The sequence below is a fragment of the Tauraco erythrolophus genome, chromosome 8, assembly GCF_009769465.1.
Source record: "Tauraco erythrolophus isolate bTauEry1 chromosome 8, bTauEry1.pri, whole genome shotgun sequence".
Lineage (NCBI taxonomy): Eukaryota > Metazoa > Chordata > Aves > Musophagiformes > Musophagidae > Tauraco > Tauraco erythrolophus.
This window is the reverse complement of record NC_141472.1, coordinates 14,475,008-14,607,505: the sequence shown is the minus strand read 5'-3', so window position 1 is coordinate 14,607,505 and position 132,498 is coordinate 14,475,008. Positions and strand designations below refer to the sequence as shown.

General features: G+C 39.9%; 1 protein-coding gene across 1 annotated transcript; it reads right to left on the bottom strand.

The window, feature by feature from the left end:
- Window positions 1-16,366: 16,366 nt before the first annotated feature.
- On the bottom strand, window positions 16,367-120,334 carry BMPR2 (bone morphogenetic protein receptor type 2). Its single transcript, XM_086615881.1, has 13 exons — window positions 120,259-120,334; window positions 64,967-65,140; window positions 63,489-63,668; window positions 35,421-35,531; window positions 34,810-34,901; window positions 32,580-32,810; window positions 29,211-29,325; window positions 27,537-27,697; window positions 25,682-25,829; window positions 24,608-24,744; window positions 20,719-20,891; window positions 18,339-19,618; window positions 16,367-16,614 (listed from the first exon to the last, which is right to left on the bottom strand). Exons 1-13 carry the CDS (start codon window positions 120,332-120,334, stop codon window positions 16,367-16,369), a joined length of 3,126 nt encoding a protein of 1,041 aa, XP_086472007.1.
- Between the last annotated feature and the right edge of the window lie 12,164 nt (window positions 120,335-132,498).

The window sequence follows — 132,498 nt, the reverse complement described above, 5'->3', positions numbered from 1 at the left end:
TACGTGCGATATGCAAAAGACGACTTCAAGCAAAAGGCGCTCTTGCCACATTTTATGAAGTACAATCTTTAAGAAAAGTTATCACGTAATAACATCCTGAGGCTTCAATGCCTCACTGGTGTTAAGATAAATCGTTTGACACACAAACCCTGTTTCTCAGTGCAACACTTAACTGCAGGCTTGAGAGATGTTTCCACTGCATGTTCATGGCACACATAATTATCTGGGAGAACTACGAGGTTAATTTCTTTAGAAGCCAGTGCTAAGTTCACCTACATGCTACATGCTTTTGCACACATACAGATAAATTTTCTGAACACAAGTTAAATGACAGCAGCAACACTAAGCAATAACCTCGTCGTGAGTGTTCGGCTGCTGAAGGAAAAGGGCAGCTGGAGTCCAGCTTGGTTCACTGACATGAGCTCTTGCCCACTGAGAGTGACTGCAACTGTTCTTGGGTTCTGTTGAGAGAAGAGGCTGAGCAGCAGGAAGGGCGTGTTTTTCCACCACATTTCTGAATCTTTGGGTTTGGTAACATTGAGAGAAGTGGCCCAGTTCATTTAAACAAGACACGATTTAATTTCCTCCAGGTATCCTGGAAGAGAGATGTTGAATGATAATTTGCACATAATTCCTTCCCTCTAACAATGAAACTTTCCTTCCTTTTAGGAAGATAAGTAACTTTTCTTTAAAATTATCTTTGAAAAAATATTTCTAGCACATATTTAAAGACCTTGCAAATATAATACTGAGATTTTTTGATATTCGTGTTGTGTATGTAACATGTTTCTGTATTTCTAGTCTCAGGGCAGAAGAATGTGTACAAACTATAGAAGGAAACTTGATTTACAAACATCAAATACTGCTTCTACAAGCCACTGGCACAGTTTCTGTACTGTGAGTATAATGGAATGCTAAAATGTAAAATACTTATTTCAATTGTTGATGGTATTAATTAATTTGATAAATGACAGATTTCAATAGTGTAGATTTTTATGGCCATATCATAGGATGATAAACATCCTGTATACATGATGAATAAGCACTTAACTGTAGACACTCTTCACTTAGGAGAGCAGAGCAAAGATATCAATCCTCATTCAGGCCTACAATCTTGTTTTGCTTCTGTTTCTTTTTATAACATTTAGAAAAGCTAAAGAGATTGTGAAAAGCACGTTGGCATGGCTTATTCATACACTGAGAGGCAGTGACAAAATGCTTTTGCTTCTTCCTACACATACATATACGAGCCCTGTAGTTAAACTAATTAGCAGAATGTGTAATGGAGCGGCAGCAGGAGATTCTCTGATTTGGGAAAACATCTACTTAAAAAGAATGGATCAAGCAGTGTTCTGAATCCTCCTTGCATTCGACCATGGGGTGCAGGGGAGCTTTTAAGTAGTTTGGTTACGTTTCAACCAGACATCAGTTTGTCTCAAATGTGCCATCCTGTCCTCATGCCTTCCACCTCACATTCAGCCTGACTTTGCCTCCAGGAGAGCCAGAGAGGCATCAGTGAGAGAGAGGATGTGATCTTCGAGAAGACAAATAAAGCAAAGCTGGGAAAAGCCCCAAGCCCCACTGCTGTTATCAGCCAAGGCCTCATCCAGTGCTCCGCCAGGGTGCCATGCTCATTCTGCTCGGCAGGAACGCACAGATAACTCCAGCAGTCATGGCTGGTGTGGCTAGGCTGATGCTTCAAAGTGGCGAGCCTGCAGGTTATCTGTTACCCTTGGAGCAGATGCTTCAAAGTGGTGAGCCTGCAGGTTATCTGTTACCCTTGGAGCGGAGACTTGGACTAGGTCTGCTTGGGATCTTTCCAAAGAAGCCCCAACAGCCTGCCCAAAGCAGCAGATTTGTGCAGTTGTGGTGGAAGGAGGAAGATGCGGACACCTGACCCTCGTGTATCACCTGGCTTCCCTGAACACACTTGCAATCTGCCCGGCAGCTCACAGGAACCCTTTTCCTGCAGGAGAAACCACAGCACGACAGCCACCCTGAGCCGTGTGCTGGGCTTTGCCTGTCGCACCTGAGGAAGGGGCAGCCACATGTCATGCTTGCCTCATGGCTACACACACCAGCCCTCCCTCCTTCCCCTAGCACAGTTCAGTTCCCCTGCCTGCCTCCTGCACCCACACCTGGGATAGGGGAAGGCTTCCCAAACGTGCAGCTTGTTGGCCGCTGCTGGTTTGCAACAGGAGAACCTGTGAGTACCTTCCGTGGCTGGCTGCTGTGCTAGGGCCAACACGGTGCCCAGCTCAAGCCTTGTTGATGCTGCTGCTTGCTTCTATTTGGCTGCAAATACCTCACGTTCCACTCAGAGTGTTCATAGCTTATGTAAGCAGATGGGAACTTCTGCTTACCTGTGCCTTAAAAGCATGTTTCTATCCCTCCTGATCACAGGGTAAAGCTCAAACACATGATTTACTCACGTTCTGCTTTTCCAGAAGCAGACAATAAATAAAATTAGCCTGCTTAACAGTGATTTTAAGCCAGCTGTTTCTGAGCCTTGATTCAGAATTTTTAATGGTCCTGCAAGAAAATTCTTGGCATGGCAACAGAAATGCAGGTTCCCAATAAATACTTTCCACCTCAGCAGATCCAGCAATGCCTCCCTCCTGCAGGAGATTCTCTGGCCACTCATACTCGCTTTGGCTGCACCAGTAAAACTGATGTGTGCAGCAGCATCACTTACCTCATGGGCTACAGTCAGACCTATAACTTGCTACAAAGATTTGTGTCAGACCTGATTTTTTTTGCAGGGCTCAATTATTACCTTTCCAATAAGAGGAAAGGGGAAGGGGGAGAAAGAGGGAGAAAGGGAGAAAGAGACTGAGAAAACGGGTATAATTTCAGTATTATGGCGGACTGGTAAAATACCAGTCACTGCAAAAAATACAGACTGTCAGTAACAAAACCAGAGACAGACCACAAACTAACCTCACTTCTTATGCACACAGTTCCATGTGCATGGAAACCATATTTCTGGCCATTCTGATTAGGAAATTTGATAGCCCATGACATGATCTTTTCACAAATAAAAGCTGCACTAAGTGAGAGGGAAGCAAAAAAGCCTGTACCATTCCTGGGAGCTGCTTGCAGGCCTGTTGCAAGCAGTGACACTCATCAGATGAGCTGTACAACCTCTGTAGCCTCATTATCGCAATAGCCTACACTATCCTTTCCAATTAGCACTCGGAGGGGACAACAAAGAAATAGGGCCAAAGACAAATGCTGAGTCCTACTGTGTTGTTGAGGCCTGAAACAAGTATCTCTACCCTCCCTCCATGCTCTTTTCTCCTCCTCAAATCCACTTCAGATGCTGCCCACGGGCTTTTGCCTGTCATCTGCCCAAAACATGCCTGCTCTGTACTGAGTGTCCGTCCTCATTCTCAGAAGGTGCTTGGACCGTAATGGAGGGTCTTGGAAATCATAGAATGGTTTGGGTTGGAAGGGACCTCAAAAATCAGCTAGTTCTGACCTCCCTGCCGTGGGCGGGGAAACCCTCCACTATACCAGTGTCGTGGTTTTAGGCTGATCCAGCAACTAAAACTCACACAGTCTCTCCTTCTCCAGTAAAGTAGAGAGGAGAGAAAAAAAAACCCAAAGGGACTGAGGGTTGAGACAAGAACAGAGGGAGCACCCACCAACCATGGTCCTGGGCAAAACAGACAGGGCTTTCTCAAAGCAAAACAGTTTATTAATGATTACTTAGAAGGACAAAGGGAAACAAAACCGATTACTTGAGAGGACAGAAAGAAACAAAACCAGATCTTAAAACCGACACCTTCCCCCCCTCTTCCTTTTCCTCCCGGCTCTACCTCCTCCCCCCAGCAGCACAGGGGGCAGGGACTGGGGGAGTGCAGGTCAGTTCATTCCCTGCTGTTACTGCTGCCTCTTTCTTAAAGGAGGAGTCCTTACACCCTTTTCCCCTGCTCCAATGGATCCCCTACCCACGAGGAAAAAATCCACAAACTTCTCCAGCGTGAGTCCAGCCCACTGGAAACAATCCTTCCCCACAGATTGCTCCGGTGTGGGCTTTACCACAGTCTCGGATACTTAGGGAGCTGTAGCCACTCGCTCCGGCGTGGGTCGTCACACAGACTCCAGATGCCTCTCTGCCTTGTCGTGCACCCCAACACGACCATCCTCAGGCTCAGGCATCTTCTCCCCATGGGCTGCAAGTGGGTCTCTGCTCCACCGAGGCCGTCCTGGTTGCAGGGGGCTCGCCTGCCATCTCACCACCAGCCGCAGGGGAAACTCGGCTCCGGCACACCTCCTCCTGCTCCATCCTCACTGACCTGCTGTCGATGCGGCTGTTTCTCTCAGATCTCAGTCCTCTCCAGATGAACTCAGCCCAGTGGGCACCCTGGGACTGGGGTGCCCCCAAGTTCCCCAGCTGGCTCCGCCGCCGCCATCCTCCGTGGGCGGCGCCGGCCCGACGCAGGCAGCTGCCTGGCCGGGAGCCAGGGAGCGGGGGCAGTGCCCTCCTCCCTTCTCTGCTCGATCCTGGGCGAAGCACCTTTTCCCGTTCCTTTGTCCTGACTTAAATAGGGCAATTCGCAGAGGCACCCTATTGGCTCAACCCCGAGGGGGATGGCAGTCTGATCTGGTGGCCAGAACTAAGCCTAACCGGGTTCCAAAACCAGGGAGGTCGCAGGGAGCAAAACCCCTCTCCTGCCACCAGAACCACCCCCCCCTCCACATCAAACCATGACAACCAGGTTTGCCAAAGACTCATCCAACCTGGCCTTGAACACTTCCAGGGATCGGGCATCCACAACTTCTCTGGGCAACCTGGTCCACTGCCTCACCACCCTCTGAGTGAAAAATTTCTTCCTTGTATCTAATCTAAATCTGCCCTCTTTTCAGTTTAAATCCATCGCCCATTGTCCTATCACTACACACCCTTGTAAAAAGTCCCTCTCCAGCTTTCCTGTAGGCCCCCTTTAAGTACTGGAAGGCTGCTATGAGATCACGCCGGAGCCTTCTCTTCTCCAGGCTGAACAGCCCCAACTCTCTCAGCCTGTCTTCATAGCAGAGGTGCTCCAGCCCTCAGATCATCTTCGTGGCCCTCCTCTGGACCTGCTCCAGCAGCTCCATGTCCTCCTTCTGTTGGGGACTTGAGAGCTGAATGCAGTATTCCAAGTGGGGTCTCACGAGAGCAGAGTAGAGGGGCAGAATCTCACGAGAGCAGAGTAGAGGGAAGCTCCTGTCCTTCCCATCAGGATTTGAAATGCACTTGGATCAGGTGTTTCCAACCTTTCTCAATATTTGCATCCTTAACATTTTTCCAGTGCCCAAGTGAGTCCCATCTAGAAATGCCATTTGCTCAGATACTGCACAGTAAATACAGATTTGCTTTCCTTAATCATCTTCCACAGACCACTCCTGACAGACAGGGCTGCCCTAGAGCCTACCAGCTGTCCTCAGGCAGCATTATCTGTTGTCTTTGTAAAGGAGGCATGAACGATCCCCAAAGCATGGCTTTGGTTCAGATCACCATTTGTAGATTTCTCACAGTCTTTCCCTTAGTACTGAGAGCTGAAAGAGGAAGATCCCCTGACATAAAAGCAGAAGACCCAAGTGTACCATTTGAATCCTAGGAATCAAACCATTTCACCTCCTTGTTGGACAGAAAATGACAACCTTTCAGGCTAACGTGAAAAGCTGAATTTATGTAGATACAAACATTTTAGTATAGTCGAGTTTTTCTGCCTATGAAAAATTAACCTTGTTATCCAATAGAACGTGCTCTGGGTCATGGCAGTGAGCAGATGTCTATAATCTCCTGCACGTGGAGAATTTCCATAACATCAGAATTAGCAAGAAGTAAATGGGGAAAAAAAAACACTGAATGGAAACAAATGGAAGACTGACGTGGCTGCGTTCCACAAAGTACGTTCTGCAGCTGCATCACTGCTCTGGAACAAAGGGGAATATAATTATTGTTGTTTTACTTTCATTTCCCATTAGCAAAGCAAAAGCCAAATAAAAGTGGTTGTTATTTCTGCAGGAGAGAGCTGGCTGGGATAAATATATGAGGTCACACAGGGAGATCTACAAGGAGACTATTTCTTAAGCCTGAGTAGCTCACACACCCAGTAAAAAATATATCAGTAAAATTCACTTTAACACTTTTTTATTGCAAGGCTGAGTCAAGGCTTCTCAGATGCCCTAAGGATAAGACTCAGCCACACCTGCTGAGGTAGGGCAGGACTTGGCCGCTCTTGCTGTCGGCAAGGAGCGATAATTGCTGGGGGGACACACCTCTACGTCTTTGTCAGGACTGCCCCACGTACATGCCCCCAGCCTTGGCAGCAGCAGACCCTCCATTCAGGGCACTAGTGAAGGTGCAACGGGCATGCAGGAACTGTTGTTCTTTCTGTGTCGATCAGGTCAGCATCCCTCCCCGACCTGCTGCAGTGCTGCCGCCAGCTGCTCTCCCTTCTCCAAAGGCAGAGCGGCCGCGCAGGGCAGGGCAGGGCAGGAGGGAACGGGCATGTCATGCCCCAGAGAAACAAGAGCTTCGCACAGTTCCCAGTGCCCCTGGTGTCCCTGGCTCCCACTGACTCACTCTGGCTGCAGCCTTGTGGGAAGTCTGACCCACTGGGAAATCTGTCATCAAGATCTCTGGATACAACGAGCTTTGCAGGCCTGTCTTCAAAGCCCCACATGTAGGTAACAAGACTTGGCTAGCCAGCCTCTCTTTCCCGGGAGCTGGGGTTGCTCATCCATCTTGAGCCAATGGCAAGTCACTGCACGTAAGCGCAGTGCTCTTTTTTCAGGGAGGGACCTTCTCTTTGTCAATAACTGTCCTCATCTCCTAATCCTTTTCTGAGGCAGAAACCCCAAGGTACCTGCAGATCCAGCCTGGAACACGGAGTCTGCCTCCTGCTCGCAGGGGAAGCGAGGCCTGTCGTGGTCCCTCCCTGTAGCCAGGGCTTTCTGGGTCCATCTGTGGGGCTGAGGTGATTTGCCGTACAGGCAGGTACTTAACCCATACACTACATTCCTCAGTTTGTTGCTTCCTCCTTATTTATGACAGCAAGAAATGAAACTCCTCACTCTGTCTGTCTCCTTTCTTTGCATTTTGGATGTAGTTCTTTGGTCACAGAGGTGTAAGACTCACACCGCTTTGTTATTTGCTTGCAAAAATCATCGCTGTGGATAGACGAAAATAAATTAAGAAGAACTAGGTAAGTAGGAGAGATAGAAACAATGAAGCAACTGAGGTGCAGGGTGGGTTCCACTAATCTGTGTATAATGGAAAGTGCTGGAACCAGTGAGGTGTCACAGTACAGTGCTTGGTGCTTTAAGGTACAAGATGTGTGTTGCAGCACTGTAGAGTCTGGGATGCTCATGCTACGGAGTTGGTGCTAATGTGGAACCCCTTCCCAAGGCCATGGCAAACCCAGGAACACTGGGAGCAGAATTGAAGAAAAGAGGACTTCACTACTCTGGTGACACAGCATTAAGTTGAGTTTAGTTGCACTTTCTGTAAGACTTTGCCTCAAAGCTGTGGTGACCATTGCCCAAGTGAGCTTCCAGTGTGGTGGTAGCACAACTCCAGCTGGGACAGCTCAGTTTGTGCTCCAGAAGAACTGAGTTGCCTCCACGTGCATAGGCAGAACTGCTGCCTCAGAGCTCAGCTAGCATTTGGATAGCTAGAAAGGGAAAGAAAGATGGGACTTGGTTCTAGTTTAAAGGTAAGATTTCGTATTTCCTTCTGGTCAGGTGAGGGTGACTTAGCGGGGTCAAGGGAGGGTGACTTAGCCGGGGCAATACTTAGTTCTTGGGACCATTTTGCATTCATTTCCCTCTGTTCTCCACATGGACATGCATCCGTGTCCTAAAGCCTCAGCATCCTGCTGCCTGCCTTAGTGGCAATCAGGCCATGGAGCACTAACTCTGTCACACTTACCAACGGTCATGCAGGACATGAGAAACATGAGATCAAATGAACAGCCTCACCTGCATACGGGAACAGCGTATCTACCCTTTGTAAGGTGGTGATTCCAGTTAATGGCTCAGCTTGAAGTTCCCCACAAGCATGACTGGAAGAAGGGAAACTAGAGGAAAAGCTCTTCAATGCAAAGTAAAAATCCCAGACAACTCCTTCAAAATGAAGTTCTTTCATCAGGAGTTGAAAAACACCAGGAAGCAAAACAAAGGAGACCTGAGAGAAAAGGAGAAAAGACCTGTCTCTTCCCAGCACCTTACCTTCAGGAGGCATGGCAGGAAAATCCCTGGGTCAGGTCAGTCAGCTGGGGAAATCTGCAGGGTCCTTCTACTGACTTAGTCCATCTCTTCAAGTTCTGTCGGATAGGACAGCGGCTCTGGGCTGGGAAAACTCCCGCTTGTAAGAATGCCATGACATCTTCTCCTCATGGGGAGGGGAAAGAGTGCAGTGTGGGAAGGCCAGGGGGTTGCTATTTTCACTATTGTCCCATCTGCAAAGGTTGTTGCTTGCTGTGTTCCTTCCACATGCCTGGTTGCCAGCCCAACCAAAAGTGAAGGAGAAAAGTACTCGTTTAATGCCTCTTTCTCCCATTTTTTTTTTTCCCCTTTTGTTTTTCTGCACTTAAACACTTAGCAGACAGACAAGGTGTGACAAGAGGCCATGTAAGGCCCACTGCTTTGAAACACCTACAAAACTGTATTTAGTTGCCAGTACCAGCATCTTAACTGGCTGACCAGTGAGAATGGGCAAACAACCAAGCAGAGGCACTGCATTAACGTAGCAATGGCAAGCCCGAATTCTTTCACACTACTACCTGGTCGCAGTGCAGAGTGCAATCTGTCACATGCCTACCATGTCTGAAAGTCCTCTTCAGCCCTCGGTAATGAAGTAGTTCCTTATCCTTCAACCAACAACACACAGCTGCAACAGCAGTTTTCCTCTCTTTCCTGGGAGCACGTCTTATTACTCATGGCCAATAATACCATGAAAAACCCACAAAAGACCATGCTTTTTGTCATTAATATGATCTTTAATAAATGGAATAATGCACCATTTTACAGCAAGCCTTTTCTTTTAGACGTAAAGAATAGCTTTTTAAATGTTCTTATCCAATGTCTCTGTATCAATACAATCTCTTTATTTAGGTTTATATATAACAAAGCAATTCTTACAAGTATTCATAGAAAACTCTGTAGTGGCTTTAACAATGTCAGCTTTCATAGTGGCATCCACAGATGATTAAAAAACAAAAATTAGCTTTTTATTTCATACTCACACCGTTGCATGAAACACAACTTATACAGCATAGCAAGGGTATTGGGCAGCTTATACAAAAGAAATAACTGAAAGCAATTATTTATAAATTCATACGTATTATTTCCTCAGTCGTTTGAGAGAAAAACCAAAAATACCCGTTAACAAAAGGGTTCTGATGAGACTCCGTATTCTAGGGTTTCTCCCCCTCTTCCCCAGAAAAGCTCGCTCAGAAAGTAATGCTCTCTTTACAGTCTTTCATAAGGAAAATGGCAGTTTCACATCTCCTTATTTCAGCTTCTACGGAAGACCAAACCCTAGAAATCAGTCTTTGCCATGTTCATTTTTCCTCTTATACTGCATTTGGGAGGGAAAATAATCCACAGCGATTGTAAAATATGATTCCAGCTTATATAAATGTGAATAGAGCACACTTTCCTCTAGAGACAAAAAGCAGACAAGAAACATTACATACAAAACTTTTTAAATATATTTCAACAGTGTGAAAGAGAGAGGAGTCACAAATCAGGAAATTCAAAAGTGACAAATGAAAGTCAGTTATAACTTAAGACTTGCCTGTTTCTTTGTTCTTGTGACTTTTTACAAACTACAGAAACATTAACTTTTTCTTTCCTTTTGAATGAACAAGATTGAAGCGTTATACTTCATGATACAGTTGTGAAGCACAAAAAAAGTGAATCAAGTGCTCTAGAAATAAACCTCACATTTTTGCTCTGTCTCAAGAACAAGTGAATGGGCTACAAAAATTGACTTTTGGGAGGCCTTGAAACTAGGAAGCTTTAACGGCCAATTATTTCTGCTTTAAAATAGTTACCAGGCAAGATGCTACGCCCCTGACAGAGGTATGCTCCTGTAATGCATCTGTGGAAGCCTGTAAGAACTTGGAAGAAATCCTTCCTTACTGGGACAGTTACTGTGTCTGTTGAAGCATGACATATGCATTGAAGTTAACCAACCAAATGACTTGTAAATTTACACAATTGCTGATCAATAGGTTTTTAAAAATATCTGACAATTACATTATAAATTAACATAACTCCGACTAGTTCCTGCTTATTATGCACATATGTATATTAAACTACAGTGAAATAAATAAAAATGACGATAAAAAGTAACTCATATTAGTAACGCACCACAGCAGCCACTAAATCAGACCTGCATGAAGCCCAGATCAACATTAAAGAGCTTTGGTGTAAATGAGGAGTTATCTTGAAACCTTTCACTCCCACTGGTGCAGTTCCACTTGTTGACTGACCTGGCCTGACAGCCCGAACCCAGGCACCAGCTCGCACCCCTCATGCTGTCAGGAGCCAGAGTTCACCCCTGCAGACTCACATTCCACCTTCGCTTTCCCAGGGCTAGCACTCCCAGGAAATTTTTACAACCACTGCCAGCAGAACCCAACCCTCCTTTGCTCATAATCGATGGCAGTCTCCTCTTTGATTTCAACAGCGTTCGGCTCAAGCACCAGCTGATGAGATGTTGATTTCCTCAGATACACTTGTGCCAAACGCAACTCCCATTTTGATTCACAGGAGTGCCCGAATCTGTTATCTGCAGAAGTGGAAGTTCTGCTACTAATTTTAGTCAGAAGAAACCTCAAAATGAGGAATCGCGCTTATTATTATTTCTCATCAGAACTGAACCTACTTGGGAAGGGGGGGAGTGTCAAAAGAGAGATGCATTTCTACAGCTACAGTTTTATATGACATTATAGAAGCCTAAAATGTAATTTGATTTAATGGACTAAAATACTACGTTTAAATAGCAACCACACATGTAACTATAGCTACTAGATAAAAAAGCATTGTAGAAATCATCATGTACTAAGTATTTTGGGTTATTTTTTGATCTTTAAGAGAGGTACCTTAAATTACTCAGCTTCAGATAAAGTTTGTCACGTGCATTCCCAGCATTCTCTCTCTCATAAATGCATTCCATCTAAACAATCAGTGACAAGCCTGTCATGAGAGATCTTGCACCAGACTATATGTCACAGCCTGTTCCCAATTTTACTGCGATGTACTAAAGACAACATAAAAATGGCATATGAAAAAGAACATTGTACTTTCTACCAGTGCTACCATCTGATGCTGTAACTCACAGAATTTAATTGTGGAATTTATGCGCAACATATATATGCATCTAAACACACAGAGTTTACATAAAAAAATATATATTTGGCTTCACTGCAATAGGTATAGCTTTTTCACTGAAGAAAGGCTTAAAGCTGAACAAAAAATAATAAGCATATTAGAAAAATGAGGTTAATATATTTACCTGTTAAAATGGATAATGGGAGACGAGACAGAAAAAAAAATAATCCAAATTTATGCAAAATAGTAAGTTGTCCAGTCTATAATCCAACTTTCATAGACTAATCAATCCTGTTTCAATTTTCTTTGATAAGCTGCTCCAAATTTTCCAATTACAAGAGGTCATATATATGCTACTGTGTGCGACAATTATTACTTTTATGACTTAAAACCAGCCTGTTTCAGCAATGGGAACTGCCATCATTTTTATACAAGTAAAAACTACAGCATAATTGTACTGACTGTATTGACTGGTTAGACTTGGGAATGAATTGCCCAGAGAAGTTGTGGATGCCCCCTCCCTGGAGGTGTTCAAGGCCAGGTTGGATGGAGCCTTGAGTAGCCTGATCTAGTTGAGAGGCGTCCCTGCCCATGACAGGGAGGTTGGATTAGATGATCTCTGAGGTCCCTTCCGCCCTATGCCATTCTATGATTCTATGACTGTATATGCAAATTTTAAAATTATCCCTAATTAGACTGGAACTTTCCATAATAATGTTTCAATAGCAGAATGGCTATGATCTTTTGAATACTTTGCATGAACGAAAATTATAACCTGAACATAGACTTAGTAATGTTATGCTAGTGGACTTTTTTTTTTTTTACATTGAAAAAAGAGTATCATTAGAGCAAAACGTATTGAACACTGAAACTATGGCATATACAATGTACACATATGTATTTTTAAAGTAACAATTCATTATTATTAAATTTGGCCCAATAATCTCTTCCATACAAATAAAGAACTTCCTTATTCTCCTTTCTGAGGCAGGTAGGATTACAGGTTTCTTTTAAAGAAAGCTGACAAGTGGGAAGATATGTACTTTCTAAAGATACTTATAAGGTGGGGGGGGTGTTATTGTTTGTTTCCTGAAACCTGCCAGCATCCATCTTGCATTGTTTTTTGTCCCCAGTGCACTGAAAAAAAATCCCGTGAAACTCTGTTGCCTTTGAAAATTAGCTAATTTTCTATATGGAAACAAGACACAAATGAACGGCAGCAAGAAAGCAAAACACAAACAGAAATGTTCCTTGTTTCTGAGAATATTCTAATGATGACAATATTGATTGCTTTTCTTTTAAATTGGGAATTCCTTTACCTTTAGCTGTGCAATTTAAGTGCATCTTGGGAGTTTCACGAAAGACATTTTTAATACTAATTGTTTAGCACATGAAGCTATAGAGCATTATAAGCAAACTCAGGGGAAGTGTTGCTGATAGTCTGACTTGTAAATATCAACTTTAGAAGAAAATAAATCTGACTATGAGGCATGTCTGTTCAAATGGTTAGAATTCACATTCTAAAAACCATGTTATGTTGGTGAGTATCTCTAGTATAGAAAACGGAAAAAGACAATGCATTAACCTAAGCAACTCTTTTGACTTCTACTAGCACATCATTTTCTAAAACCAGTAAGATTCTGGATTTTGGCTTATATACACAAACATCACAAATGTTTGCTCTAATGTTTTACTTGAATTATACGTTATAAATTACCATAGCAAATATTCTACTGTTGCCTATTTGACAGTGGCACAATTCATAGGTATTTACACTATCATTCTATTTTCATTTTGCTATATTTATCTTGTCTGCCATATACATGAGAAATTGATAGAAAATTATCAACTTTCATCACTATCCTTTTTTCTTAAAAAAAACCCCAACAAATCAAACCAAAACCACAACGAAAACCACAAAGAAAGAAATAAAACACATTTGTCTCCCCCGATTATAGTCCATTTATCATCTATCCATGTGTCTGATCTGTAGAATTCTCTCTCTTACACATATTTTGCTTTGCTAAGGATGACTCTCCATGGTATGAGACACAGTTCAGTATCATTTAATTTACAGAAAAAGTATTCTGTGGAGATTGGATTATGTGCCGTGAGCAAAACCAGGGCATTACTAAATTAAGTGTTAAAACCAAAACTGCTAATCTGATCTCATCTAGCTGTGCAGAATTACAGTAATTTTCATTCCTACTTAAGAAATAGTTTTTCTCTATTTAATCTATAGGGTATATTGTGATATACCTATATCACAAATATAAAAAAGGATAAAGGAGAACAAACTATTATGTTTCATTTAAGAATGTTTAAGGAAAACTGCAGAAGAACATTTTCATCTGGTACTAAAATGATTTTGATAGCATTGAGCATAAAAAAGTTGGATTTTTTTTACAAAGGATTGGCCTGAAAGGAAAGGCTAGAAAGACTGGTGCAAATCTGTCTTAGCAGAAAGAAGCAGTAGTCAGAGCAAGTAACTCTTCTCTCCCCAGAATGTTTCAAGTTAGATAAGAATGTCCTAAATACGCTTTTCAGCCCAGATTCTGGAATGCTGATGGATGATACATGCAAGGCAAAGCAACAAAAGGGGTGAAGAATCTTCAATATGTATGATACAGCAATCATCACGAAGCAACACACTGTACTTCAAATGGAGACTCAAAGAAGGCCAAAAGAGAAGAAAACCACAGCCGGCATTATGAACAGAATGCCAAAAATTCTGAGTCAGGTCTTGAAACCCAGCTGAGCAACTGGCAGGTTTTCAACATCTGGGATGCGAGATTGCAGCAGATGGGAAACCGGAGAGTGAATGAGAAGTAAAACCATAGAAAGGCTGTTATTTTTGAAGAGGGGAGATATAACTGTGAATTCATACAGGCGGATAACAGAATTACGCCTCAGAGACAAAAGTTATTACTTGGAACTGGTGCTTAAAGAACGTAGGGAGCCCAAAACTTGTCTCATGGCTTGTATTTCTACAACTACACTTAATCAAAGTCTGGATTTATTGAGTTATCTCTTGGAGATATCTAGGAGAATCTAAGAAACATGAAGAAGCATTACAAGAGAAAATCATAGCAATCAAGCATAAACAAGGGAGTTCAGGAGACAGCAAGAATCACATGTAGCAAGTCATATATTATGCTAGTTGTATCATCAGATATAGAAGGGGAGGGTTGGCAAAGTTTACCTCGGGGGGGTAAAGAAAAAAAATTAACAGCAAGGAAACAAATGAGCTTGAAAGCATAGAGCATCTGTTTCAGGCAGCTGAAAGGAGACAGGCTGGGGGAGAAGAAAGTTTGGTGCCAGTATCCTGCCATAGGAGTTTGGCTGAGTAGATTTTCTTTCTTTGAACATCACCAGTTTTCAGATGTAGTGATGAAACTTTACTCAGTACCAAAGACTGACATGTGTTATATCTTTTTTATCTAAATAGTTTTCACTGAACTGTTTTCAATTAGAAAGAATATTTCTCAGGCGGAAGGATACTTCTTAGGCAAAAAGAGGTCCTGACCAATAAGGAAATTAGTTTTCTTTCAAGTAACCAGTAAAAACAATCATTCTAAAAAAAAAGGTAAGGTTTACTTGGGATGGTGAAAAAACAATTTATCTAAACGGATACTATATTCATGTTCACTGACATCTAAAATCAATATGTAGACAAACTGAAAGAGTCGTCTAAGCAGAGGGGAAAAAAACCCAACCCAACTCTCCCCCACAAACACTCACAACGATGAATTTGAAAAGCATGCAATAAATTTTAACAAGATGTATGAGGGGCTCTAAAAAACTCTGAAGGGAGGACAAGTTTCAACTCAGCTCAACAACAACAGTCAATTAGGATGCACCTACCTGCATAAATAATCAGGCTGATTTTACCCCAGACTGTCTGTAATGAGGGAGGTAAATCAGGAAAGATTTGTGACTCATCACAGAACCGTTTTGTGCCAAATAAGATTCATGATATTTCCTCTGTGTAAACAAAATATGTTCGCAACCTATCTTCACTACAGCTTTTAAGTATGACAGTTATTAAGTTTTCTGAATAGAATGCATTTTTCAATGTACATCATTATTGATCTAAATAAGGTTTTACATAAATACAGGGGGTGAAACTGCACACAAAATAAAAATTATAAAAATGGCTGACACCGTTCCTTATATTTGTTCACGTTTTGTAATTCAGAACTTCACAGGCTGGCATCTACTACTATAAAGGAAACACATTTTGATTTGGAAGGATCAAAAGAAAGGTACTGAGCTCAGATTTCTTTTTTTGTTCCTTTTTCAAAGCCCTTTGAAGTTGGGGAAAATTCATGCATTGTCACTTCAGAGCACAATGTGATATAGGCAGCTGCTTCAAGCTGGCTATGGTGTGCAAAGTTCACTGTCATGACCGGCTGACTGCTTAACTGTCAGGGAAAAAATAACAAATACAAAAAGGGGAACATGTGGCAGTTTTAGAAACACACTTTTCAATAAAGCATACTGTGAACTACAGGACTATTGCACATTTCAACATGACACAAGAAAAATAGGGGGTTCAAAGAGAATTCGCTTTGTAACATAGAAATATACAGACTAGCTTGTGCACAGAAATCAAAACATGGTTACAAGACACCACTGCAGTCAAACCTGTCTTATAGTCTGCTTATGATCTTAGTGACCTTAAGAAACTGGTCCAAACTGATTATCAGCAATACTTTTTTTTGTTACTTTTTTTAAAAAAATATTTTGAGACCACATTTTTGATACACATATATATATTCCGTGGTCAAAACAGACAGACTTAACTTTAGCGATACTAAATAAAAGTGCAAAAATGTTCAAAAAATTAAACAAAATAAAAAATATGGAAGCATAAGCTAAAAATTCTCTGCATAGCTGAAATCTATTTAAAGCGAGTCCTTGGTAGGGATTGCTGACAAGAGGAGAAAGCAGTTTTTTAAAATGTCTTCTGCATGTTTGTTTCAAATAACGCAAAAAAAAAAAAAAGTCATTTGTCGGTTTTTGAAGTATCTCACAGGCAGTTCACTCCTGCGTCCTTAGATACCATTGTGGTGGCAGTGCCTCCTTCTGCCAGGTAAACAGCAGTGCTGGATTTGGAGTGGACTGCCCGGTCACTGCCATTATTGTTGACCTCGCAGTGCAGCGGCTCAGTGGAGATGACCCATGTTGAAGGACGCCACCGCTTAAGTGAGTACGGAGTTTTCACTCGTTTCTTGATCTTCTCTCCTGAGCCCGATTTGCCATCCTGTGAGGAGTCACCTACTGAAGACAATAACAACAAAAAAAGAAACAAAAAACAAAAACAGAGTAGAAAATAGTATTACGAGGAAGGTAAGATCAGACTGGAGAGTCCAGGGTTGTTACTCATGCAGAACAGAACAAAAGAACAAAATCTTGTCACATCACACAAAAGCAACTGTGTGGCAGAGGCATGACAGGTGTATCAACTACAGTAGCTGCCACTGAAACAAGAGGTCAGATTCTGTTCTCTGTCAGAAATTACTTCAGTGAAGTAATTTGTGTTACCTCGAATGCACATTGGCATCAAACAGCAGAATCAGCATCTGACATTTGAGAGGCTTTTGCAATCACAGTATCTTATATTACCTGTAATGGGAGGTACAAAAAACCATCGCTACTACAGGATGGCGAAGGCTAAACTTTTATAGCATAATTAAATCATAGGTCCCCTAATCCTACTTTACTTGGCAAAGCATTTCACCTGAAGACAAAATGGTCCATTCTCTGTTAAGATCTTAAGTCAGGATTTGGGATGTTGGGTTGCAAAACCAGCGTTAATCATGATAAAACTTCAGCAGTAGAAATCTGGTTGTTAAAACAACTTTCACTTTATATAACCTTCAAATCCTTTCTTTTAACTAACTTACCCTCCAATTAAAGTTACTGCAACAATTTTTTTCTTTACCTCAGTAAGATTTCAACTCCAGTCAACATATTGAAACAAAAATTAAGGTTTCCTACTTAAAAGGAAGGCTGCTGAATAATCAACTACATTTCTTGCAAGATTTGCTCTGGTTTGATTCTGAACCTTTTTTTTCCAAACATGCCTGACACCCCAGATTATTTCACTTAGTATGACAGCAACTGTCTACACATAGTCAGAGGTTTGCAAGCACCTTTCAAAGATTACAGAGTATTCTCTTAACAATGCACACTAGGAGGCCTTTCCAACAGCTCCAACAGGCCCAAAGACAAACTCAGAGGATGTACCTAATTTAACATTGACTACACGATTACATTCTTACTGTAAAAAGGAGAGGCCCATTGCAACCTCTTAGATCTTTGGCTGTAAAGCTCTTAAGGCAGTTATTCTGAAGGAGTCTATTAAAATCGATTCTTTCTCTAATTACTTGGATTAATTTTAAAATGTACATGGCAATCTGACGAAGGACTGTTATAATTGTTAGAGATCAGATAGCAAAGCAGAGAATGCCTGACTGTCCATCTAGGCTGGGCTAATACAGTAAAATGAATTGCTTTAAAAGTAATGAAGCGTATAAGTAGTCATTATAATAAATTGTTTCAATCAGTGCATCTAAGAGCCAGCTACTCTTAAGAGAACGAGGAAAAGTAAGGAAAAGAAGGTACAATGTGCCCATGAAAGAAGAAATAGGAAGCTTTTTCAATATGCTTTGCAGTTGCCAAGGTAGGTGCCTTGCAAGGAATAATGAAAGTCAGAAATTACTCCCCTTCCTAGAGTCAGAGTAGACAGGTTATAAAGGGACAGATTTATTCTGTGTATGTGAAAGGAAGACAGTGACCTAACATGCTGGAGTTGATGAAGACAGGACTTTATCGAGAAGATGGAAATTGTGCTGATAGAAATTAAATTTATATGGGATTTAGTAAGTATGCTTTGAGGAGGGACAGGAGAGACAGAAGTAATTTCTATTCAAGCAGATACACGTAGTTATTAAGTAAAACAGTGTCAGGGAAACTGTTCAAGTCCTGCAGGCACTTACACTGCATACTACTGCTATCCAAACTATTTGTGGCTGATAGATCCAGTGAATTAGGCCTCTGTGCTCTTCTAGTCTGGGTCTGCCCAGGATTTCTCACTACATTCTGGGTACTGACTGTAGCTGCGTCTTGCACTGGACACGGATTACTGTTGTTGTTATTGGCATTCGTTCGGCCATTATCCAGTGGTCGCTCTCTCCTGTCTACTAGGCGGTCCAGAACACCTTCATCGTGGCCAACCTGCTGCTCCCGCCTCAACAAGGGTTCATGCTCATCAGGGCTTGAATTAATGTTCAGCCGACTATCCTCTCCACTGAACTGGTTCTGAAGCATCTCCTGGGCCCTCTGCGCTACTGAACTGGTTGCCTGGCCAGATGGCACTGTGCCATTGGCGTATTGGGTTGGGCCAGCATGAGAGTTTATGCTGTGGCTTCTCCCAGCCACTCCGTTCATGGTAACTGTCACGACATGAGGTTCTGCAGCATTGATAGTGTTCATCTTGGCAACTCCTGTTTCCACTTGCTTCAAGTTTGATTTGTGCTTGCCACCAAATTTTAACCGTGGCTCCTTTGTTGAATTTTTGGTGTTTAGGGGGAGGCTAGTAGGCCTCTTTGGAAGGTTCTGTTGCTTGGGTAGAGGATAGACCTGAGCAGATGGGACATCCGGAATCAAACATGCTTGACCATTGCCAGTTTGTGTGAAGTCCTGTTGTCCTGTCACCTCTACTGCAAGTTTTATCAGGGGATAAAGCAAGCTGGAACTCGTGCTGCTGAGTGGATCTGGCCCGCTAAACTGCTTAAGTGAATGTTCCATCAGATTCTCATCAGAACTTTCTTTCAGGTTCTTATCCACTTCTTTTGGATCCAATTTATTTGTCTCCAAGTCCTCCTCTGTTAGCTGCAGACAAACAGGGGTGGGCCCACCTGGCTGCATGACATTGGTCGTATGTAAGTTTGTTTCATCTGAGTAAGGCATTTCAGATATGGTAGTCATGCCAGTGCTAGGAGTGAGGCCAGTTGTATTGGTGGTGGTAGTATTGGTGGACAAACTGGTGACGCTTGTCTCAGGACTAGGGATGCGAGCTTGCGCTTGCTGCCGCTCATAGTTAATGGAGTTTCTATTCTTTTCCCCTGAAGTCAACGGTGTGGTGGACATTGAATGTTCAGAAGAAATGTTCTTCACTATGCTGTCAGTGTGGTGAATAGAATCTTCAATGTAGGAAGATGAAGAGTAATCTGGATATGGCCTTATCTTTGATACACGCCTATGATGTGACAGGTTCCTTTAAGAAAAAATAAGTGATATTAAGATCATATATGTTAAAATCACCTTCTATTATAATGCTTCTCATTTAAGAGAGCTGAATGTCTTTCTGTTTCTTTTCATGCACAAACTAAGGACAGATATAGTATAAACTGAGATCCTTCGGTAACTTCCTTGAAAAATCCTGTGTAGCAGAAAAGTGGTTTTACTAGGACAACGATTTTGTCATCATGGATGTTATTTATACAACTAAGTCGGATAACAGTAATTGTCTTCTATTTGTCTAATATGCTGTTTGTCCAGTTCACTGCTAAGGTACTGCTCTAGTTGCAGAGAAGTGATGCTGAAGGAGGGCAACAGGAACTCAACACACAAGATGGAGAAAGTGATGCTGGGAAAAAGTCACAAGGTCCTAAACCATGAAAAAAACGTATTATTTTAACAATTTAGGTATTCGACAATTTGAACATAATTTTTTTCATTACAATAAACATTGCCACATGCAGCAACATTGCTCTTCTCTCAAATCCAGATCTCTAGCATATACTACTAAGCACTAATGTCAGTTCTGCAAATTCTCACTCCCTCTGGATAATACAGAAGCAGAGAATGCACAGCACGTCTCTCACTAGGGTTGGAATAACGACGACTTAAACAACGGCCCTGCGGTTCTTTAACTGAAAAACTATGGTTTGAGACTCAGTGATTGCCTGAACTCATATTGCCTGCAAATTCACAGTTTTTAGACTAACATTTAAAACAGAAGTTTTATGCATCATTTAGCAAGAGTCTTTAAAGACAATTGATAGTCACTTCATATCTTTGCTAGCCTGTTTGGACAGTTTGCCCAAGTTCAGTTTAAAAGGCCCCTCTGTGAGAAGTACAGTTGTTTACATAGAAGGTGCCTGCATTCTGGGGACACACAGCAGATCTTAAGAACACAAGCAATCAGGATCATGTCCTACAATACCCATATGGAGACTAGCTCACGTAATACACACCCACTTCATGGGTGCATAAATGTTAAGCTAGCAGCATGCTCTAGCTTCCTTCCTGGAGTGAGCTGAGCACTGCATTGGGCATTCACTGCTGACTAAAACAAATGTTTTCTCTTCTTACCGCTCATTTTGCATGGCAGTTGACATAGGGTTGACTGTTGGACTAACTGATTTATTTCTCTCCCAAATCATCATGAGTTCTGCCATCCTCTCCTCAGCACACTGTGCTGTTAGTCGAGCTTCAGCATCTTGATCCCAACAGTCTTCAATTGTTTCTTTAAGTGACCTCACAGCCTGCCAGGAGACAAACAAAACCCCTTTATCTTAAATTATTTTCCCTTTATATTACGCTTCTAATTTACTGTTTTATGACAGCATTCTGTACGGATGAAAATAGTCACAAGCTGGTGAGAAAGTGAAAGAGAAGATAGACAGTTTCATTCAAAGCTAGTTCACCCTAAAACTGGCAATATGCAGGACTAATTTATCATACCTCACACACACACCAACTAGGAAGACAATTACTAAGGAAAAACTACATTCATCATTGTCCATACAACCTTCCGCCAGCCCTCTCTGATGTATGCATGCTCAGCTCACTCTCCCTATCTTACGAAAGCTGTGTGCTGAGGATTGATGGTATTCTGGAAATGCTGTCATTGTTATCCCCACAATTCAGCTAATGGTCTCTGCCTTGCTTCCTTGCACTGTATGCAAATAACACAGCCTTGCTCATTTCATCAGGCTTTTCTTCCTCTGTTCACTACTGTAACATCGAAACGCCTCGTATCTATCAGTGAATTTGTCTGCGCTATGGGAGGAGATCATTGCTGCCCTTGTTTTACAGATGGAGAAACAGAAACAGACACACTTTCCTGGGATCCCACTGTGGGGTGAATGGTGCAGTCATGATTAGAGCTCAAGACCTCCAAAACGTGCTGCCATATGGTCAGAGACCTGGAGAAGAGACAACTGAAATTACGAGCACTGAACACTTCTACCTCCACAACACCCGGAGTACAAAAAACAGGAGGACTTTTATTGGCCTCTGCTGCCAATCTATTGCCCGTGGAGAGGATATGGTTTGCCAGAGCATCTCACATCTACAGCCCAGCTTTAACCTCTCCAGCACCAACGACTGTGCATAGTCTCAGCTGGATACTAAGGCATTCATTCGGCCCTGCTGACTGCCTCTGTGCCAGAAACGCCTTGTTCACTTCTGGCAGTGAAAGCCAGGACTAGCTCTGCGTGCTAGCCAAGAGCTCCTCACCCACAGAGCAGGCTCCTGGCATCGCCTGCATCTGGCAAGTCACTGAAGCTTAGTGATGCAGCTATGGATGCACAGGTGGGGATGAGCTCCCACACAAGCAAATCTTTTCTCTCCCTTCCCACAGTAGATCAAAGAGGTGCTAAGCAACTACACGTCTCTCAGCAGAGAAACATGAGTCTAACAGCACCCTCAAGGACAATGACAGGACAGTGTACTGGATCCATTTTCTCTCCCAGAATAAACACCCTTCATTCAGCTGTTGGGACTTGATTTAATCGCAATTTAGACATATCTCTAAGTCAGCGGACACCCTAATCTCCTGTCTTACCCCTCTGTAAGACTCTCCCCTAAAGGTTTCACCAGCAGTAAATTTCACCAGTGTTTTAATATTGTCTCTGTTCTAGCAGATCCTTTCCTTTTGATGTTTGAAGGATCACGAAAGGAGCACAGTGATGACTGTATAGACAGTTAAAACTGAAGTTCCAGAGCTTCATATTTACCACAGTAATATGTTTTCTATTAATTTCAGGTTCAAAGAGATCTATACTAAAACACACAATTTACAAGTTCTAGCATTCATAAAAAAGATAGAAGGGACAGGAAATCTGCATTATTCTTATCAATATCCTTCAGTTCTGACCTTTGAAGTCAAGCTTGGGCCCTGCTTTGGCAAATGAGACAAGAATGCTGCTAACATCTCAATTCAGTTTATAGTCCTTGGATTATTTTATGCATATCGTCTGCTCAGATTGTTGATTTATACTGTGAATAACAGTACTGCTGTATCACAATGTGTATGTTCAAGAAGCAGACTGAGACTGCATAGGTAACCATAAATTTAGGATTCCACATCTTTTGAGCGCCTTAATTATGTGACCTAAAAAAATAAAATATTGCTTTTTATTTGTATTTCTCAAATTAGAAGAGCAAATACATTTCTCTAATAGATGAAGTTGCATGGAAGTGTTATAACCCAACATGTCAGCACAACTTTAAATAACAGACAAAAGTCTTTTATCCCATGCACTAGATACAGGAGGTTATGACCTCGGTCCAGGGTAAGGTTATCTGGAGCTCAGTTTTCTGCAATATCTCCCCTACAGTGTTCATTCAGATGTCATCCTAGACTGGCATAGAGTGGAGTAGGTTGTTTGATACCTATGACAGAACTACGGATTGTTTATTTTTTCTTCTTTTCTCTTAAAGTAATGGTGCAGATCCATCCTTAGAGCTGGACTTATCATCATCATCATTTTGAATTTTGGAAAAAAAAAAATTAGTGACAACACAAAGAATGTGTTAGGCAGTTTAAATATGAGAATCATTACTAGCTCAGTGTCTAATAATCCTGGGGTCTATCAGCTTGTTAGAACATAATTAACTTTTAAAATGGTAGTCCGCAAAACAAAACACCTTTCTTGAACTGTTTTAGTTATAACTGTCTTCAAAACCAGCTGTCAAGCTTGGCTCTTCCAACACTGCATTTGCCAACACAGCTATAGTAAAAGTAGTTGCTGCCTGATTTCCTATATAGTTTGGGTGTAGATTTTTTTCTTTTTTTTTTTTCTCTTCCTCCTCCTGCTAAGACTGGCTAGCCAAAACTGTGTAATAAAAGAACCTCTCAGTGAAGCTCTCAACTCAATTACATGTTTTACAACAGTGTTAGTACTAGAGGCTACGCTCCTCTCTGAGAGTGGTTCATACATATTTACACGTACGAGCACAGCCGAAGCCTTAGGCTCCCCATTATCTGCACAGAACCTACACGCTTATCAACGAGCAAAGCCTCTGAAGATTGAAGGGCATAATTTCAGTAAGGGAATAATTAGAAGTATCTTTTTAAAAAAGAGTCAAATACATCAATTTCATACTCATGATCAAGCTATTTTTGCTTAAACAAGTTACCATGTATCAGGTGGAACCCAGTAACTGTTTGCATTTCATTTTGCTTGTCATAAAAGACAAACAACCTTCGCTAAGCTCCGGGGATTCGCGTTCCTTCACCTTCGCTGCGGATCAAAGCAAGCACACAGGCTCTTACCAGAGTTCAGCTGACTTGCCGTAACTTGTTGGCCTGCAGCAGCAAGCAAGGCTCTAAGCCATAGCTACGCTAATTCAAAACAACAAACAACATTACTATGTTTATAGTCTTGAAAATAAAAATTGCAGATCAAATGAAGCCATATAAAATTTCTAATGTATTTATAATGAAATAATTGCTGGAAGCTGTAGCCTCTGCAAATTCTGAGGACTATACAACTTCAGAAAAAGTTTATTACAATGTTTATAGATTTTGGAACTAAGTTTTGGAAGAGTATACTTACATTTTTGCCAACTATTTTAGAGTGTTATTAGATTATATTATGTCAAAAGGCAGAAAATGCATTTATGTTTCTCATCCAGCATACAGAAAACATATGGGCACTTCATGCGTAATACTACAGATACTGTCTAACAATTAATATAACAAGTTATCTTCTCTGTATCACACTTCTGTGTATCACACTTCAGCATCTGATAATAGTCATCGTATTTTTCCTTAAAAGAAATCTAGTTTTCAAGTCAATGGCTTAAATACTGAATTCAGTTTTTAAAAAGTAGTCCAGACAGAAGCAGCTGCCAAGCCTTAAATACTTAAAAAAAAAAAAAAAAAAGAAATGTATTCAAAAGTAGCTTTTAAGAAGTGAGTACACTCTATAGCTGGATAAATGATTGTTTCTTTGAAAATATTCTATCTCACCAGGCTGTTCTCCTTCCATGCTTCTGGGAATTTTGGTCTTTGCTTCTCTCTAGACACCAAGACTTGCATATCTTCAAAAGTGGGATGATTTCCGACTTCTGTCTGGAAAGCCATCTGGTACTCCGGCACAGACTCCCCTGTTAGCAAAAGGAAGAAAGAAAAAAATCACAGATTAAAAGGAAGAGCAAGAGCTTTCAGGTGATGAAAGGTAGTATCAAAGTTGCTGTCTATCGAGATGTTCTCCACTTTCCCCCAAAGTCTAACTTCACAAAAGAAGCTGAATTAACTGCAAATGAATTAAGTGTTGTTCAGCAACCCCTCAAAGGACAGCATCTTCAACCTTTGTGGGTTGAGTGGCACATTCAGAACGTCTTAGAGACTGAGGCTGACAGCTAATTTCTGTGAAATATCGCTGCCTGAATACATTCATGTACTTCGTTTGGGAGGAAGCCCAGTGAGATTACAAGTCTCTGCACATAAAAGTGCGGTTGTTTGACTACAGAGAGAATGCTGCATGTCACATTAACTATATGCTGGATCTTTGGAAGAAAATAGTGGCACAATCTCACGTGTTAAATTTTTAAAGTCTATTTCCTCTTGTTTTATGCTAGAGGGATTTCCCTGAATTTTCAATGTTGCTAGCATAAATAAAAGTACAGCTGACTAAAGCCTACATTAATCACAGCCCTTTCCCATTCATTCTTTCATGAGGAAAGTCTGAAAGTCACTTCAGGCACTTTTATCAGTTCTAAGAACTGAAAGTACTGCCTTTGCCATCAGCCCAATTCTCATTGTTTGTAAACTCTGGACAATAATAATAATGCTCAAACAGCACTTACCATGAGGCCTGCAAACTGTTTAAAACAGGTAATTTAAAGTCTTTCAGCATGAACCATGCTTCACACTCAATACACTCTACTGACAACAATCGTCTTGAACACTAGATGGCACCGACTTCATGGCAAAAACAATTGAGACAATTCCTTCCTTTCTTCCTTGAAAAAGTTACGGCTAGGGACTGCTTGGTTGCTGGTACCACTTTCTACTACTGTTGTTTTCAGTTCTTTTAGTTACCTGGGAAGAGGTCTGTACATCTCATGAATATTTCCCAGTAGATAAGGCCTAGCGCATACATATCTACTTGTTTCAAAGCAGATTCACAGTCCCTCAGGTTCACTGCTCCTTCAAGCACTTCTGGGGCCATATAGCGGATCGTACCAACCTGGAAAACAAAACCAAAGCTTCAGATCAGGAAGCAATTTCCAAATTCAACTCATGGTGGAGATTTTGTTTTGTTTTAAATACCCTACTTTGATATTTTTTACAGTTAAGGAAAATGCAGTTCTCTTCTAATCAATGTCCTCACATTCTAGACTCTTATTAGGAGCCTAGTTATAATAAAACCCTTCCCCTACTCTCTCACTTTTTTGTACGTACCAAAACAAACTTATTTTGTCACTTACTCAGTGTTCTCCTATGCAACACAATATAGCAGAAACGTTTCTTTTTCCTGAAATTACTCTCTTTATGTATCATAATGGAAGAGCATGCTGCTGAACAAGAAACTTGTTCTCTTTATTCCTGGACTGTCAGCAAGGCTCTTCCTCACATCTTCCATGGTCAAGATATCTATTCATTTCCACTAGGAAGTATGTTAGATTAGAGCAATCACTCATCAGTACTTGTAGGACAGTATTTTGTCACAGGACTATTACGTATCTCTGTATTTTAAACAGTGGTTTCCCTGTTTCATTGTTCAGTAAGGGGAGATCTAAAAAGAGGACCTGTGCATTAAGTATTGTTAATGTAGCAATTGCTAAGGGAAGGCGATGAGCACTGTGAAACACATTCTTTGAATGAAATGTAAAGGTTTTCTGTAAAAGCACAAAGATGACAAATATAGTGAACCAGCAGGGGACTTTCACTATTTGTTTAAAATAGTCTCGTTGTATTTCAGTAGCCTATATTCAGGTGTCAGTGTATTTATGCTCATACAAAAAGCAACAACAAAAAAACCATTCTCTGAATCACAGCATCATAAAAAAAAAAAGTAAATCAGCTTCTTCTTTCTGCTCAGAATCCATTCTAACCCACTCCTAGCAGATGTTATCCCAATCTGTTCCTTAAATACATAAAATGATGCAAATTCTATATAGCCTTCCTCAGCAGTCCATCCCAGACCTGGGCTGCCTTCTACAGATTTGTAACTAACCTAAGTTTTCCCTCCTACAATGTAATCCCATTACCTCTTGTCCTATCCAGACTGAATGCAAACAGTTTATACCTTTCCCTTTGTAGCAGCTGTTTACATATTTGAAGACCTGTCTCTGTCTTTACTTCCCTAAGCAACCCTCATTCTTTCATCTTTTCCCATAAGGTACTCTTTCAAGCATCCTGTTATTTTGTCTCTGTTCTTTCTCAGTTAGTCCATGTCTTTCTACATGCACTTACTCTCTCAGATGTATCTGTTCAAGGCCCAGAAAATTGTGGATGACACACAGATAAATGGTTGCAGGATGCAGAATGTGGTATGTCACCATTTTGGAAAAATTACCACCAAAACCAACAAAGAATATTTGGTCTTCAGTTAATACTTGCAGTACAAGACTGAAGGGACCTGTGCCACATCATCGCAAACAAGATGGGAACCAAACCTACCTTGCATCTTCTCATACCTCACACAGAAAACTTCAGTCTCCAGGGCTGCCAATCTATCACCTTTCAAAATGCCAGGTTTGTTTTCGAGTGATTTGAGAATAAAACCAGTTTCTTACTATCAAAGTTGCAGCCACTTCTCACCTATACTGACTGCAGCAATTCCCCCTTACAGGAATTAACATTCACCTTGTAACAACAGAAATAATTATTTCTCAGTGTTACTTCCATACTGATTTGTTTTCCTTTATACTTTATCTTCATTTGTACTTACCTCACTAATAGCTGCATTATCTTCCTCACCTGGGCGTACCAGTCTGTTTCCAGTTAACTTCATGGAGAGTCCAAAATCGCTAATTACACATGTTCCATCATTCTTTACCAGTACGTTGCGGCTGTTCAAGTCACGATGGGATATTGCAGGTTTGTAATGGTCTATTTGGACATATGGAAGTGCTTGTTATTATTTGAGCAGTTCTACTGTTTGGCAAAATAAGAGAACCTCATTATGTCCGCTCGGCTATTATAAACAGAAAATAAACTTATCTTTCAGAAAGCTGACATTTCTGCTTCTTTATAACGAGCTCCACAGTATGCCATCTACAGAAAACTGACTGGCTTTCAGAGTTTCACTGCATCTGTACAATGTATTAGGCTACTGCTATATACAGTTTCAGTGTTTGCCAATAAGCTTCTTTCCAAGGGATATTTCAGCATGATTCTGGCAGGGGAGACATCATGTAATTAAGTACAGACTTGCTGTCACAGCCGTGACAGCCATTCCAAATGCTCTCTCTCATATCCCCACTCCTGTGTCAAATACAGCACCAACTATTTACATTATGATTGGAATTGGTATCTATTCAGAATATATGTAGACAATATTATCCCAAAGAGTCTGAACGTGTTCATTTTGCAAGGGATCTGATCTTTTCCAAAGAATAATCTCAGTTGCTCCTAGTTTATATGCAATTTATTTTTTTAGTAAAGCAGCCAGCACTATAGAACCTTCCTTCCTAGCATTTGTAGACCAGCCTATGGCTGTCTCTTGTTATGATGGAAGGTTTACACATATTCTGCCTGCTAATGGACACACCTGTCTGCACATTTAGAAATTATAAAGTTAAGATGATAGCTGCAGTTTCAATGACACATAGGAATACTGATTTAGGTATTTTCAGCCTTGCACTTTTAACAGCATCTTCAGCTGTCATTCTTTGCTAGAGCTGATGCTTAACATTTGAGATATATAGTTTGGAATTTTAATCCAAACATTAGCACTTTAATACAGAATTAATGATAAATCCTTTCAATTACTACCAAAAAGCTAATGCTTCAGTTCCAGGCCATATTCTGCATGCAAGCAGAGAGACAGAGATATAAATCAGTATGCTGTCACGTTTGGTGCTCTAATAAAACACTAGATGTCCAGCAGTATCATTGGTACACAGCAAAGACTAGGCCTACATCCTTGGACAAAATCAAGACATATGATAACTACAGTGGAGTTAGAAGATTTAGTTATTGCTCTATGTGTATACAGTTCAGGCACAAACTAAAAATTCTTTGTTGATTTGTGTCTGAACTGCAAAAACAAACAGAACATCCCATCTGTTTGCTCTCTGCTAGACAGACATCCAGTGCTTCAGGTCTTCAGTCATCTGTTGCCATGATACAGCAGCACTGCACAAGTCTGCCTCCTCCTCCTGCCTTGCTCTGGGGCTCTGCTGGCTCTTACTCCATGTTTTCATACAAGTGTCACAGTTGCAGTCCACAACATGGGATTGCTCAGAAGGAAAGAACATATCCGAAGTTCTGAGTAATCTCTATTGGCCTTCATCATTTCCTACTCACTGTACTGTCACAGAGGAAAAAGAAAGGCAGGAATCTGCTACCTGACAGAAAGAAGAGTATCCTGAACACTTTGGCATCCCCTTCCTGGCCTTACCTCCTCGAGGTAGCTCCGTGTGCAGGTACGCCAAGCCCCTAGTTATAGAGTGTGCCAAACGACAAGAGCTCACCCAGTCACTTGTGTGGAGACTCAAATATTTGCACAAAGAACCCTAAAAAAAAAACCAAACAAAACTGGATTAAAACAATTGTCTAGTTGAATAACTCAAAACCTTTAGACGAGTCAGTTTTATCTATTGCTTCTGAAAAGTGTAATCCTGCAAGTGCTCTGTTGTTTACATAGATGCTCTAAAACACAAGATTGGACCAAAGTTTCATTAACTTCTACTGTTGCCATTTGGTTTATCTAAAGTGGAAGAGAAGATTTACCACAAAATAACAGGGATTGCCTTTAGGAATAGTGTTATAAAACAAAAGCAAAGCATTCACTTCATTTATTCTTCTGAAACAGTCTTGTTGAGCAAGAGAAGAAGAAAGGTAACTGCAGACGTAACGGCCTAGGTTACTAAATAGTGGTCTTGAAACCATCAGCACTTAACAGAATACTCAACATCTCTCACTGACATCTTTCCTTCTATAATCTATTTATATCTCAATTCAGAATAGGAATGAGTCCACACGCACTGAAGAAACAGGAAAAGAGAATGCCATGTTCCCCTTTTCTTGAAGAGATGTTAAAAGTGAAAATGAGTGAATTTTTAGTAATTTGTAGCAGAATCTCCAAGAAAACCAGAAGGAAGAGTGTCAATTGACACTGAAATATTCTAGAAATTGAGACTGCTATCTGAAACAAGAGCGAGATCCTGCAAACTATGACACCTTTGAGCAGTTTTTATGCATATAGTCCCCAATGACAATATACTCAGTTTAAAGAAACTAAATCCCCATGCATGAAGAACATGTCGTCCAGCTGTCTCTGCATGCACATTACAATATAATGTTTATTTATGACTACAAACTACCCTGGCTTTGCCTATTTAAATTTGTAATTTTAAAGAAGCACCACTGTGTAACATCTTATCACAGCCGCAACTAAAAACACTTTATTGCAGAATGATTTATGTACCATTTGGTTCAAAAAAATCTGGTATGTGCTACTTGAGTTCATTTGATGTTCAGGTATGTAATGCATGCACAGTTCAGATGGAGGCACACAGATACCAGAATTTAAAATGACCTAAGCACTAGACATTTTTTTAATCCAATGCTAAAAACTAAAACTAAGTTCTTGACACTCTTTAATAGAATTACAAAAGTCTTGCAGCTTTTCAGACTTAGCCTGTGCAGAACAAGGAACCCATAGATATCCTCCTAAGTGAAAATACAGACCAAATGTCACTCACAGGTAGGTTTACAAGAGCAATTTTTTTCATTGTTTAAAATGCTGTTATATGAACTTCAAACAGATTTTGATCAAGAAGAAAAAAAAAGCTGAGAATCCACCTAGAAATGAGTTAAAGAATTTCACTTTTTTTTTTTCTTATTGTTTAAAGCTTTTTAAGAAATACGAACACTCTTACTAGCCTCCAACTGCCAGCAATTAGGGTGTGCTAATAGATTTTTTCGGCTTAGTGGTTTGAGATTCCAGCCCGTTCTAATGCAGGCCACAGGACTGTTGTCATGGTGTGACTGGGAAACATGGTTTAAAGATCTCAAACCAGCTTCAAGATTCATCTGTTGCAGAGCTTGCTAGCCACCAAGCTAGCTGAGGCTGTGATTTTATGTTTTCAGTGAAGTTCAATATAAATGACAACCAGGAAAAGTTCCTGTCAAGATTTAGAGAGATATATATTTGTAATTAAGATTATTCTTGTCAGAGTCATGAGTTACATGTTAAATTGGGGACATTTGTTCTGATTATAACTTTTGATAAAATTGATGGGTTTGTTTTAACAATTGTAAGATTCTACTAGGTGTTTTACAACAATTTTTCTATTGTTCTAAAAAGACATCGATGTCTGCCTACTGGGGGGACAATTCTGTGGCTATTACATGTTTCCTACTATGTCATCTTTTGCAACTTACTCACTGCTTATTCACCTGCCACACCTCAGAGTACCACCAGAACACCATGTTGATTGATAAATACACATATCTTTCCTTTTATTACTTGCTTACCCACTTTCTTTGGTCTGTAGGCATATTTGGATAATAACACAATTTGAGTCAAACCTATCTGTCTTGCTTTCACTGAGGCAACACCAAGAACAATTTTATTTGTGATGAAAATGTTCTAGTTTGTGTGTTCCTATTTCCAAGAAGGAAAGTATTTTGAAGGAGAAATAAGTTTTGGATGAGGAGTATTGCACCTGTACATCTTATATGGGTTACTCCTTATTGAAATAAATTTATGGCTCCACTTTGAATGCTGCAATTCCCTTTTAGTAGGGCTGCCACAGTAGGCTTCCTTCTCTGCTGTTAGCTCCACAGACAGCAGAACATCTGCTCCCTGAATTAAGGATCACACTGTGCATTAATTACACCTGCTGTGCACTTTTTCCAATGACTTCCAAAGCACCAGTGGATTGATTTTTAGACTAATCTTGCTGTTCTTAATACCATATTGAGAAAGCATCTGATAATATGATGTCATAAACCTTGTCTGTGCATTTAATCAGATCATTAACAGATACTGTTTGTATAAGCAACAAGATATGATTTTCAATCAAATTACATTTCAGCTGAAAATCCTTTCATTCAAGAAAACAGCAAAACCAGATCACCTGTTAAGACGGTTATGCTATCCCCTTCCAGGAGCAGAATACTCACTTGATTTCACTTAACTCAATTAGCTGAAAATAAGCCTACTCTGCCAGAGCAGGCTAGAGCTGACATGCTTTGCCACTGTCCATCTGGTTTGGGCACACCTGAGCTTTTCCTATGGTCGTTTCTAGTCTCTGCAGTCTCTTCTTAGATGCCCATCTCTTATATGTTGACATGATCAAGTATGTTGTCACTTAAAAGTTTAAGATACTTTTTTTATATTTGTGGAGTGCTATGTTGCCACAAATTTGCATATATAGTTAGATATTTATATACACATATGCATTTAACTTTCAACACAAGTATATATGGAGAGCCTAAAGCACCCTAAGACAGGCCATTATTACTGCTATTTATTACTGTTCTGTGGTTTTTTTGCTACTTGAATAAGCAGCTTTTGTCCTACTGTCCTCCTGCTAAGAATTTGTAAGACTACATTTGGTAGCACTAACTGGGAAATCTTAAAGGGTATTACAGTAAACCACACTAAGGTTCATTAAAATTGTAATTTATATGGATTATTTTTACATTACTGTGCAAGAATCAGCAATGAAAAACACTGGCAAATACTAAAGTACATCCTTTCTATGTGTCTATTCTTAGGGATCTAAACCAATCTGATTGATTTCTTTGAAGCACTTACATTGGGGTAATATTCCATCACCAATAAATATTCCATACGGCCATCTGCAGTGAATCTCTCATCTCCCACAATGAAGCGGGCGATGTTGTCATGTTCCATCAGTGGAATCCTATAAATGTTCCTCTCATTGACAAAGTTCTGACGATTAGCAAAAGAAAATACTTTCACAGCAACTGGACGTTCATCTAGGGAGCCTTTATACACTGCTCCGTATCGTCCGCGGCCAATCAACTGCAAAAAAATGTAAATAATGAGTTCATTAAATAGTAAATTCAGACAAAATCCAAGTTTTCACTCTACAAAGATTGTATGCCAACTTTTATACTGACTTACACTACGAAAAACAGTGAATATAGTGAATATTTTGGATGGAAAACTAGAATTAGAATGCTGTCATAAAAGCTATTTTGGAGCTGGAAACCTCAGCGTAGGCTAACTTAGATCTTACTAAATTGATCTATAGTCTGAATACCCAGTAAATAAGTCATAAATAATCTAGTCAGTGGTTTTATATACAGAATCAATAAAATCCATGTGGTTTCTGCAGCTAATTGTATTAAACTTTTGCCTACTAAACATTTATAGCTTTTATGTGATCAATTTTAATTAACTCCAGAGATCATAGACGTTAAGCTGCATATTTTAGGTTTAGAATAGGTTTATAAGCTGTGCCTTTTAAGTTAGCAATAACAATATACGCATTTGTAGTGCAAAATAGAAACCAAAAGAGGTAAACAGGTTTTAACAGAAATGAATAATTAATTCCTTACTACCTGTGAATTTTTATTCTAGCCCCTACTTCACAGAGTGGCCTTTCCCATCTCCATGGTAACTGAAGAAAGACGCGATCGCTACTCTAAATTAAAATGTAGGACCACCTTCAGGAAGAGTTCTAGTTTATAAAGCTAAAAAATTTCTAACTATGTAAGAATTTAAGCATCTGTTTAATTCAAATAATTTTCAAGAAGACCTAAACATGAAACCGTAAGGATTTTATGGACCAGTATCTTTTTACTTTTAAAATACTTAAAAATGGAGGAGAAACGCAAAGCAGAGGAGATTACAAAAGTAGTGCTTCTAAAGATGATGAAATTGCCTAACAAAAGCTTTCAACAATCAAGATTCCATTTCTCAGTCCTTCCATGTCAGTGGACTGCAAAGCAGCAGCAAGTCACTTCAAGGTACAAACCTGGAATGTATTCTCCCCACAGCAATGGGAAAAGGCAAGCACAGGTTAAGACAATTTGTTCTGCAACATGCTATGATTGCGGGTGAGGAGTCAGCTCCTTAGGATTTAAGAAAGAGGGCAGAAGATCCCATAGATCTCTCCACCAACAAAGTCACTGCTTTTTCCCAGACTGCGTATCACTAAGAGTAATTTCATCTGGGGCTTTGCACACTTCTACAATACGCATTCTTATACTCTTGTACACTCTGCCTCAAGCACTTTTTTGTTGGCAGAAGGCACCCAAGCTTCTTTGCTGGTTAGTCTGCTGTCACCATTCGCCCAGACCACATTGCAGTGGGGACTACATCTCTGCAGCCTGCATCTCTAGGTGTGATTTATAATGGGCAAAAAGAATAGTACCACTCTCTGAATCTTCTCAGTCATTCTACTGATATATTTCTGGCTAAAGGCTTTTAAAGATTCTGTAAGTTATATCAAGTATACCAATTGAAAGCATAACATTTTGCAGTTTTCTAATGATACATCTAATACCAAGCTGAGTAGAAAGTTCTAGTTGGTCTCTAGTTGCCATGGAGATAGAGAGTGCCCCACTGTGAAGAATGACTATACATAAATGCACCACTACTGAAATATGCTGCCCTACCTGCAGTAAATTCTATATTCCAATAATGTTACTAAAGCATTTCCAATTACTGCTGTAGGATACGGTACTTAAACCAATCAGTGTCAGGCAAGAAGATGGATCTTTTGACACAATGCTGAAATACAACTCATGCCCATTTCCCCTATTACCTCCCAGTGTTTAGTATTTTCTTCTCAAGGTAGAACACGTTCTAGCCAATACCAACAACATTACTAACAAAACCTAGCAAAATGTAACTATGGTAAACTTTTTTTTTTTGTTCTATAAACTATGACTTAGAAGAAAACATTACAGGAGCACTGATACATTTATTTCTGTAACTATACCTCAAAGGTGATATGACCACAAGTGTTACATTGAATAAAAATGAAGATTAAGAAACAGAGTTGAACACTTACCTCCAATAACTTCAGATTATCCAGATCCAATGAGGGCTCTGATGCTGCTGCCTCCATCATGTTCATACTGTGCAAACCTTGTTTACGGTCTCCTGTGGAAGCGGGTGGGGAGGGAATGAGATAGTTTCCTTTTTTTGCCATGCTACAAGTGAAAACAATACAACTTACCTGGGACTTGGCAAAAATACGTATTGTAGGCAAGGACATAATAAAAAGGAATCCTGTAAAATCTTCTTGGAGTCAGTAAAATCAGCAGTGAAGATGCCAATAGCTACAAACTCAAGGCTATCTGTTACACAACTATTGATAATTGAACACCACTGGCAATACCTATAAAGTATGTTCACAACCTCACTTAAGCTGTGTTGAGCAGAGGATTTTTTGAAGAAAGATGAGTCCCAAAACGCCAGCTTGGAGAAATCATAAATCTCTCTGGACTGTTATGAAAGGGATATCATCATGAAGTGTCAGAGAGGAGAATGGGGAACATAATGTACAAACATATAATAGGGTCTGGGGAGAACAGAAGATGCAAGTATAACTTTGAGAAATAGTCAAAAGAACAGTCAAAAAAAAAAAAAAAAAAAGAAAAGAAGATCGTCAAACCCTACCTGCAAGCATCCTGTATCCAAAGAACAGAGCCGCAATCAAAACAGCCAGTACAGACACAGAAGCCAGGGCAATAACTATAGTCTCATCTCGATGAAAAGAATGAGAAGAATCTGAAAGAAAACAAGATGAAGACTCTTTAACTGTAAATTTGAAAGAATCAGCACTATAAAACATGTAATTGTTGGTACGACAATAAGGAAAAACACATTGTACTCTGGATTGTACGACACTGCACTAAACTCTCTTTCCTCTTAAAATCTAGGGATGGCGAAAGAGCCGATCAGCTGAAACACATTCATCGGCAGCTTTTCCCAGTCCTTCCTTGCCACTGTAAAGAGAGGCACCAACAGTAGAAAGTGAATCTTCTTTCTAGCTGGCAAAGTTCAGCTCAGCCATGCAAAGCCAAGTTGATGCAGTCCTGCTCTGCTATCTGTAGCTTAATCCTGTTTCCTGGTATGAATCAGGTTTGTAACCTTTACAAGTGTTTTTTAAATTATTTTCCCCAGAATGAAAATCTACAAAAAGTTTGCTAGTAATTCTGCAAATGTGAGAATAAATGTTTTGTATTCCAGTATCGGCAACATACATTAGACACAAGTTCATTTGTGCAAATATTTCAAAATACTTAGTGGTTTTGATTTGTTTCATGTCAGTGCTCAGATAATTTCTAGCATAATTCTCACTCCTTAATTCACAAAAACAGGTACGTATCCACAGACTGCAGCAGAGTAACAAGACACCCGAAACAAAAATAAAACACTAAACAAAACTACATAGCTAATTTTATTGAGCCTTTACAAAAATAGCATTTGATGTAAGTATCTTGCTGCTTCTTTTTTTTCTTTCCCAGAGGGAGGAAAAAGTTTTCATGAAAAAATTTGTTAGTGTCTTGAATGGTTAGCTTAATGCTTCTCCATGTCAGATCCCAGTCTTGCTTCTTGCAGGCCTATAAAAATTCAGCCACTTTTATATAAAAATTCATTACTGCAGCTATTCCTCTGATGTCAGAATCACTGGAATGTGGCACTACAAGACCTCATTTACTTTGGCTTCAAAACCAAGTTTGGGAAATATGTTTAAACTTGTCTTATATATTGCTAAAAGTACTCCTTAAAAGCTGTAATGAGATCTAACTATGCTAAAACCACAAAATATAAAACACATACAAGGCTTAAACATTGGGATAATTTTTAGGTGAGACTGAAATACAATTTATCCCAGTCTACTCTAGCGGAATAAACTGACAAATTCACTTTGCTTGAACTGCATTTAAAAGAAATTAAACATGATTCACTTATTCCAGTTCCCAGTGTGGACAGATACAAGAGAACCAGACAAGAAGAGAAAGCAAATTTCGAAGACAACAGTTTCCATTTTAACATAACTATAATGGTAAGAGGAAATAATAAAATGCTGGTAAAACAAAATACCAGAGAGTTTCAACTGTGATAGAAGCATGTGAAAAATCACCCACCAAAAATAACATGCAGCTCACATCTGATAAACCCTTTAAATAATAGGGAGGTTGTAATAATCACAACACCATCAAATTTACATTTTTTTCATCAAAAGAAATACCATCACTACTGGTTTTGGTAAAACAAGCTTCACTAAGAAAGTAAGCTATAGCCACAGAGCACTGTACTGCGGAGTAAGAGTTGTGACTTCCATTGCGAGGAGATTAAAAGACACACATTACAATTCTCATCTAAATTACTAATTCTAAACATATACATACATATACATTAAAAAAACACATCATAAAGGAAACTGTTACATCATACAGAGCTATATGAAATATTACACAAGGGTAAGAAGCTGAATAATTGCTGGGGCAGGGAAATCATAATTTTGACTTTCACATTTTTGTGAATGGAATTTACATTTTATCGGCTTATCTTTTAAAATATATTAAATGTACTAAGAAAACGCAGGTTTTGCGGGGCTGAGCTTTTTGCTATAATCTCAGCTGTATTTTCTTTGACCATGCAACTGGGTGCTGCCATTTAGCACCTTCCCATTGCTAAATATCCAGTAATCGTTTCCACCATTGTTTGCCAAATGCTCTCTAATGCCTAAATCCGATTGCTCTACTTCAGTTCATCTTACAACCAAAGAGTTAACAACATGCCTCCATCGTGAGGGCCCTCCTCTGCCCTGGAACAGGATTTTGCTGTTTCTCCACTCCTAGCAGGGCCCAGGGCAAGGGCATCCTGAGCCACCGGGTTATTTAGCTGCTCTGGCTGCACTGGCACACTTGCTCTTTCATCCGTTAGCAGCTCGTCAATGGTGGCATTATGCAGGCCATAGAGCTACTAGAAAATCTCCAAATAACAACATTTTGTGCCGATCAGCAGTAGAAAAACAAGCAGAGAAAAAGGAGCATTGCTTTCTGCTTCCTAGGTGGACCATGTCCTCTGGGGGCTTTTTATCTTTAGTGGGCAGCTGTGCTGTCGCCAGGTAAATCTCAAAGAACTTCCCTGGCCTTCAACAGGAAGGAATTTTTTTCTAAGCAGAGTTGTTTCTTAACAAATCTTAGATTGGCTTATCTTGAACCAATTTTTAATTCTTATAAACATTTTAAAATAATGTTGTCAATGTTCCAATAGCTAAGTCGGCCCCACAATGTGAGTTACTATTGTCAGGCTGTTGAGCAACATTTATAAATTTAAGAATAAGTACAAATTTCTTAATAAGGGTAACCGAACAACTCAATGGAGTGGAAACATGCAGCTCAGAACAATATGAGCGGGTAAAATGTTGCACATGACAGCCAGTCATTTCCCAGCAAGGACAATTTTACTATCTTTTACTTGTAAATCTATAAAAAGAAAAGCACAAAACAAATACAATAACAAAAAGCACAGATGGCCCCCAAACCCCCACAAAACACGTTATTTCTATCTGCCCTCTATCTGTTGTGTATGATTAATAACTTTTGATGTTGTCAGATTATCAATCTTTCTTAAACAGAACAAAAAGGATATGTCACCTATTGACCCAGTTTTAAAATCTTCCAAAGCTTAACAAGACTCTCATTAACAAACTCATTTTTTCAAACCATGTCTGTCTTTGGATATATTTCATCTTTAGCCGTTTACACCAGCTGCTGACTTGCCTTTAAATGCCCAGATGAGAAACGCTAGCAAAGCCAAAACCAGATAGGACCTCTCAAGACATTTGCAGAGGTTCACATTTCCTCTTTTATCTATTTTTAAGGAAAATAATACATACTATAGATATGTATATATATGTACACATGCCACACTTCTCTTGGAATTATTTGGAGATGCATTTTAACTAACTCACCAAAAGGCCTATTAGTGCAGGTCAATAAAGTAATTACTGATCTTTAAGCTAGGCACTTTTTAAGTAAGAATGTAAAATACACACATATACAAATTTCTTTTCATGTTTTCTTCCATGAACTTACAGTCCTATCTGAAACAACCACGACTCCTTAAGATTAGGAAATTCAATATGAAAGCTTATTTGATATTACATTTCCAACCAGTAGCTCCAGACGCATCACAGAGCACAAACAAAATTTTCTGAAGTAAGACTTCGTTGGTCTGAAACTGTTAACAACTTCATCCCCAAGTCAGTGGGCTTTGCTTTTAAAGTTTATTTCAATGGCAGACACCTGCCCTACAGCTTCAGTACTTTTTTGTCATATCATAGTACAAACTTACTTTAAACTTGCATAACTACTATTCCACAATCTCATTCGAGTTTTGGGGATCATTGCCAATATTTGGGTATTTCTTTAGTGACAAACACAAACTGAACAAAAAACAAACTGTGCAACACTGGTTTCAAATTTCAGACCAAGAACACTGGTATCTCAATTATTCCCAAACCAATGTATAGCATAAAACAAACCAACAGCATATGCTGAACAGAATTAGCTACAGACTCTAGAAAATCCAATGATTAAGGAGTTGACTGCTGAGTCAAATTCTACCTACACTTGTACACAGAAGATACTAGCAAAGCTTCTTCAAGTTTATGTTACTGTAACTGAAAGCAGAGGTTAGCATAGTTGCTTGTTTCGCTGTTACTTACATGTGAGGTTTTTGTTTCTGACTTCCACTTCGGCTCACTGATCTAAAAGAAAATCTGCCAAAACAAAAAACTAAAACCAACATAAACTGTTCTAAGGTCCCAAAACACTTTAAGAGCCAACTTCTTATCCCACTTGTATGGGAAAGGGAGAGCACCACTCATGGGGCTACCAACTCTTCAAGCTGCAGTGTGAGGATGCCATTTAGAAGGCAATCAGCAGGTACGCATTCCTATCTTGAAACATTTTTGCCAGTAATTCTGATACTAGTCAACATTTTTCTAAAGTCCACCAATCCCATCACACAGAAATATCACAGCAAATAGTGTAACAGTCTTTTTTTCCCTTTTTTTTTTTTTTTTTTTAATTAAGAAAAAGAAACAAAGCACGACTCATTAAAACAGAGATGACCTCCTCCTGGCTGGGGAGCAGCTGGTAACCAACAAGCCACCATTCCCAGAAGTGTCCTGACCTCACCATCAATAAAGAGCTTGTTTTCAGGTTCTAAAAACCCAACTACAACAGCTCCTGTGTACAGAGAGAATTTTGTCAAAGGTACAGACGAATAATTGGGAATGTATTTCAGAGTAAACTCTGAAGAGGAATGCTTCTAGTACTCGGTTAGAAGTGAGTCATCCGGATCAACCCAGCCCTGCACTTCGGATACTCCTTGCAGGCACTTCTACCACATTAAGGATTTGTCTCTCTCCTGTCAGGCATCACCACCATAATAGTTTCCAAACACTTATGCAATATCTTCAGTAAATTAATTTTTTAAAATTAAACTTCCATATTGCCACACATGGAGGTTGCCCGCTGCTGCCATCCTACCCTTCCCCAGGAATGACACAGAATGAAGAACGCTGACAGTGCTAATGGCATCAGGAAGAATAATATTTTTTTCTTCAAATTAACTTTTCCACTATAAACATAAGCTTGTAATACTAATTAATGAAAAAGTATTCCAATCTGTGCCTATGCTTGAAAAAGCTTCTTGTTTTATTTCTCTGTAATTTAACTTTCAAAAATGAAACCCTCTTTTTTTATGCTTCCTGTTTCTGCAATTTAAAAATAGCATTTATCCTATTACCAAAAAACATATTAAGTAATCAGAGAAAACTGAGACAAAACCAGATAACAACAGCCAATGGCAAAAGAGTCTGTAAACATATAGAACTCTTTCCTGGGAGCCACAAAGAGGATGCATGATTCCTGTATCATCTTCTCCCATCAGCAAATACTGTGAAACCTGCAGACAGCTATCCCCTTACTTCCCTCCACCCCAATGTATCTTCCCTCTGTGGCCACTCCAGATAAAGCATCGGCTTAACCCACCGCTAACAGTGTTATTGCGTCAGTTCAAGCACCGAAGTCTGTGCTGTGAAGGTAAAACATTCCAGCTTGGTTGGCGAACTGTGAGGAGCCCATGCAAAGTTTTCACATTTCCCACTTCACAGTTCAGCAGATTGTTGCCCCTGATATTATTACTAAAATACAATGTATGAAGTGAATGAAATTGGAAATGAGGAGAGGGAAGGACAGTCTCCTCCTTGTAGCAGCTGAAAGAGGTCCTCCTCTCTACCACTACACCAGAGGTGCTACACCACAATGGCCAAAGATTTACCTGGACACCATAGAGATCACTGTTGTGATGCGACATCTTAAGACAGCCATGAGAAAAAGCAGGGAGTGTTAGTCGGGTTGAAAAAGTAGCAATCCCATGGGAAAAAAATTTGATTGTATAATTAAAGGCTGTATCACACGAACACACATGAGGAGGTGGCCTTAAAAATGTGCAAGCAATGGCATTGTTTCCGTCTATCTTTAAATGTTTGAATATGAAACCTTGGGCTTTGAAATGTTGCTTCAATGCTATGTATTTATAGCATACCAGATCTCTATATTGCTATTAAAGCTTTTCATTCCATTTTTAGAAATGTGTCTACTCTTCATGTAAATGACTCACAGCTGTGTATCTGTCACACAGTAGTAAATAATTCTAGCAAATATATGTGTGTTTTAAGTTTAGATAAGTATTGTATAAAAATATTTTAGAGAAACATACAATTATTACACAGAATGAAAATCAGTTTTAAAAATAATTACCTCTTTTCCCACAGAATTTCTGGTATCAATATAGCAGAAGCCAAGTGGCCTTCCAGCTGATAGGTACCAAAATATTATTGTTTATTTAAATTGCCATATCACCAAGTAAGTAGCAATGAGGAAAAACACTATCCTTTGATCTTCACAGCACAACAGTAACATCTGATCTTCAAAACAACTACAGCTGTATGGACTCTGTTCAAAGTCAGTAAAATTACACAGGGGCTCAAAGATCTGCCCATACAGATCGCTTTAAAGAGTCTTCACGCCATCCTACAACTACTTCTTTGATGTGATAGATTCAATATGTTCATTGCCAATCTGTTGCAGAAGTAGCTTTTCCATTAAGGAATCTTAATGATACTGAGGATGAGATGGGAAGCAGGAGGGAAATGTTACAGTTCAGTCACCAATGCAGCACAGGACGGAAGGCTGAAATGTGGGGACAATATGGCCTTCAGCTGCAGATGACTGCAAATACTCTCTGCAGACTGGAGAAGTGACTTTTCAAGTATAATTCATTCTACTTGATTTTAAAGTCGCACTTCTTTTCACAGTGGCCCTGCACAACTTTCATGACAGCAATAAGATCTCAGTCCTTTGAAAAAAACATACAATTAGCATTTTTTTCCAAGGGCCCACAGACCTCAATCACAATCTGTTTATCTGTTCTATCTTACATAGCTTATATCAAACATGTACTAGGAATCTTTCACAAAGCGTAAAATAAGCCCTCATCCCTTACTGCAGTCTAGCAGTGCATTCCAACCAAATCAAAACACTTCATCAGGTCTTTTTCTCCTCTTTTCTGGACAGTAATCAACATTTCTTTCCAACCAACTGACCACTATCTCATTCCTGATCCACTGTCCTGCAGCAAGAGAGTTCATTCTTCATCATGCTAGAGCAAACAAGAAAGCCTCCAATATAAACACTATACCAAGTAGTCCAAAAGACTACAAGTATTTTAAGTAAATCTTAACTTCATTCAGTGCAGGAAAGAAAACGTGAAAGGAAAAAAAAAAGCAGAGAATTTGTAACAAAGAAATATGTCAGTAGCCTTTTAGATACCATGGACATAGGTCAGATTTTCATGCATGCAAACAAGAATCCAAATCTCACAGCCTTTTATGCCAATTTAACTAAACGCATTTGAATTCACATTTTTAGTTAAGCTGGAACTACAAGGTCAGAATACCTTAAAGTTATATTCTACAGACCTTTACAATGAACTCCAGCAGGAGCTATTGCCAGTCTTCCATTAAACCTATGCATAGCTAAGGACGATGAAAGGAAAAAAAAAAAGCAAAGCATTTCCTAAACAATTTTTGCCTTTCACCTAAGCTTTTACAAGTGCATGTTCTGAGACAACTATTATCCTAATTCTGATTTATGACCTTGTAAATTTGAAGTGAGGCTGCATCCTTCTGCAAGTGCTTGACAAATTATTAATAAAACTAAAATCCATGTGCAAATTTTGTAATAAGATAGTATGAAATGTAAATATCTGATACCCATCAATGTGAATACCTTCAATATTTAAACCAAAGTTAAGGTAAAGGACACTATTTTCACATACAACTTCTGGAGGCACCTGAATGCACAATGAAGTTAGCAAGAAAACTTCTGTGGAAGAGGGCTCAGCACTCACTGCTCATGCAGATGAAAAGCACACTGGGAACTGTATTTTTTGTGGGAGATGGTACAACATTCTTTAACAGAATAATCCTGCCAACCAGTAACCCTAAGGCAATTTTCTTTCATAACTGAAAATGGATGTGTTTTCCCCAGACTTAAGAGCAAATCCCTGGTTTCTAGTCTATTGGCTTAGATGAAGGAGAAAATTCGCACTTAATTCCAATCATTCCATTATTTGAAGAAAAGATTTAAACAGCCACCAATATGTTTCTACTTTGCACTTGGCATCATGATATTTGACTGGTTTTAACTTTTTACATAAAATCTTATATACTTACTGTCATGAAACGTCCTTTATGACACATCATTTCATGTTTTTCTCCACATCAGGAGAGCTAAAATTTTAATTCATTTTTCACAGTAACATCACGACCTGGCAACGATGCATCACCAATCCCGTCTGCCTCCTCAGAGAACGCCTCAAAACATCACACAGCTTGGGCTGTAAAATTTATTTTCCGTAACATGCTCCAGAGGAATCCTGCTACAGCTAGAAGTCAGTTATTCCTGATGGCAGAGTTCCCGTGGACAGATCTCTCTTTAAAAATTTGCTGTCAGAAACCACAGTTTGGATTTGAGCCTTCAGGCTCTGCCTTGAAGAGGAGGGCTCCCTCACTGCCCCTGCGGCCAGGCGGTCCGAAGCACCTCATCCAGCGCCAGGCTGTGGGTATTAGATTCACCTTTTGCGTTTGTTTTGAAAACTGAAGGCTGCACTGACACACGAAACTTAAGAGTTAGGCATGTGTGGTAACTTCTTTGGCAGAGAAGTGGGTTATGCAATCCCTAATGGCTCTTTCTTTGATGACTAGACACAGAGATGAATTAGCAGCTTGTCACGTTTGTACAGAAGTAACTCCTGAGCTGATAAAAACCCAACACTTCTCTTCCTGCCTTTTCTTCTGTGAGTTCAGGCATCTTCAGTGTAATTTCCAATACTACTGAATAGATTCTTTAATCATGATATATGTAAAATGAATAGCAATTCAAAAACAAAACTAAATTTGGATTACCTTTCTGAAGTTCCCTGTATACCGATAAATACTTGGTTACTACAGAGATAAAAGAAATACCTTGCTTCTACAGGCAAATTGCATCTGAGTACATCTCAAACGTACCTTCAAGCTTGATGGAAAGCTAATTTGGGCACTTAACAACGTACTAGGGGCATCCTCTATATTGAAATAAAATAGTCAGAAAAATGTTTTTAAATTATAAGACTGAAAAAGCCATTTACGTTATCCCCTTATATTGATCTTGGACCAAGAGGTCTTCCTCGTTATCAAGCCACTTGGTTACACTAGCTTTAACATAATGGCACTCTCCCAGCCTCTGTAAAAACACTGGATCAAAAAATGCATGTGCTGTAATGGAAATAAATGAGTACTTGGGAAAGCCTCTTTAAAGCCATTTTAAGTTATTTTAAATTCAACAGGCTCAATAGCGAAATATTTCATGTTTGTAATGTTCCCAGGCACTAAAAATAGAGTCCAAAAAATGACATCAAATCACTAAACCACCTATTTTTGTACGGGTGAGCAAACAAACAAAACCCCCTAAACCCTCAAATCTTTTAGAAAAGGCAGCTCTGACCCCACATGCCCGCATTTTTTGTATCTTTGAGAGCTCCAAAGCCCAGGAATGCTGTCATGCTCCCCTCGCTCCTACAAGCCCATGTTCCCCCCTTGCCAGCCGTTTCCTCGGTGCGAAGGCTGAGCCAAGCCCAACAGCACGGGGCAGCCTGGCCTGCCCAGGCAGGTTCTTGCTGGCTGCACCCCGGAGCAGCGCGGGAGCGGCGGGTGCCTCTGGTTAGGGCCGGTGGAGCCAGCCACGGCATGGGAAGCGCGATGCTGCTTCTGCTCGCCACCAGCTCTGCGCTGCCCGCTCCCGCGCTTCTCTGCAGGCAGGTACAGTCAGAGCTAATGCCCTGTCAGCAAAGCTGCACGCCTCTGACTGACATTCAGGAATATTTTTTTCCTGTCAATCTTAGCAACAGGCAATGAAAAATGAACTGAATCAATAGATATGACTGTACACGGTGTTTATTCCAAAATCATTTCCCTAAACATGCAACGAAATCCGAATTCTAGCACAATGTTAGGTGATAACCTGTTCAAGTGAAAACCCAAGATCAATACAGACAGGGCGAGAATGAGTTCTGACAGAACCTTCCATTACACTTTTGCTTCATGTCCTAGTACTTCAGATTTCATGTCCTAATTCAGCTTAATATTGTAATCCTCAAGCGTAATCCTCAAGCGTAGCAAATATTTCAGTACTAAAACTTAGCTCTTCCTACTTTCATTAATTGAAAAGCATTTTTCTATTCTTCCAGTACAACTCAGTATAGCATATGTTCTTCTAAGTACACGGTTTTGTAATTTTAGATTTGAGGTATGTGCTACAGACCTGTGAGTTAGTTAAAGCTGTCTGACATTTTAGAAACATTCATGGTTACTAAAGATCATGTTTGTCTGGCTAATGCCAATTCAAACAACACCCGTGGTGTTCCAAAAGGTATGCATCTGCTCCAGCCCTTCCTATCATGGTTTAGAAGGACAAAGTCTAACATGAAAGTACATGTCCCATTTTCCCATTAATCCTCCCTCATAATCTCCTGCTTTTCCCAGTCATCTTCTCTACATGGCCATATGATTTTTAACTTTTATCAGATTCTCTTTTTAGGACCTCAAAAATATTTTAAAAGTATTTGTAACTTTAAGACAATAATAATCATTACAATTCCCCACCCTCTAACATCATACTGCTTGGCTTACCAGGTATTTCCCAGATGAAATTACTGCTAAAGGAATTGAGTGATGAAACAAAAAGCAAGAAGTTGGGCCCAGTCAAAAATCCCCCTCCTATCTTGCTCCAGGGTTCCTGAGGAATTCAGTGAACAGTATCTTCCCTTCTTTTCCTCGAGACCTTAGGCACTCTCCTTCAGTCAGCATCAGTGTATCTCAGTCTCTCTCACCATTGTCCAGCTCCCATCCACCATCAGTGAAGACACTGCTCTCCCTCTGCTGCAATCCCTTATGTCCATGCCAGTGAGTGGAGCAGGCCAGTGGAGCAGCTGAACCTCTCCTGGTTCCTGCTAAGAGTTGTCTCTCCTCCCCAGCTGAGAGGCCTTAGCAAGGGCTATCTTCCTCTATCTCTATCCTTGCTTAAATAGACATTCAGACAGCTTCTGGGCAGGAAGAACCTTCTTCTCAAAGATACTTCACAGATAGGAGATGCAGCTATTTGGAGACATTCTTAAGTAGAAGGAAACTAAGGACAGAAAAGGCTGTGGAAACCTGACAAGCCCAACAGAGCAGTCAGGAGGAGACAGAGGCACAGCCAGCACTCAGCAGGGCAGAAGCTGATACAGAGAGAACGGCCCAGAGAGAACGGCCCAGAGAGGAGAAAGGCTTTAACCTCAGGAGGAACCCAGCAAGATCGATAGTATCCACTGACATGCAGCTTCTGTTTCCAGGGCACCAGCTGGAATTATCCTCTTCAAACAGATAACTGCATCTTGCATGAGGGCACACAAGTGCATATGTTATATACGTGCAAATGCATTTTTTCCCCTAAAAGAAAGAAAAAATTTCCAGAATTTGAAATATAAAGCAAAGAGAAACTCATGTTCTGTTTCTGGCTCTGATACAGAATAGCCTGATCTTAGGTAGGTTACTTTTGTTCTTTGTGCTTTATGTTAGCCAGTTATGTAATGGGAAAACCAGTACCTTCCCTAACTTCAAAGGTTATTCTGATTATTTTAAAATAGCACGAAGATGAAAAAGGCAATAATGATAAATAGTAATCCTTAGTCTGCACTTATGCAAAATCCTTCTACAGATCTAAGTGCTTGATTCCAGATGAAATACAGACACCGTTTGATGTTCATTTCTCCCAGCACAAGAGGCAGCTGAAGCATCCGTTGCCTCCTACTCCCAGGTGCCTGTTCCAGCCCCGCGGTGCCCTGACAGCTGTGCTGCACAACTGTGGTTATGCTGAGCAGGGAACTGGGTACGAAAGCCAACGGGGGAGACCACGGGAGGCGAGGAAGCAAGATATCTAAGGCAACACCCCTGCCAAAACAAAGATACATCAATCAAGTACGAAGGCTGGTATCAAAGCTATCAATTCGTGTTACACCATGGGTATATGAGAAATACAGCTGACTTCACTTGTATAACACGTTCTGTCTGCCCTACAGTAACTAACTTGTTTCAAATGAGGAATAATTATTTCAACACAAATCTGAATAGGTCACTGGGAGATATTTCGTCATCCTATGGAAGTGATTTGCTAACGATATTGGAATCTGTGTGACTGCTAGATTAATTTCACAGATTGAATAAAACACTTTTACATTCTGAATGATACAGCTTCTGTAACTGTTCTACTTTAAACCTATTTTCAATGTAATTAAAAATTTTCTTAAATCAATCCCTGAAGTTGTCACAGCTATGAGTATTGGTTTCACCTGTTTCAATGCTGTACAATTAAACCATAAGACTGAGACTGATGACTTCACAAGACACTTATTTACACATATACTGTAGAAATTAGAATAGGAAAAGCAGCCTTTTAAAAAACGCATACAAAGAAGGCTTCTGTCAATCTGATTTACTCAAATCCTGAGTGTACCATGAAATCTTGTTAAATGAACAGCAAAACCAAGTCCCATTAAACAAATAGAAACCCTTCTTGTGAAACAACAAAATAAAATTTAACTTGAGACTGACTCGTTCCTGACAGGTGTCCTGCTTTAACACATCATGAAATACAAGCAGTCATAGCCAAGATTTTGAAATTACTCTTCTGGTTCCCAACTGGGCACCTTCAGAGCATTTCCAGATCTCACCAAAGATGCTGTGAAATTTGCCCGCTTTTAATATATACGTGTTTGGTCATCCAAAAAAGACATCTCCCATCACTAGTCTTCTGAAATTTTTTGCCCATTGTTCTCACACTACTCTTAAAAGAAATCAGATTTAGGAATATGTGATTCTATAAGCTCCATTAAAGTGAAAATACATAACCAGGACAAAAACGAGGATTTATGATTGCCAAATTGAAAGGGAAGATTTCAATCAACTTTACACTTTCAGCCTGCGCTGTGGTTTGGTGATTGCGGTTTTTTGTTTGTTCTCCTTACCTATCCCTTCTAACAATTCGCAGGCAATCACATCAGTTAGGCCTCTGAACAGGTACCATCCTATTATTGTTTTAGACAAGAGTTCTATTTCCCAATTTATCCTTTCAAAAAGGAAATCCAAGCGTTCTACGATTTCTATGACGCTTACAAAATACACTTTCTATTTTTCTTCCTAAACTTGCCTTTAAGATTTCAAATCCAGGAAAGTCTGTCAGGAGCCCAGTTCACTGCAATAACATAGCAAGTTGTCAAGTACCTCAGCACATTTCTCCCAAACAATTAAAATACAGCTACACTACAGCGGTAAGCCAATATTCAAACTTGGAAAGGTATTTGCAAGTACATATTTGCTTCTTCAGAAGAAAAAATGGCACCCACCTGGTAAGTATTTCATTTTATAATAATCTAGAACGAATGGAAAAGCTTGCCTTCTTCCAATCTTATTTCAAGGGTTCCATCATAGCACAGGTCAGCATTGTGCCAATAGCACTTTTGGGAATAAGATACTGCTACTGACATAACCCATTACAATGATTACAAATACATTAATGCAGTGAAGAAATTCATGACATGCTTCTGGCATCACTGTGGCACTGAACGTGCCAGGCTACTTGTCAGGTCTTGCTTACGCGGAAACTGTAAATGACTAAAAGTGATCAATTCTTATACAGAATTGAAAAATCTCCAAATTTACCAGTGTATGCTCACCTACCAACTCACTCGTAAGTTAGCATGTAAGTGTGCAGGCATAAAATGAACAGGTCTCTGATGAACATTTAGGTGACATATGATCTCAGCTAATTAAATATTTAGCACCACACTCCCCCACACTGTAAGAAACTTCTGTTCCACAGCAAACATAACACAGTGACCACACAGACGGACTCTTACTAAATGCAGGACTGTGCTTGCCTCCACTGCCTGCTCTGTGTAGTCTGTGATAGATTATAATCCTACACACTAGCTCAGTGTAGGATCAAGTTCAGCAGAGCTGGGAGAAGCTGTTCAGATTGGTATCTTTGGTACCTCATTTCACTTGGTCTATTCTGGAATATTCAGTGAAATTAAGGATTTGCAATTTATGAGTTTTCCACAGTATAATGTAATTATTACTGTTTTCATGTTATGTATCTAATACCCAAGACTATTACGCAAACTTTCTCCCCACAGTAGAACTTGGTGTTTTCTGTTTTAAATAAAACAATAATAATTTTAAAAATATATTCCATGTAACTGATGTGTATAAAAATTTGAAAGATAACCTCAGCCTGAGCTATACAGTTGAGATCTCAAATTAGTTTAAAACTTTTCCCTTGATGCACTCTCTCCCACTGCTATAACACACTAACTATTCTCTTAGTGCTGGACAGAAGAAACCTCCTATTTAACCCTCCAAAGCTGAGCAGGGTTAGCCCACGTCTTCCTCAGCACTCTCCCATTGCGAGTGTGCCTGTACAAGCACTGTTTGCAAGAACTGTGAGGCCTGTGGACAGCATCCCTCCCAGAGCTCCCGGCACAGTACTCAGGAGATGTGTAATGCTTTTGGTTTACAGTCTATATTTATTTCACCCACTCATATTTTTAGTCTGCCCCGAAGATGCTATGAATCCCGGCCCTCTTCAACATCTTTGTCGGTGACGTGGACAGTGGCATGGAGTGCACCCTCAGCAAGTTCGCCGATGACACCAAGCTGTGTGGTGCCGTTGACACGCTGGAAGGGAGGGATGCCATCCAGAGGGACCTTGACAGGCTGGAGAGGTGGGCCCGTACCAACCTCATGAAGTTTAACCAGGCCAAATGCAAGGTCCTACATCTGGGTCGTGGCAATCCCAGGCATAAATACAGACTGGGTGGTGATTGGATCGAGAGCAGCCCTGAGGAGAAGGACTTGGGAGTACTGGTGGACGAGAAGCTCAATATGAGCTGGCAATGTGCTCTTGCGGCCCAGAAGGCCAACCGCGTCCTGGGCTGCATCAAGAGGAGTGTGGCCAGTAGGTCGAGGGAGGTGATTCTCCCCCTCTACTCTGCCCTCGTGAGACCTCACTTGGAGTACTGCGTCCAGTTCTGGAGCCCCCAACATAAGAAGGACATGGACCAGTTGGAGAGGGTCCAGAGGAGGGCCACGAAGATGATAAGAGGGCTGGAGCACCTTTCCTATGAGGACAGGCTGAAAGAGTTGGGGCTCTTCAGCCTGGAGAAGAGGAGGCTCCGGGGTGACCTTATAGCGGTCTTCCAGTACCTCAAGGGGGCCTACAGGAAAGATGGGGAGAGGCTGTTCAGGAGGGCCAGTTATGATAGGACAAGGGGTAATGGTTTTAAAATAGAGGGAGGTAGGTTCAGGTTGGATATTAGGAAAAAATTTTTTACTATGAGAGTGGTAGAACACTGGAACAGGTTGCCCAGAGAGGTGGTGGATGCTCCATCCCTGGAGACGTTCAAGGCCAGGTTGGACAAGGCCCTGAGCAACCTGATCTAGTTGGAGATATCCCTGTTCCTTGCAGGGGGGTTGGACTAGATGACCTTCGAAGGTCCCTTCCAGCCCTAACCATTCTATGATTCTATGATTCTATGAATGGCTCCGCAGCTAGGAGTGTCTAATGTGGGTGTGTACAGTGCTCTGCTCACCCAAACCTATGTCTGGTGGTGGACACTTCCCAGCTTCATCTGTACGGCTGACAAGTGCATGATTGATCTGCTGACAGTGCTGATGAAGGCAGAGAAAAGCTTGAGTTACTTTTCAGGGTCATTAAAAAAAAAAACTTTTTCAAAACTCAGCTTAAATATTTTCTATATGTTCGTCTATCACTGACTTCTGAGGGTTTTCCATGCTTTATTTCACAGTAAGTTTCCACCAAGTTTTCTCTGCTTTCCCATAGCATCACAGAGCAGCAGGGTCTGGATCTGCATTCAAAGGAAGAACATTGCTAAGTGTAATTCACTGTGGCTCAGTTAGCATCACCCATTTTATACAATCATAGAATCACAGAATGGTTAGGGTTGGAAGGGACCTCAAAGATCATCTAGTTCCAACTCCTCTGCCATGGGCAGGGAAATCCTCCACTACACCAGGTTGCCCAAAGCCTCATCCAACCTGGCCTTGAACACCTCCAGGGATGGGGCATCCACAACTTCTCTGGGCATTTTTGCCTTATTCACTGAATTTTGCCTTATTCACTGCTATTATATCCTCAGAGAACAGAAAAAGAAGAAAACAGAACAGCAGTTAAAATATAACCAATATGTATGTGCTGCAGTTTAGATGTCTACCTTTCAGGAGCTCATGTTGGTGTGAATGTGGGTATTTTTTCCACCTTTGGAGGTTATTTTGTCTGTTTTTTTGTTGAAGATACTAGTTTGGGTTTTGGTTTTTTGTGTGTGTGTGTTATGTGTTGTTTCGGTTTTACTTTATAAAGAGTAAAGCCTCCCATGTTAAAAGGACATATATATAAAAACTGCACTTGTGTTTTATAACATTCGTACTAATTTATTAAGGTTTAAAGTTCTATTTCTGCATCCCACATCATTACTTTTAAAGTGAGTTAATGCTTTAATGGTAGAAACAGAACTATGATCAAGCAACAATGATCTTAGTGGCTCCATATAGACGGCCCAGCTGTCTAGAGCACACATCAGCCATGTATTCCTTCAGATACATGGATTCAGTTTGTGAACAGATTGATAAAACAGGGCTCTGAACCATCACTCAAAGATAAATGAAAATATTTTTATTTTGCATAGGAAAAAAAAACAACAAAAAACCACTCTCACTGCTACAGCTCCAACACTTATACTTCTTGTCCAAGTGTTACAAAAGTGAGAAGTGCTTTTTTACAGGACGCAAGAATACCTTACCCTTGCTCAAAGCATACACAGCTTTGAAGTCAATATGAGTGTCTGGAACAAGGAATTTTTTGCTAGTCTAAAAAAATATTTACAGGCCTGCAAGCTGTTTCTAAATGAGCCTCAGGCCGTCAGTCTAAAGGAAGGCAAAAATCCAGGCCAAAGTCAAAAGCTGTCTAATGTCGTCTACAGATACTTAAGAAACTTTTAGGAAATAACTGGCCTAATGTCAAGAAACATATATGTAATATTTTCTAGGCTCAAACTTTGAAATAAATGCATAAAACTGTAGTGCTGAAACATTGAATCCACCTCAATGAAACCTCAAAGGAATTTAAAAGAACTGGATCACAAACTCCTGTTCCATCTCAACGCTACTTGGTATCGGATGTCTTGGAAAAGGAAGTCCTTTCTCAGACCTCTCAGAAAACATCAAATCTCTCTACCCCAAAACAAGGAAAAAAAAAAAACTAACGCACAGGAAAAAAAAAAAGCTAAGGCAACAGAAAGTCTTCACATTTCCCTCTTTCAATATTTTTCCTTGCTCTTAAGAGACTAAATTTTTAACTTCTCCCCTTTAGACATATTGGTAATATTAAACGTTCTGTCATGAATCAATTTGGTATGAAGTATACTACAAAAATCAACTGAAATAAGGTAAAATTCCTATTAGATTTTAAGACTAATGAATATATTGATTTCTTTCAAATTATCAAATGTGTTACAGGATAAATATCTTAGTATCCCAAAATAAAACATTGATTATCAAAACAGACTTCTGAGAAAGAAACATATGGACTGTCTACATAAATCTGATGACATTCAGCATTTAGGAAGATCCATATCTATTCTGATAGTCAAAGCATAGAAGATAAAAAAAAATTCTGCAGATTTCTAACAGCTGGCATTAGAAGTCAGATTTCGTATCACAAATTCAGTCCTAATGAGAACTGCAACAAGGAAAGTCTCTAACACACAAGAACAGACACAACACTCAGTCTCTCAACTCCAATGCTTAGGTGTTAGTGTCCACAGCAACACAGCACTGTTCATTTTATTTATTAAATACAAAACAGCAAAAATAATAATGAATGGTACACATCAACAACAGCTATTTCAATACATAAGGAAGGAACCAATACATAAGGAACATTCCCAAACCTATCATGGAAAGGGAACAAAACTGAAACGTGACTGGGAAAAGTAATACCACAAAAACTTCAAGGTAAAATGAAAAGACACAAAGACAGACTCAGCACTAGTATAGAGAAGTAGTTAAGGATTGAGCAACTCTACTCTTTATATTTCATTTAAGTCTCCTTATAATATTTTCAGGAATTCCCCTCACCCTAATACGTCCTATTAACAACAGTAAGCTTTCTTGATTATATAACCAACACAAATGTAAATAGACTTTTGGTATCAACTTGAATCTCTGTTTGCTTGAAGGCCTTTCAATAGTATAATTATATTTATGCGAATCTTCATCAAGATTTTAGGGAATATACTTTCATCATCTCCTGGCTGGATAGCAACAATAGGAGTTATTTAGTCTTGGAAGTGACAGCTTTGAAAAAACCTGCAATTGGTATATAATCAGGAGTAACGTGACCAGGAGCAGCACACCAACGCGATGCTTCCCTGTTTGCGTTGGTTCCCCTGGATGCTCTGTGAACTCTTGTTTTCCAAGCACGTGATTTCTGTTGGTCAGAAAGCCAAAAGATCACCTCCGATCTCTGTGACTTTGAAACAGCCCTGACAGCTCAGTTCTTCAGAAATAATGGAGACATCTATAGCCAGGATGACACATGTCAGGAGCTAGATGCCTAGTTACGAAACTTCACATTCAGAATTACAGAGTTAGTCACAGGTTCACAATTCAAACACCTGAGGCACTTACCTGAATTTGCCATTCACTTTATTAATAAAAATTTATTATTTGCAAGGAAAACAAATTTAAAACCCAGATCCCCAGTACCTATCCACACGCAGAGATTTTGTCTGATACGGTGCAGACAAACTACAGCTTCTATCAAGTACAGCTCCTAACCTTTTTTACACTCCCAATAGAAGATGCTCCAATAGCACAGTTGTGAAAACAGTAAAAAGAAATCAAGCCACGTAAAGAACAAGCAATTAGTGCATATATACAAAGATAGGCACAGACAGTCCTGAGTTCAGGCTCTGCCTGCAGCGCCTGCGAGCCAGACCGGACCCGGAGCCCCGCAGCTGGGTGCTGCCCCGCAGCTGGTGCTCCCTGGGGCTGCGGGCAGGCAGCCAGCCCTGCCTCCAGCCGCCACTGCACCACCATCTGCCTGACATCATTCCACCCAGTTTAAACGCTTTGTCTAGAAGTAGTGCAAATGTTCTCAGAAACAACTTATCACCTTGCTAAAAAACCAAAAGCTTTCTTTACCTAGGGCTCCTAAGGTTGCGCTGGATCGAAATACCATGAGTGTTTTACCTCTAGACAGTCTCCTCTCCGAAGCTGTGCTGTACTACAAGGAAAGGAACCAGAAATCAGCACTGGATTTGTAATGGATTTCAGGATCACAATATTTTCCAGATAGAGAGAAAAATTTTACCGGAAAAGGCTCAAAAAGGACCGGTGATTAACGACCAACTCTGAAGAGCCAACATCTTTTAATCATCTGTCTGGGCTTTCAGTCTCTTCTGAGGAGGCTGAGTTCCATTGAGCTGAGCTATGGCGGCAACTCGGGTAAGACTGCAGAGCAGCTGGGCTCACAGGGGGCTATTCTGAGGGCACGTCAAATGCCGAAGAACTTAAAGCTTTCTTTTGAAATTGTATCCGTTCCAAAATAAGGGGGTAAAATGTATTGGATGAAATCATGATAAAGGATCAGATTTTGATCAGCAAGCTTAGCACATAGGACAGAAACAAATGAGGCTAATTGAGAATGTCTAATTAAGGAGAAAGTAAAAGACATGAAAGGTTTTCCATGATCTGAACATTATTCTGCACAGATGAGCTTAATAGCACTGCACAGCCAGTAACAGACCCAATACTAATAAGCGATCTCCTGTTTTGTGCTTAACAGTTCCAGTCCCAAGTCTGCCTCTTACTATGTCAGCAACCAGTGGACAAAGACCCTTCTTACCATCACTGTACTGGGGACAGAACAAAACCAGTGACAGGCTGAGAGTGGGAATTTATTAGTAGTAGCTGGCAGCACAAGCACCTAGGAGTGCTTTATAACTGAACTTTGCAGAGTTCTTGTTGCTTTTAATCTTAACTCCACTCATTTCAACATTATTAAAGAAAATCAGAGTAGAGCCACGCTAAAAATCAAATATGAGGAACATTACTAGGGTAACATCACAGGAGAAAGGAGCCTGATTATACAGAGCAGCATTCTCACCACGCCTGGCAGCTCCAGCCTGCCCAGGGAGATACAGCCATAGCATTTTGAAGCTAATGCTCTCTGTCAGGAGCTTCGGCAGCGGAGAAGCCTGCGCACAGGCACTTCTGCCACTCCTGCTCACTGCAGGAACCCTTTAGCATGACAAGACAGGGAGAAGGGGATACCAACAAAAGCAGTGTGGAAATAAACGTTGAAAAAGCACAGGGGCACAGACAAGTAGAACATTCACAAAACATAAACATAGTAATGACTACAAGGTACAGTATCCTGGCTAATTCAGTCAGTATAGTTTGTTGAGGAGAGTTACCTAACCACATTCATAAGTCTTTAAAGAAGAAATGCTTCCATGGTGGTGTAGTCTTAACTCACTCTGAAGTATTAAGATTTACAGCACCCAGTCTTAAAGTTTTGGGGGTGAGTGGAATAGTTATTAGAAGCCTTTTACTACTGCTATATCAGAAAGCCTGTCAATTTAGAATACCCCCAGAAAACATAGTGGTATGTCCATCTGCCTTCCAGAGAGCTCCTACCTATTTCTGAAATTATTTGGGTTGTTAAATAGCCGTGTAGGATTTGTTCAGAATAATGTTGATATTATATACATTGTACACATGTATTATGTTGCATATTGCAGCAGCTGACTAAAGACATAAAAAGTATAGCATCCATGTCCTCCATTTTGCCTTGAGAGGAGGCAAAACAATTCCTTATCTACTGCCTTTTTTATTTACAGTCCAATTTTCCACTAATGCATTCCGAAAGAGCCCCATTCTTACAAGCCTTATCTACTTTTGCCTTGTGTCTATAAGGCATTCACAATAACGCCCCAACGTGCATGGTCACAACAGGTATCTGCTAATTATGACATTGAATTTATTATACAACAATATGAAAGTCAGACAACACTCAGCATTCTCAGTAAACAGAAAAAATATTTTTACTATATTTGTATTATCCAAAGATACTTGCAGATCTTCAAACTCTCAGAAGTGCCTAAAACATACTAACTATAAGCAACGAAATTTCCAGCAGAGATGTAAATTAGTGCCCCAAGAACTGCACATGAGACAAGAACTGAGTCACCTATTTATAGATAGCACTTAGCTTAAAATGTAAGTTTTCACTATAATTGAAGGTGGCAAAAATCACTAACTATATTTCAGAAAACGGATGTTTCCTTTCTTCGTTCTAGACCTTAAACTCGAATAAAGTATTTGCTGTGTAGTACTAAAAAATGCAGGACACTTCAAAGATGACAAAGATGCAGATCAGACGAATTATATCAAATGAATAAGCTGATAGCTATGTTCGCATCAACTTGGAGAACTGAGATCTCCAAGGACTCTAAAGTAAAATATTTTTAGTCCTCTTCAGCACAGTTACATCTCTAGCACTTCACAAACACACTTACAATGTCAAAATAAAGATAAAATCCCACCTTGCATCCATAAAGCTCGTTTTTAGATTCCCAACAGATTTTTCAAAGAACTTTGCAAAAGTCCTTGTTCTTGGACCGTAACTGGTCATAACACAGTACTAATTCCTGCCGGCACAGCTCTGCAGTTACCTCGTGCAGCTCTCCTATCAAGTGCGCTCCAAATAACAGTTTGACAAGGCAATAGGGAATGTACTCATAAAAAAAACAAGGTGTTTTTTTTTTTTGTAAAAATAATACTTGAACTGTTTCTCCTTTTTCAAATAAACATGTTTTTTTTCTTAGTTTATTTAACACGGTTTTTAGCATTTTGTGGGTTTGGTGCATAACAGAAATCTTAAAACACTTCCAAACATTTCCAAAACATTTCCGTCTCAGTGCAAGTAAAACACTCCAATTTCATTTTCCTGATTAAATGTTTCTGTAAGAGAAAAAATTTACATGTACGGTTTTCTGTCCAAGTAGGCTTTGCCTTCACAGCTAACATTTCATATTCAGACTCCAGTTGCACATCAAAGCTTTACTTTTAAATTCAGTAAAGATCCAAGTTTAATCTCAGGAGACTATGGTGTCTTAGAAGTCAAAACATCAAGTGCTGCTACCAACAATCTTTAAGAGATTCTACTTTTGATATACCCATTTCAATACAAGAATCACTGAAGTTACTCAACAAGCATTACCAGTTATCTTGGGTGACTTGCAAAACCTTCCACTGTTTCTCAGAGAAACTAAGGCTTTCACGTGAATTTCTGGATGACTTTCTATACTAATTGCTTTAATACTTAGTTTGCTCACTGCAACAACTTTCACTTCTACTTTTTCTCTCCTACATTAATCCACAACACTATCCCCTTTGCCTCAGTTGTAACAACATGAAAACCAGCCTTAATTAGCGCACATTTCCAAAATGTTATCACTAAGAATTTGTAACCATGTGCTCCCTGTGTCACAACCCCTTCTGCATTTAAGTAATTTCCTGTAACCAAATAAACAGCAAAACAGAAATAATACAAGAATTTCTTTTAAACAAGCATTAAATTTCAGACAGAAAGGCAACTGAAGGTTCAAGAAAATACACATTTGTCAATAGCTTTGCAAAAATCCGGAGTGTTTCATCATTATGTCAGTATCTTAAAGAATTATTCCCAAGAAAAACTCACTTTTTGTTGTGTCCTCCCCACCCCCCCCCTCTATTAGCTGCTCCACATATAATCTCTTTTAACAGAGATACAAATTTAGAAATCTCCATGCACAATCATCTGTATCTCCTTTGGCAGTTCAGCATCTTCGTTTTCTACAGCACTCTAAAGTAACTTCCTGGGAGGCATGGTATTGTCCTCTTGCACCAAATACTTAGCTGTCTCAAAGTAAACTCTTTTTTTTCTTTAAAGAGATGTTAAGGCCCTTAATTACTGCCTTAATATTTCCTCCTCTGCCTTATAATATAATGAAGGTACATTAACGACATACAATGCCATATTTTCACTACAGGGAAGATGTGCCTGACTGACAACCTGTGTTTTCAAGGGTGCAAGTTTTAATTCTTGTGTGGATCAGTCCCACTTCCATCTTTCAAGACAGAAGATCTGCCATCCTGCAAAGGTTTGTAACTTCCCCTTTGCTATACATCCAAACCACCTGAAAAAAAAGTATGGGAAAATGCTTATTTACAGAGCATTGTGGATTAGGCAGACTGGAAATGAAAGACCAGTTCAAACACTGGGTATGAATTTAGAGCTAATCAGGTACTGCACGCAGAACCCAGCTGAAGTAAATGAGTTTCAGTTATAAATTAATATCAGATGCTGCTCTCCAGAAAAAAAGCTGTTCAAGATAATAACTGAGTGTGAGCAGGGTTACAACTACCCAAAATTAGCCTGATATAATTCCACTTCAGTGGGAGTTAGATTGGGCCACAGCAACATGAGTTTAACTGCTGCCTCAAAAGCAATAGTTAAATGAAAACTGCCTATTACTTCCTTAATTAACCTGACCCAGCCACACACATTAATAGTTACTTTTTTTTTTTTTGTAATGGTAGCTTTCCTTTAAGTTTCCACAGAATTCTGTGAGCACTTAAAGACATACTTCTATACATGTATTTTATATACATAGCAAGAAGGCTGGCAAAGAAAGGCCAAGATGATATACTGGAAAGATAAACCGGTCTATCAGTGTTTTAGAATAAAGAAATACCAACTTCCTTCACTGTGTGAGGCAGTTTCTTTATATTCGAATTTTGGTGCTCTTATTCAATGTAAGTTTTTAAAGTCAATAGAAGTTTCTAAATCCTCTAAAAATTGCAGCCACCATTTGTTGCTATGAGGAGAAAATCCTACATCATTTCAACAATAATATGTACCACTAATGCTCAACTGTTGCTGCCAGGGATTTTTTCCATATATCATGCAAATACATCACCTGTCATACAAAAATATATTCTTAACACTCAGTTGCTGTAAGGTTATTTTATTTGCGGTGCCAGGAATGCAGCCTTGAGGAAAAAAACAAAATTAAAAATGGCTTTGTTGCTTTCATCTCGATGTTATTTTAACGAGAATGCTTCATTACAGCAATACATCTATGACCAACGAGGGAGATCATTTACCTCTTTGGCTACTTAAATTCTATTTAAATGGCCATTATAAATGATTGTAGAACTCATGAATTTGACTTCAAAACAGTCTCAGAATTTAGGAAGTCTCAGAATTTTGTAGACATAAGAGGCAGATATTTAACAAGTCTCAGAATAAATATTTGACAAAGTCAATAGAGTACACACATATCTCTGAACATTTACCCAGGAAGCCACAGTTGGCCCTTTTTAGGTCAGTTAAGGGGTACATACACATACTGGCTAAGTTAAGATGGAATTTTTTTTTCTTTTTTTTTTGAAAATAGAAGATGGAAGAATAATGCATCTATCCATGAGTAATTTAGCAAAGCATAAGAAAGTATATTCTTCCCAAAAAGTGCAAGCTTAGGTTGAAGATGAGAGTTCGTTTTTTAACTTCGGCATTTCAGTAGCTCCAAATTCCACAGGCAAATCTTCATATCTGAAATAAACACCATTCCCCAACTTCTACTTCTCCTGGCATCAGCAAACAGCTACCTGAATCTTTGCAATTTTAATACCTCCAGACCGTGGGCTCTAGACTACACCCTACAGCATTTGCAAAATTCTAGCTGGAGGGACTAACAAACAACAACTACTCAAATCTGCCTGGATTATCTTTAAGATAGAAGAGAAGAATATTATGACTACTCAGATGTATGATTGTTTTAAATTACCAGCTGCACATTAAAAAGCAGTAAGGATTAAATTTTAGGCTTCGAGAACCTGTTTGTCCTTAATCTTATTTTTCATTTTTATGAAAGTTTTGTTACAAGATAAGATGGATTTCTAATATTTATGTCCTGACCAAACTTGAGCTTAAAAAAAAGTATTCCATTCCACACGTTTTGACATCCTATAAGACAACATAAGAGAAGATTTGCTATATTTTATTACAACTATAATTTGTTAGATATAACATGTATTAAGATCTTAATTAACTAACTTTTAGTCTTCTTGAATCATTTATAGTGTAGCTACATCTTTCAGTACACCACTGTTAACTGTCCTGCAAAAAATTGCAATCACAAGATGGTATAGTTTTTTTTATTCCTCCATTATTTTTCTAGATGGATTTAGCTCAAGAGCCTAATAGTATTCTGCTGTTGTCACAGATCCTTCATATATTTGCAAGGAAATATTTAAAACACCACCTACAATATTCCTTAACAATGAAGTTTTAAATTGACTAGGTTCATCAGCAGTGTTTTCAGATTCTGTTAGTTTTTAAACTGTTACTCCAGAAACTTTTTATTCTGGGTGATTTTACTGGAAACCAGCAGAAAAACATTTACAAATACTTAGTCAACTATTGGCTGGATGCACCAGGCTTCACATAATTAACCATACAGGAGTCGCATCTGCTTTGAAATTTACAGGACCATAAATACAGTTCTAGGAGGCCACATACCTTACTTTCTGTCATTCAAGACCTATTCAATGTACAACATTTTTAATGCCTGATCAAAAATAAAGATGAAACGGCGCTCTTACAGTTCATGGGCTATACTGAAATAATCTTCTGCAGAAGATCTCCCATATAACTGTGACCTGTTCAATTTAATAATCTAAAAGGTATTGTAATATAGATTGCCACAGCCTGTGTAGCTAAACTTACTCATGTCCTTAAAGCATTCTGACAACTTTAATAGAAAAGCTGGAAGAATGCCCAAGCCAGGTATCTAGAAGGTAATTCAAAGCTTCCCAACAATTCCATAAAAATTGAACTTTGCCAAAGCAAGAATTCTCTCCTCAATGTTGAGGTGGCAAAACAAAATCTTACAGCACCAAAATGGGCTCTAGAAGGGGTCAAGAGGGCTAAGAAACGGACCGTGGATACTCCAGTGCCTGGAACGGGTGTCAGTAATGTTGCAGGAGTCTGTGTGCCGTAGCCTTCCTCCTTTTTTCACCCTTCCAGCTTCCTAGAACCACAGTGCTGTGGGTGTATGGGATTTACACTGCCAGGAGCAGCTCCAACTCTGCCGCATGCAGTAGTACTAGAGCTTTACAAATAAAACACCAAAGTGGCAAATGTGGCCATCCTTGCTGCTGGAATGGCCAATCTCCATCTCTTAACCTAGTCAAAGCAGACAGACAACTGTGCTAGGCAGCAACCTACTTTGCTTATGCCTAAAGCCAAATTTGCCTATTATGAAAATGGAAGGTGACACAATATCACAAAACAGTTTGAGTCAGTAGAAATGTACGCTGCAACACTCAATTACAGCTGGGTGAACTAAGGACTGTGTTACAAATTTCATTCCCATACACACACACTTTACAAGTCAGGCTAGATCTTTCAGCACTAAAAATTCCACTTAAAAATTACGTGAAGATCTTATAGTCCAATAACTGAACTAATTCAGCTTGTAATTTCTACCTTTAGAGAAGCATGAGCACAAGTAATTTTGTAAGAACCTTGTCTTCCTATTTTGGGCAGATAGGAAGGGACAAGGAATTATCTTTATACCTTTTTTCCCTCCTGTCTAAACCCCCTGCACAGCCCTAACTCCAGTCACATTTGGGAAGCCCAATCAGATTACTATTACCAGGGTCAAGCAGAGTCTCTTCTGCACTGCACAGTGCTGAGCTCAGACACTCATGCCAAACGGTGATTGTTTACTGGTTCTACAAATAGTATTATCAGCCAAAAGGCACCAAGTCTTACCAACTCTCTTTACTCATTTATACTGTACATACTTTCTCTGTAAAAGGTTGCTTTTTTTAACATGCAAAGCCCTCACTGTGACAAAAATTGCTTACAAAGACTCCATCCTACAGCTACTTTTGAAAGCATCAGTATCTTCAGAGTTTAGGAATTATATTATTTGAATTAACTTAAACACAAACTATTCTTTTTTTCATTCTAGAGCTGTAAATACTATCCAATTAAAGACATTTCATTTCACAAAACACTTTTCATTTATAAAGAACTCTCAACATACAGAAACAGTTGTACTTCCATTTACATACCTGCCTCTATTCAATCTCACTTCCACAATTTTTATTTAGAAAAGGCTATCCAAATGAATCGATTAGGTCACAACTCAGCTTCTTTACAGGTCCTTAATTCTTGGAACACAGCACAACAAGTGTGTCTGCTAGTCATGATCTTGCTTCTGTAATAGGAGGCTAAGGGGTCTGACCCCATGATTTGGATTCATATGTTATGTTGATTTTATAATAAATAACAGAAGATCTAATCTGGAAGAAAACTACGTTGCTCCAACTGCTACTCTTTGAATGTTATGCCAAAGTTAATCCCTACCAGAGATATGCAAAAGAAAGAGGTCAGATTTCAAAGCACTGTAAAACTGTTGGGAGAGAATCTCAACAGCCTGATGTAAGAGCGGTTCTACCGCTCAAAGCTATCTGTGAACCATGACTGAATGGAAGGCCAGACTTTTCAAAGGTACCATAATGTTAATGAACTTACTGGCCTGTTTTTAACAACAGTCTGAATATCCCCACAGGCTGCTGAAGTTGGGCATCCAAATACCAAAGCACCCCAAGATGAGAGACCATTTTGGAAAATGTAATCCGCATTAAGCAGTTGCCTATACAAACAATTCTCTTGTAAGCCTTTAACTCGGTCTTCGCAGAGCACTGTGGAATATATAAACATGATAAACTTCATACGGAAAAGCTCTGTTCTGTTTGCTGTTTCTGTTGCACATAAATAGAAAGGTCGCAGGCTTCGTGTTTCAAAGTACCATGAAAGAAGGATCTCTCTCTAAATTATTTAAACCATGAAATGACAGAGTTGAAAACATCTGACTTACTGTATGGTGTTGTATCAGTAGGGTCAGGAGGCGGAAAATTTTCTGTGAAGTTGACATTACACAAGTCCGTACTACAGCAGCAGAAGCGGTAGGTTCCATTCTGAATCAAGGAAGGGGTGGTTGTAACTATACACTCCTCAAAGTGACACTCTTGTGGGTCTCCTATATGAGACCAGCAACCTGTAAAAAGAGGCAAATGAATTCTTTTTAAAAGGAGGCATAAAATTAATTCTATTGCATGGACAATTAAACACACCTATAGAAATCTATACATTACCTAATTAAATGTTACAGAGTGGGGTGGAAAATCATAATTTGCTTGTCTGTCTTCACTACCACCTTTTAAACCAAATCAGAATTTCTTTCAGAATTTATCACAGCCAAGGAGAAGAAATACAGCCAATGATGAAGGCCAACATGAGAGGTGTCCAGCTGTCAATCTCAATACAACAAAACCTGAATTCTTGAGCATTCTAAGCAGAAGTATGCTATTCCCCTTTTGTCTGATAGATACCACAGACAACATTACCACCCTCTGGTCCACAGGCTAGATGAAACTGTGATCTAGTCCTCTCCTTAGAGCTAGGCCACAAGGCTGCATCTATAGTTTGGTGCTTCTTGCGTAATTTCTAAAAATTCTGTCCTTCCTCATTGTCGGCATCACTGGACTCTTCTACAGGATCACAACTTTTTTCTTGGTTAATGCAGGCCCTTTCTCCCTGCAGCAACTGTTCCTTCCCAAGTATGCTTAATGGCAGTTAAACGTCGTTTATGCACAAATGCCTGGAAAGGAAAGAGGCAGCTTTAGGGCTGCGGTGAGCAGTCAGACTGCTTCTCTCAGCAGATTACCAGATTAAACATGAAACAATAACATTGTGTACAACTGCACAGGATGTTTGTAAATAGCAGTTTTCATTCAACCTTATACCACACTCGCTTGTATCCAAGTAACAAAGGGCAGAGTCCCTGAGAACGGTAACCAAAACACGTCTGCAGCACCTGCAAGACCCTCCAGCCGCCGCTACCATTGCTCTCCTCGCAGAATAGCAGCGAACTGACAGTTAGTGATATGAGTGTTTCGTGCTATAGCTGCAATTTCCTTTGTAAACAAATATCCAACCGATACGAATATACATTTTTACTTAATGAGACACTTATTTTCAAATTTAGCGTTACATCAATACATATACTGAGATAGATTCAAGCAAGCCATCTTCCTCTGGACATCCTCAGTAACAAGCGACTTGAGTGTTTTTTCCTTCAACTTTGATCTCTGGTCTCTTTTAGAATTAGTTTATTTCAAACAAACTTTCTATTCATCTTTAAAATTGCTAAATGAGAAGTTTAAAATTATGCATGTTTACAATGCACAAACAAAATGTCTAGCTTTGCAGCTGTGCATCTTTGTATCGGTTGGCTAGATCACAAAAAAGGGAAGAGTTGCACAGTTACCGCATTTACACTGAAACGTTACATACCTTGTTTTACAAGATGTATGTCTCCTTCTCGTGTTTTTTCCCAAAGTCCATAGCAGGTACTACCCTTCATGCACAAAATTGTGCCATTTTCCTGGGAGATTCGGCTCTCACTGATTCCATGGTCCTGCTGGTATGGGTCCTTAAATGCACACAGCCGCTCTTCACTCTGCGCAGCTTTACACGAAGAAAGGAAAATATTTTTTATCAGTGATTTTATGCATAAAATATTAACTTTAAAAAAGGATGATTAAGGTCTTCTGGAAACCTACATTCAAAACCATCCTGAATTACAAGTATCTGTTCTTTAAACTGTACTCCAACAGTCAGAAATAAAAATGAGGTCTATCCTGAAGTTACTTCCATAAAGAGGACAAAAAAACTCCACAGATGTTTCAAAACGGATGTGCGAATGTTTGAGGTTCACAGGTGCAGAGTAAAGATTTCATTGCATAGTCTGCATCACTTATCCTCAAGCATAAGTTACACAACTGTGAGTTGGTTTCTTCAGCAACCGCATGTGTTACTTGTTTCCAGATCCTAAACCAAGATGATCTTGTTCAGACTGCCATCCAACTCAGTGCCTACCTAATTCAGAGGGTTTTTTCCACTCTCTTTCTATTGACTGATCTCTTTTTCTACATGTTATCCAGTCGCTGCACTGACATTTACCTCTTTTTGCTCAGCAACCCTTTGGTTTGGGCTCTTTCACACAACTTCATTAATGACCACCAATGGAAATACTAACAGCACAGTAAAACCCATGCGATTGACCCGCAGTTCTGGGAAACACTGCCTGTAAACAGAAGCAATGCTGTGTGTAAAGTCTCCCTGTAAAATGTCCAGCAGGAACATTTTAAAACATATAGAGGGCAAAAATAATACCTATGATCACCTGAAAAATCTTTGGTTTATTTTTAAAAACAAAACCAAAACCACTTACAAAAAGCATACTAATTTTTACAAGAATATTTGATCAACAAACTTCAAAATTTAATATCCTAAGAACTTAGACATTTTACCCACATTATTACTGCTTTTTTGTTTGTATCACCTCAACGAAAGGACTCAACCATGCTGATATTCATCCGTCATCTTTTCTTTAGGAAGAGAAGAGTAAACACATTCAAACAACAAATTTTTTAGGAAGGTATCAAGTCCAAGAAAAATAAATACTACATTTGTAATAATGTGATATTTAGAAAACTTTCATTCTTTCCTTGAACGATTTTATAAAATATATGGAAAGCTAGGTGGGTAATTACAAGGCACTTAAGTATTATTCAGCAGCAGAGCTCAGCAAATGTCCAAGTGCAGTAAGAGTTTGTACTACGTATCTCAACAACTAGATTTCCTCTAGTTTTTTAACTCCCATGAAAGCACTGGTAGAAAAAAGATGTAAGGTGGAGTAAATTGTTTTTTTTTTAGGAAAATAGATTTTAAACTTAAAATAAAATTATAGCATAGGGTAATTGTAAATTATTAAAGGTACTGTATATGTAAAACATCTCCTGCCTGAGGACTTATTTATTTGATCATTCTGCAGCACTGCCCCAAAGAAGCCATGTTTCAGCAAGGCAGACTTACTGCAAAAATGCTGTTTCATTGTGTCTCCAGCGCAGACTATTGGATAATGGAAAGACAAACCAAGAGAGTCAGATACATGTCTCACTTCTAAAGCTGTTACTATTTATTAAGGAGTCAAAATCCAAAATTCTCTTATGCCAAGACAACCATAAATAGCTGCACCATCCAGAAAAGCAGTCTGTCAGTGACTCCCAGCTTATTCTGTGGCAGCAGAAATTAAACCAGCACAAGTTAGCTTATTTTTTAGCTGTCTGGTAGGGCACGTACAATCAGTTGAGCTGCATGTCAGCTCCTCAGCTGAGGAGACAGGAACTTCTTAAGCCACTGTAATTCAATCACTTGCAGCTCCACATACTCCAATAACCTGGCCAGCAGTTCATGCTACTCACCCACCTCTCTGAATGCTAGTCAGCGTACAACCAACACCTTACATCTGGAACTAGGATTTGAAGCGATAAATACGCTTAACATAAAGCAGTGGCTTCATCTTCAGAAACTCAGTTGTCTAAATTTCATATCTAATTTTTTTTCTTTCTAAATGAGTAGAATTAGTGGAGTTACTGAGGACTAAAAGGTCACACATTAACAGCTAGCATATGCTGCCCCAAGCAGTACTTGCTGGTCGCACGTAGTAGTTTTATTCTCAGGAACAGCTGAGTATGCCAGGCGTGAAGCATCTGTCCTGCATTCTCTGCTCCATGACATGGGACTGGCCAAGAAACACTGTATGAAAGGACAGTATTGCACCGCCTTAAGAGAACCACAGCTGACTAACTTTTTGAAAACTGAAAGGACAAAAAATTATCATGGAACTAAAATTTTCAAGAGAGAATGGGACAGAATTATACAGCCTTGTGAAATAGGACATATCTGCTCCTAGGGACACTGCAAAGGTTTTAAAATCAGTTGCACATGAGTAGCTGAGCGGGACTAAGGTCATCTGAGATGTTGGTTGTTTACGGAATGCCCAAACTGCTGCAAGATAAGTCCTTTCATAATTTGCCTTTATTGTGAAAATTAAATCAAAAAGAACGGAATTTATGAAAAGCCACATAGATTTGGTTTCCTTATCAAAAACTTGTGGCTAAAAAAAACCATGAAGAAATTCAGGAAAGTCCACTGTCATAATACCTCAATAGGTTAAAAAAAAAATAATCTTTTAACCTCTGAACTACTGGAAGAAAAAGAAAAAAACCCTTTTGTTTTTGCTTTCTTCTCGGAAATATAGTTACATGTATCATGGTCGTGTTCCAGTGACACAGACAGCTTTAATTGCCTATTTTTCTTGTCTCTTCACCTTTCCACAAATCTCTTAGGATCAAAGTTGAGAGACAAGAACATGCAGAAGATACCCGAAAAAAAGAGGAGTTGTTAACTATCATGTTAGATGCTGTCCAAACATACGTTATAAAAAGTAACAGATCCTACCAAAGGCTTTTCTGATTTAAATAAATGTATTCCCCTATAAGAATACCTGCACAGAGGAGGAAGGAACAAGCATGAGAAAGTACAACACCCACTGCTAGCAACCTGAGTGTCTATATCAGTTTTCTAGCAAACTAATAAAAATGCAAGTTAACTTGCCACAATTTAATGTCAGTTGATCTCAGTAGGAGACCTCTCCAACAAAAAATAAAGGTTACTCAGCCAACAACTAGAGTTTCCATGCTGACCACTGCACATTCCTGCTTCAATTATAACTTAGAGTCGTACAGCCCCCGTGGGAGCAGTACCCACTGCAACACTCTGCTGACCCCTGCCCCTTTCCTGATGGCATGGAACATCTGGAGAACAGGGGACACATAACAAAAGCTACTTTATTTTTCACTATGGCCTCCGTAGGTTCATTGTTGAAGCTGCAATGCCAAAGAAAATTCGGTAGGACATTCAGATGTTCAGAAACCATCTTGAAGAACAACCGAATAGATGAGCCACTTAGATTTCTTTGCATGATTTTGGCACATTCCTGCTCTAGGAATTTGGCAGTAAGGTTTTCTTCTTTCAGGCAGTGGAAACTAGTCAGCTCTAAAAGCTTTTAATACCGGAATACTTCTAAGTCTAGGCCTTGAAAGCAACCTCCAGCTTAGAAGAGTACACTTTAAACCTTCCCCAAAAGAAATGGAGATACTACTACAGAAGCACACAGAAATGCTGAGGTGGCTGTTCTAAACTTTACCTTGAAATAGGTAATCTTATCCTTCAAGGTAAAATAATGTTGCTCATTTGGATTTACACGTGTGCCTCATGGATGATCTCATGGATGTACGTTTTCAGTCATCACAGGAGCCAACAGCTATGGATGGTGCATTTAGAGCTGAAACGCGTCTACCTGTTTCTTGGGAGCTCTGCACCTGCAAGGCGAAAGGGCAGCCACTACCTATAGAGGCTTAGCTGGAAACAATTCCAAAACTGCTTCCTCCAAAATTCCATCCTTGGAGATATTCAAAACCCATCTGGACATGGCCCTGGGCAACTGGCTCTAGATGACTCTGCCTGAGCAGGGCGTTGGACAAGATGACCTCCATCAGTCCCTTCCAACCTCAACTATTCTGTGATTCTTGCAGGATGCAAGTCTCAATGTACAGCAACCAGACAGAAAAACAATATTTCTCAGCTGAGTTACCTGCTATATTTTGTCTCCAAGGCAGCTGAAATGAGAGAGTAAGACTAGAACTACTGGATTCTCTTGTTTGTCTTCAGTTCAAATAGATCAAAACCCAAGGAAATACCTTAAAGTTAAGATCTTTATTAAACAAGAGCAATTAAACAACTTATTTATCCTATGAAGACAGGTTCTTGAACTGATCCATTTGTTATATCCAGTTCATCTGCTAGCTATGTCAGAAAAACAATGGGCAAAGCCCCTGCAGATGTGCTCACCAGCTATGAAGGACCCATGGACGGTTCACTGTGCAGCACTCCTTTCCATATAGATTTTGCAGACCCAAGATGTACCAGCAGTGTATCCTCAAATCAGCAACATGCAGAAGCCATTTACAGACCAAGCTATTCAGTATATTTGCCCAGACATGAAATGTCCCAGCATACAAATAAAACAAAGACCTAGCACCGAAGCAAGTGGCAGCACAGGTTTCACAGAACATTTGCTGCATGGCTGGAGTCATCTTTCAGAGTCCTGCACTTACTAAAAGAAATCTTGTTGTTTCAACTCTTTCACAGGCCCTTTCAAGCTCTCCATCTCACTACTCCTGCATGAGTTAAGCAGCACAAGAACAACTGCATAAAAATCATTAAAATTGATTTGGACTGCAGTTTCTCTAGAAATGTGAAGTCTATAATAACTCTTTCATCATTAGGTCTAAAGCACAACAAACAGAAAAAAACTGTCAAAGACACATGTATTCCGCCAAAGATTATAAATCTACTGAATCAAATGAGCAACTTCTTTTTTTGGTGAGGGGGTTAGGGTGGACAGCTCTGGAGAGTTCACTGTACTTAAATGCAATTATCTGGTTAAATCAGTAGGTGACAAAAGTGTAATTTGAGAAATATGGAAATTATTAACACAAAAATAAGAAAGTCACATTAAACATTACCTCCAAAACTGGAAAACATCTATTTATTATTTCTTTCAGAATATGTAAGTAGTAAGAGAAGGACTTTTGGTACTTTTATTACCTTTAGAAGGTAAATTTTATAGTAAACTGTATTTGTTCATCACATAGAACTCATTATACACTCAGGTCTTTTCTAATTCACCTTTAATGAAAGGCTATGAGAGAGACTTTGAAACAAACGCACACAGCAACTGAATGCTTACATGTCATACGCCACTGAAAAATCTGAAAACAGGCTGACATTGAAAAGGACAAAAAGCAAAACCTGAATGACAAATTGTGAAGGATGATATAATGAAATGTCTATTCTCCATTCGGCTTAAACTTGTGTACCACACAAACTATGTCAAAAGAATTCAATAAAAATAATAAAATGAACTCAAACTTCTGTTTTCTCATCCAGCAGAGATTTCCAACAAAGACAAGAAGGGAAAGCACCATTCCCTGAAGTTCTACCACAGGAAAAAACAGCGAGAGCAAGACAAACTCTTCACTTCCCTATCATAAACAAGAAAAAACAAAACAAAAAACAAACAAACAGAAAAACCATCACAAAACAAAATGAGCTCTGTTGCTCTCCAGCCCATTTTACATCTATATTTATATAAAACACACTTTACTGCCCAGTTTCATGAATATGCTTAAAACATGAGCAGCACTACAATTGAGTATGGGCGCTTCAAGAAGTAACCTAAGAAACATTAACCATTCCTAGCTTTCTGCTTGGCTGCCATTACTGGTGTGTCTGATCACCACACGCACGTTAACAGACTTAACATCAAGTAGGTTGTGCAACCTTATTGTCATATTCCGAAAGGAGAATGGGGAAATACACTACATTAAATTACTTGCCTGAAATCACAGGGGAACTGGGAACTGCCTGTAGTTCCCAAGTCCATCCTGTGGCTCACTTTCTAGGGGGCATGGAGTTTATGCCCGTGCTACTACGCAGACTCAAGAAACTGCACCAGGGCTTCAGGAGTTTCTTCGGGCATATGGCTCAGGTTTTGATACGATTACAACCTTAGTGTTTATCAGTTCCACTGTCACCAAGTTATTACACGAAAAATACTACATTCATGTTGTCAGTATTTTCTCCCTTTAAACCATACTGTTATTTTCAACCACTCAGCAAGAGAAGTAATTCACACAAATAGGCGAATCCTGGATGTTTGTAGTGGTTCACTACAAAAACAGCCTGAGATATGTTTACTGTTTGAATGTTTGCCTTCATTGCCCACTAAGGATACTTCTGGACAGCAAAGATCAAAAGAAAATTACAAATGCATCTACTGTCTGTGTCAGAAATCTTGTGTGCTATCAATATATGAATCATCTGTACCAGGATGAGTTTAAACAAACATATGCTGTTGTTGCTTTTAATATACTCTTTCACCATCATTTTGTGTTCTAGGAAAACATAATTGCTGAAAACAATTACAACAGAAATATCAAAAGTTACAGGAATCCAACTGCAAATCCTTAGAATATGAGTCATGTTTTCATTAATAGCATAGGAAGTCAGTTCCATTAGTACTTAATCGACACTTCCGGACCTTACATCTATTCAATGCAGTACATGGAATTTCCATCAAGTGCAAAGGGAGGGGGAAAAAAAGGAAAAAGGACTCAAATGTTACTCAAATGCTGCAACGAATTATTCTACTCCATGTTCTAATTGTCGGGATTAAAAATACATAATTAAACCATCGTTTGCCACTTTATGATGAATGCCAGGCAATACATTTTGTGACGCAACAGTCAGGAGTAAAAGAATCTGAGATAACAGTCAAAAGATGAACTTGCACATAACCTACAAGAATAGACTTGCTAGCATCCCAGAATACATACGTGGGTACCATGTTGCTTATTATGTCCTACTGCCTTCATGACCACATAGGTGAAGACTTGAAAAAAGACAAAAAATTAAAAAGGCTTCTGAGCCATTTCTTTGCCTGTAATAGGGTTTCTTTAAATACAGGCCACCAAACATTCAACTGGGAACCTCATTAGGCTGCAACAGATGTTTTGAAAAGACTAAGGTTTTTTTCTGTTACTTGTCCTTTCAATAAGTGAGATTTTCGTCAGAACAGCCATAGACACAAAACCTGTTTTCTTTTGGTCCAGTCAGCTCTCTATAGAGTTCTTTCATTTACACAATATGGGGAAACATCATCACCCTTGAGGCAGGGTTATGAGACAGCACGTGTCTTCACTATGCAAACCATTAAAAGGAAGGCAGTCAAAATAATGTACATCAGGAGGCTCCTTCGAGTATATCCTTTCAACTACTGATAGCTGAATTCTGGCGTGATGTACAGAGAAGCAGAATCTTGAAGAAATTATCACTTAGCAAGCACTCTAGTGCTGCTTTTTTCATCTTCTCCTCAGAGGTTTTAATTACAAATATTTCTAAATGTGTATACACTTACATAAAAATATATCACAGGCAGATGTCTTTTGGAAGAAGTCATTCTTCCACAGACAGACCATCCTTAATACTAACCTAGAGTGGGAGGAAAAAAAGCTAAACTGCTGGTAATCTTCCATGTATTTACACTTCCAGTACTCTGCTTTGTAGCGTGTTTGACCAACTGCACAGAAGAGATCTGCACTGACTGGTCAGGAAGAGAAATAAACTGTCTGCTAAAGGATTCTGCATGAGAGCATGAAGGTCTAAACAGACCAGAAGTGGCCCGGGGACTTTTTGAGCAAGAGGTCAGGTGCAGCAAAGTGCAGCACAGCCAGGAGTGCTCGGTCAGGCAGGCAGCACAGCCTATTGCTTTACAGCAAACTTCTGTGCTAGAAGTCTTCCAGGTGGGCTCCACAAATGCAACTACCAGATTAATATTTTGAAGACATGAATAAGAAAGAATGGAAATTTGCACGAGAGCATACAGTAGGAAGTTCTAGGAGGGAAGCAAAAAAGTAAAGAAAAATGCTTCAGAAATTTACATCTGCAGTCATGAGCTTTCCTCTCCTTTTAACAATAAGAGAGGAAATAAACATCACGATCATTAAAGCTCCTCCTGTATTTAACAGGACATTGTGTACCTCAAGATATATTGTCAAAATATATTTTGACAATAAATGTCTTACAGTTTATACTCCATGTTAAAATCTAGGCTAATCTGTTCACAGCAATGATGTCCTTAGCATTCACTGATGAAAATTATTTTGGTTTTGTCTGCTTCTGCTGCGTAACATTGCAGTTTTAAATGCTGGCAATTACACAGAGCCAGGCTTTGACTGAGAACTAGTGCCAAAACTAAAATTATTGGTAGTACTTATATCTATTTCAAAGTGATTAAGTCACTGCACAGATGACTAAATCATTTATGTTCGTTACAAGACCGTTTTCCATCAAAATAGCATGAGACTAGAAAATTCAAGTGTCTCTTTTTTTCTGTACATGGATATACTTTAGTCTTTCCTTCTCCTCAATCTAACCTTTAAGCAAGCAAGTAAATTTGAAATCTCTTTTCTCTCCTCCCTCCCTTTCTAACACAGTGCTGTCTGCCAGCGGTGACAGAGATGCCAACCTTCTCCTCTTGTGTATTCTTCAATGGTACTTGGGTACGTAGGTATTTCAGCTTCATTTGGAAGTACCAGTTGTCTGTTCGCACTAAATGAGTAAGACAGAACTAGATCACAGGGCAGCTGTGTTGTATCTTGCATGTTGTGCACGAGGGTCACACTTCGCTTCCCACTCAGGCGCTGCTGTCTTTCACCACTGCAGGACATGGTCTGTGGCCTTCTCTCGGTCCCACCTGGGATGTGCTGACCCTCTTAGCACAGTCTCATGGCCACAGGCCCACCGACACACACCCCCTCTTGAAGCCCACTAGTATTGTATGTCTCTGCTCAGATGCATCCACCATACCAAGAATATCATGAATTGACTATTTCCATGAATTCCAAATTCTTTAGTGAAGGCTTTGTTCTCCTTTCCCCCAAACTTACTCTCAAAGGAAGTATTACCTTAGAAGAACCCAAGTTAAGCAAGAGGAGCCATGCAAGAGAGCAACAGGATGGCAGAGATTTATTGCTAGCAGCTGACAAATTATGTAGTCTCCAAATGCTGCCAGATTTTATACAAAAGTACTTGAGCTTACTGTCCGTAAACTGTGTCACTGCCTTATTTCTACAACCTTCTAAATGCTTCCGAGGACAACCAGACCACCTCGCTGTGCAAATTTCATTTGAACCAGGCATTACCACAGAATCAAAATTTTTTCTATCTAGTAGGACTACAAGATGTGGCAAGAAAGCTAGCAACACTTGTGTTCTGGTATAAAATCTGCTGGGACAAAATTCAAGAATTTCAAGCAAATTTGAACCAACAGAGTTAATACTGGTTCATGCTTTACATCAAGAGGCTGAGGCATTTTCCAGCTGATACAGGAAAAGATTCAAGCTGAATCTGTAACAAGGCTGTATCTCACTGACTCAGCCAGGCTCTGAGAAGGACAAACTACAGAATTAAAATCAAGTGTCCTGAAGTCTCAACTAGAGTCTTAACAAGTAGACCTTTGACTACCTCTACTTTGACCACCAATCAGAGCTTCCTCCACCTTACAAGATTTCCTCCAGAACGTATATATCTAAACCAGAAAAAGAATCTACCTCCTCAATGATTCAGCATTTTCCTTAACATCGATTTATAGCTGTTTTCAGCTGGTACACAGTTAGAACATTTTTTTTTAATCACACAAGTCTATCTAGTTCAGAAAATTTCTTCCTTCCATCTTTTCCCCCTATGCTAAATTACCATTGATTTTTAACAAGAGAGAATTAAAACAAAACGTATGTAACAAATAGGTACTGGTGGAAGGTTATCAGTCTGATCAATACGAATTTTCTAAATATATCGCCTGCTAGCAGTGAAAAACCCATTCTGGTATGTCAAAAAATAACATTATCTCAGGACACTGACAGGACTGATGACGTTTTATCACACAACTTTTCACTTAAGAAACAGTTAAAGGCTTCGCAGTGAGAAATTACAGCAGGTTTTGAGGTTTTTTAATGTTGTAAAAATAGTAAAATGTCACAGCATTTTAACATTCATTTTATTAGCTTTAAAATACTCGTCTTTGTCATCAGACTTCAACTTATAGCCACTTATAGTCATTTCAAAAAACTTCGCATTCCATATTAAAACAAAATCCATTCAGCATGTCCTATGTGCAAATGCAAGAGTCCAAGCATACTTAAAAAGCTTTTGAAAAAGCTGCTAAGCTCAAATATTGGAAAGCAGAAGTACATTAACATAAAATTTATTCAATTAAACCATTAAATATTGTAAAATGCGAGATCATGGAGTAAGTTTAACACTCACTTAAGATATAATCTAATCTAAACACATTAGCGGGGTACAAATCATAAAAATATTTACTCTTGACTCCCAATGCTTGTTTTTTGCAATAATCTTAGAACTTCTACAATTTTAATAAAGTTGAAAATGACTATTTTCTGTGGGGGTTCACATGGACAAAGCATCTCTGTGGCTTCAAATCACATTGCCCCGTTTGCACCATCTTCTTGCCTCAAGAGGAAACAATGGCTTATTTTAGCCCATGAACAAACAGGAATTCCCATCTTTCCACATAGTTGAATCACCTCAGAAACAATCTACTCAGAGACTCCTGATGTTGGGCAAAAGAAAATGATACATTTTCAACAAAGAGTGTTTTGTAAGCCAGCTTTAACATATACCTTGCACTTTAAGTATTATTCAAACTCAAGCTAAAGGTCATTGAAGTCCAGATTTCTGGAAAAACATAGGGAAGCATGTAGCTGGCTTTCACTGATTTGATGGGATTTTGGACATCCAGCTTATTCAGTTCTCCTGGAAAAACCCCAGCCTACATTTAATCTTTGAAAGTATGAATATGTATGTTACGGGATTCGAACAAACCTAGCATTTTTCCAATCTATTTTTTTAAAAATACTCACTTCCTAAACAACTATGTCTCCATTCAGAGAAAAATAAGTATTCCCATGTTACTCTTTAGCAATTATGTCAGAACAGAAATCATCACAGCCTTAGTCACACATAATCTTTTCCAGTGGCCACTGTCTATTCACAGAACTGAAAAAGCCTTAATTCTTTATCTTTGCCCTAGACTAGAGTTCAGGGATTTTTTTCTGGGTACGAGCGTCTGGCTTTTGTTTATCTGAGCTGTCAAAGTGAAGTATCTGCATGGAATAACACAGGAAACTCTGCAGCAAAAGCAACAGTAAAGCAAACTACTGATGTGGTATTTCTCCCTCAAGCTCAGATGTAACAAACTTCCCAGAGCCAACAGAGTCTACTTTAGATACCCTTGAAAAAAAGCCTGTTACTGGCTGTTCCCCTAACACATGTAATATACTCACTTTTCTAGCAAACAGGGATGCCACTTCTACTGCATATATTACTAAAACATTTTCTTGAAAACTTCAGTAGTTACTGAGAAATTGGGAGAAAGATAGTACTCTTAAAGACTGTTTTTTACAGTATATTACAAAAATTCTTCCTATTAGCATTTTTAGGAAGCTCACACTACTGGCAATACACTGAAACATTTGAAAACTGGCAAACATTCTGTGATCTGAAGATACAAGGAAATGAAACTCAAAAACTGTAATCATAGTTTGCTCTCAGTAATATACATTATTTTATATTTTGACTGATTACAGAAGCATAATGTATTTGGCTCTGAAATCTTAAAACTATGGAAAAAAAGTAAAGCCGAGCAAACGGCAGAAACTAGCTTCCACCTTGACATGCTTCATGAGGGTATCAAGCATCTCACCTTCTCAGAATTCCTCAAAGAATATATACATTTAAGTTCAAAAACATCTCAAGTCTTTTACCTTCAAAGCATTTTATGGTATGCCACAGAACATCCCACAAACCGTCATCATCTTGAGTCAAGAGCACAGTCAACATGACAGCTCCCTAGGCCCCTCCATTTACCCAATGCCAGGGGAAGGCCAACTCATGCAGAGGACAGCATTCTCAAGGACTAGTAAGAGACTGCGGGCTGCTTCAGGAACTCGGGACCTACTTCAAAACACTCCTACTCTGTGTTCCTTAGCTGAGAGAAGGTATGGAAAGAATTGTGAGCTAAAAGTACTTACGGGTGTTCGCTGAACTGGGCAAAACCAGAAAACATTGACTTTTGCTTCTGCTAGACTTCAAGGTAATCAGCCCATTGCACACAGGTCACTGTTCACGTATTCCTTGGTGTTACAGTGCTTAACTTGTTAGAAATTTATGGGCACAGCACTGTACTATTCAAAACCAATTCATACATTTTCTTTATGCATTTATTCTTTCCCATTTAAATCTCTGTTGTACCAATAACAACTTCATCAGCTAAGAAGGTGATAAAAGCCAACTTTTGCAAACTTTATATAGTCAGAAAAATCAGTGTCTAGTCAAGACAAGCTCTTCATTAACTTCTGGTTTCTAAACTTACGCAGTTAAAAAGGGTATGGTTGGTACATGCAGACAAGCCCAGATTACTGAACAGACTTTTTTTCAAGGACTGGCTTTCATGTACTTTAGTACAGTAAGTCACATCAAAGAAACAAACTTCTGGGGACAAGGAAACAAACAAAAAAAAATCACTTTAAACAGTAGAAGATTGGTTTTAATTATCTTTGTTGCTGCTAATGTCAGGCAACATGGAAAAGGGCACTCCCAAAATACAGACACTCAAAGAAAAGGCTGTAATCATCTTGCTTAACATTTTACATTGCACACCTGAGGACAAGGACTACAATCGTGCTCAAAAGACCGTCTTAACTCCTCACTCTATATATACACCACAGGTAGCACAGGCTAAAACATCTCACAAGACACAACAGGTACTGTAAGCAGAAAACATCAGGTTCTTTGGGTCACTGGTAAGCCTAATCCACCGACCAACTGTTCCAGGGGCGAGCACAGAGCCAGACTGCAGGAGGGCTTCCCCATGCACACCGCAGGTCTCTACCACATAGACAGGACAACCACTTCAGTCCATGATTTTGAGAGGTCACACTTTTTCTGAATCAGACCTGATATACAAGGAGGAAATAAGCACAAATAGCATCTTGGCATTTGGGACTAATAAAGAAGGAACAAAGACAAATGTCATCTAACAAAGAAAAAGTATGTAGAGACTTCAGAACAGCAGAATTTACCAGTAAAGAGGTTTTGACCTCTACATTTTCACCTTTTTTGAAAGACTTCAGATTTTCAGAAGCACCAAGTGGTATAAGGTATATATACTTATTATAGGGACACTGAACAAATATTAGTTAGTTGGCTTAGGCATCTCAAGAAAGAAAAAAAATATGATCAAGCACTATGTCAGCCACTGAGAATGTTATCATTTATGAACCTAATAAGGTAAGTTTTTCCTCTTTAATTTTAATTAGAAAGCAATACAACTTGCAGTAAACATTTAAATAGGTCCTTTAAAGAACTTCAGATCAGGTTTATTAATTCGTGTAGTTATTTTCTAACAAACTAGCTCTAAATTATGAAAATTAAATTATAACATGGAAAAACACTCATGTTTGCACACACATTATTAAAGTTACATTTCTTTATCAAAAATACAGTGCTATACAGAATACAGGATATTTTAAATAAGATATACATACGTACAAAGTAGGTTTCCCATTCTTTTTAATAGACTTTTAAATGAAAATCCTATTTGCAATCTTCCTCTAAATAAGAGATCCTGATCTGAGCCTGAATTACTTGACATGGTGATAAGCCAGATAAGAATGATTTCTGGCGATTAAAATAAAAATCTTTCCAATGTTAAATGAATTTATGTCCAATTTTTTTTGCTAAACAGTTTTAGAACAGACATGGTTTTTTTTTTTTCCTTTTAACATAAACACAGCTATCAAAAAAGGGAAAAACCCACAAGCACAGTGAAAATATACAACTCATAACCTGAATATGTGCTTTAGAGTCTTCAGGCAAGATATAATTTATTCTACAATATTCACTAAACACATTTACAGGATCAGACAGGTTTTCAGAATCTCTGAGACAAACTAATACTGCAATCAAAGGATTAGTGAACCAGCTGCCTATGTGCCATTACAGCTGATTATCATAGACTGTAGACAGCTAGCTTGGAAAGTGCTTTCAGGAATACTCCATTGTTGCCAGAGAAAAGAGTATAGGCAGGATAATGTGATATTAACACATTTTTTATTTATTATACAAAAAAAAAAAAATCTAACTTATGGAATATAAATTGCATGCTGTTTTAGAAAATCTTGAAACTACATTTACAGTAAAACCTCACAAAATGAAGATGGGAAGTGAATTACAGAACACTGCCATTCAGAGATAAGGACATGGTGCAGTGAAGGTTTGACTTTTCCATCTTCTCCCCAAATCTTACTGAAAACTAAACCAATGCCAAAATTCATGTCTTATCAGATGCTAGGATAAAATCATGGAAAGAGACAAACTTAAAAATTTGGAAGTTACAGGTTTATCTTCATAACATTTCAAATAGTTTTTCAGTTCATGTGTAGAAAAATTTGCAAAATATGAACTTCCAATAGCCCTCAATAAAAGAAGTGCCTTTGTAATTAAAGAGCATTCAAATAGTTTGTTATGCCCAAACACTTTCCTCCTGAAGGCTATGAGAAAGAATTATTGTTCTGACTGGAGATCAAGCCACTGCCAAACAGAAAAGCAGCAGAACCAAGCATTTAACAAGATACTGAAATGTTTACAGCATTGTGTACCAAAAAAACAGGAAATGTCTTTAGTTTTCTACTAACATCTTACTAACACTTCAGCATCGTGTTCTTTCAACATCTTTATGAGTTGCATTACTGGTAATGGGAAAACATTTGCATCACTCCAACTCAATACAACTATAAAGGAAATTCAACATTTATTAACTATAAAGAAACTTCAAATGTGGAAGGAAATTACAGCAGTGAGTCATTCATCTGGTAAAACCACTCCTTTCAGATGACACAGAAGCAAACCCAAGACTAGTAACCAATTGAGTTTGTCTCTCTGGTAGTTGGTAAAAGAAGTAATTTTAGCGGACAGAGTAGAGATATATCTCACTATCAGAAGTATGGATGTGGCATTTTTTGCTGCATACAATTTGCTTTGACTAGCACTGGCTTGGTCTACGTCATTTGGAAAGATATATTGAATCCTAGGATTCCTGTACAGGGAGAAAAACAGGATCATGTTGATTGCAGTTGCTAGCTATTGATATGGTCTCTGCATCTCAAGAGAGGATGCCAAAGTCAGAATTTCACAGCCAGTCAAGAGAGGACCAACTACCTAGGGGTAACTACAGAAGTATAAAATATGCACCAGATATTCAAAGCATGGATTTCCAGAAAGCTTTTAGATTAGATAGATTATTCCTCCCTTACTTGCTTCTTCTCTAGTCTGCCTTCTTTCCCTCACCTTCTGGGGATTTAAAGGTCTTTGAACATCCTCTGTAGGAAATGAAACAACAGCCATTCACAGTTTTCAAACACTCTGTCTGAATGAGGCAGAGTAGTTAAAGAAAAGAAGCTTACCATAGTTTTATCCTCAGCTTCCTCGTCTACAATGTGGTTACTCACCAAATCTTGCTTGCTGTCTCTATCCCATAATACTGAAAGGTAAACCTCTCAGGTTTGCAAGCTTTTTGCATCCTTATATAAAGCTCTTGAAATCCTCCTCCCTACCCATCCACCCAAGTAAAGATTGCTAAGAGGGTCTACAGGCAAGTTCATTCACACCTTCTTTGGCTTTTTTATTTTTAAGAGCTGTATGTTCCATCACATCTTGTTTTTCCTAAATCACTGAGGACAATGAGGATGAGAAAACAGGAGATGCTTTGATTGATGTGGGTTTTAACGTTACTTAGTCATTGTAACATACAGGGACCAGAAAACACTAACAGAAATCAACGTGAAGAAGCTCTCAACAACAGAATCAGTCGGATTTCACAGAGGAGAAGAAAAGTAGATCATGCTCAGCTTCACTATTCCTATCCCCCTCCCCCCCTCTAATTAGTATGACGTAAGTGCTCTCCGAGAACACTGGACCATAAGGATGTACAGCACAGGTATCAGTGCAAAACTGGAAGTAAAATAATGAAAACATTGGCAGATACGTAAGTCTTGTCTCTGTAAAGAGCAGAACAGGACACAAAACAAGAAAACAAAAACGCAGGCCAGGTTATTTTTGTAGGATAACAGCAAAGGAAAAGGAAGAAAGTCCAACAGAGGAAATGTGCAACTGCTCCCATCAGTGACAACAAGCCAGTGACCACCAGTTACAGAGGGAAAGGAGCATTCCATGGATGAAAAACGACGAATTTAATTCAGTCACGACTAAGCTAAGCTTTCTCTACCCAATGAAAGCATACATAAACTAGAGAAGTAAGTCTTTCAGCAGAAAGCCACCATTCCTTTCAGCTGAAGCTCTTTCAATCCAATACAAAGACGAAGAATGAGGGAAACGAAAAATGTAAATAGAGTCCTCAACAAAAGAACAGGGTTTTTCTATATGAAAAACAAGTTTGAGGGTATTTTCAATATCACAGAAGAACATTAAGACGACATGACAGTGTGCAGGCTTTACAAAATTAATAACTTGTAACTGAAAAATACAGACAATGTACGTATGATGAAATTCAGCAATCTCTGAATACACTAAGTAGAGTTTACTCTTAAAATACCATCCTTATAATAGTAATATTTGGACTTTAAAAGGTACTGAAACAGTGAGTGCAGAATCTGTTCCACAACAAAGTCATAGGTAGGTCTTCCCCAGCACAGAGTTCATTATTATGTTCCCTTCGATGTCCCTTTCACACCCCACAAGCAGTACGGTTCTCCGTCTGTCTTGCTATTTCTCCCCTTAATGCTTAACTTCATTATATGTCCCATCTTTCCTTTCTAAGTCCTACGGTATTCAGTCTCTCACTGATTTTTTTTCCATCTTTTTATTTCCTTGCCTGCTCCCCCCATGATGCGTTTGACAGCAGATGCCAGGCTCTCCCATAAGCATCAATACCTTTCCTAGGTCACTCTGTACGTACAGCATGGTTCTTAAGAGCAGCTGCCAAGTCACCAAGTCACACTGTTCATCCAAGCTTATGCTGAAATTCATTTCTATCACAATTATGTCCACAATGAAGAAACAAGTTCCCCTTTCTTTAACCATTAAAAAAGTACCAACAAAACCCCCCGTTAAGCTGACGCAGTACATGGCTCCATTGAGACTATCCGTGGCATTCTTCAGCCCGAGTCATTATACTGTGTCTTTATTCTAACTATAAATAAACTGGGACAGGAACCAACTCATGTGTTCATCCAAGGATGTATCAAAAATATCAAAATAAGAAAGATCAAAACTATCTCAGCTATTGTCATGCTGCCTACCACTACAAAGCGCTTCTCAAAGTCCCTATAAAGGGGAATTAATTCATTCTCTCATTTCATGGGATAACACTCGTGTAACTCCAGAATGAGGGGGGAAGGAAGGCGATGACATTCTAGAGACCTCTCGGCTACAGTAACGTAACTGGCATGAGCACCCACTGTGACCCTGGTAAGCCTGCTAGCCAAACCCACAGACAGAATGCCAAGAGCTCGGGCTTGTATGTATTCACCAACGGACAGGCATGACACTGCAGGAAGAATGGACAGCAGCGGAGATTTATCTCATATTGGTTTGTTCTTACCTGCACAAAAATTTGGCAGCCACCTCCTTAACCAGGTCTGCTCTATAATCCCGAGATACTAGATGATGAGAGCAAAAGTTCTTTTTTTATGCTCTGCCCTCCTTTAGCCCCACAATAAAACACTGCCCACTTGCTGTTTTTCAACCAAAGTAAAGACCTCATGGATACTCATTTCTTCAGAGTTCAACGAAAGCATGCTGGGTAGACACAAGAGACACCAGAACTGCTCCAATGGAAACAAAAGCTGCTTATTAGTCCTAAGAGATTTTACAGGGGAAAGAAAGATAACTTAAAAGTGCCTCCTACTTAAGACCAGCACAGCAGCTCTCAGGATCTCTGGCAAACAGGCACTCACAGTTCTGCCGGAGCTTGTCCTGTCACCAGATCTAATCCACATTTCTCACTTCTACAGCTTTTTAGTATACACACGTAACCATTTACGCTTTACTTAAATTGTACTAAAGTCGTTAAATTCCAATCAAGTGCCAAGTAACAGTGTCAGAGTCAGCGATGATGTCAGGGCAGAAGCTGAGAAACACTGCAGAGGTCTCTCCGCAATTCTTCAGCACAGCCAGACCCGCTTCCCAACCAAGACCAGTTGCAACAGAACATGGGAGGAAATGGAAGTAGTGTAACACACAACGTCTTGCTGTGTTTTAATCTAAAATCAGACATAAGCTCCTCACAGCAGTGTCTGTTTATAAAGCATTACAAACAATTGAATCCCATGGGATCTACGCACGCACACCCTCATTACCTTCTGCTGAAGCATACACTAACACTAATCCTATGCTGGCATAAGCAGTATCTTGAAAGAATCAAGAATTTTGTCTATTAAAAACCAAAACTTATTCTTGGCAGTAGGATGAACAGAACAGACATTCTTTTCATTTTATACAGTTTTCTTGATATGCATAAACTGATTTAAAAGATCCCACACAAGCCACCATTTAAAGCTAAATGAGTCTGAGGCTGACAGTTTTTATTTTCTTAAGCTTTACTTTTTATATGTGTTCAAAGAAAATAAGTACTGAAAAACATCACTGCAAGCATCACTATAGCAACTGCAGTTCTTGAAGCTTCCTTGATGTAATACACTCAGATTCCAGATGGAACAAAATGCCATGTCTATCTTGCTTTTTATAAGGTGCCTCTCTCTCCTACAAAGCCTCCAAAGACTAGCAGGGACATCTGCCATAGAATTTGCTCTTGCAAAGACCACACAGACTCAGATAAATTCACCTATTTTCACAGTTCTGAAAACAAATAAAACAATCAATATCATGACATCTGCACCCAAATGCCTGTGTGAAACGTCACTAGAACAAGCAAGGAATTACGCAAGGTATTTATTCAAGTCCATTTACAACCCAAGGGTTGACCTCATTAAAGCCAGCGGCAGTTTTGTCACATATTTCAGCAGAGCCAGAATTCCACCCTTCATGGGAGATTTCTTTGGTAGCCCAGCTCTTTGAGACACTACACTGCATCCAGAGTATTTTGTAACATTTCACTATACCTGCTGTCTATCAACCCTGCCTAACTACCTGGAGGCCGTTTGTAGAAATGGCTGTGCATCCTTGAATCAAAATCGTAGAAAATAATAGTAATTAAAAAAAAAAAAAAGTACTATGGAGATTATAAACTAAGCCAGAGTTGTTTCACCTCTAGGGAGGGTAAGACTAGGGTAAAGGCACTATTGGCTTATAGTTTTTATACAGCCATCTAGAGATGAGTGACAGATCATTGTGAGTCTCATTCATTGGTTCCACTGTTCTGCATGAAATTTAGCATTAAGGAAGCAAGAACAAGCAAAAGATCATTTCAAGTGCCACTGTGAACTATAACTGCCATTATAATATTCAAGTAAAAATTAACACTCCAACAAAATGTATCAGTTCTCCATCGTATTCCCATTGCCAAAACCAAATCACAGAATCACAGAATGTTAGGGATTGGAAGGGACCTCAAAGGATCACCTAGTCCAATCCCCCTGCCTGAGCAGGACCACCTAGATCAGATCACACAAGATCGTGTCCAGGCGGGTTTTGAACATTTCCAGAGAAGGAGACTCCACAACCTCTCTGGGCAGCCTGTTCCAGTGGAAAAAAAAAACAATGAATATTCCTGACAGATTCTCTGGCTTGGCCCCTACTCTGAAAAATAATTAAGACAGCATCCACCTGGCTCTTGTCTGAGTTTGAGTTTGCAGAAGCCATCCCTCAGTTCTAAGGCAAAGTTCTGATATTTATAGCACCTTCCTTTTTGCACCTTTCTGGCTCGAATGAAGTGGCAGCAGAACAGTGCAAGGAGCGATGAGCAATTTACCATTCCTTACGGCAGGCACAGATGCCAGCATTTACAGGATTCTTGCAAGCCTTGGTTTCCAAATAGTGATATGGTAGTAACATGATTGTGCCCTGGTGATTCAGCCCTTTGTCCTCAGTTCACAGAAATGAAAACAAGTACCAATACAGCAAAGAATACTGTCTCTAGTTCTAGTGGCAAATTTCTGCTGTAGCTTACAGATGGCTTGGTTCTTACCAGTGGAAGAAAAAACATTTCCTAGCTGACTCCAAATACTTGGGCTTCCTTGGCACACCTCTCAAAGAATTCAATAATAGAAAAATGGAACATTATGAATTCCATTTCTGAAAATAAAATAAAAATGGAGGGAAACATATGGGTCAAGTAATTAATTAGTAATATCCAGGCCATATTTGAAAAGTACTAGATAGAATCCACATCTGTATTTCCATTCTAGAGACCTGGGCCTTAACTTTCAAAATAACATCAGCTACCAATTATATGGAGCCCCTACGAAGTCCATCTATTGCAGTGAGAAACCTGACAGTCACTAGCGGAAAAAGTGCAATGCAAAGGTTTAAGTTGCCATTGTCATTTAACAAATGTGTAAGAAGTAAATTTAATTATTTTTCTTGAATAATAATTTTTCATTTTAAAACATCTTAAGTGAGGGAGTGTCTGCAATTTCTGATTGATGTCCTATGATATGAAGTTCAGGTCTAAGAAAAAGTTCAAGCAGTATCAATATCTAACCAGGAAGCAATTAAGAGAGACTAGCATCAACAGCAATAACAACTGGAAGCATTTCTTAAATTGTTGTCTAAAGTCTTAAATCAAATATCTAAACAAAAATTATTTTCTAAATTATACACATGGAGCTTTAGTTACTAAATGCAAATCCAGATATGCAAATTCAATTATGCATTTCTGGCATGCCATCAAGGCACAGAAAAATGTCAGATATCCTTGTCTGCCTAAATTCAACTAGAGATGATTCAGATTGTAATTATTCAGAATCTTTGAAACTCAGGGTTTTTTTTGTGCTCTAAACAAGTTCAAGGAAATCACTTCTCACTTGTGGATATTTTGTGAAAAAAGCAAAAACTTTAATGAAATTACTTCCTTCTAACTATCTTAGTTACTTTTAGGTATAAAGACGGCATGCAGGACCTATGGCTGTAGAATTCTTAGCTCACAAAAAATGGCTCTAAGGATCTGCAGCATGATTGAGATTATGTCAAGGAAAGCTACAATCTTCTAAATTATCAAACAGATATTTTTGAGGTAAATGTGAAAGGTAGGTGTTATTTTCAAGGTTAAGGAAAAAAAACCATCAACAACAAAGGCTTCTGTGATGATTTTTGGTTTTATTTTGTACTTCACTCATTCTAGTATTCCTAAACAAATAAGCTGCAGTGGTCAGTGATATTTTTCCTATATACTATTGAACTGTTGAACATCTGTAGTATTAACACACTAAATATTCCAAGCAACTCACCTTTTTAGACTGGAGGGAAAAATCTGAGGTTTTCAGCTTGGTTAGCAATATTTCCAATATTTATCTTTTGACTACATTGTTTCAAATATTTGCAGAACTACCGTTTCTTGTAAAAGAAATCTACAGAGAGCAATAGCCATTAGTACATGCTCCCCCCCTCTGAGGCTAGGATCTCCCAAAAATTGAACTAATACTCTACAAGAAATTGTAATCAGCTCCATCCAGCTTAGGTCTCAGCTATATGTTGATACGCCAGAGACTACTCAGTGTTCATCCCTCTCTACTCTTATTTCTTCCCATACTCCTAAGACTTACTGGTAAAGGACAGCACTGTTGCACTGACTCAACATCAGTTTGTGCAACCCCTACGATTATTCTAAATTCCTTTGAAAAAGCAAACAAGAAGCACATTTTCTTTCAGACAACAGAGACGATTTATCTGCATTGTAAAACAAATGTTGTTTTAAAAGCTAACTATAACCACTCAGCAGTCCTGTGGCTTGCATTGCCCCACCCCCAGAAAGTGATTAACAACATAGTGTGGGACAGGCCACTTCCCTCCTTCACGGTCAACCCAGCTAACTAAGGATGTGTACAGTTTTCAGACAGTGTAGGACTATTCAGATCCCCAGTCTGGCCCGTTTTTTTAGGTCTCTATTAACTGATCTGCAGCTGTACAAACAGCAGCATTTCACCAGCACACAGTCTCCTTCACTGCAATTCATCTCATTCGCTATCACTTCCACGAGCTTAACTAAACCCAGCATCTGAAAAACAGTAACATATACCTTCAAGACATACTCCCTGCTACACAAAAAGATAACTACTGGCCTAAACCAGCAAATCGCTTGACAGTCTGTCTACCACATCGCCACAGCGGGGTTTTGATGAAATTGCAAGTCCTGGGAAGTCTGAGGGACCATGTGTTAGTTTTATGACTGTTCTGTCTCATTAGCAGGTTCTGTTCTCAAAACACAAAACAGCACTGTATAAATTTTGCCATATACCCAGTACAACCATCAGCAAAAGCCACTATTTATTTTTTCAGGTAGAAGAGGTTTCCCCAGCTGTGCTAAGAATGTCATCATTTTCCTCGATAAACTATTAAACTGATGAGGAGACTGTAATTTCTAAAGAAAAGCCTGGAAAAGAGTGGGTTTTGCAAATCTGCAAAACAAGGCAGCTAACACGAGCAAATAGTACCTCTCACAGCTGACAGCCCTGGCTGGCAGCAGGTTGTAGTTTATTTCCATGCTTTCCCCCACAATCTTTTTGGGCACTTTTCAGTAAAAAAGACAAGAGAAAGACAGAAGAGATCAATTCAGACACATTCAAGTAACACGCTCACCCAAAGCATTGCTACAACCAATTCATGTTACAATGGCTCAGCTACACTAAATTATTCTAGGTTGTCTTTGCACAGAGAGCTCAGCGCACAGTTTTGCATCTTCGTTGTCCAAAACATTCAGCAGGGTAGTGCTTAAATGAAAAAGCTTTTTATATTTATATTTAAAAATAGCTTTTTATAGATTATATTTTTATATTGGTGCTGCTCAGGGCTACACAGTTTTTTTTCAGAAAGCCTTAAATCCCACCCAGCTCAAAATCACAGTTTAAATACAGATGTAAAAAAGTAGCATCACAGTTGAAAATTCTTCTGTCTAGCAAAATTTTATTTCAGAAAGTGACCTTAAAACACAGTTGCCTCAGTTACTGAATACTCCAGACAAAGTACGAGTTACCTGACGTTTTCCCCATATAGAGAAGATACTTTTAATATTCACAAAAACATAGCTTTATGCCTTATGGAAATTATTATTTCTATCATTCATAGTTTAAGAAAAGGAATGGATTGAAATACTTATTTTTAGGAAATAATTTACTACTCACAAAGAACGGGAAATGTGAAAACTAGATCTTTTTCTAAGGTGGTGATGTTTACAGCTTTAACTTACGTTATTTCTCATTTGATTCAGAATACAGCACAAGAGAAACCAACTTCACTAAGGGTACTGGAAGACCTTTGGACGCCCTGTTACTGTTCTCACTAAGGCAAAGGCAGAAGGCGAGGGACAGGAGGGAATACACAACAGCCAGCAGAAGTTACGGCCCAAGTTTATTTCCAAGAACTTAGCTAGCGCCTTTCGCACAATAAACCCCAGCAGTTGATGGGTAAAGTGGTCTTTTCTTTCTTTCCCTCCCTTCTTGAGCTGCTTCTCTCGGCTGGGAGAGAAAACGCGGAGGCTCCCCTGCCCTGAATGCCTGGCCGCGGGCCAAGCTGCGCTTAATGAGGTCCTGGCAGCTCCCCGGCACCGCAGATGCCTCTCCAGCACCGCAAACAGCCTTCATCCAGCAGACAAGGACCGCGGGCAAAGCTGCGACTGACAGCAGCGCTTTGACTTCCAAAATAAAGAGACAAACTGGCATTCGAGAATATCGTATATCCCAGACTTTATCTGAGCTAATCCAGTGTCACTGCAGCTCTCCTCCAAGAAAAGCGAACGCTAATACGTTATAACAATTAACACAGTTTACATACAGTGCTATTCAAGTCAGCTAACCCCGGATGCAAAAACAAACCCTCCTAACTTAAACTGTTAGAAATTCAGCTACCTATTTAATATTTGAAACAAAAAATATTAAATCAGTCATAGTCAAGCAATTCTGATTTCCTTTCTAGGCACCACCAATAGGGCAAATCACTACAACAAAAACCAAGTTCTACAAGACAGAAGATTCTTCCTTTAAACAAGTATCAAAGTTCTCAACACCACAGTAATACATTACTGAGACTGTTCAGTAACATTTGCTTAAGAATCTGATGCCCGCTCATACTTTCACATTTTTTTAAATTGCAATAATTTTCATGCTTCATATCCATATTTTAGATTATTTCCTTTTCTGATTCACAAGCTTGTTTTAAAAAAATTTTAAAAAATTACAGTACAACTTAACTACCTAATAGGTGACAGTTTCTCTGCTTCCAAGCTGCACTACATTTAAAGTAAAAAACAAACAAACAAACAAAAACCCCAAAGAATATAATGAATTGTGCACAGAAAGTCCTCTCTCTTATCTAGTTAAGGAGTGGGATTTTTCTGTTTGGCTCAGGGGTTTATTTATTTGGAAAGAAATATCACTTTTCTCTATAATAATTTGCAAGCTTTATTAAAATTATAATTTAATTGAGTTTGACCTACTATCATATTACAGGATATAACCCAAATCCTTGCTAACAAGACCGAGAAAACATTTCCTTTCAAAAAGACCACTTGCACACAGGAGACGTTGCATGAAACCATCCATTCAGGTCCTACTGGCAGACAAGTTTCAACTGAAAAGTGTAACTTCAGCAAATTATCAGCAATGAACCAACAAAGAATCCCATCTCCTCGGGCTTAATACCAGCACTGTCCGAGCTCAAACTAGTATGTAGGAAGATTACCGCCTTTACTGCTGATACTTCCCTTTACCATCTCATGTTGAAAGCAGGCCTCAGCCCAAGTCTTTTGTTTTACACATATAAATTATATATATACAGTAAGTATACAGCATTTAGCAAAGGCACTTACTCTTCAAAGCTGACATTAAAAGACACCCTGTTTGTAATATCTAATGAACGTACCAAGCAAATCCTAGGTTAGGATCAGCACTTGCTCCCTCCACCCAGACAAGCCTTGTCCAAATGGACCAAGCTTGTCCCAAAGGTAAGGGAGAAGGTTACTGCTTTATCACATACAACTTAACAGAGGAACCAGATTCATGTGTTTCACAGTTATTACATAAATAAAGGAAAAGAACTGTACCTATTAAAACATAAGGATGAGCTTTAAACAAGCACAAAGTGGAGTTATAATAAATGCTAGAGATAACACCTAATGTGTCTCCGCGGCTGGGAGAGATGGAAGGTCTCTCCAGCTGACACTTGGCGAGAAAACCTTGCTTCCTATGAAAGGCATTTCACAGCATGCTGTTCAATGAACCACTGCATTTGGATAATTTTGCAAAGGCAAAGCATTTAATTAAATACAGTAGTAACAGCACAAACAGGGTGTGGGAAATCTGAACAGCAAACAAAGGTGCATGGACAAGAGCACAAGAAGGGAAGGCAAAGGGTTCAAGAGAAAAGACACTGGAAGGCAGCAGGCAAGAAGTCCATCTGCCCAAAAGTGGTAAAGCGTTGTGACCATTGCTGTGACAAGTGATTCTTATAATAATCACAAATTGTATTTCAATTTGTGCATAACACTATCAGCTGAATGACATGTAAACCCACATTTATACCTAAATAATGATTTTTTGTATCAGGTATCACTAATTTTAAATTGAATTAGCAACTCGCAGTATGGTATTGAAGAATCATCTCACTTTGTTAATTCCAAACTATGAAATGTATATAAATTAACACCCGTCAAATGCAAAAATAAGGATTTATATGTAAGGATCTTTGAGAAGAGACACTGATTCTGCATAATTAACAGTACAGAGGAGACAGAAATGTTTGCTCTTCTTCACAATATCCAGCAACCTGTAATTTAGCAAGCTACTATCATGAAAAACCTGTTATTCCATTTATCATTTTCTCACCAAACTGGACTGAAATTTTAGTCTGGAATTCATTTAAATCTGCCTTTGTAACGGTGCAGCTGAACACAGGCCCATAATCACACCACGGAGTATTTGCTATGCAGGCCATATTTTGAGAGACAAGGAGGTGAAAGACCTTTTCCTTTAGATAAACTAAAGTAGCCTTTCAACCAGACTGAGGGACCGAGAGTGAAAAGGCATCAACAATGCCCACATCAGGGTAATGAAGCAGAAAAGCAGCAGGATCAGCAGCGGAGGGAAGGAGGTGCGAGGAACCCAGACCTCCCCGCTGCAGGCAGGCTGGCACCCAGCGCCTACAGGACAACGCGGTGAAAACCACACTGTACAGCTGAGGCTTCAGGTTCAGGCCATCCACCTGCCACGTCTTCCTTCTCCACAGGGCAACTGCATGCTTCTGAAAACTCTGCTTCTTATTTATTTGTACCACCGCTCTTTCCTCGCACAAATCCACTGTGTAATGCTTAACACTAAGTAGACAGGGAGAACTCCCAACACTGACCTGTCAGCATTCTTAATGTATGGGCAAAACGATCAGGAGACCTTTGTTTTCAGTATGAGACAAAAGGTTTTTCCCAATGACCCAACGCACATCATTTACACGGATTATCCCACTGGTTAAAAGCCATTTCAGCTAGCTGTCTGCTCAGGGTAGGAAAAAGTTTCAGGTTATTACATTAGTTTCCCTCCAGCTAGTCAGTTGGTGCCTGTGATAGTGTTTTTGAAACTCTACACTTGTGTATGTTTTTTGGATGATTTCCAATACTGACCAGTTGCAGATATTAGAGACACAAACATATCATATTTTTCCAGCACAATTTTCCGGCTTCTAAGCATCAGCAGCTTAGGACTCTCCAAGTCAGAGCTCAGAGGATTTTGTATAAAAAAAAAAAATTCTAGCAATATTTCTTACACAGATACGTATTTCTCATCATCCTATTCTATCCTGCACATGTGCACCAACCGCCTTCAAAAAGAAATCAACCCTACCAAATCACAACTTTCACAGAAGAGCAACAATGGCCTTCACCCAAGTAAAACACAAATATAGATGTCAACCAATTTGAAATTTTAAATGCAATTCAATACCCTTTAATGCCGTTAATCGGTATTCTTTTCAGGAAGGTAATAGCACGAAATTGCTTGCATTAAAAACACCACCACAACAACATTTTGCTAGCAATGACCTCCTTCAATCTTGAAAAGATTTACATCTTTCTCTAGCGTTGGAATAGACAATTACAGCCTTAGTACATGTAAGCTTCTATTAAAAATGTCCATAGTTCACTACCAAAAACATTTGGTTTATCAGGTGACATTAAAAAAAAAAAATTAGCCAACTGTACAAAAGTCCATTATAAAGCACTACTTCATATAAAAGCAGTTAAGCATCAAGAAAAATCTGACTTTATGCAAAACCAAGCCATTTATTGTGAACGTAAGATAAATGTCTTGATTTGGCTTAACATTCAAGACCAGTATTCAGCAGAACATAAACACATTCTTAACTTTGTGCTTTACATTAAGGATTTGTTAATTTTCCATTCCATGCGCCCCAAGGAATTATGATTTTGAACCTGATAATATTTAGCAGGATTGCAGTAGATCGTTACTACAGTGATAAAGCAGGTAGTCTGTTTTACATCACTTTTTTCTATCTCACACTAATATCTCTAAAATCATAGAGCTGTCTAGCAACAAGTAAGTTTGTATCGGTCCCGTATTTTCTTCATAAATGCAAATAACTTCACTAAAATCTCAAGTTCTTAAGCTATTACTTGCGGATTCTTCTGTGTGTAATGCTTACAGCTTATCCAAATGTGATGTAAAACCACAGAGCAACAGCTTGTGTCCATAAGGCAGCTATCACTTTACCAAATAATCCAGAAAAGGAGCAGCAGAAGAAATGGGAGAGGGAAAAAAAAGTAGTCACAATCAACTCTTCAGCAGGAACTCTTTAAATTATAAATAGATTTAAGTATAAACTTATATAAAATAGTACTGACCACTTGATTTAAACAAGCAGTTTTTTAGAACAGCAACAATATTAGCTTTTTTCATCGCCTATTACTCTAAAATACATCAAATATGATTCAGTAGTAGAGCCAGAAACATTCGTCAGAGCTCTGCCAGTTTGCTTTCTAAATGTCTCCCATCTCTTACTATCTCTCCCACTTTATTCTAGAAGTCCTTCAAAAGCAATCTGTCTGCAGTATACTTATTAGCAAATAATTCTGCACATCATTTAAATACGTGTAATATTTACATTTTCTTATTATCTTAAATAACTGAAGGCTCATAAAATCAAAAAGTTTAAAAAGCCTTTACCCTCCTGCTGCCAAGGATTAGCATATTTAAGCATTCTAAGGAGGCCCCTATAAAACAAAAAAGAAGGGCTGGGAAGCACCACAAAGCAACACTTCTCAAGTAGAAATGGGTCCTTTAAAATAAAACAAAAGAAAAAAACTACACTTACACATTCCCACCACTTGCTCTTTATCCAGTGACAGAAACAGAGTTTAAAAAAAAAAAAAAAAAAAGAAAGAAAGAAAGAAAGAAAGAAATCACTGCAGGAATTCAAAAGATGATAACAAAAGTCAGTGTATCACACACAACCAGCTCAAATTTATTCAGTTCCTTTTTCCCTGCAGAAAAGGTCTGCCCCAAAGTTCACTAAAAAGCACAATATAGTCAAGCCCTAAACGAGCCTCCTTCTCCTATAAATCAAGGAAACTACCAATGGGAATAAAGGATGGAAGAAAGAAATTTCTCTCTTTATACAAGAAGTTAGCAAAACATCAACCCTTAAGCAAACCTTTTAATTAAGGGAATGCAATTTTAAATTGTTTAATATGGTTTTTCCACATTAGTTGTGAACTACCAACTCTCTCATGCTCCATGGACCACTTGTGGTTAGACAAAGATTTTTTCTGATCAGCTGCTCAATAACTCTAGATAGCCCTGTTAGTCAGTTATCCAGGAAAATTTCTCTCCTCCTCCCCCAGGGCCATTACATTGTCTCTTAAACCAAACTGAAGTGGGATCAGCACCATTTTGCCTTTTCACCTCCCCTACTTACTGCTGTTTCTCTGGTGTCAGGGCTGACACTCACGAAATGGCACAGTGAACCAATCCAGAGAGGCAATCTGGGGAAAAACCAAACTGATGGAGCAGGGGGAGGAGAGTTGTAAAAAGTCAGCTCTCTAAAGGGTCTCACTGCACACCGATGCGTTGGTGCCAGCAGAGGAGAGCGCACACGGCTAACTGGCTAGCAGGGCATACCAGACGCGGGTGGAAGTCAAGAAAGGTCGTCCCTGGCAGCTCAAGGTTTAGATCAACTTCAGCTGCCACAGAACTGCACTCCACGCTTCACTGCTTCCTTCAAAAGCAAATCAAGCATGTAAGAAATCTACAAATTCAAACAAACCAATAGTTTGGATTCAACGGCCAGATCACTGAAACAGCAATTTGTGCCCACCAAAGGCCGACTGGAGGAGTGTTAGAGTGAATCGTCATCACCAGCCGATTGTTTCAGTATCCCACTGTGTGATACCATCCACACTTCCAAGATTTAAAACCAAGAACTTTTTCATAGGGAAATTACTTTTAAAATCATTGACTTGGTTGTCACAGTGGTTTTATGGGAATTTTACAGAAGTTTAAGCTGTAACCTTGTCCTATATTGCGTAATTACAGTATAGAATTGTACGAAGAAGAGTAAACTACTAAACCTTCACAGAGTAAATTCCACAGCCCTTCATTCTTCGACCTCTGTGAAGCTGAAAGGCAACACCACCTATTTCACAGCAATCCATTACTAAGTGGTCCACCAATAGATGAAGAAATTCCAAATTTCCTCTTAAATGAGAAATAGGAAGAACCTGCTGTGTTCCTGATATCACTTCAGGACAAAAATCTTCACTTGGCTCAATTCTTTTGAAGTGCTTTAATGCATTTTTGATAGCTCAGTGAATGGACTTGTGGGTAGTCAATTTGCATATATTTTGATAGACTATGCAAAGAGGATCTCTGAAGATTCCTTTAAATAAACTACAGAGAAAACATTCATTATTTCAGTAACTATGAATGACAGAAGCTGTCCCAGAGAAATTAGACATCCATACACTCGCTGCATTAAAATTTAATTGGATTATTCACTAGCAATGTGATTTCCTTCCTGAAAATCATTTTACTCTCATCTCTGACCTAGAAGCCTCTAGAAATCCCTAGAAGCCAAGCAAAAAGTAGAGAAATTTACCGTAATTATGTGTTGGAAAACAAAAATTTAGGGGGGGGGAAGGGGACAACACCAAACTCACACCAAAATAACGAAAAATATCTGGATTGTTGGGCAACAATCGCTCAAGTCAAAGAGAAAAATCTGCGATGGGCCTGCTAGTCACAGGTGCCTGGATTCTCCCCAAATCTTCTAACTCGCCAGTTTTGGCCTTTTCAAACTTCCTATCCCAATATAGTTTCCTGCATGTAATTACTTCGCACAGACATTTCTGAGCCATTTTGTAGCAGTAAATCTGTTACTTGCTTCTTTGTGCTGACCCTGAGTAAGTTCACTCCTAATGACTTGGACAAATACCAGCGAACTTTGGAATTCCAAGTGTTGCCAATAATCAGACTTGCCCTTCCTTATACACAAGCATCCACAAAATTCAAGACCACTTGTGCTGTAGTCCAATGCAAACATCTCAGGTCTTCCTCTAAGATAAGGTAAAGGCACTGTGAAGGGGAAGAGTTTCAGAGAGCTGATGTATAAAGACAGATTACGAAGCAAGACAATTGCACTGTATCACAACAAAATGACCTCAAATTAGTTTTATGAGAATGAACTTTGACAATAATGAAAGATAAAAAGGTGTTTGATCACTCAGAACATCTTTTCAATCTACTTAATGTAAATGGTTACTAAAATATGAAAAAGTAAGCAAGCAAATACTTCAGCTTGGAAAGCAGATGAATATATCTGCAGATGAAGGAAACTCAGATTTGAAGATTAGCTGTTACAGGACAAATACACAGCAACTGATGCACTTTTTTCTGCAAGTCATAAAAATTTGTATCCTATGAACTCAGCTAGTTAATCACACAGATCTTGCATTACCAAGCATTTCTTTTATCTGCTTACACCTTCTAAGCTATTTTGCACATCATATAAATCCTAATTTATTCTACAAAATTCTACAGTAAATTTCACATTTGAAATCGTCAGTTATAACATTATGATATTCTACATTGTTACAATCATTCATCTCATATTCAGAAGAATCATGCTTTACAGACATAAATTATGTCCACCAGTCTGGTGCATGTTTTAAGGGCTGAGTTTAGGTAGCCAGCTGTGAAACTTTGGTCCAAGAACATGAAAGAAGAAATATAATGCATTCTGCAGCAGAGGGAAGTGTCACAAGCTCTTTAAATTTAAAATGGGATATAGATGTGTGTTATTAAGGAACCTAGCCATTTGCAGAATCTAAATACATACACAGATGCCATTTCAACATTTAACAGCCCTGAAGATCCTGAATAAATACAGCGATCAGGCAGAGCTAAACTTCCTTCTCAGAATAATTGCCAGTAACATGGAAAATTTGAAAGTACAGTACAAAAGCGCTGCACACTCCCACTATTTAACAAGTGCTGGAGGTGACCCACAGCAGGAACCCTCATGAGCTGCTGTAACTCATCAGTCTGGCAGAAAATGAGGTCAGTAGACCCACAAACACATAACTTAAATTTCTGCAAGGTTAGTGACTTAAAGGTGCTTAACGAGGGGTTCCAGATGAGTACAAGGGAGACAACGGAATACATAGCTAGGAGCAGGAGAGAAGCTGGAAGAAAGAGATATCTTAATATTGACTGTTGCTGTAGAGGGATGACTAAATCATCAGCTCCAAGAACTGCAGTCTCCTGCCTGGTTCCTGAAGACCCTTGCCAGAATGCGACAGAGAACTGGGGACAAGTGAGAAAAGAACTGTAAGCTCTTCTGCCTCTCCCTACCTCAAAGGGCACCTACTGACCAAACCTCAACTATCATTACTTGCAGACATGTCCTAAAAAAAAGCAACCCCGTGCAAAAACCAAATTCTGTATTCATGGTTACATATTTATGTGGCATCTTTAAAACCACATTATATACTATCTCCATAGAGAAATTATTTCTATTTGCCTTGAAATGAAAAAAGTGGAGGGGAAGCAAGAGAGAAATGTGTTTCTGGATAAAACTGATCTACCTAAAAGAAGTGCAGCTAGAATGGTGTATTAAACCTTCTGGAATAAAACAACAGACTCTCTCATGGGCTACTTCGTTTTCAAAGGTAACAATGAACCTGTTCTACCAACACAAACTGCTCACTAAAAAAAAAGAACACCAAAAAACCCAAAAAACGGTATGAATGATGAAAGCGTAACACCATTTGCAAATCGCAATGCTAGCATTGACCCTGGGCAAGCATCATTCTGCATCAAGTTAACGACAAGTAAAAATTAACCTTTGCTTCCAGTTAGCTGGCTAGCTTAGCTTACGTACCAGTCCTCAAGTCTTCACTTCGCCCTACCTGCTACCAGAGCATCGGAAACAGAGGTTACATTTCTCAGTCACCAAAATGCACAGATTCTGTCCCACCAGATGACTATCTATAGCTGAAAGGATTTAAAGTATTTTCTAGCTATGATATTGTATTTATTCAATGAACACTGCTCAGTTGCACTGTTAGGAATGACAAAGAGAGGTAATTCATTACGAAAGGGTAAGTTACACAGAATTGTTCAAAAATTGACTATCTAGACTTATCTAAAACATGAGCCATGATAAGTCAGAAAAAAATAATATTATTTCTTTCAGTGGTATATATTAGCTCTGAAATCAACTGTTTCCTGTGGGATAATGGTTTGCTTTTAATGAAATCATGAAGAAATCACAGTAAATAGTTATGAATGAGAAAGACAAGGCAAGATATCTATTACTGTTCATGAAGAGTATTTAGAGAGGTCCAGAAGATTTTGTCTGCATGCTTCGGTAGCCATTTTAGTGAGAGGGAAGGAAAAAAAAAAATCTACCTTTAAAATTAATTTCTCAGCTTCACAAAACTTTTGAAAATGTATCATACCCATAATTACCATAAACCCTGTAAAAATAGGAAATAAATTATAGTAATAAATACTGTTAAATATTTGATCTTAATTGATTAACCTCAATTGCACATCTAAAAACTTTCACAGAGTGTTTTTAAAGATGTACTGACATAACCTAAAGCCAGTAAAGATAATACTAGATGATAAATTGAAGTTTGGGTAATTGAATATTTGAAAGCAGCAAGAACACATGAGATAATGAAATTCAAGTTCGTTTGAAATTTCCCTTAAAATACAGTTGTTTCTGCTGGGTTTTTCCTTTATACTCATCCAAGACAGCTAGCTAACTCTGCCCTGTGCTCTGTTCAGACAATGATATGGATTGAACAGGGTCCTGGCAGCCCTACATAATCCATGCATGACCGTCTCAACAGACCTTTTTAATCTGCTAACAACTTTGTTCTCAGTCAGGCTTTTGCCTGGGGTGTGGAGAGTGGGAGCAGGTTCGGAAGTGAAGAGGGAGGACTGTAGTTTTGTTGCTGTTGTTGTTTTAAATATAGTATTTCAGCCATACCAAGAGTGGTTAGCATACCCAGTTTCTAAACAAGCTTGACTTGAACTGAAGTGACCTTGCCTCCACAGCTTTGCTAATACTACTTGAGAAGAGAATCTGTGAATCTCTTCCAAGTTCTTGATAAGCAAAACCACAGTAGCAATTATTAGAAGATGTTATGACAATCACACATTTTAGTCACCTTATAGACAAAACTAGAAAGCTCTACAAGCTTCCAGGGCTGCAGTATCAGATTATGAAGACAAACCCGGCCAGCACTTTAGAGAACCCGATCTGGCCTTCTGGCTGGCTGCCACAAAATCTGTACTTCATTTAAATTCTGCTCTGATTCTGCTCTCTATTGTTCAGTTGCTTTAGGGAGCGTTCACCTCACAAGGAGGGCACTTCCCCCAATCTAGGCCTGCCTCTGTAAATAATTTACTGGTTACATGATTTCATCACAAACAGTGACTGGAACTGCAGCATTGGGGAATTTAAAACATGAGTGTCAAAAGGCCCATTTACTGGAATCCCCCCCAACAGCCAGAGCCCCATCCGTGGCCCTTTGGCAATGTATGGCAGACCTGGCACAGGTCTCTGCTTGCTGCGGGAACCACCTCGTATGTTTCATCAAGATGGGGATGAAACTCCCCTCCAAGAAGGGTAACTACTTCAACACAGCCACTGTAAGCTTCAAAGGGAGTATACGGACAAAACAAGGAGACGGGGCACTCTACACCAATTCCCCCTGCCATGTCTTTGAGCCAGTCTCTTGTATTCCTTTTAAGATTCATCACATTTCATGCCCAGTGAAAACAGTCACAAGTCAATTAAGAAACAACAAACCTCTTGCTGGTTCCCCTAGAAACTAAATTGCCTCATACAGGATCTTAAAAATATGGAGGGGGCAAGGAGGTACCTCATCCACAGCAGCCAGCTGCAACACTTCACCTGCATAAGCCAGTAAAAACTGTACCATTGTTTTCACAAGACTAAAGATGACAAGAAAACTTTTACTCCTTCTGTAAAGGCCTTTAGAACAATCTTTCATATGTAAAACTAGTTGTCAGACACAGTTCGTGTCACTGGGGAAGTCCCAGAGAGAGGGAACACAAAAATCTCTCTACACAGGGGTGTAAGGTTTTGTTATTTGAAAGCATGACTGTAAAACTCAAAGCACGTGCAGCTCTGAAGAAGTTTATGCTCTGCATGAAGATGTGTAACTAGTGAATGGATCCATTAAAAACAGTCATCTGAACACAAGTCCTTCTGCTTTACAGAGCAGAAAGCAAGACAGAGCAGTCACTACAATACTGTCCTCCACAGCCCGCAACTTCTTTGAGAAGCATCAGAAGTGGGGACGAGCTGCAGAATAGCAGTGATGTGAATTCTCCATCATTAGATAACAGACTGCTTGCTTATCGTCTTTAAAAAAATTTTGCTAGGAGTTACAGATTTCTCCCTGCAAACTTGATGAAATTATTTTACTATTTTATTTTATTATTTGTTCATAACGTTACAAAACAAATTCAAGCAGAAACAAAGTTTTCATCAAATTACACAACCATGGAAGACATGATGGCAACACAGGTCAAAGAGGTTATATATATTTGCATTAACACACTATGTCTGATTTATCATGACTTAGTTTTGTTAAACCGAACACCACCAAAAGCATTCCTGTTCTAGTTTATCTTCACATTATTTCAGCTCAGTATGTTCATATACATAACCTGAAATTCAAGTTTTAGGACCTCTTCTAAATTAATTGCATTGTTAGCCATCTTTTCAATGTTAGCCAGTTAAGGACAGCATTGAGGGGCAGTTGGGCTGACATTATTTATATTTACTTACTTTTAATTTAAATTGAGAGAGAAGGGAATAATTACATTTATTATAACCAAGCCTGGAACTCTGCCTCTAATTAAGGATCTGACACATCTTAGGAGAACTCTATTTTCGGTTGCTTAAGATATTTGCCAGACTATCAGTGTGGCCACAGATTTCATACAGCAAGTGTTTTTCTACTATTTTACTTAGAAGTGAAAAACAGATTCTGTTAAAATGACGCTGTCATACCTGAGAATAAGACTAGAAAAAATAGCTTGTGAAGTCCATATCAAAATACATTTTTTTAAGTATTCTGTTGACAAATTCTAAAACTGGAAGAAGCTGAATTTTTAAGATGTGGCAGACGGGCTGCCTCATACCAAGGGTGTGGCTTTTGGTCAGTTTGTGGCTAGCTCTTTTTTTCTTTTGGGGAAGTGGAAGGGGAATAGAGGGAGGATTGCTCATTTTATTGACAAAGTACCAAAATTATAGGCCTCTGAAAAACTTCAGAAGTTGTTGTTAGTTTGGAAACTCAATTTTTCACAGACCAGCAGCACTGAACGTGCTCTACAGTCTCTCTAGGACACTGGATTGTTGCACATGATGCTTCCATAGGCAGGTAAAAATGTGCTCAGCCGCTTTATGAATGAGCTGAGGTGAACTTACCTTCAGTTCCTCCTCCAGCAGCCAAGCATCTACTCTGGTATAACTGGAACTAAAAGCACAACTCTCTCCTAAGCTCCTTGCTCTTGCCAGGAAAGCACACAAAATGGGAAGAAACCAAAACACTAAGAGTGCTAATATGTGAAAAGCAGAGAGAAGACAGAACACAGGCCAGTGGAGAAAGCAGCAGTGGTGCCACTGCTCAGAGAAGCAGACAAAAGCAAAAAAGGTCAAAACCAAATGAAAAGATCAAAAGCCAGGGAGAAGATACAACTGAAGCAGAGAAAAGAGAGATTGGAAACGCTTATAGTCTCCACTAAAGAGCAACTCTGCCTTGTAGAAGCAGGTTTTTTTTTTTTACCTCCAATCCTATTTTTGCTCACCCTTTAGGTACCAGGCATTTATTCTATGATTCTGGTCACAATGGTGTGGTTAGAAAAAAAATATTATCGTAGCAAGAAACAGTAGGAAATAAACTGCTAGGTTCAAAGCATACAGCAAGAGATTTTTTAATGACATCTTGTTTTCAATATATAAAGCTTTTTGGTTTGGGGTTAGGTTTGGGTTTTTTGTTGTTTTTTGTTTTAATTAATTGCTTCCATATCCTTATTGCAGGCAGCTCTCATCAGGGTATCGAGATGCAAGACAGCCTGTAAGACTGATTTTTCAGTCTTTTCTCTCTTAGGCTCTTTCCTGGAAATCAGTTCAGTCAAATCTCAAAATTTTAAAAATATCATAAAATGCTCCTCTAATTCATCCAAATATACTGGTAAGATATGAAATGTGGCATAAGGAGAATCAGCATCACAGAAGAAGGTGCAACATTTCAAGCAAGAAAGTCTCTGCAAACATATACAGACTTGAAAGTTTCTAGCAGCGCACATTTATGGAATTAATCTCCCAAGACAAGCAACAATTTTCAAATTGAAACTAAAGTATCTTCTTACCCCACAGGATGAAATCATTTGGGCAGAACTGGGGATACAGGAGTTATATGGTGGCTACAGGATGAGTCAACAAGTGCAGAACTCAAGCAGCATTCAACCAAAGACAACCAAAGATGATTTGTGGCAAGCCACTCTTTATGCCTCCATTCCTCATCAGAAAAATAAATGAATATGTTAACACAACCCTATTTTACCAGAATATATTTCCTGCCTGTTATCTGGCACTCAGAATAACACATACTAAGAACTCTATTATTCTTTAGAATTTGTGAAGATAGCAGAAGCAGGGAATATTTGTTGTATAGAAAACAAAAGTTTACTGACATTTTGTTACAGACAGTGCCCATCCCTGGCAAGGGTTAATCTTTCACATGAGAAAGGACAACAGAGTCCTAATGTTTAACTGAACTGAGAGATTCCAATACTTCAAATGTCTGGTTTTAAGAGACAATTCAGCCACTTCTACAGCTGGTTTGTATTTGTATTCAGTAGTATTTAGAGAATTACATCAACAAACAAAAATGGTAAGATACAACATATTTTTAATTAATATATTGGTTCTCTGCAGAGTCTTCAGTGTTCGGTACCAAACAAAACTACATATGAGGGAAACAGAACCAAGAGAAAGAACATGTTCATACTATGTCAGAGACAGGTAATTATGCACAAATTGTCGGCATGTGTCAGGCTAACATCAAAAGACAACTACTTTAGGCACAAAACAATTCCCTTCTGCCCCACCTCTTCCGACTAACTCAAATTTGATTTTATATTTTTTTATATGCTTGAAGAGGTCTTTTATTACATAGATCTTGCGAAGAGGATTCATTCTTCACATCAGTCTAGTGCCTAGAGCTTCAGCCATAGAGGAAAATTAGGAAGGAAAAGAGTTTATCTCCAATTATGTTATTAGCGTTCTTTCACCTCACTGGCATTTCTTGTACTTCCAAGCAGTAAATTACTGCATTAACTTTATCTTTTAGAGATCTCTTATCTTTTCATCTATAAACCAATACTATAGCATACGTTCTCTTTTTTCATCCACTATCCATCTGTATGTCACAACAGATTTCAATACTTGTAATTCTAATGTACTTTTTTATTAATACAGTTTGAAATCTGCACCTAGTTTCTTCCATAGTAAAGAAACTATAGTTCAATGTCCATGGTCCATTCCTAATGGTTTTAACATAGCAATAGTGTAAGGTTTGGCAACTAGCATATTTTAATTCAGGAATTTAATAACACTACATCCTCCTTTTTGGAACTTGGATGTGAAAAGTTCCAACTCTCTAAAGATGACTTAAAATGTTGTCTCCTATTTCCAAAGTCACTAATTTTAAGACCATAATCATCCTGCTCTCTGTCAGACAATGAGCCTTAAGAAAACTTACAAAGTTCACTATTAGCAAAACTAACAGCTGTTACAAACAGAAAGGGAATGGAATCATCAGTTGATGATTCAGTTTCAGTATCCAGATTCAATAATCAGTTGATTACAAGAAAAAAAGAGCCACAACTACCTTAAAGTTTCATATATATATATATGTATATATAGCTTAAAATTCACCAAACTGCACTGAGAAATTAGTAAGAACTGAGTAAACCCATATAATCCACTTTTATTGATTCTCAGATAGCAGTCCACTGGATTCTCTCACATTAAACTCACTACTTGAGACGTGAAAAATGAATAGCTTCAGGAAAGGTTAACAGAAAATGCTCTTAGGGTTTCATATGGTCGTTCAAATGTCCTTTGTGTCTAGGAATGTCTCAAAATCTACAGGGAAGGAAGGGCTCAGAGTACTTTTATGTATACTAGTATTAAACATTAAAACAGTCCAGAAACATAACTGGATAACACCAAGGCTCAAATTACCTCTTCTCTCTCTTACACAGGCAGAACAGGCACTTGGAAACATATGACAGAAGAGAGAAAAAAAGTGAAAACACACAAAGGAAATAAGGGTAATGAAATTTCAGAAACATGCTCACGTGTCTACGCTTTGGGTTTTTATTGCAAGTGAAAACAAAGATATAGACTGTCAAAAGAAAAAGGGGAAAAAAGGTTACATAGGCAATGTTCTGCTTTACTGCTGCTTCTAAATGCAGTGAATGCATAACAGAGTACGGACACTTGGATTTGCTAATTTAGAAATAGATACAGCTTGAGATTAGAAATCCACTTTCATCTAAAATAAGGAATATCCACCATGTGCTTATCAAATAAGCACCACATTTCTGATGAATCATTAAAAGATATTAAAAGATACTTGGGCAATTGTACACTACCAAAAAAAAAACTGTTTAGTCATTTGTTCAGCTGTCTTAGGTGTTTATTAAACTTCACAGTAGCAACTCAATCAAACAGACAAAGATGAGTGGATGCTACAAAACAACAGATATTTGGAATCTGTGGCCCAACTAGGGTAACAAGTCAAAGAAACTGAGAAGTCAGAAATGACTATAAAAAATTCAGTTTAACTAAGCAGGTAAAACACTCCAAAATATATTTCAAATGAGAATGTTTTTTCCTTTGAACTATTTGTGTAGAATTGAAACAGAGTAGTTAATAATGGCAAGAAATTAATAAATGCATTTCTAAGCCTTCTAAAAAACAAATTTTCATTTTAAAATTGGTATATCTAATAGTTTTATGTTCTGCAATAAATTCACTACTTTTCACTACTTTTCCCCGTAAGCACAGTTTCAATAAGCACAATGCTTTCACAACCAGCTTTCAATTATAAGATTTCTAAAAAAACCCCACCAGTTTGGGATTATAATGAAAGAAAGGGTGAAGTGGATAACAATGGTCCAGGAGCCTGCAAACCAGAGATCTCTTCATCTCTGCTGGTGGCATGCTGAGCAACAGCTAGATACTTCATCCCACTGTGGTCCTCCTTCCACCCATTGTCTACACAGTCTGTAAGTACTCTAACACTTTTCCTCATTAAGATCACATTTAGGCCTCGTGATTTATTTTTTTTTAAAGCATCTGTACTGCAATAATCAGTGGTGTGTGCAGCACATGTTCTCAAAACACAACTGGTGTCTCAGAACAGAAAATCCAGAGGATGACACTTGTCTCCAGCTCCCAAGAAGAAAAAAACATTTATGGTAACTTAGACAATTGCTTAGAGGGGAGAAGCAGCTATTTTTAACTAGTTTGCTTAGTGGCTGCACTTGAGGGAGGCTCCCATTTCCTTTCTTCGTCTCCTGTAGCAGCCATAACTACTATTTCCTTTTCCTTCTGCTGCTTTTACAAAATATCTGGACTTGCAGCTTGCAACAATGCTGTGTCTTCAATACTGTCACAGGTTCAAGGCAAAAGCCAAATACTGCCTCCGAATCAACTTCTGTCCTGAAGGGCAGCAGGCAACTTTACCTTTTGAGCGCATCTATTTGTGTTCCACCCAGAAATAGCAAGCCTGAATTAGGCAGGCCCTGAACACGAACCAGCAGGCCACTCAGGGGATCCCGATTTAAGCTGCTGGTGGCGTTTAATGCTGCTGGTGCTCCCACTAGTAAGTGCAAAGGGGGTGCAGCACTCACACACACCTACATTGATTGTGCTGCTTAAGCACTGCTACTTGATACAATCGTTTGCACTTGAGACAATTTAACTCAGAGCACTGGAATTTGTAGAGACAGACAGCACTGTATCGTTTGTCAGCTCCTGATGACCAAAAGTATGAAAGCAGATCATTAAAAATGAATTTAAGAGTTTCTGTCTAGAAGTATCACTGCTAAAGACCTAGTTATCTCTGACTCTAGTTTAATTCTGTTTATTTCAAACCTATGAGAGGTTTATTACTACACACTAAAACAAATCTTCTGCACTCCTTAACAGAATTGGATAAATGTCTCCATATGCCAGGTATGGGACTGGAGAGAGGAACTCTTTTTCCTCAAATGGAGACATTTGAGATGAGGACAGTCTTTGTATTCACATTTGTATACATTTGGTGAATAAAAACCGGAAGGATAGGAAGGGCAGAGCAAGCAAAGGCTACCGCAGTTCTAAGCTAACTTCCAAAGCCTGATCTCATCAGTCTTGCACAATACAATTCTAAACACAAAGACGAGAATTCAAAATAATTCTAGCAGAAACACAAGGAGAGGTATCTGTATCACACTAATGACTAGATACAGATCTCCAAGAGAGCATGATGATTTTCTTTTTGAACTGTCACACCTCCCCTCTCTCCCATACATTAGTTGACAACACTGAGAATAATTTTGGTCGTCTTCTACACATATTACCAGCTTGCCTTTCAAAAGCCCTTGAGCCCTCTAATCAAGCGTACTACAGGAGAAAAAGTTTGGAAATCTGTGGTATGGAACCTGTATATTCCCCAAGGACTGGAATAGCACTTCCCACAATTTTACCCTAACTATCCCTCTCCCCAAATCTTAACAGAACCTTCATATGATTATTCCGAAAGCATTATTTAAATATATATCTCAAATCACTTCCTTAATTACTCACTCAAGCTCATGCATGTTTAAAAGAATTAGTAGATGTGCCACGTCTCATGGGCTATACTGAGCCAAGTTTACGTAGGTAATGACTGTTCTATACTGCCTCTAATCTCACCCCACTGCGTATCCCCCAGAACAAATCATACATTCACAGAGGATCTGTCAATCAAGATTCTCAGAGTTTGTGTTCTGCAACAATAAAATTAGAAAAATAAAAGAGCTCCACTTTTAGAAAGCATACCAGAAGAGTCGGGAAGCCAAGCATTCCTTTAGGGAAAAATAAACTTCAGTCTTTTGCACTTCCTTTATGCATCCCAGTTGATCTGAGCACTTATCAAAGATCTCCTTTTAGTAACATGATACAACTAGTTTCTCTTCATTAAAGTGAAGAAATGCATAAAACAGCAATGTTCAAGTTTAAATAAAAATGTCTTTTTACCGTAACTGAAATAAGGGAAATTAGTGAAAATGAAGAAGAGAGAATACCAAGGAAGAACCACATGTGAAGAACCACCTCTGAATTGAGGGATATAACATCCAAGGGGAAAAAAGAAGCAGGAAGGTCTGCAACTGCAAAAGTCTATTCTCTGTGAGAACTTGAAATCACCCCTTTTTCCACAAAATGAGGCAGAGATCCTGCAGAGAAAAATACTTTATAAAAACTTTCACAATTATGCACAAAGCAGCTGAATTAAGGTCAGACAAATATTTACAATAATGACTTTTTTTGTTGTATATGACAAATTTCATGTTTGTTTTTAATGCTCTGCCTTTTAGGTAATCCTGGTTTTGCTTGTGAAAACAAAACTACAGAATTTCACTCACTGTCTGCTAAACACAACTTTTGCAGCTTCCCTTCTTTAAGTGCTCCACTTGGATCTTAAACTGTGGAGGGATTATCATCTCCTGCTCAAGAGGAACATTGACAAGGGAGAAGGAATGACATCCACAAAGCCAGATAAAACACAATATGAGATTACAGTGGAAATTCACTGTACATCAAATATTCTGCAGCCACTTTGCATGTTCTCGCTCACAACTTCTTTTCAAGAGCTATCTTACACTTATTGCAGGCTCAGAGCACGCACACAGGCAATCAAAGCAAAGGAGTGGGCATACTATTTAGTTTCTATATGAACTGATCCTGTTTCTTTACAACTCTTGGTTCATGAGTTCTTAACATGTATCCTCAAGCTACCAAGATGCATGTCACTGCTTGTGCCTCCGATGCTATCAGAGGCATCTGGTACTCGCTGTTTGTCCTCACATCACCAAGAAAATTTGAAAATACCTTTCTACTCCTTCCTCAATAGCTCTGCCATTTTTCCCCTCAGCAGCCCTCCCCAACCAATTCTAGTAGCATCTACATAGAAACCAAGCTAACAAATACAGCAGAGCTAATTAAACTGGGCTCAGCTTATGCTACATCACACTTTACCTTTGAATTTTGATATGTCTTAGAAGCAAACACATCCCCTTAAAATAAATAAGCAAGCTCTTTCCTTGAAAACCTTGTTTGAAAAAGTCAAAGCTTACTCTACTATTCTTCAATTAAAGGAGGGATACGAGTCTCTAATAGTGTTTCCTAATACTTTTTGCTATAAAAGTGTACTTCAAGCTTCCTCTCTCCTTAACTAGATTAACAAGCTTTTCCTTCAATCAAATATAATTAGCAGGACAGCACTTCATTAAACCAATTTCTTTCCAAAACCACCGACTCTGTGAAATGAGAAGAAACCAACATTCTGCAATGCAGACAGAGTTAAGACCCTTAACTCTAGGAAGAGTATTGCTGGTGTGATAGCACTGAGCTCTTCACTTGCCTTTCCTTGTGCCCACCACGGCACATTCTTTAGCTGCAAGGTCACTTTCAAGAAGGTGATTAGCTTTCCTTGTTTGGTACAGGATGAATGATGCTCTCGTGCCTGTCTAGACTGAAACTTGATGGAATGCAGTTACCTCTGCACCTTGGATTCCCACACCTCACGGAAGTGAAGCGAGCCCCAGTGTTATCAATTAAGCACTGAAACTAAGTGCTTTATGTAATCACCACAAAGGAATTTACACCAGATTCCATCGCATACGTCATCCTCATTTGGTATTATATATTTCAGCTAAAAGTAATAAGTGTTTGCATGTGGCATTCCTAGATTATTTGAAACTATTTAGTTGCAATTATATGCTGAAAGCATATGTCAGTAACATAAAGGTAAATGCATTACATGCTTATTCTAACCATCCTAAAAAGAATAATAAAACCAAGGGTGGAGAAGGGTGGGCAAATCTAGGAAACGAATCAAGACACAAATATCTTGTCCTGTAATAACACTGGTAAACATCCAGTCAGGATGTCTAGTTTTATCTGGAGATGCAAGGATATTGCAATAGGCTTACTTCTCAGTGTTTCCTGATAACCTCACTAAAATGCCTTATCTCCAAAATCTGTGTCAAGTTCAAAGAACAAACTGTAAATTTCTATAAATTAATAAAGTATTCAGAACACTGAAACACTTAAAAGGCTGGTGGGATTACATCAGGATCTTGTACAATAAGCATTTGAAAATAGACTATAACCTAACTTCATTGTCCCAAAGTGATTCTGGTTTTAAGCTTACAGCATGAACACAAAAATATGTGAAAAAAGCAACACTGAGAGGCTCATAACTGGCATCGCTTCACCATAGAAAGGGAAAAGTGACTTATTTAAATTTCCATTTAAATACAGAACATTCACATAAATTTTCGTCTTCCCCTCAGTAATCAGATACAGAAAACAAGTTAGCTGATAGAGTAAGAAATTCAGTATTTAGAATTATCTCTATTAACTTCAATTAGAAGCCTGTCTAAAGGCTGCTGACATCTTTTGTTTGGTTTTTATTTTGCATTATATGCATGAACATATTGCAGGAAGTTTAGAAATTATATATAACAGCATTGTTAAATGTACATTGAATCCTGGTGTCTAAAAACTATGGCTTTAACTACATTTTAAGATTTGAAGTTGGCAGAAAAGATACCATATGCACGGTATTTACCTGTGAAACCTGCCACCAAAGAGAAGCAGTATCTCTTCTTGTTAGTAATAAATGTTAAAACATAGGTACTGTTTGCAAAAATCCATAGCCATTCAATCACTTAAATTAAGCATTACCTAAGACACTGCACTGATTTTCACAAATATTTTAACAACAATTTTATGGAAGATTAATCCTAACCAAATGCAAGAAGGTAAAGTCATAAAACAGATTGAGATTCTACACAAATTCTTATTTCAGTTAGTACAACTATGGATTATTCAGGTTCTTTGTGTAAAAATATGCTCAGCAAAGTTTTGCATTATTCGCCACATAAAAACATTTTTTTAAAGTTAAAATTTCAGTTTTCATTTGTTTCTTCACAGTCCCAGCAGTTCAAACAAAAATTTGTTTGCTGCTATTTTGATGGGTACTAGCTACACACAGTGCAGTTCAGACAATTCTGCGGGACATATTCTGGATTTACTGGCAATTCCAGATGCTTTCTCACTCCGCTAGTGCAAGCTTCTTTCTCTAACAGGACATAGAGAAGGAGGAAGAGTGTAGCATATGTTGCCCTATGTGCTACACACTGTTCACCGCTCTTCCCAACTGGTCCTTCAATTTTTAGTAAGAATCTTAATTAACTGTGGAGCTTTTTGACTTTTCCGCCTATCTCCTTCCCTTGTTATTGGATCACCAATTCTGTTCACAGCCTTGCTTACCCTGTGTTCAAAGGCCATTCTTTATTCCTCTCCATGCCTTACTAGGTTTTCAGCTCAGCTCTTTTGTTACTTTTCCCACCCTTCCAAAACCAGTTAGGAAAATCAAGTTGTTGTCCATGGTATCATTTTGACAATATCTGCCTCCTTTTGCTGATCTTCACTTCTTCAAGATGAAGGACTTTGTTTTGATGACTGCTTCAAAGTACATGACACCTGAATAGTTGCTTTCACATTTAACTCTTACGTTCTTCAGCAGGACCCAATTCAACATCACTTTTACTGCATTCCCTCTTTAACGTCTCTAGATTTCCTCAGTGAAGTGACTTCTGCTCTGAATGAGCTTGCCAGTTTCATACATTATGCACTATTTATTATTCAAGTGTCTTAGGCTCTCGCTGCCTTTTTTTTTTCTCTGCACATGGGAGAAGAAAATATTCTTGCATTCTCAAAGCAAAACAATGAAGTTGTCTGAGTTTTTATATTATTATTTTATCACTATTCTTCCTTATTTTACACACCTTCTCCTCATTTTTTAAAATTAATTTACTATGTTGCATCATATTTGGACTGTGTATTCCTGTGCCCAAAGGCCACATCTTCAATTTTAAGTAGCCTTATACAGTCTGCATGCAGATTAGTAAAACAATAATTAGAGTTTTATTTGTTTTGCACACAAATATTCTATTCCTCTACATCTTAAAATAAGGGAAGATAAATTTGCTGACAGCTTCATTAATGGTACTACTTCTCTGACAGGAAACAATAAAAGCGAAGAAAGTCTCTCTATTTGCCATTTAAGATATTTTTAAGTTTGTACTGAAAAGTTCAGGAAAAAAATTTACTAAATTTTAAATTCTTAGCTAAAACAATGTTAAAAACTGTGGCCAAATAATTGTGTTCTACTGCAACAGCATTAACTACTACAGACTAAATTTAACTAAAATTTAATTAGGCCAGATTCATCTTAATATAACTAAAAGACAAATTATTTAACAGGTCCTAGTACAATCTGGATGCAATTAATAAGTGTAAAGTTTATCAGTCACACAAAACAAGCTGTTTATAAGGACTTTTTGGAAACTAAGAACACCATGCAAACAGCTAATTTGCTAATATTAAAATATTACGTTTTAGCAGTGAACCAGTTTGGTAAACTTGAATTTTGGTAACATACTGAGTACACACGGATATATACACATACAGACGCACAAACATACATACATGTATTACAAGTCGTCTTCACTGTATCTGTGCAATACACACCAGAATTGGGGATTTGCATCTGTTCTACATAAAAAAGTTAAGAGAGATTGAAATACTGCTGCAAGTGGGCATGAGAAATGATTTACCCGAATTTAAGTGGAAATAAACTGTTTCCACATCTTTTTTTCACTCGTTTAGATTCGCAGCCTGCAAAGCCGAGCAAGAATAGCACAGAACGCTGGAACGAGTTCTTCCACTTCTCGGCCGAGTCCTACTCACACACCAGCAGCAAGCCCTGCGAGACAGGAGCGTGCGCCCTGACCCAGCGCTTGTCTCCTGTTACAGCTGGCAGAGCCCAGGCCTCCGTGGCTATTTCAACCATGGCAGCTGCTCCAGCTACAGCTCCCTGGCCTGGGCCATTACAGCTAGAAATAAAGGAAAAGAACTTTAAACATGCAAACATAAGAAACCAACACCGTGGTGGCATCCAGACGAACTTCATTACAGGGTTCCTTTTATCCTTCTCCGATTGCAACTGGAATTATTTTAATACAGAAAAATTGTTCTTGGGCTAAGTGCCTGCTTTGCATATATATGGCAGTGCCACAGTGTAACTAAAAAGAGAGGTGCCACAATTTTCCTACTACAATCTTAGTATTTCTCAGCTTACTATATTGGCCTTACTTATCATTCATATCTCAGACAGCTAAATATAATGAAAATTTATATTTAAGAATCAGTAATTGTAAAAAAAACACTGATCTTCGGCTAGGAAGGTCACTTGTCTGCAAATAAATACAGAAAAAAATAATTTCTAGGGTTCAGCTTTTAAACAAATAAAATGACTAGCAAAGTTCACAGCATACAGCACATATCTTCCGTGTATAGTATGTCTGCACCAAGATTTTTGCAACTTAGAAAGTACAGGGACACAAACCACTCCAACTAAATCAGCTTTACTGACTTCTCTCTGAAGCGTAACATCAGAAGGAAAAGATTAATTTTCAAGTAGGTTCAGCAACAAACCAACTACAACAGAACCACTCCATCACTAACAAAAGGAAATACTTTTTAGCAGTGAACAACTAAACATACCCCTGTAAGATCGTTTATTTAATACAATCATTAGTATAGAAAATAGTTTGAACAGTAACAAAACCCATTATTCTTCCTGATATATGTTTGTCAAGTCTAACAAATTTCAGACTAGCAAAGGATTGTGGAATACCTTAAATTCTTGGAAAACCTAATTCAGGATGGTCTAGGAGTTTTGTTCCAAGTATCTGTATGCATGCTGCTTTGGTTGCAGAAATAAAACACTATTTTTAACAGAAAACAAGCCAAAATTATTAAGTCTGATACGGCAAAAGCAAGAGCAGTAGAGCATGTTTAGTCAGTCATTCTTGTCACTGAACTATGTTAAAGTTGCTCCCACCAGGTGAACCTGACCTTTGTGACTTAAGCAGAGGGAAATGTACTTCACATCAAGAATGATGAGCCTGGAAGATGACACTGGCAACACCCAATACTTGGATAATTCATTAAGTGCTGCATTCTCTAATGTATAAATTAAGGAGCCCAATTAACATACATGACCTACGATTACATTCTCGGTCATCTCACTCAAACAACAACAACAAAAAAATGCCTCTTACCCGTATTTTCTTACACCTGTCCTGCTTACAACTCAAAATAGAGAAAGTATATATAGTAGAACAAGGAGCACAAACATAGTATCAGCTTTTGGCTAAATGTAATAGTAATCGCCGCTGCACGCTGCTGCTGGCACTACCTTGCCCACTTGCTGGTAACAGGCTGCACAGCAGCTTGGAGATTCACTGTACCACGAGCTGTGTCACTGTCTGCCGTTTACTCCAACCCAGAGGGTGACAATACATGCCTTTCCATTACTTAACACAAATAATAACACTAGTAATAAACACAACTTTAACACGAATAATAAAACTATTTTTCATGCACTTCACAGGTTCAAGCAAGTATAACACATGACAAAAACATTCAAAGGGACTACAGGGAAAACATAAGTTAGTTACAGCACCGTTGAGAAAAGATCATATGGAAGTTTTAATGTGTGGGCTACTTGAACTAAAGCTAAGTTTACACACAGGATAGTCAATTAAAGACTGTTTTGAAAGGATGAAAAACAATGCATGCCATAAACTGCAAGTTACTCATACACACTGTGAAGTCATAAATGGATGTCAGCCATTCAAGTAATGTGCTGTGGCCACTGTTTTGGAAGTTTAGGTAAACATATTTGCCTACTATGCTGTCTCAGAAATACAAGTTGTTCCACAAACTACAGACTAATTGCCTACAAACATGCCCTTTCTCCCACACCTCTTACCCAACTCCCACCCCTCCCACAAAACATATCTCCAATTCTCCCCCAGATCTCCTATGACATGCCGAGTGAACAGAAGACAAAATATACTGGGCTTATTCCAGAATGGTGTATGCACCAACATGCTTGCCAGCACCCCTGCACTGACTGGGCAACCAGTTTTCAGCAAAGAGAATTACCTGGGCTGAGTTCTGCTTCACTTTCCCCTTGGGGAAACCTCTACCTTGGAATTGCCTCTTCTATTCAATTCCTAGTTTTCATGAAAACAGCAAGAAGTTAATCTCTTGAGACTTTCAGCATCTTTCACATATGGTTGAAATTGGCCAGCAGATTCATAAGTTAATGGTGGTGATGGAAGGGTTTGCAGACGGCAATGAGAGTCTTCTGTGTCCATAGAACCTGTTTTTCCCTTCCTCTCTCACAGAAATAAGAGACAAAAGAGGAAATACAAAGTACTGAGAGATGCAGCAGGCACACACCTTTAGAGTTCAAAATTAAAAATGTGATTTGATGCAAACCACCCAAGACAGCAATTGAGTAAACTGACACATCCCAATGACTTGAAATAAAATGCCATCACCATCCAAAAACCTTGTGGTTTCCAAACTTATGAAGCTGACGGAATGAGAAGAGGGTAAAGGCATTATCTACTGAGTAGGTGTCATTCAGTCTCACAACAGAGAACAGAAATCTTCAAAACTGTTACCTACAACTACACTTTCTTTCTCTCCCCCAGCACGATTAACTTAATTCCACCACACAACTGCAGGCACTCACTCTCCAAACAAGTCTGACAAATACAAGACCATCTCTGTTCTGGCTGTCCAATACAGCTTGGTTCTCATCCCACTGCAAACCGGATTGAATCCTTCATCCTTTCCAATCCCTCCTCTCCTGACAGCCTTTCCTCCTCCTGGTCATACATCCAGACTGACCTCTCCTATCAGATTCCACTCCTGCTGCTCAGTCCAGCTCCTGGCTCTGCAATTAACAGACTCCTTGAGTCTAGAGGGCACCATCAGAGATCAGAACTTTAGGAAGAGCATACGTTTTCAAAAACAGTTTTTAAAAATTACAAAAACTTAATTTTAAAACATTGATAGTCAACTCAAGCTTCCCATTGCAAACTACTGTAGCCAAGTTTAAGACACCAGGCTTCAACATAAGTTACCAAGACCGATGTTCCCTGGCAATCGTCTGTGTGCGTACTCCATGCTTATCTTCAGATGGATTACCATATATCAAGGCATATCTTAGACGATCTTGCTTTAGAATAGAAAGGGGAAAAACTTACTACTGTTGCATTATGAACATCATGATAATTAAGCACTGTAACAGGACAGACTACCTAGACAGGCTATGAAATCTCTCTTCACAGGAGATTTTAGAAATGTTAAACAAACATTGTGATCCGTACCTACACAACCAGCAACCAGACCATGAAGGAAACAGAAGAGCAGTCACTTCCAGCTCTACATGTCTATAAACTTACACTTCAGAGAAAGAAAGAAAGAAAGAAAGAAAAAAACCAAACAAAACTCAACACTTCAGTACTCAAACTGATTTTCTGTTTTGGAGAACACTGTTTCACTCCTGTTCCACTTAATTTTAAAGTCAAATTCAAGCAGCAAGCAGTTCTGCTAAGTCTACAAGCTTAATAAAATTAATATTTAAAACTGCATGCAAACTATGCACAGATTCCTGCCCTACCCAACATAAAGCATCACCAAGACTGTTTTATTCAGGGCATAAACATTTTGTTCCAAATGGAACTTCACACGCTGCTTGCACACAGCCCTGGCTGGGAAAGTTAGATTCTGCTCAGAAAATGACAGCCTGCTCACGGCACAGCCAGACTAAGTCCAAACACAATACAGCTCCAGTGACAGTAAGCCACGCAGTCTATTGTTAGGAATAAAACATTTCTGATAAACCTAACATACCGACTTTCTCTTCCTTTTGGTGAGCAAGGCAGAGGAAGGTGACATCTGCTAAGGAAACCATGCCACTGACCATACAGACTACTGAGAAATACTTAATGAAATATAAAAAGGCAGGGGGGACAATGATGTAAAAGTCAACGAAGGATTTTTTAGAGAAGTTCATAATACGTGCTACAGAGATGCCATCAAAACAACCACTTATACAAAGTTCACCATAAAAATTACAAGAAATACAGTTATGTTTCTTTCTTTGTCAAGGGTGAAGTGAAGTTTGCCTTCCTTCATCAGAGGAGGACAGGCAGACGATTCAGCCAACCTTTTACACACCATTCCTTTTAGGGTAAAACCATTCATATTGAAGTGAAGTACCCCTGTAATGTCTTGTGGCTTGAAATTTGGGCTCCTCAGGCATTAGATGAGTGCAGCTTCCATTTCCTCACAGGCTATGCCTACACAGCACAGTGCAGTACAGAAGTACTTAAGTTTGTTTGGGAACTGGAAGCAGCTTAGCTGAAATATCACAGAGGTTCATACAAGTTGATCTACCTAAAGGAAAAATGGCTCTTCTCAGCTGGGTGGATGGCTCTGTGCAGAAAACTGTGCTTTCACAATTACACTCTTTGTTTACACAACTAGACAGTTAATGAAGCCCTAGTCTGCTGTACAGACTGCACTTGTACGTGTGGTTATCCATCAAGCATATCAGTCATGCCCCTCAAGCAAACAGTCTGTTTCCATCTGCTAGGCTAATGTTTCTGAGACAGCTCCCAAGTCAAACAGAAAAATAAATTGAATTTTTAGATTATATCTGAATGAGCCATAAACAATGGGTATAGCTCCTGTAAAGAAGTAGAAATTGGAGTGCAGATAGGTTTAAAAAAAACTGTATAATATGCAAGATACCTAGAGTCAGTTACTAATTCAAAACATTGAAGAACTGAGTTGAATAGCTGAAGGAGGCTTTTCCTCATGTCACACAATTCATATTTCAAACAAATTGTGTTGAGACACTAAAGTAACTTTAACTGGCAAGACACAATTGGACAAAAATGCTTCAGTTCACTCATTTTAATTAATAATTAAAATGATCATTAAAAGAAAATACTTCAATCTCTATCCAGTTCCATTCACACTGAAAAAGGTTTGCGGCCCTGTTGAACCACATAGATACAGACTTATGGAAAGATTTCCAAAGATAAAAGGATATTCTATTTGCTTTAATTATCACCTTATACTTTGCGCAAATAATTTATACATTTGTCAATGGAATGCTGTCTACCCTGGATACGTATAAAGAAGGAAAAGTGGTTTCGTATTGCATATCACAGAAGGCAAGCAAGTGAAAAATTGAAAGATTATATCTTTAATATCAGGTCCATACGAACACCCCAACAAAATTCTTCAGCAATAGTGGGGAACAGCTCAAAGGTTCACCAACTACCTCTTCAGACACAACCCTCATGATTAACGCATCCAAATCCTCTAAAATATAAAGGCATATAAATATGTCCCGTAGTTCTAAACAAAAGATTTAGAAAGAGGTATTTCAAGTCATTTGACAAACTAAAAACAAAGCGGCACAAATCATTTTTTTCCCCCAATATAACTTTTTTAACTCCTCAAATTCTTACCTAAGACTAGTATCAGTAAAATGACCTTACTGTAGCATTTCTCTTTACAAGGACTAATACATGATTTGAATACAGAGTTACTAGATACCTGTCAAGATCTGGATTTTATGGAGGAAGCCAGTAGTATTTTCCCCCTAATTCAGCAAATTACTCTGAATCTGGAGCTAGTTCTTTATTGTATCTTCAGTTACAAAGGCGAAGGAAGAACTACCTTCTTTCTTCATTCATATTCCAGATTATGAGTGAAACTGTTATCTACAGCCTCACTGTAAGATTATTTTATTTTTTGCCATCTTCTTTATGCATCTTTACATCTTTCCTTTCCTGCCCATAGTAAGCTCAGGTCTTTGTGAAGCTCTCCCCAAGGAGGTCCAGATATTCTCCTTCAGACAGAAATTTACAAACCTTTTATAAAAATACTTTCCCTCTGATGTCATGATTTTGCTTTTATAAACACTCCATTCTATACACTACTGAAATATATCATCCATTCACTAATCAGAAGTTAGAATTAATAGTTTTCAAGGCTACAAAGGCAGCATTTTCACTCTGATGGGAGCATACAGTTCCTACTTTGTGGGAGGGGAAGAGAAGAGAGAGTGTTGGCTCTTTCATGAACATAAAAGGGCAGAATTACACATTAGTGTAGCTTCCCCATGTATAGACTTTTTTTTCTGAAATGCAGTGTAAACTTAAAATCAACCGCTAGCTACTTTAACTAAAGCTCACATCACCCGTGTAATTACTTTTACAGATGATTATAACCAAGGTTTTTTAAAATGTGGATTGTTAAAGTTTCACAATTAATAAATAAATCATGATGGGAAAATAGGTTCCTACTCACAAAACAACCAAACAAGGTGGCATCGTTAATTCCCTTTTAACAAGGCAAAACCAGAACTGAAATACTGGCAACGCTGTTGCCAGTCGGGATTGACGTGGATTGGCAAAACCATGCAAACAGGCTGGTATCGCAAATGCCCAGCCTTGGCCTGGTTCAAATCCATACTCACTCCTTCAGTAACCCTTCTCCCTCATCAGGGCAGAGAAATTACCAACTCACTGAAGTTTTCACAAAAGGAAAAAAAAAAGTCTACACTTTTCAAAAACTGTATTTGAAAGTAAAGGTGAGATGCTGGGCATTCTTGGTTCATACGTGCTTTAATACCAGGACTTTTGACCTTCAGAAGTCCCTTCTTTCAGAAAAAAAAAAAAAGAAAGAAGAGAAAAGAGAAAAACAGTCCTCAAACTACCACAGAGAGATGCTGCAGACATCAATCGTAAATAGTAGCAGTCAAAGGTCAGGATGATATAGGCAATATGAATCTTTTTATTTAAATAACTTCCTGAAAAAGACCTCTTAAAAAGCAAAAGCAAGAAAATCGGGGACTGTCCAGTCAGAGCGATGAAGAAATTGCCTAAACATTTACATAAATCCTGTATAATTTACAGGATTTTCCTAATAATAATGACACCAAGCATCTTCAACTTTGGCAAGTAATTCAATTTTAAGACCTCACTGAAATATAATACGGAAACTACCATCAGCTTGTTGGGTCATCTCAGCAAGATACAGCAATTTTCTAACACGGATTTATTTATGAATTATACACATCAGATCACAAAATAACACTAAAAAAAGCAAACACTGCAAATTGGATCCAAATTAGTAAAAAGACTCAAAGTCCTAGGAGTCTTCCAAAACTGCTGGAAAACGCATACAGCAAGTAGAATTGGTATTAGTGCCTAACAAAGCTGAGTAACACTCAGAAGGCTTCAACCTGCTCATCTGTCAACAGGACAGAAAACCAAAGGATGTCAGACCAAAACACATCATCTCTTCCAATATCACAGCCAAACATCCTACATATCTGACACTGAGCTTCCAATAGGTCTAGAGTGTCCAAAAATATGAATAAGGATGCTCTTAGCATATATGCTTCCAACTTCTTGTTAAAAAGAAAAAGAGTACTCTTCGAGATCTTTCAGTGTTCCTCGACAGTGTTTTGTGTTACTGTTCTATAATTAGAAGTGACAATAGAAATATCTAAATTTTTACTTCAGATCTTTCCTCCAAGAAAAAAATATATACATTACAGTAAGTCTGTCATAAACCTGCAGCACACGAAAGGCCTCGAAAAGCACCGATGCTGATAAAATTAAAAATGGCTGTGCCCAAAGATCCCACAGCAAAACAGGCACAGCTCTGCTGACGATTAAAATACATATTAAAAATTCCTGCATTACCTTACAAAGTGCGAGTTATGCAAAACAAAAAGATTATATATTTTTCCAAAACTGAAACAAGTTATTCGACAGAGAAGCAGATCTAGGCAGAGCATACATCTCGAATGCAGGTCGAGTTCATTTACACAATAAAGCAGATTTTATTCTCCGAGACGCTTAACGTATCGGGATCTCAAAACTTTATCAGGCTTCGCCGCTTTAATAGATGCACACCACTTTTTAAGGAGACACAGATGTGCCCAAATAGCAGCCGACCCCACCCCCCTTCCCTCTGCCAAAATGGCTAGTTCTTTACACCCACTGGCTACTTACCAGCCGCAATGCTGAGCAGCAGGGTGGCACTGGAGAGCAAGAGCACCAGCACAAGGTGCTGCAGTGAGGCAGTCATACCTGGGGACGCCGAGGATCGAGGCAGAAGGACGCGGGGGAGGAAAAAAAAAAAAAAAAAAGGGAGACGGGGGGAAACGACGAGAGGAATTTCCTCCTTCTTTCGCACAGCCTTCCTCAACTCTCTCAGTTTACGATCCCGTCTGGAAGGGCAAACAGCAGACGAGAGGAGCCGTCTTCGCTCTTACTCCATTACACGCGCCTGCCTTCATGTCTCGGGAATCGGCAGCGCTCCGCGCACGCTGAGGAAGCGCCTGCTTCTGCCTCCCAGCCCCGAGGCATCTCCCCCCGCCCAGGAACGGCGGCACGCTCCCGACTGGGCTGGGAACCACGCTTATTTCCTACGCAGCTTCACGGCAGCGAAGAAACAGCCCGCTGGAGAACGAAACATATCCAGGCGCGAGCCCGCCTCTACAGCAATGTCAGTCCCGGGGCGCGGATAACGAGCTCTACGGGCTTACGGCTGAGCCGCGGCCCATCCCGTTAAAGGTCTCTGTCTTCTCGGCGCCCCTCCTCGCCGCCTCACGCTCCCGGGAAGCTGGCGGCGATCCCCTCAGTCTCTCCACGGCGAGGCGCGACCCCCTCCGCGCTCACGGCGAGGGCTGCGGCTGCATCCCGGCCCATCTGCCCCCCGCGCCGGGCGGGCTCCACCGCGCACCCCCGGCCCCCCGCAACAGAAGCGCCGCCACCCCGACAAAGGTGGGGCCCGGAGCGCGGGGCGGCGGGAGACGAGGCCCCTCCTCGGCGGCTCCCGGCTGCGAAGGCACCCAGCTCCCCTCGGCGGGCGAGAAGCGCGGCGGAGGCCCGCCCTTCCCCGTGCCGGGGAAAGCGCTCTCCCTCCTCCGCCTCCCCTCCCGGAGTTTCCACAGCGCCAGCAGCCCCAGGCCCGGCCCGGCCTCCCCGCTTCAGCTCTCCGCTCGCCGCCGAGGGCCGACCGGGGAACTGCTCGGCCCCCTCCGCGCTGCCAACGCCTTCCCCCCACGCCGGGCTCGCCGGCGAGGGGCAGCTCCGCCTCCTTCCCGTGCCCGCCGCCCGCTGCGGGCGGGAGAAAGGGGCCGGAGGTCCTCCGCCGCGGCTCGCGCCCCCTCCCGCCCGCCGCCCCGACGGCTCTCCCCGCTCCAGACACAAAGACGAGTCGCTCCCGCTGCCGGTCTGCGCTCCCGGCCCGCCGCGCCGCGCCACGCCCCGCGCCGGCCAGGCCGCGCCCCGCGCCCGCCGTCAGCGCCGGGGCCGCCCCGCCCCGCCGCCCCTGACCATAGAGGTGGGCCTCCAGGTAGGCAGAGAGGGGCCCTCTCGGGCAGGAGGCGGGGCGGTGCCGCGCGAGCCGCCCCGCCATGGTGCGGAGGGGGCGGGGGGCGAGGCGGGGTGGGGGCGCGCCGCGCCGCTGCGGTGTCGGCGCGGCCTGCGGGCACGCCGGTAAGGCGGAGGGCACCGTCAGGCGGAGGAGCGCTGGAGGCGAGGGGTGGCTCTGTGAGCTGGGCCCGGGCCTCGGCCCGCCTGAAGGCTCCCGACGGATCTTCCCGGGAAGGCGGCGGGAGAAAGCCTGAGAGCCCGTCAGCAGGGCAGCCGGAGCGCAAGAGGGACTCAGCCACGCTCAGCAAAGCCTCTTGCAGGCTCTGAGGTTGTATCAGCTCCGAAATCCGTGGCCTTCCTTTCAGAAACGCTGAAGCTTCTGCCTTGTTCTCCGCGGGCCCTGTCGGGCTCCACCGGCAGCGCGCCCTGCTGCTCGCCCCTTGGCGAGCCACCCCTGCCCGGGCACATCACCTCTGCACCCGCCCGACTCTGCCAAGCAGAACCATTATCTGCCTCTGAAATTAAAGAGATTCTGTGATTTCAAAACAAAGATAAAGTCAGCCCGCTGAGCTGTTCGCGTGCTTTAACCTTTGCTGTATTGCAAAGGACTGAAGAGATAATTGAGGCCAGCAGCTGGTGGGAGAACAGACTGGAATATGGTGTCTGATCTGGCCTAGCAAGGCTCTTTCAAACAAGTTTTACTGGGTGTAGCATATAAAAAGTTCCTTGAAAACGTCCTGCATGCAGAAGGTGCCTTCGTATCCAGGCTTCGCCAGAGTCAATCATGGGAAACGCTTCCCTGTGCCTAAATTCCAAGAATGGGGTGCAAGGAATACAAATTCAAAAATCCCATTCTACACCTCAAACTATTAAATGCTACTACATAAAATGGTGTAGTTGCAATGATAATAAAAGGCTTCTGTATAACTCTATTTCTCTTCACAAGCCGTAACAGGTGAAATAGATGTATTCCAATTCTCACATCCTCAAGAGAGGTATTAAATAAATTCTAATAGGGTTTTTATCATTGTGATGCTTCACCCACAGACGTAGTTTGACATTCGTAGGGTCAAGCTGAGTTTATGTGGCTGATGGTTATAAAAATGTTGTAAAAGTTTGTTAACAATATCTCTACTTCCAATCGATGCAGATGTAACGTGGATATTGGTGGGAGACAATAAAATATAGAATCCCAGATTGTAATTTGTATTGCCACTTTCCAGAACTGCAACCACATGTTAACCACAGTTTCCTTCCTGTTGTTTGTGGAATGTGAACTGTCAAGAAATAGCCTTTAGAAGAAAAAGAAAAAAAAAAAAACACAACACAAAAAAAACCCAACAACAAACAGAATCGTTTTATTTATATATTATTATATATATATAAATATATATTTAATATATATTTATTTATTAAGAGAGGAAAAAAAAAAAAAAACAACCCAGCACTGAGTATTTTTTGTAGGCCCAAAATCCAGTGTTCTTTTCTGGTTCAGCAAGGACACCAAACTATGCAGCATACCTTCTGCCCGGCTGTACCTATCAATGGAAGAAGTGAGATCTACTTTGTTCACAGAAAACAAGAACCTAACTGTGTGGGTTGCACAGCACTTTCACTCTTTAATGGTAAAAGAAAATTACTGTAATTGTTCATGACGTGTATCAGAACCTGCTCAGCGTGAAGTAAATGACAGAAGTCTCACTTGTTTTAATGGTTCTAGTTTTGTCTCATTAAGTAATACGAGGAGTTCTTCTCCACAAGACAGTGTACAAAACATATTTTGCCTTAAAATACTTACTTTTCTCTCCACTAAATGGATCGGATTTTTGTTCTCTGTTTTCCTACACAGAAGCAACGAGACGTGCCATTTTAAGTACAATTATTTCCTCTCAGTTTCACAAAAACCCAGATCCTGATCAAGAAAATACCCTTGTGAAGGCCATGGGGCTGTGGATTTGCTTCCGCTGAGCATATATCAGGTCCTTGGACTAATCTCCCAGCCTCGCAATCCCAGCACTTTGCAAGACTTTCTCCTCCTTCCCTACCCTATTTTGAGTTCTGCAAAAGACCTTCTCCTCAAGGGCCGGGTCCCTCCTAGCGCAGTCGGATTGCGAAGGCTGCAGAAGGGCCCCTGGTCGCGCACCGATGCCGGGCTGCAGAGCTGGAGCTGCTGCGCTCTGGTTTCTCTAGAGCTGGCAGGGCTGAGGAGGGGCTGACCCCCGCTTCACCACACAGATGTAGGAAGTAATCGCTGCTGTCTGAGCACAGAAGCTTCCTTTTCCCACGGTGGTGAGAGAAAACTGGAGATCTAAACTGTTACACTTAGGCTTACTTATTGTTATGTGCTTGGACGAGAACATATTAATAATTCTTTCTGTGATATTGTTTTATCCATAAGCCAGGATTTCGCTAGCCTAGTATTCAGAAACGTCAAGTAAGACCCACAGAAAAATTCTCAGGATAATGAAATCTTGCAGAGCTGCAGCACAGTAAATCTGTGGTGCAGGTTTAGGTAAGGGTAGAAGGGAGAGAAGAGAAAACCTGTAAAACTACTAAGATTTAAAAGAAAATATTCTGACTGAGGCACCATATTTCCACCAGGAAGAACCTCAGCCAACGAAACAACAACATTGAACTTAATGAAGACAAGACTGTTAAAAGCTTGAATGAGGAGAAAAGACCTTATGAAGCAGATGCTCTTTTGCAACTGTTTGCTGCTCTTGCAATCAGGCAGGGGCAAGGCTTGCGCCTGGAGGGCAGTCGTGGGGCAAGGAGGACAGTGGCAGAGGAGCCAGGGTATGGTGGCTGCAAGCTCCCTGAGATGTCAGTCTGACGTGCACCAAGTCCACGGCAGGGCACGTGTGTCTTGCCCTTGGGCAAGGGAGCTTTGAGTGACACAGCCACACGCAGCTCGGAGGCTGCCCCTGTGCTTGAGTGAGGCACCGAGATGCGAAATAAGGCTGGTGTGCATCTCAGATGGTTCCCACTGTCAGTCGTACTGATGCAGACACAAACACGTTGGTATCACTTGCAAATTCAACACTGTACGTAAGTAAAATTAAACATGTCTTTGTTAGCAGAATCTCCTTTAAACAACGTGGGTTTTTTTGGTTACCTGGAATATAGAAAACTATGGAATACTCTCTTGGAAGCATGAAAAATCAGTGGAAAATAAAATGAACAAAGCATGAAGAAAACCGAAATGAACTACCAAACAATAGCTTGAGCCCTATTTCTTTTTAGAAAGTGTGATTTTCAGGCACTTTAAAAAGATTTCTCAGGATAAGTTCACTGTTATCCAAGAGTTTTTCAGCACTGACGCAACATAACTGTTATCACTGTTAGGACTCAGGGGACTGTTCTTTTTGACAGGGCCTTTCGTGAAGTCAACAAATCACTTTAAAACAAGCCATAAATTATATTTGGCTGCCCCTCAGCTTGGCCAGAGTGTTCTCTCGGTGCTGTGGTAAGTGTTGGGGCAAGACGATAATAACGTGGCCCAATGTTTAACTTTTAGGGGATATTTTGTTCCTAATTTAAAACCGAAGCATTCCCATGGAACTGACTTTGATGCATAAACATATGTTAAAGCAGCAATCAAGGTGTTCACAGACTTTCCTACAAATAAACACCTCCATTCTGGATCTTAAGTAACGGCTTAATAAATAATGGATTTGGTACACGTTTCTACCACGGATGATGTCTGCCACTCACTGCTAAATTAGGGATCTGTCAGCAAGATCATCTCCCCAGTCTCGCCTCCTGTAACAGTACTTGGAGAGAGAGGTGGTTTCTGATAGCTAGGATACAAGCCTTATATAGTTTTCTGGATTATTATTAACATCCTGAATTGCAGCCAGAATGAACTGAAAAGACAATACTGTCTACTTACAGTCTGCTGAGTCAGCAGCTAAAGCTTCAGCCAGTGCAGCAAAACAAGTAATCACACGCGGAGTCGTTCGCTTCGGAAGCATTCAGTTACTTATTTTATAGAGATTTTCCCATCAATATCAAATCCAAGGTGTCACATAGAGGCATCAACACATCCCTGTAAGTCGCCTTGGAGATAGAGGTCAAGATAGTGAGGGTGGCTGTGGAAAGACCATAATTATAGGAGAACGGGCACGTGATATGCAGAAAGTAAATGGTGAATCCTCTAGGGACTTTATAAGCAACCTGGACCCAGAAGTACCTTTCTTCAGTACGGACATGTTTCCTTGGGAATAGGGAAAGGCACCCTGCCCTTCAGAGCCTTCCCACAACCTACCAGCTTGCTTTCACCTTGTCTGAATTATTGTCAGCTTCTGCTCCTTTTCCAGGGCTTAGCTTCATCTCAGGAAAACAGATTCCACGAAAGAGGGACAGAGGGACATCAAGCTGTGCCTGAAGCCCTGGAAAAGTCCTTCATGGGAGAAAGTCAGTTCCTTTCTGTTCTTTCTGACAGACAGGAAAAGCACTAACCACGATCGGTCTGCCCTGCCAAGATGCGAGACGGGCAAAACCTCCAAACCTCCTGTGGCATCGCATACCAGAGCGCAGGCTGTCACGCTCGCAGTTCTACCAGAAGCATCAAGGAAACGGTAAATTGAAATCCCTCCCTCAGAGGGAATTCATTTCCCCTTTAGTCTAGTTAAATAATCTGTGCCAGACATTACTTTTGGCCTTTAGACTCATAAAAGCCTGTCTGAAGGCTGTTATGACTTCATTTTTCTTTGTCTCTGAAGCACAGAAAAGAGCACCAACTTTCGAGCCTTTGAAAAAAAATAAACATTTGCGAGTGTAAACTAGGAAGTGTTTTCAGACCTGGGTTTTTCTAACTCTGCCATGTTGCTGCCTAATCTACTGCGAGATGAACTGCCACAAAGTCACGACAGTCTTTGACATCACCATCCTGTATTGGAAGAGAAATTTTGTGGCAGCTTTGTTTACCTTTTGATGGGAGACTTTAATTTAATGCAAAAAATAATTGCACTACTTTTGTGGCAGTCCCTGGAAATATTTCTTTTGATATTAAACTTCTTTTATGCTGGTCTCACATTCCCTGGTTTTGGTATAGTGAGTGGTTTCCTGTAGGAAGCCCATAATGGTGTGATCAAAGATGCAAGGGGTCAAGCCTGGAAAAGGAAGGAGGTGGGTGTGGGACAGGTAAGCCTTCGGTCCTCAAGGAGAAGGAAGAGGAAGGTGCACGTTGTGTGATAAATGCACAAAGGGCATATTTGGTATCTAAAAGCATTAGCAGTGAAATGGTTGATAGACTTTCTACATTTCATAATACACTCTATTTCCCTGAGATAATGAACTACCAACAATGTTCACAGCAGTTGCTGTCTTGTTTTAGAGATAACACTGCTTAGTCTGTGGAAACTTTATCTGCATTTTGGGGGCGGAGGTGAGAGAAACTTTCAAGCCAGCTCCAAGAAGCACCTCCCACTTTGAATTAAGCCTGAAATCATATGTTAAAGGCCCTTTACAGCTCGCCTGAATCTCTTGGCTTGTTCACCACAACATGAAACGGGAAATTTGCTGCAGGGTGTTTATCAGTTCAAAACATCACTTACTCATTAAATCCAACAATTGACTTTTAGACAGAAACAGAGATGTAATGAGTTGTGTCAGAATCATCTTCTGGTCCGTAGCAGAGGGGTATGTCATCGCCACAGACCTGCAGGGTTTCATTCCTGAGAGCTACCTGAGCCTTCTCACACTCACAACAGGCAGCTGAGAAGAGAACTCATGGCATCTCCAACACACTGTTCTCCGTTACCTTCCCTTTTTCCTTCTTACCCTTTTGGGGTAGGGTTTTTTGCTGTTGTTGTTTGGGGTTTTTTTAATTGCTCACTGCATGAGCTATTTGGCTTTGCAAGCCAGGCTGGTTTTCGAAAGCTGCCTTTTCCTTTTTATTCTTTAATTTCTCGCAGACACTTCGACCTAAAAATATTTCTCTAATCAGCACAATACTTCTATCAGGAAGCTAATAAAAATGCCCTTTGAGAACAAAATGAAACCCTCTGATAAAGCCTTGGTGGACCTGCACTCAATTTGCCATGGCAGATGTCTGGAGGAAACAGCCTGCATGCATTCTCGTTTGCTGGCCGTCCTTGAACTCCATGCCAGCTTGACAAGTGTCAGATGTTCATCTACAGGAGAGAAGCAGTTGTTACTTGTTATTTTAAATGACATATTTTAATAGCAAACCAGCCGTGCACGTAAACGCTCCCCAAACGTCCTGAATGGTGGCAGTGGTGGCACCACTTGCCCCTGATGATACCAGATGTTGGAGGTGTGAAGCCTCCGTGTCACTCCACTCCCTGGAGAACACATCGTACCCCTTGAATGGCTCCAACATAGTCCTTGCTGCCTGCCAAGCCCGGGTGGCTGGTGGGGATGGCAGCATAGTCGGGGTTGCGTTTGTCCCCTACCTTTTTTCATCCTTTCTTTGACAGCGCCTTTGCAGCTGTGGTTCTCCTCCGAGGCTGCTGTTTTGGGCAGTTGTTTGGTGTAACAGGGCACACATCCCCTTCTCTCCCTGTCTTTCAGCAGCTACAGTGCAGCCCTTGGCCTCTGCTGTTACCTGTCTCCTCGGTCTCTTCCTTCTTCCTTTGCAAGGACTCAGCAGCAGTGCTGAGAGAACAGCTTTTGCTCAGGCTTCTTACAACAGTTCCCCTTTGCAATGAGAAAAGAGACGTCAAATATGAACCCAACAGCAGAGCTGCTTCAGGTTTCATCTTCTCTTGCAAAGGCAAGAAACAGTGGAAGCAGAGTTAGAACTGAAGCATTTTTTAACCGGGGGCTTCCTGCCATCACAAGCAGGAGGGCAGAGGGCTGGTCTCACTTGGAGCCACAGCTCCCAGGAGAAGGTCCTGCTCTGAGTGTGCCTGCTCAGTGTTCCTCTCCTGCATGCAGCCAGCTCCAGGAATGCCACCTGGAAAAATATAAAAGTGAAATTACTGCCTTTTGCTATACCAAACAGGAGATTTCTATCCCCTATGCTTCTGCCTGTAACACGACATCTGTTGCCTGGTAATTTTGAAACTTAGTTTTATCTGTGAAGAATATTCCATCAGATCCAGAAATGAGTCAGTATCTCTGTAGGGCCTGCTTGCCTCTTGCGGATTGATTTGGAAAAATAAACCCAACTAACTGCTCCCCCAAAACATCCATCAGGAATCCCCTTGTTGAAGCGATACAGGCCAGACCACCAGCTCCAGCCACCAGCACCAGTTCGGAGTTGCTCAGGCATACAGCCAGCACTGAGGACACAGTCTCTCCCTTCACCCCATGCCATCTTCTGTCATTTGAAATTGCAGAGGTCTAAAAAAACTTTGGCTCACAAATGAGAACCAGACCTCCAGAGGCCGTTTACAGACTTGCCTTCAATTCTTCCTCTGCTTCTCACCAGGATCGCCTCCATCCACGTGGCCCCTGGACAAGGTGTGGGCACGCAGGGCACGTGCTCCCCTCAGCCACTCCGGCGTGCAGAACACATGAGCACCTACAAGCCCTCCCAGCCAGTGGGTCGCAGCCCCGAGTGGTGCTGTGCCAGGCCGGAGCTCCCCACCTGCCGGGCAGGACAGGGCAGAGCTGAGCAAACAGCTGCTTGTCGCAAAGCCCCACGTCAAATGTCCCTGAATTTGGATAACCAAGTGCAGGCACCTGCAACTGTTGCAGAGCTACAGCTGGGCTTCACTTCCCTCCATCCCACAGCTGCCCTGCTCCTTTGTGCTGGCCCCAACAGATACAGGCACAGTGATGGGACAGGGGAGCGGCAGTGACATTTTGTTGGGGACAGAAGACTCTGGCAGCCAGCTGCGTGGACACCGCTGCACTCAGATGCATCTGGAAAATGCTCAAAAGTTTCTCTGCGCCCGCCTGCAGGAGCAAGTCCCTGGGGCAGGCCAGCAGATAATTGTCTGCTCAGAAGGAAGGGGCAAGTCCCATGTTTCGCTCAGCTTAGCCAAAAGCTGTAAAGCAGATTTCTCCTGCCTTTCGCTAGCATTCAGACCTCCCCTGCATGTTTTGTTGATGAAATCTCTCACCCCAATTTGCGAGATAGCAGTGTTTGCTAAACACGCTCTGCCTTGCTACCAGAAGAGCTTCTGACCTTGTCCTGTCTTCTTCTTGGCGTTTGGCAAATACTTAGCGCTCGCAGTGACCTCCAGCCAGCTGGGCAGAAAGCTTTGGAGCCAAACATGCACAAATAATTCCAGGGGCAGCTGTTACTACTGTATTATCTCCTCCTGTGGTTTCTACAGATACAAATAGTTAATACATGTTGCAGTTTGCAGCCCCTTTCCCTTTAGCACACCAAAGAGCATCTTCCTTCAACGCGGGGCCATTAAACCCATCAACAATGGGGGCCTTCAATCTGGTAGTAGCCTGTGTTGCCAAATGTATCTGACTCTCAGATGAAACAGAGCCCAAAACAGCCAAAGTCACAGATCACAGACATGCCATCTTTAGCTGAGAAGGTCACCATTTAATCACCCTCCCCAAATTAAATGAAACAGAGGTCACTTTGTGTGTACCCAAACATAGCACCCCCTCTCTTCAACAGCTCCGTCCTCCTGCAGCTCAGACCTGAGATGTTTTTTAACCCTGATGCATAGAGGTCCAAGCCTGATCAGAGTTCATTCAACCCAAAGAGCAGTAATGACTCGCTTCCAGAAAATGAGACTATTATGGCTACAGACTATTATGAAAGCCTGCATGAAGCTGAGACCAGATGTGTGCTCTGCTCACTCCAACTGTTGCTTAGAGCAAAGCCCTGGTTTGTTTTGTTTTTGTTTTTTAAACAAAACAAAACAGAGAATTGACATGAATTAGGGCTCCTCTGTAACAAGAAAGATTTTTCTAATGTTTTTCTGCACTACCATTACAGGCGCATAGCTGGGCTGGGAGCACATGTCCACCAACCATGCTGCAGCAGCCACTGACCTCCTGCCAGGGCACAGCAGCTCTGAGAGGGTGGATGAAAATATGGAAGGAGCCCTTACACAATAGGATGGAAGTGAATGGGGTTGCCATCCCATTTAAGATCAGCTGCAAGAATCAGCATGTTGTCATTAGGACTTTCTGTTATTATTTCAGTAGGATGCTCTGTACCATCCCCTGGACATCAGAGCCATTGCATGGCTACAATAATTCTTTGCCTTTACAGCAAACCTTTCATCAGAGGATCTCAAAGCAACTTGCCTGCAAGAACGGGCACAACCTCACACTGTGCCTGTGAGATAAGCAAAGGATGGAATAGATTAACTGCTTAAAAGCACACAGCAGCTCTGTGGGATGAAGGAAAAATAAGAAAAATATATATCCGTTTGAAACCATGCAGGCTTTTATAGAGAGGCAGCCTGGAAGGCTGCCAGGATGCTGAAATTGCCTCCCCTACACAACCATGAATACCATGGAAACCAGCAGGGCACCAGCAGGCAGGAAAGGAGATCAGCAGAGAAATGGCTTTCCACAAAGCATAGCCAGGCTGGGACGCTCTTGCTCTCCTGACAGAGGGAGGAGTACGTGCCCAAGTGCCAGTGTTGCTGCCGGTGGGAGCAGGGCGCCAGGAAGAGGTTTTTCCCAGCCTGGGGTAACGTTGCTTTCCAGGTTGCGGCTGGTAAATGACAGCAGAAAGTGGGATGGCTGAAGAGTGCTACATCATGTCAGCTGTGGTACAGAGGTAATGGAAACCCTGAGTGCCAGGTAAAGCTTCAACCCGTGCTGGGAGGTGTAGGAAGATGAAAGTAAGTTGACATCTGAATGAGGACAGGGAAGAAACATGCACGTGCAAATTCCTGCATGCTCTGTCTAGTGAGGCACGATAAAGAGGCATGAAACACTCAACAGTAATAGTAGTTTTGCCCCGAATATCAAGAAAGCTCAAAAGGATTCCTTTAAGCTGAGCAGAAGTAAGGAAAGGGAAGAGACCTGGAAAACGAAATCAAAAATAACAAACAAAACTGAATATAGACAAGTGGTGAGGGAGAAATGAACATACTGCTCATCTGTCAAGTACACCATGCACACATTAAACTATAGAATAAACTCAGAGAAATATCCAGCCTCCTGGCTGAGCAAGGACACCTGCTTGTTACCAAACAGCACACATCCCTTCAAAAGTCATACTCTTGCTAAGCCAAGGCAGGAGGAATCCGAGCATAGAACAGCTGTACTCATTCAAAATGCTGCTAAGAGGAACAGCAGCATCCCATGAGTAAGCAGGATATGGGGCAGCCTTGGAAATGTGTATGTCCCAGAACCAGGCTTAGAAAAAAATAGCCCAGTCGGCGGAGATGAGAGGCAGGTAGAAAGAGAGTTCTCAGCAGCTGAAGGGTGCAGAGATGATCTGCTACAGATCCTAGCTGGAATAGAAATGAGGGGGAGAGGGAAGTATCTTATGGAAAAACAAAGAGGGCTGAAAAACCAGAGAAGCAGAGGAGCGCTGTTTCAGCCACAGTGAAATGCACAAAGCTAACGGGCCTTCCAGTATTTGCAGGGGAGGGCTGGAAGGGGATGGGAGCGCTGCCGCGGCTGGCCCCGATAAGGCACTATCTAGGAACAGGTGAGGGACGCACAGCCGGTGCCGGACCACATTCATGGCCCAGCCCGAGGAACGGGTCCGGAGGAGTGAGAGAACAACAGGATAACATCAGACATTTCTCACACAGCTGAAGGACTGCCGCTGGCCATCAGGAGACGAGTGCAGATGGGAGACTTTAAAGTGGTGCCAGAAAAAACAAGCTACAGCCAGGGTCGAGGAACATGGGATCCAACTCCTAGTTGTCAGCAGTTGTGGTGTATACATTGCTGAAAACAGATGCGGTGCCAGGAAAATCCAACTCCCAGCATGAAAAAAATAACTTAAGAATGATAATGAGA

Bases quoted from the DNA above. Each gene is read 5' to 3' on its own strand.
- BMPR2 (XM_086615881.1), bottom strand. From the start codon at position 120,334: ATGACTGCCTCACTGCAGCACCTTGTGCTGGTGCTCTTGCTCTCCAGT. The intron at 63,669-64,966 runs GTATGTAACGTT...CTCTTTTTACAG, and splicing joins CATACATCTTGTAAAACAAG to GTTGCTGGTCTCATATAGGA. The intron at 35,532-63,488 runs GTAAGTCAGATG...GTTTTCTTTCAG, and splicing joins TACTGATACAACACCATACA to ATTCTTCTCATTCTTTTCAT.